At 42.5% G+C, this 143,765-nt stretch overlaps 6 protein-coding genes across 14 annotated transcripts; 2 read left to right on the plus strand and 4 right to left on the minus strand.

Moving 5' to 3' along the window:
• Window positions 1-3,010: 3,010 nt before the first annotated feature.
• Window positions 3,011-44,681, minus strand: GLB1 (galactosidase beta 1). Its single transcript, XM_048300139.1, has 16 exons — window positions 44,256-44,681; window positions 34,172-34,341; window positions 28,369-28,519; window positions 28,010-28,070; window positions 27,111-27,205; window positions 25,716-25,896; window positions 24,468-24,526; window positions 23,451-23,572; window positions 23,329-23,369; window positions 22,759-22,871; window positions 19,832-19,906; window positions 14,211-14,300; window positions 13,005-13,118; window positions 11,797-11,928; window positions 8,262-8,501; window positions 3,011-4,505 (listed from the first exon to the last, which is right to left on the minus strand). The coding sequence occupies exons 1-16, from the start codon at window positions 44,664-44,666 to the stop codon at window positions 4,245-4,247; spliced, it is 2,316 nt and encodes a 771-aa protein (XP_048156096.1). The 5' UTR covers window positions 44,667-44,681; the 3' UTR covers window positions 3,011-4,244.
• On the minus strand, window positions 36,932-44,342 carry TMPPE (transmembrane protein with metallophosphoesterase domain). Of its 3 annotated transcripts, none has more exons than XM_048300162.1 (3): window positions 44,256-44,342; window positions 42,026-42,164; window positions 36,932-41,552 (listed from the first exon to the last, which is right to left on the minus strand). In XM_048300162.1, exon 3 carries the CDS (start codon window positions 41,461-41,463, stop codon window positions 40,147-40,149), a length of 1,317 nt encoding a protein of 438 aa, XP_048156119.1. In that variant the 5' UTR covers window positions 41,464-41,552; window positions 42,026-42,164; window positions 44,256-44,342; the 3' UTR covers window positions 36,932-40,146. The 3 variants fall into 3 exon arrangements, with proteins under 3 accessions (XP_048156119.1, XP_048156109.1, XP_048156130.1); XM_048300152.1 differs by having other exon boundaries at window positions 42,049-42,164; window positions 44,256-44,336; XM_048300173.1 differs by lacking the exon at window positions 42,026-42,164 and having other exon boundaries at window positions 44,256-44,337.
• A 5,328-nt stretch (window positions 44,682-50,009) lies between the features above and the next one.
• CCR9 (C-C motif chemokine receptor 9) lies at window positions 50,010-53,662 on the plus strand. The gene is made up of 2 exons (XM_048321181.1): window positions 50,010-50,054; window positions 51,070-53,662. Exons 1-2 carry the CDS (start codon window positions 50,010-50,012, stop codon window positions 52,228-52,230), a joined length of 1,206 nt encoding a protein of 401 aa, XP_048177138.1. The 3' UTR covers window positions 52,231-53,662.
• A 2,747-nt stretch (window positions 53,663-56,409) lies between these two features.
• On the minus strand, window positions 56,410-102,165 carry FYCO1 (FYVE and coiled-coil domain autophagy adaptor 1). 7 transcript variants are annotated; one of them, XM_048300201.1, is made up of 19 exons: window positions 102,087-102,165; window positions 92,782-92,958; window positions 91,182-91,288; window positions 89,923-90,048; window positions 86,256-86,362; window positions 85,243-85,386; window positions 84,400-84,493; window positions 81,350-83,980; window positions 80,366-80,458; window positions 79,218-79,336; window positions 78,151-78,318; window positions 77,578-77,727; window positions 75,941-76,146; window positions 75,451-75,595; window positions 66,920-67,003; window positions 63,941-64,036; window positions 62,058-62,268; window positions 60,657-60,766; window positions 56,410-60,245 (listed from the first exon to the last, which is right to left on the minus strand). In XM_048300201.1, the coding sequence occupies exons 2-19, from the start codon at window positions 92,834-92,836 to the stop codon at window positions 60,170-60,172; spliced, it is 4,722 nt and encodes a 1,573-aa protein (XP_048156158.1). In that variant the 5' UTR covers window positions 92,837-92,958; window positions 102,087-102,165; the 3' UTR covers window positions 56,410-60,169. The 7 variants fall into 7 exon arrangements, with proteins under 7 accessions (XP_048156158.1, XP_048156151.1, XP_048156168.1 ...); XM_048300194.1 differs by lacking the exon at window positions 102,087-102,165 and adding an exon at window positions 101,288-101,483; XM_048300211.1 differs by lacking the exon at window positions 102,087-102,165 and adding an exon at window positions 101,156-101,260.
• Window positions 102,166-107,135: 4,970 nt separating this feature from the next.
• XCR1 (X-C motif chemokine receptor 1) lies at window positions 107,136-109,137 on the minus strand. Its single transcript, XM_048300263.1, has one exon. It carries the CDS (start codon window positions 109,068-109,070, stop codon window positions 108,066-108,068), a length of 1,005 nt encoding a protein of 334 aa, XP_048156220.1. The 5' UTR covers window positions 109,071-109,137; the 3' UTR covers window positions 107,136-108,065.
• A 16,969-nt stretch (window positions 109,138-126,106) lies between these two features.
• LOC125335120 (C-C chemokine receptor type 8-like) lies at window positions 126,107-142,455 on the plus strand. Its single transcript, XM_048322445.1, has 3 exons — window positions 126,107-126,346; window positions 138,234-138,392; window positions 140,562-142,455. Exon 3 carries the CDS (start codon window positions 140,571-140,573, stop codon window positions 141,624-141,626), a length of 1,056 nt encoding a protein of 351 aa, XP_048178402.1. The 5' UTR covers window positions 126,107-126,346; window positions 138,234-138,392; window positions 140,562-140,570; the 3' UTR covers window positions 141,627-142,455.
• The last annotated feature ends 1,310 nt before the right edge of the window (window positions 142,456-143,765 follow it).

Consider the following 143,765-nt stretch of genomic DNA (forward strand, 5'->3'; position numbering starts at 1 on the left):
TGGAAAAGATACACCCCAGAACAGGTTAAAGAGAAAGTATGGGGACTGCACATCAACCACCAGCACCTTTGGGAAGTCATGTTAGAGCATCTGCAAGCAAAAAAAGGAAAACAATGAGCGACTGCAAAGTCATGTAACAGAAAAGCATTCTGAAGTAGCTTCCTGCTGGTGCAGACAAAAATGGTCAGTAAATAACCAAGCTGCTACTCAGGTTAGGATCTGTCAGCACTGTGAGCTATTTGCTCAAATATGGGGAGATTTCCAGGAAAAGTGTCTTAGGAAAAGTGTCAGCATATCCGTTTTGCACATACAGAGATGCTGTTGCTCCAGTGGTTTCAGTGTATCTGAAATGTGAACACAAGGGGACTACAATAGGTTGTCATCCATTTGATCATAGCAAAGGGACCAAGTTCCAAAGAAAATAGATTCCTTCCCCTTGTCCTCCTCTTAGAGTTTGGTTAACATGTCACCTTCTCAAGCTTGTACAGTAACAGCATCACCTCCTTCAGAGCACACTGCAAACCACAGGATTACCCCTCTTATGTAATTACCATTTCTGAACAACTGACACATATCTCTCAGGTGGAGAGTGCTTGCTGTCCAGTCAGAAGGATTATTTCTAGTCACTCTTGCAAGTATCCAAACCGCAAACAAATGAGTATTTCATCAAAAATACTGCAAAAGAAAACAACAGGCACTGTGGAGCTCCCAAGGAGATTGGAAAGCAGGAGACTGGAGACTGCACTAGAGAACTACAAAAGGCATGGAGAGTCCAAAGGAGGACAAAGTCAAGTCTCAATTCCTGTCATTCAGGGACTAGAAAATGTTGATCAACACTTAGTAAGATAGTTATATTATGAATATAAGGGAAAGAGTAGTCTCATATATAGGTTAGGAGATAGAATTCAGCTATATAATGTGTGCTACCAGTTCTTGCTTTTCTGTTTGCTCATTCATTCCAAATAATCACATTTAAAGTTCTTCATTCATGCATAGGCAGGATTAAAGACTAATCTTACAAACCCTACTCCAGAGCTGAAAAAAAAATGTATCTGTGCTAAGGAGAGCCCCTACAACTACTTTATGTGTGGCTTTCAAAGGGCATCCCCTTATGGAATTGCAAGGATCCATCTACCTTCCATATGGAACCAGTGTAATACCTCTGTTTTTCACAGACTGATTCTGACCAAATACCATGCTTGCACTGTCTCCCAAAATCAGAGAACGTTGTGCTCATTTCTCAGCTCCTGTGTAAGTAGAGCACTTGCAAATTCCCAAGGAGACACACCAGGAAAGAATTGAGGACCCACAGTTTTACCATTAGGAATATTCTTTCTTGCCAGGCCTTCAGGAGGCAGCAGCCTCCTCCAGAGAGACCACCCTGCTGAACTCCAGCAGCTGGTTCATTCACACCACAGATACTAGCCAGGGGTCTGACAATGCTTTCACACCTTGGCTTTCAAAAAAAAATTGACACTAGACCCACCAGTGCCTTGCCCACTGGGTCAAGGTGAGCCAGGTAACTCCCCATGGCCCCTCTTCTCTTACTCGTTTGCCCACAGTCAGAAAGTTTCATTCTGATTACATTTCCACCTCAGACATGGCTGAACTACATTTGAGGATAGGTTAAAATAACTGACCCACCTGAGGCTGCAAAGGAGCAAATGCCACGCTGTCCTGTTTTGTATCACACTCAGTCCCAGCAGGACTACATGCCAGGGCTAGGAAACCTAGGATAAGTCCCAGGCATGTAGTAGCAGCAGTGGTGTGGGCATAGTGCCCCAGTGTGGGCACAGGCAGGGCAGAACACTCGCACCTGCAGACACATCCTTGGGTAAAGCAGCAGCAAGTGGCAACTGGTTCCTCTTGCTAGTGCTGTACTCTGAAGGTCCCTTGTCACAGGGACCTTCCTTCTGCATACTCAAATACCATCTCCAGCAGTGTTTCCATGTAGATAGAACAGGGTTAGGAATCAGGACCACAACTTTCAGCTCTTTTCTGTAGACAGGAGACCACTTCACCGAAAGCAGTAAATAGGCAGGTGTGTTGAAGAAGCTATCTAGAGCCCTACTTGAAAAACTTTGAATTCATTCTTTCCATGTTATTGTTATTCTTAGAACTAATCAGATGCATGCTTATAATTCTTGATGCAAAGCCTTTCTACTGGCAATATTACAGTTATGGTGGAAAGTGATGTCTCATGGATTATACTATGTTTTCACTATTACAATGTAAACTGAAATAAGAGTGAGAGCCAAGAGTTCCACTCCCCTCACAGCACTGACATAAAAATAAAAATACTTCCAGCTGTTAAAGCACTGAGCTTAAATAATACGTGAATAGTTCTGTCATTCTGCACACTCCAAGACACAAATCCCATAATTAGTTAAAAACTAATTCTGTTTCATCCCTTATTTTCAAGGCCTGGCTCTGAGGTAATTAATACTTCATAATTAACTGCATGCAGAGCACATTCCAGGTTCTCCATAGGGATGGTGCCAAGAAAGAAAAAAATCTGGGGTCAGAGCAGACCACTTCATTCCAAGAATCAAGCATGTCTGGGTACTGAACACACAGCTCTCAGTCCCTGGAATTGGCATTTGTGGTGAGAACTTAAGAGTAGAACCTCTTGGTCTCAGATGAGCCACATTTGTCTCCTTTGAAAGCCCATCAAACATATCAAATATGTAGTAGGCATGAAGTGAGTGGTGCTCTTTTTCACTCTCTTCTCCAGTGACAGTACTGGTCCTCACTAGCTGAGAAGAAATAGTCAGGTGTTTGCACTGGCCATTTCAGAATAGGGTGGCACCTGCAGTGTCTGCTCAGCCCATCACAGCTATTTCATTTTGCTTTACTTTGTATACTTCTTCATATATCTTCACAGAAAATAAACCATACATCAACAAGAAAAACTCCTCATCCACAGAGACTTTATAATCTCATTTCTCCCTTAATACTGCTCACAATTCTTTCTCATCCCTTTTTCCTTCTCAAACACACAGAGGAGGAATTTAATCTTTAAGGAACCATTTTAATAATGTCAGACAAAAATCAAAGGAAGCAGTCACAGATTATAAAAATACTTGATTCCATCATCTTCTGTTGTTTAAATATCACCATGGAATTTGTGTGACTGACATCAAAATCACAAGAATCAAAAAGAAGAGTCTGTCCGTTGTAGAAACTCAGATGTACTGATGGAGTTTGTGCAAATATCAGGCACTTACAAAGACCATCAGTTTACTGGAACAAAACAGGTGATGAGAATTAATGACTAAAAGAGAAATAAAATTTTTTAACTTAAAGGATTCCACTTTCAAGGTGCTGGCCTATGAAAAGCAGATACTCCATGCCCACTAGGGAAAAAAAAGAAATAAAACAAAACAAATAAACAAAACAAAAACCCCCAAACCAAACAAAAAAAATCAAAGGAAAAATTGATCATTTAAAAACCACATTCTGCAGGCAGGTTAGTCAGAGGCTATGGTTCCACCAAAGCAGCCTAAATTTTGCATATATCATTGTACTAATCAATTTACTTTAAGTCTTTAGAGATAGCAATAGGGAAGCAGAAAACTGGCTTTCTAAGAGGGGACAGATGCAGACCACAAGGTCCCTCTCCATGTTACTGCTGTTTGGACCAGCTGGCATTTGAGTGCTCTCTTCCACAGTCTTTCTCACTGCTCCTCTAAGAAATCAACTGAAATTTCCCCAAAGTCACTTGCATTAAAAAAGTGAGGTCCACTCAATGCTGGTAGTAAACCCAGTAAGACTAAAAAGATGTGGATACTTTAACCAGGTGATTAAGGAAGCTGAAAGCTGCTTGTCTATTGGCAGCTCTGACTTACTAGTGCACTTAAGTGAAACCAGCAAGGTAGTGGGGGGCTGTACACCCCTTTTGTAGGCCCCTCTCCAGTTGCAAAACATGGTAAAAAATAAAAGCATAAGAAGGTTACTGTAGTGTAAGCAGTGTACAAAGACTACACTTTTACAAGACTGATGCAAACATTAACTTCCAGTTGAGTTCAATTTCACAGTCCAAGGCAAATTTCAAAGCTCCAGCTTTTATTTTTAAAAAGAAATTCAATATTTAACTGAGAGATTTAAAAAAAAAAGTCTTTAATAATTTAAGAAGTTGCCTCACCGAAACAACTTCCCTTTTTCGAAGACTCAGTGTTAATCAGTATAGTCTGAGGGAAAGAGAAGCAAAGAGGGGGTGGGAAGATAAAGAAATACTCAAATCATTATAGATGGTGTATCCATAGCTCTCTAACAAAGAGTGGGGGTTTCTCAGTTTCATGCTTTAGGGTTGCATTGATATTAGGTTCATCTACAAATTCTATTTCACACTCCTGGCTGCTGCAAGGAGAATGCTCCAGCTCCAACACTGTTATGTTGTTTGGCACTGATGCAACAAGTATATTACTTGGAACATAAAGGGTCAGCTGAGGACCACGGGCTGGCCAGTAGCGACCAAGATTAAAGCCATTGATCCAAATTTGCCCCTGTTAAGAGAGAAAGAAAAAATAACAACATTTTAATAATCTGTTAGAGCTGAAATGACAAAATAGATTTAAGCATAACACTCAATATAGTAACAACTCCCTTCATTTTTCAGTTTGATTGAACACACAGATAGAAAATCTGTACAAGAAAATGCTAATGACAGTCAAAAGAACCTAAATTCCCTGAGCAGTTAAAGCCATCACTAATATGTAAAAAGAAAGTGGTAGAACACTGCAATAATTCCAAATATGACAATAATTAGAGAAACAACTGCAGGCTCCTTGCACTGATTTTTTGCCCCAAGTTTAAGACCAAAACAAATCTGAAAACTGTATTTGCTTGAAGCTAATTGTTAAAAGGAGAATGAATGCACAGAAGAAAAAAGCAGATTCTAATGCTGTTATGGTTCTCTGTACAAGACTACACTACCTTGGTAGCCCCTGTTCTGAGATTTCAAGGGCAAGATACAGATTGTCTAGACACATGAAATTCAGATTTCTCTTTTACTTGTAATAGCTTAGTCGACAAAAGTACTTGTGAAACCACACTGAAAGAAAGTACTGCTGTACTTACATAAAACCATTAAAAGCCTTGGGGACCTGCTAGTATTATTTTAAGTTCAATGAAATTGTGGCATACAAACTCTTAAAATTGCTTTTTATAGTTAAGGTGGTCAGAACCCCTAGTTCAAAATACTGTCCTAACATCATAAATACCTTAAGTTCAAAAGATTAAAAAAAAAAAAAAGGGCAAGGAGAAAAAGGAAAAAAGTCAAAACACTAATTTATCTACCACAAAATAGACACACTGAAGTGACATAAATGAAGATTTTTCCAGAAGTCTATAAATTGGCAAGCTGCAGAAGGTTTAGTAAATTGTAAACTGACTCCTCCTGAGTCACGCTGAGTCTTGGTTCTTAATACAGAAGGGAGGATATACAACTGATTTGGATGAATAATTTGCTTTTATTCCTCCAAAGTGCCCTTTCACTGTATATCAAACAAGAGTTCAGTGTCAAGAAAAGGGATGGGAACAGATAACTGCATCTGTGTTTTTCTCTCTTGCTTTAGTCTCTGGTGATCAGAATACAGAAGACAATCAGACTCATGGCATGGATGTACACTGATAAACATAACAAAATTGACTGAATCAGTGGAAAGAAAGAATTTTACTACATTCCTAAAGTTGTCTAGGATAGCTGAAATTAGAATATTTTAACACAATTTACAGAAACACAATTGTAATATAATAAGTATTGCCATTCAAGCTGCTTTAGTGGTATTTTTCTAGTGTTTCCTTTTTCACGTATTTATGAAAAAAATTTTATGAAACTCACAAGAGAAACTTTTTGAGGAGTTAGTAATGTACAGACACAGCTGAGTTATTTCGCCTCTGTATCCACTTCCGTGGTACAAGATGCTATCTTGCGCTGCTCTGCCAAGGTGTTAATAAACCTTGACCTCAAACGTTTTTTTCTTAAATCAGGTTTATCTTTATCCAAGCTCACTGCTTCCTGTAGTAGGTTTAGAAGAAAACATGGTACGAATGCAAACTCCCTTCAAACAAGACAGATGAGTGAATGTACCCACTAGACAGTAGCCCTCCTCTCACAGAGAATGACAATAACCTGTGGAAAGTAGGTGTTTACTGTAGGAATCAACTGCATTGGAGTTCTGATGCAGGAGCTATGATCAGACAGGTCTCTGTTTCTGATCTGAATCAGTCAGTGGTTGTAAGTCCTTTTTCCAGTAAAGCTAAGAACTCAAGTTTCTCAACTCCAAACTGTCTCTGTTAACACTGCAGTTTCTAAAGACTGCACACTCAAGAATTTGTTTGCCCTAAACCAACAAATTATGACACTATATACACTACTAATAAATATGCCCTAGACAAAATAAAAGGGGGGGAACTTCATCTTCACTAGCAAGACTTCCTTTAGCAGGGACAGCAACTACAGAAAACAAGAACAGTCCTGACTCCAAATCCTCTTTTCTATTGAAGAAAAAAAAGGTCCAATAAATCTAAGAATTCACTCAGTGCCACATATGCTTAAGGGCATCGTGATTCTTCATGTGAGGGTGAAGTAGGTTTTATTACTAGCAAAGGGTTTAAAAAGCACTGAAGGGAAGCAAGTTACAACATTGGTCATGACTGTTAATGCTGCACCCTTCCTTCCTGGCTGTCCATCACGCTATACTCCTTGCCTTCACAAAGGCAGAACCAACATTAGGACTTTTAAATTTTCTTGCTAAGTGCTGCTTCTGTGTTTTTTCAACTACTCAAATAGGCGAGTTTTAACCCTTGTTAACAATCCCACTCCACACTTAGGCAATTTACACAGTGCCACTCAAGGAACTAAGGGCCACACACAGCAAGAGCCAAGTGGAATTTATACCCTTTAAGGCCCTCTGCCTTAAAGGCATTTGCTGATTTGTGAAGTTATCTGAAAGTCTCAGTTTCTAGGCATCTTATTTAAAACTCTTGTCCAATCCATACAAAGCTTGGAGGATCAATTGAACAGTCATACTTAAGTTCACCTGGAATCTCTTACCAGGACTCTTACCAGGACAGGGTATACAAACTATGTAAAACACAGGTTTCCATAGATCAGAGGAAAAGATTTCCACCTATACTTAAGAATTCTTGGACTACCTTGCCATTTTAAATATGAGTTTGCCAAATGGCAGGTATGGCCACCTTGCTTCCTGAAGAAGATTTATGACTGATGGGATCACAGAATTTACTAAAAATGTCTCAGATTACAGTTGCCATGAAAAAAAAGCTATTTATGAATTTTATTCAGTGATTGTGTGACATGCACATATATGGGAACAGGGACTGTGTCAGACTTCCTCATCCAAGCTCAGTGTCTGCAACACCAAGTGCATGCAATGAATCACAGCCTCCTATATATTGTGAAATGCTTTAACTACAATACTAGCAGTGGAGACAGATCAACAGCAACTCCTTTTCCCACTTTATTTTAACAGCAGCAAATTAATTGTTTCAGAAAAGAACGATTTTGCTACCTAACACTGTCACAGGCACTTCCCTAAAGCCTGGACTTAAATGCTCAGGCTTCCAAGAGGAAGTGCACCCACTCTGTTCCCTGTGCCTCCCACCAGAGAGTTCAGTTGCTCATCACCCATCCTGCACTGCTGGTGGTTTCAAACATGGCACTGTGAAAACACACTCCTTCCTTCTCTAGCTATGCTCCAGTCCTGTGAGAAGTTCCCATTGGCACAGATCTGCCCACAGGCTTCCCACAGCAGTGCCCTCTGATCCATTCAGTCCAGGCACAGGTAACCTTCTCCATGCACTATATCTGTATCTGGGGGCACACTACCAGCCATTGAGTCCAACACTCTTTATGCTTTGCAACAGGATCCGTAACTCCCTACTCAGCGACTCAAAATATTTTCCAACAAAACCCCTCACAACTAAATGCAACATTTCTAAACAGCCTGACAGTTACTCTTTCTCACTCTTGAAAAACTAGGGTGGGTTGGTTGGGTTGCTTTGGTTTGGGGCTTTTTTGTGATGCTCCACTTTCTAGATCAATACCATGTATCTTTTGAATGTGTTTCCCTTCTCTTAATGTTTTATCTCTAGATTTACTTAAAGCAAAGCATCAATTTCTTACCCACCACTATGACCAACTTCTACCCATGTAAGAGAGGTGGACTTTGACTGTCCATAGAAGTTTCAGTACCTTTCTAAGTGGACTTAGAGGTTTTTAAAGCAAAAACTTGTACCTTTGTCCAGCCAGGAAAATTGACATAGGTGTCTTGCGGCAAGTCTGGGATCTCTCCAGGAATTGAAAGAGTACCAGTGTAAAATGTAGGTACTTCGTAACTCAGTGATTTGACAGCAGATGTCTTCGGGTGATCATGGAGATAAATAATGCCAGAGTTCACTGCTCCATCTATGTCCAGAGGATAGATTTCCCATCCAACAAGTATATCTTGAGCAAGAGTTACATTTGAAACTAGACCCTAGGAGGAAGGAAAAAAACCAACACAAAAATATAATCACCTCATGTTATTGAAGTTATTTGGGTGCAACTATAAATCAGTCACGAATAAAAACTGAATCAAAATAACAGCTGGCTGCCAATCTGTGTATGAAAAAACAAGCATCTGGTGTTCACCAAGTTGTAAGCTTTGCTTAAGAATGAAGGACTTCACTTATTCTCTGTGAAAGATCTGTTCCTCTTCAAAGTTTTAGGTTTTTGCTGATACACAAGGGGGGTTTTTTTCAAATTCTTTTCCTGTAACTGGGAAAACTTCTGTTTTGCTTTAACATGAACATGATTCCAAAACCTGATGCTTAATAAAAGGAGAAGCAACATTAAATATCATTAAGCCTGAGATACCATCACTTGGTAACACTGAGTCACTAACCCAAGACATTAACTTGTGCAGTATCAGAGAAAGTGGTATTTACTTCCTACAAATCTTTTCCAGATAAGATACAGTATCATAAAATCAATGCATATGCCCAATTTAGTGAAATACTTTCAGCTTACAGTCAGCTTCAAGCCCATGGAATCCCGTCTCATTTCTATGGGATCGTGTACACAGTGGCTCACAGCACACCGGGGTACTTGCACACCAAATGCCAAAGCAAGGCAAGGTCATAATTTAAGAAGAATGAAAAGAACATCAAGTTACCCCTGCACACACCCTAATTTTGTTACGGTAAGAGTTCCTAAAGTGGTGTTTCAGTGCAGTGCAAGGGCTTGAATAGACCCTGCATAGAAGCTGCTCTTCAGTACAACACAAGTTATGCTGCAAACACCACACATCAAACAGGAACAAGCAAAACCACAGCTTCTGTGGCTTTGGAGAGCTGATACTATGTTGTGTGTATGCCGTGATACCTCATAAGCATTGCACTGTCTCCACAAGGCTGACCATCTGTACAAGCACTAAGTGGTTTTCTCTTCCTGTACCTAATGTCCACTTTACATAACAGGAGCTTATTTCTCTTATGTCAAAATAAAATATCTGCAAGTGTCAAAAGTTAAGAGACAAAACTTTTCTATACAACCTAGACTCTACTCTGTCTAGCAATCAAATGAAGTAACGCAATGTAACTTTTAGGCTGAACCTTCTAACCTGCCTCCCTAAGCTCATCTGTAGGCACTATGAAGTGTGATTTTTCAAATTATATGAAGTGCCTACTAAACATTCTTACTTAGGTCTGCATAAGAATACACATTCAACAATCCATAACTGGAGAAGATTTGTTGGAAGTAAATACCACTTTCTCTGCTACAGTGCAAGATAATGTCTTGGGTTAGTGACTCAGTGTTACCAAGATGCAGATATAAATTTTCCAAGTAAAACTGAGATATAGGTGGCAGGGTGCATGTGAGAAGACACATAAAAAAACAGAAACCACAGTCTTCCTTCGTATCCTTTAACAACATGACTTAGATCAATAGGATGTTTTAAAAGTTCCTTCCCAAAAGCTAGATGCCTAGTTCCATTTCAAGCTCAAAAAAGTGGTAAAACTCCAGTCAAGCAAAACCCTGAAAACCTATCCTCTTTGCTTAAAAATTCAAGGCTTCACAAGGCAGGAACCTCTTCCCCTAACTTGATTTTCAAAAGCACATGAATTTTTAAAACCCAAGGTATCATTACACCCAGTTTTCAAAACCAACACAATGGAGAGTATGAGGGATAGATTCTATGGGAAGAAGCAATGCACACAGTGCAAAGCTAATCAAGGAAGGTTGCCTTTTCTACACAGAAACATCCTGCTTTTAGAGGATTACTGTCACCATGGACATGTCTCTTAAACCTGATTTCACTCTTAAATTATTAAAAGGTTATATGTGAATTTCAGCTCAACCACAGCAACTGAGCACCTCCCTAATCCAACCTCCAAACCTTTATTCTGTTACCTTAATTTGGCACTAAGTATATAGGTTTCCTATCATCTGGCCTGTTAATAAATAAATAAATAAATAAATAAATAAAAGCAGCTGTTTCTGCTGCCTCAACATAAAGGCGAAACTCTGGAGTACTAGCTTCCTTCCCCTGCCACTCAGATAAAGGCAAAGTACCTTGAAGAGACAGTATGATAGTTGGCACTACTGCTACCTACTGTGTCCCACTAATACAAAAAAACAAAAAAAAGGCATGCTGTGAACTGTACACAGCCCAAACATAATACAAGACTGACCTTTACAGCAATCCTGTCTTTTATTGACTATCACACAGCAGTCTAAAACCAGAAAAGTTTACTTTTTGCCCCTGCCCTTCCTAGTGCTACACTAGTGGCACCTCCATGGTATAGGGTTTACATGGCAAGGGTTTTTTAGCAAGGGGAGCTGCAGTGGGGGCTCTTCCAAGAAGATGCCAAAAGCTGCCCCATGCTAGACAAAGACAGCTCCAGCTGACTCCAAAACAGACCCACTGCTGAGCCCAACAGTGATTCTGGGAGCATCTCTATGATGACATATTTAAGAATAAATTGAGTTCCCGAAGTTGAATCTGTTTTGTCCATGACGGTAATTTCTGAGTGATCCCCATCTCCTCATGTTGAGCCAAAAACCCCTCATTGTATCTTCTCCCCTTCCCCTGTTGGCGGAGGAGGAGTAACAGAATGGGCACGTGGCTTTGTAGGTACATGGCTGCCAGCCAGTGTCAACCCACCACGGCCACTCACCCATGGAAGTGACAGTCCCAAAGTGCAGCACACACCCAGAAGCACAGGGAAGTTCTGATAATTCTGACACCTGGTCAGTCCAGGTGAACTGGCACTTTTGCATGCTGAAGTGCTCATGGACAGCCTTCTCAGCCACACTGAAAATACTGCAAGGGTACACTGCTGACAAATTAAATGGGACAAGGAGGATACAAAGGTGTATTCATGTACACATACATACATCCCCCCAGCCCCCCAAAAGCAATCCCAGGATTCACAAGCCTCAAAGTGCAATCAAGTTCTGGACCAATATCCAACCCATTTTTGGAGTTTATAGAAACAATTTTAAAATTGTTATCTACAAACTCAACTAAACCAGAAAATCCTGTGTGTGACACTTTGGCTGACAGTCCAAGTGAACAAACAAATAAAGTTTAAAAGGTGTCTAGCACCTTTTAATTTCACATTGATTTTGGTGACTGGAAAAACTCAGATGGAAACTAGTGAGTAGTTATATTTAAGGTAAAAGTCACATCCTGACCTTTTTGCGCTTTCTGATTTACTACTTTCTTTTTAACCTGCAGAAAAGAGGAAAAGCCATTACAATCCAGTAACTCATTAGATTTTACTTACCTTAAAGTCATTATTGTATCTACCAAAGTTGACTCGGCCCATATTCTCCACCAAGATGTCCAGATTTGCTCCAGCCTGCCCAGTTATATTTATCTTCAGTGATTTGTCCCTTTCAAGGACACCCTGAGGTACCTATATGAATTGCAACAAGACAATTAAAATTAAATTAATTAAAATTAAAATAAAATAAAATTAAAATAAAATAAAATTAAAAACAATAACCACTGAAAACAAAAAATACCCTGTTATTCGTTTTTTCAACTTGCACAAAGAAATTAAAAGTGACAAGGGAAAAAAAAAGAGTAAAAAAAGCCTTTTCCTTTCCCCCTCTTGCAGATGAGCACACGCACACACAAAGAGCTTCTACAACAACATTCACATTTCAGTACACCAACTGGATGTGCTAGTGGGTTTTGATGCACCTGATTCACAAAAACCAAGTTCCCAAATTTGGTCCAGTGACTGAAAAGATTTCACCAATATCAGTGATTTAAACGGGCTTATCTTCCAATTAAGTGCGCATCAATATTTAGTTTTATTAATTCCTATTCCCACAACACATGGAAAGAAGAGCTTGACCTGGACACAAAGGTGATGAGAGTTAATACAAGTCAAATATTCACTAAAAACGTGACTGTAAAATCTATAAATTTATATAAATTGTCATTAAGCAGGGCCAAAACCCTGCTTACGGCAAGAAAGACTAAGTTCACTTCCTGTAAAATAAACTTCTTTTTTTTTTTTTTGAAACTGTGGTTTGGAGCCAGTTTCATAAGGTAAGATGCAGGCTCAGACTTCTCAGGCTTCCTCCTCCTTCCATGCTCAAAGAAAGAAAAAAGGGAATAATTACAAAAAATCTTTGCAAATACTGCAGAAAGCCACCAAGCATATATATCAGTAACATATTCCAAAAAACTGCAAGTAAATCTATTCTCCAGGTCTTTTATTCACCTAAGTAGTGAATCTGTATCAACATTCAAATATGTCAAAAATGGCAAGACAATATATAGTCATGTTTTCTGAAACACAAAATTGAACATCTGGTATGAATTAGCCAGATACTTTCTTATTTTCTTTACATGATTAAATAAGATCAGAACTGCTTCGATAATCTGAAGAAAGGAGTTTAAAAAAACCCCAGACTGCATCCGTGACTTTCATGAAGGCCAGTGATGGCAGACATTAATACCAGCAAACAGTATTTTTACCCCATCCACAGAGACATAGGCACGATCATGGACGCCATTTAAAGGTGAAGACAGCGGTGTTGGCTCCATGCAGTTCTTTGGAAGTGTAGTTCTGTACAGTACAAACCCAAAATACTAGGAAAAGAAAAGGAAAGAGAAAAACCCCCAACAAGTTAATGAACCAAGTCATTCTGTCATTTCAATTCAGGTCATGAATTAAAAACATCCCACATTTCTGCCTACACACTTGGACTGAAATGTTAACTTTCATTCACTTCAGATAGCGATGATCACAGACACCATTTCAGATCAGAGTTTACTTTGACCTTTAAGTAATGGGTGACCTTTAGGTAAACTGGTGAAAATCCCTTTATAACTGAGTTTATATAAAAAACTTGCAAGTTCACTTCTCACCTAGTGCCCATAAATTGCTATATTCATCAAGTCAACATCATCTAATTATCTTTAAATACTACATGGTTTATATCAGGAACATTTTGAAATATTTTTCACTAAGTTGCCCATCAGGAATGGAAAAAAAAGTCACAGCCATTACTGAGACCTTAACAGGATGGAGAGTCGGGTGGAGAGGTAACTAATGAACTTCCAAAAAGGCAAGTGTGGGGTCCAGGCACCAGCACAGGCTGGGGGCTGATCTGATGGAAAGCAGCTCTGTGGAGAAGGACCTGGGCGTCCTGGTGGACAACAAGACATCCCTGAGCCAGCAGGGCCCTTGTAGCCAAGAATGCCAATGGTATCCTGGGGGAATCAGGAAGAGCACTGCCAGCAAGTCAAGGGAGGTGATCCTGCCGCTCTACTCAGCCCTGGTGAGGCCACATCTGGAGTGCTGTGTCCAGTTCTGGGCTCCTCAGGAAAAGAGGACATAGAACTACTGGAGCAGATCCAGCAGAGTGCTATGAAGATGATTTTTTAAAAAAGTGTCTTAAAAACCTGAAAATTAATACTTCAGAGAGGAGAGAAATCAAGGTGAAAGCATAGACAGCACAGACACCTACATCCAGGGGAAGAAGAAAATCCCAGGTGCAAACAGGAACACTGTAGAATATGGAAAGGCCTCCAATGCAAAAATCCTGGATACCTTTATAATACTATTACTTCTGTGCTAGGTAAAGTTTAAGACATGACATAAGAAGAGTAATACCACAGAGGGTTGTTCAAATAAACTTTAAAAAATTACTGCAAAGTGCCTACTGAAGGAACCCTCACCTGCTTTAGCTCAACAAAGGTCAGTGGGTAAGTGCTTCTCACTGGTCCAGAAGGTGACAGTCCATCAAGAACCTCCAACACAGTGCCTGCCTGCAGCACAGAAAAGGCAGATACATAAAAGGTCAGTAAGTTTCAGTCCATAACAGCTTGCACATCCAGCCACCAAGCCAGCTAGCTGCATGTGTCCAGAAAGTTAATAAATCTTTATACCATCTTTGCAGACACATTTAAAATACAATACAGCAGAGACAACCGACAAACTCTGAAAGAAATATGCTACATGTAGAGCAGTGTTTTAAAAAACCCAGATGTTCTAATTTTGCTATGCATTCATAAATATAAAAGTGACCCTTTATTATTTAACTAGAACTCACCCAGGAGCTTCTCACAAAAGTTCTATAAACAAACGCAACTGTTCTGGACAATTAATACAACGCAATATATTATCTAAATTTTGCTCAATTATACTTAGAATCAAGCTAGGGAAAATGTCACTGATTCCCACTGGAATGATTCTGAGCTAAGTAGGGATACAGTTTAATTCCATCAAGAGCCATCCAAGATGAATTTACCCTATTTAGTCTTAAATTATTTTAGAAACTCTAAGGCTGTAATTCAGTTGTCACGTGTAAGAAGCTGGACTAATTTTAATGAGACTGGGAGCAAGGTTTAGGCTAGTCACACACGTGAATACCTTGCTGAATAAGGACTTAGATGTGTACAATTAAATTGCCTTTTTTTGCCATCTGTAATTTCCTTTTGTGATTATGGAATTTTCTACTCATCTACAATTCTCTCTCAAAGACCACCATCAGTTTTAGGTTGGTCAAAATACACATAATATGCCTAGTGTCTTACAAGCTTAAAAAATCAATAGCATGCAATTTTTCATGGAAGATGTCAGTCTGTTTCACCAGAATTATTATCACTGTTCAGTGGTAACTACACATTAGACATTCACATACCTCTCACATATCAGATTTACATTCAAATGCTTACTAAAAAAAGGGTGTTTAAAATAATGTAAAACTGTATAATGTAAGAGCACTCACAGCAATACAAACTTCTGAAGGTACTTCAATAACAGAAATATTGAATTTTTTCAGAACTTACATGAAAGTTGTACTGAAATATTAAAATGCACATACAGTATTTCACAGTGATGCAACAGAAGCCAGCATGAATTTTCTATGCACCCATAACTAAGTCTGCAGCTTTGGCTGGGATACAGTTAATTCTCTTCATGGTAGTTAGTATGGGGCTGTATTTTGGATTCTTGCTAAGACTGTTAATGACACAGGGATATTTTGGGCATTGCTGAGCATGGCTTACACAGAGTCAAGAACTTTTCTGCTTCTCTCACCAGAGAGTAGGCTGGGGATGCACAAGAAGATGGGAGGGAACACAGGTCAGCCAGGACAGCTGACCCCCACTGACCAAAGGGATATCCTGTACCATATGGTGCCATGCTCAGCAATAAAAACTGGGGGGAAAATGAGGAAGGGGAGATGCCTGGAGTGACAAGTGTTTATCTTGCCAAGTAACCAAAACACATGAATTGTTCAAAAGGTCTGTGATGTGGCACTCTGGAACATGGTTTATTGAAGAAGACAGTAGTGGCTGGGTTAATGCTTGGACTCAACCTTAGAGGTCTTTTCCAACATTAATGATTCTGTGATGGAGCCCTGCTTCCCTGGGGAAGGCCAAATGCCTCCCTCCATGAAGGTAGTAGCAAATGAGCTCCTTATGTTGCTGTACTTATGCATGCAGTTTTTGCATTACCTACTAAGCTGTCTTTATTGCGGCCCACAAGCTTTCACACCTCTACCTTTCCGATTCTCTCCACCCTACTGGGGCAGAGAATGAGTGGCTGCCTGGTGCTTAGCTGCCTACCAGGATTAAACCACAACAACCACGTAGACACAGACCTAAACAGACTTGAAATGAGCTTATATTAACTCTTGCCAGGAACAACCAAGCAAAAGGAAGCCATAAGTATATAAAAGATAACACCAACACTACCTGGAGGTTGGGTCACCCTCACTAGCCCACAGCTAAGCATGTTCGCTTGGGCTAAAAGACTGCTGGTCAAACATGATTTGCAAAATTTTGATGAAAGTAGTTTGCTCTTATGTTTTCAGTTTAAACGTTGTACCTGAAATAGCAATCATCTTTCCTAGAGTAAAATTTCCCAAACATTCCACACTGCATACATGGTCCATTCCTTATCTTGTGCTCCTCCAAGGGAGCCAGTAATGTTACAGCAATATGTAGGATTTGCCAGGCCACAGGAAACACTGAACTACCAGGTCTTCAGCAAGAGCTGTGAAGCAAGAGATGCACAGACACTGACAGAGGTAATCAATAGAATTTAACAATCCTATGGGGATTAATAGTCTTAGCCTCAGCTGGACAGTGAAACCAGAAATGAATACAAGCACCATTAAGACATAGTCACTTGAATGAGCTACTAAGCAGCAATGAATGCTGCTTTGTGCCTTGCTGACCTGAGTATTAGCAGCTTGTACATTTGTCTGACTTTTTTTTTTAAGTCCCTGCTACCAAAGGGGCTTCTATTCTGAATATGGGTCAACCATATATGATTCACTTAAGAGATTGGTAGAAGCTTGTTTCTTTGAAACTTCAGTAGGATTTTTTTGTTCAGCTTTTCAGTCTTCCGTGGTACATACAAGAAAACCTTCAACACAAGATTCGGTCTTGCTGCAAATTCCTGTTGACTGCTACTTAGTGGACCATCAGTATCACAAGAGAAATTTAACAGTAAACTTAAAAATTACAAATATTGTCAGGAATTTTTAAAAGCAGCCTGTAAAACAACAAATGACTACTAATAGAAATAGCAATGCTTTTTTAAACCTCCAAAGCAAAGTCCTCAAAACCCAAGTGTAAGGTCAACCATCAAAGAAAAAGGAAACAAAATACCTCCAACAGGAATACCAACTACTGGCAGCATCCTGTTTGCTTAATCCCTTTCTAGCCCCAACACACACCAGCACTGCCTGCTACTTGCTATTGCTTGAGCTCTCCACATCCTAAGAACTGAGTACACCTCCAGAATCTGAGTCTGCAGGCTGCTCTGCTAGGGCAAGCACTTCCTTGTGACCAAGCATTTCTCAGGGCTCTCCAAGCGGTGACCAGAAACTACCACCTGCTCACAAGCCTACACAGCCATGTGGACACATTGCAGGCACTACGAGTTATTTATTTTCCTCCGGAAAGAATGCTTCCCAAGTTCTGGGTCTTAAATCTTTAAAACCTATCATCTTGTTCACACTTCTGGAGCCCATCTACTGCAGTTCTGCCTTTGCTTGCCCTCATTCCCCATCTTCAACACTTCTCTTTTGCATCTATGCAACAGGATTTTTTCCTTATCACCTGCTTTCCTGCCTTCTCTCTTATATAACAATGTCAGTGTTTCCAGCATCTTTTAATAAACTGCATTTTTCCCACCCAGAAGGATTTTTAAAAAGAAATCAATAACTCAAAATGAACAATTGCCTGATCAGGGGAGTTGGTACTTAAAGACTGAACTGCCAAAGAATATCTTGTGAATAAAAAAGACAGAGAACAGTCTGCTCTGGTTACGTGTACCTCTGGTAAAGTACAACATATGATGCCCGAAAATACTCCAGAATCTCCTTTCTCTCTTCCTTTCTGCAAAAGTGTCAAGGGAGTTGGTTCACTGGAGTAGATCCAATGCTCTCTATGGCAGACTGACTGATGGACCTCAGCTGCAGAGTGAAGATCCACACAGTACCTGTGTTAGCACTGACTGTCATGCAAATGATGTAGCTAGGAAGTTTACTGTTACCAAAGCTAAATGCTATTATTTAGAATATTCCCTCTCCGATATTCACCAAAATACGTTCAGGCTTCTCCACACAAGAAGATGCTTGGACCTGGTTCCAGCTGGGGCTAGAATGGAGTTGGGAAGGCAGCTTTGGGCTGACACAATACAAGCACTCTGTGATTGGAGACTTGTCTTGTGTTGCAGGGAAACCCAGAAGAATAAACTGCTGGTGAAGTTAAGCAGTGGGTCCCACAGCAAAAGGTCGCCTTCTTCACAGCAAACAGTTCCAGAGGCTCTCAGTGCAGATGGCAATATATATACAGGCATGACAGGAACTTTACATCTGGCAGTTTAGACACGCCATCTGGATTCCTAAAACTGCTGCCTGGAGAGTGAAAAAATCAGAAAGTGTAGAAGGTGCAGGTCAGGTCAAAGATGTGATATTTGAGCAAGTTTGGTCATCTGACTCCTTTGTGAGAGTCCAGCAGCATTCATTTCTTGAAGGCATGAAAGAGAAAGTTCCTCATTCTAGTAAAACCGGACAGCCTTATCTGAGAGCCATGAACCATGACAAGATGGGAGAGTCAAAATCTGATAACTGGGCTGCCAAGTGCTTGCAACCTAAGACAGCAGCCAGAGTGGTGGGTGTAGCAATAAGAGCCTATAATTAGTCACCACTGCCAGTTCAGTGAAACCTCACACGGTAAGAACTCAAAGGTTGTTGAAAGTGATATGATCTATTTCAACTTCTCAGGTGAACCACTTTCATGCAAAAAGTACTCCTGCCTACCACTTGAGCAGAATGACTTGAAAGTGCCTGCAAAGCCTTATCACTACTAAATTTTGCAATGCTTCAGCTGCAGAAGGTAACATATCAGATACATCACTAATTGGAAAATAACTGTCATACTGAAATTACAAAGTATAAAGACAAAGCATTAGGAGCTACAGTATCCAGCACATCAACCACAGTAATACTCCATCTCGAAACTTGTCTGAGCCCAGCAGAGAGAGTATTGCCAAATTCATACCTGCTGTCTCTTCTGTTGCCCACTAAACCATCCACTTCACTCACTGCAGGAACCTAGCTCTCAACCATATCTCAGAGAAAATTGTCCTTGGTCCTAAAATGATGGTGCTATGGTCAAACCCCAGATACTTGTGAGCTGACCAGCTATACCACTGCTGTCAGACACTACATAGCAAGTCTGGGTTCTGAATGCTTAGTTCTGTGTGCTTTTCCCTCAGCAGGGAACTGATTTAATTTCTCTCATCAGCTACAGATTTGCACAAATCTTGTCATAAAATTTATCAATAAAACTTTCAGATTGATCCAAAATGTTCCACATTAAAAAATTTAAACACCCAGAAGTATTTAAAATATGTATATCCTACTTTTCCTTCCACTTTAGAGGCATCATCAGCAACAAAACCACTCTTTGCTTTTAAGTCTCATGGTAACATTCCTCCCAGCTACATTACTGATACATGAGTTATCTTTAACAACTATGCTACTGTTGTGTTAATAATATATTAGTTTCGGTTTAGTAAAGCTTCAGGCACATACTGCATATTGTAAACACTATCTTTTTACATCCACGTAAGATGCATTTGATCATTTTCTAATATGGGCATGATTCCTAACTCCCAAGCTCTGCTCCCTCCTTTCTCAAAGTTTGCTTTCAAGGTTTTTGTCTTTATTTTGTAGGATATCTAGACCCTGTTGTGACACCCTTACAAACATTTTTTGTAAAAAGCAAACAGAGAGCATTATGAAAAGATACATGGTGTATTACAGATGTTAATTTACCTTCTGCAAGAGAACCTTCCCGTATGCAAATTTGGGTGTTGTTGGAGGGATAAGACCTTCTGGTAACTGCTTATACTAGAAAGAGAAGGAGAAAAAAAAAAGACACACACACACAAAAGTTAAATACAAACACACTTTAACTGAATTCTCACTTTATACTTCACAACTTATAAAATTAGAACTTTGGCTTAAAGTAAATAACCTCCCTAAAGGTTACAGCTGCATCTAGTCTTAAGACGAAGATTTTTTTTTTTGAAGAAAAAATCTGACTTGATCACATATGGCAAAAAATTTTTAATAACTATTCAACTCTAGGTAAAGGTAAAAAGCATAACGAACAAAGTGAGCTGCCAAAAAATCCCAGTGCCCTTGGAGCCCTCCTGTGGCTACAGCCTGAGTTACGGCCCTCCACAGCTTTTCTGCAGTCCTCTCCCCAGTTCATGGGAGCTTGAATAAACCTTTCCAAATCTGTAGGACAGCATTTCCACCAGACTCTTTGTCAGCAATACTTCCTTATAGAAAGTATTAGCCTCTTGTGCCTTTCCTTTCAGAGTTAAAATATCCCACCACCACCACCTGCTAATCCATTACTGTCAGGACTGGGGTCTTTGAGAAGCAGGCCTTGAGACCACAGCTCACTACTTTCCTGGACACCTTTGAGGCATGGCAGACCAGACAGTGGCTTTCTGCCCAATAACTGGGCCTTCTCCTTTCTGAGCCTATAACCTTCTTTTCTCCTTGTCATCATCCCCTTCTCCCTCTCCTGCCATTAGTTTATATCCACTCTTCCCATCTCGTCTTCCATTAACTAGAGATGGCCTGTCTACATAGTAGAGAAAAAACTGCTGCAGATGAGATACTCACGTGAAAAAGCAATCCAAGCCTACATTTTAACAAACACGCACAAAAGCCCACCCTTGTGAAGTGTCTCCATTTGCAAATTTCGTGACGTCAGAGTGCTTACCTTGTCAGGTTTTTTTAAAATACATATGGCTAGGGGCTGAAAGGGAATTTTTCTTAAGATATTTGATTTACTTTGATTTCCACTTGAAATGCAAGAGGAAATCATGCACAAGGCATGGTTTTCTAAGGCTTACACATGGTATAAGCAGCGTAAAACTCATGCTGCTCAAAAGCTGCCTCCGCGCCAAGACAAAGGTTGTTTGTTTAGTTGGGGTGGTGTTTTTTTTGTTCTTTCAGTTTGGTTTTTGTTTTGATTTTAACAGACCACAGCATATATAATCCCCAGTGCTATCCTGTCAAGTGTCAATTACAGATGGATGAAAGCCTAATTTACATTTCCAGGTAAAAGTTCATTTCTTCTCCTCTGCATTTGAAAATAATCTAGATATCTAGACTTAAAGTAAACAAAATCTGTATTCACCCAAGAAAAGAAGTCAAGAGTAAAAAATTTCACCCCAAATAGTAAAAATTAAGAGAATGCTGTCAGCAGTTGGAAGAAGCTGTAGACTGAAATTATTCTTCTTTATTACATTTTTTAACTAATGGCAAATGTAAAGGAAGACTTTAAAGTTATCCTGGTAGCACAGCTAACATACTGAACACAGACATTTGTTACAGGCAACTTTCTTTTCTTTCATCATCTTTACCTCAAACCGCAACAGAGTAGATAAATTGTTACATGTTTAGAATCCACAGCAGTGACAGGAAAGCTTTACTGAAAATCTATGGATATGCAAAGTAAGAAAGAAACCAACCACACCAAAAAATGACCCAACACACCTGAGGTTATAGTGAACATTTCACATCTTATTAAGGCTCTCTCAGTGCACTAGAATACTACTTACATCTCAGAGAGGGATCTTGCACTTTGAAGAAAACAACTCAAACCCAGGAAGTTCATGGATTTCTCTGGTGGGAAAAGCTGTATCAAGACAGGAAACTCCCCTTGGAAAGGCCGTCAAAATTATCCCATCAATTTATCCATCAGGATTAGGGATAATGACAAAATTGAAGAAAAAAATCCACAGCAGGCCTTCCACAGTTACAGGGACAAGGGCATGCTCAACCCTAGAGAAAGTGTAGTACAGTTTTGGGAGATCTACTCCCAGAATAAAAATGTCCTCTAGTGAACAGGAGTGTTGCTGGTATGCAACAGGATAGCGACTACAAGCCTGAGCCTTGGCATTCACATGGAACCTGTTTTTAAGCCTCATCTGAACGGCCTCCAGTGCAAGGCTACTCAAAACCCAGACACAGGTTCCACGTTTCCCTTCAGTCTCCAGTTTGTGGAGACACTGTGCATTTTTACAGCAAGGCAAACCTGGTCCCACCCACTAGGTGCAGTTTGTGAAAACACAAAACGAAGACGTGTCCTTTTGAGTAAGCCTGGCCTTTCTCACAGAGGCCCAAAACCTCAACATGAAGCTTGGGATAGACAGCCAAAGCACTAAGCTGCAGCATACATTGGGCTGACATCAGGTCACAAGCCTAAGCTGACTGAATGGCTGATTGATGCTGCAAGGAAAAGGCTCTGTACACTTCTCCTCCATCTCTACTGCCAGCCAAACCCTTCCCACCTCCCTCTGCTCCCCTTGTGGCAGCACTGGCTCTCATCCAACTGAGTGAGCTGATTCACCTTACTGACCTTCAGTTGAGAGAAAACAAATACAGCGAAAGAGGAGAGGTGAATCATGTCAGTGTCAGGCCTACAGCAGTATTCTCTCCTCTAAAAGGAAGGAGGAAGCCATTGGGACAGAAAGAACAGCTAGAGAGGTGCAAGATTTTTTCCCTTTTGTAACAAGAAGCAGTTAGGTTGGCCTAATTGTCTTGTTCCATTTCACTTACCCCAGCTGCAGAAAATAGTAAATTGAGGAGTAATTTACACCAACACAAGAACAAGAGAGTCTGGCATACACTGGGGATGTTTCAAAGAACCATTCCAAAAATGCCCTGGGGACACTCACCATACCAATGACTTTTCTCAAGGCAAAATACTTTTCTGTCAGATCTCCTGCTTCACTCAGTGGAGCATCATAGTCATAACTAGTGGGCTGAGGCATATAAGGCATATTAGCACCTAGGGGAAGAGGAAAAAAGAAAAAGCAATACAAACAGGAGAAGAAATGGTTTTTTCCAAAGGTATCTACTTTCAGAATTCTTTCTGATTACAGCCAGACTGCTACATTTTTAGATTCAGTGTAGGCCTTGATGTTTGGGATTTGGCATAAAAAAACTATTCCTGATGGAGGACAACATCATTGTGAGCTTACACTGCTCTGTGAAATATTCTGAAGAGAAAAACATTTATCTGTGTCTCAATTGTTTCCCAGGACTGAGTGAAGCAGAAGTAGCCTTGGCAAAGATAAACACTATGTGGGTTGAGTACAGCGTGCTGGCAATAAACAAAGAACAGCTAGTGCAGTCATCTTTAGCCATGTGGAAATAGGCACACCTTATTCTTTCACAGAATACATTACTACCTAATTCATAAACAGCTCCCCTCCACCACTACTATCATTTAAATAATTTCTTACCATTCCAATAGGCAAAGTTAGTCCCACCTATAAACATGTACCTAAAAAGAAAAAAAATCAGGTTTTGCTGAACTGGGAAAATAAATCCCCCCAAAATTAAGCTCTGCTGAACACACACTTACAGGTTAACATTAGCACCACGTGCCAGGATTTCATCAAGTGTTTTAGTTATAGTTTGTGCGGGCACAACAGAATGACGGTGCCCCCAGTGATCCAACCATCCAGTATAAAACTCAGAATTAACCTGAAACGAGGAAGGGCAAAAGAGGAAGGGAAAACATCAAGAGGGAACAAGAACAGAATGCAATGTGATTTAAAGTTCCTAACTGTAAGAGGGAAGGAGAAAAAGGCACCTTGACTAATTTGAGCCATTTTTGAACTACAATAAATACAGCAAGGTCTATACTAAATCAGTCCTTTGCAGCAGACTACAGGTCAAAGAAATTAAGGGATTGTTTTAGTCATTTTATAGGGACACTTTGAAAACAATTGCTTAGGCACCAAGGACCATGGATTTCCTGGGAACCTGTCAACAAGGGCAAGTTTCAGATGCTTGGAATTCAAATAAATGATGCTATTCTCTGCAGAATAACATACACAGACTGGATGTAATGAAAAATAAATATTTCAAATTGCTTTCTAAACAACTCCATAGCACAGAGATAATCTTGTACCCTCAATGGGCCCTCTCCCTTTGTCAAAATGGCTTCCAGTGTTCTCACATCCCATTATAGCTTTATAGTTTTACACACATATATATATGTGCAAAACCTCCAGGGTAGCTGAAAACAGGAAGCAACTTCTAACCTGCCCTTTTAATTTTGCTTTTAACTTCCACCTACACACATCTCACTAACTCATCTAACCATCCTTAGTGTTTCCGCTGCTTTGTAAACATTTGTCTTAGCAAGGAAAACTACTGAAACAAAATCAATACTTTTTGAGACTAAAACAGCATTTGCAGAGCAGCAGTTAACATGGGTTTGACAAACACACACAGAAGCTCCTCTGTTCTGACTTGGAAATTATGGCTTTGTCAACAGGTCCCTAAAATTGTTCAGTGCATTGCTGTCAACCCCTCTCTGATTAACAACTTCAAGATTAGAAATTACACAAAAAATTTAAGTGATAAGACATACCAAAGGGCCCTTAGGTTCACTGCTCCTTTGAGCTAAGAATGCTGCTGTGACATTGCCACCTACAAACAGAAAGAAATAAAATTGAGTTGCTATAACCATGACTTTCTGGGTCCTTCATTTTACTGAAATTGGTGTCTTATCTCCCTTCCAGCCTAGCAAAATACATGAAAAGAAAGTTACTCCAGCAAACACAGGAATCGATACTTTTGATTCCAATGTTTAATTTGCAAAACTTACTTAAAATATATACGTGCACGTATGCATGCTCGTGTACATGTCTTTGATTTTGAGATACATTTTTTGAAAACCCAGCTTTTCTCAGAAATGACATCCTGGCACAAAGAAGTCTGAGATGTGTCAGAATTGCTACTTGATCATTGGAAAGTCTAAGTCTGGAGTTATGTCACCAAGGCTACGGGGAAGAACAGAAGCCAGGCAATCTTTAAAGAGGTGTTTCACTTTTGATCACTCCTAGTGGCTCAAGCCACAGTGGCTGGAAATAATCACTCTAGTGAGTAGCTCACCACTGCATAAAGGATACACATGAAGGAGTTCACAATATCATTCAACTTGCAAGAAAACAGATCCCTGCTAAGCACGTGTTTGGCTGTAGAGAGAATAATGTGCAGAAGAAGCCTCACATTAAAAAAAATTAAAACATCTGTCTTGGAGTTTGTTTCTTGAGCTTTAAGCCTGTTTTGTCAAGTCCATGCAGTATATGAACATTTAAATCCTTAACTCTACTGTCAAAAGGGTACTCTCTGATCACACTACTGATGCTTAGCCATTCTTCAGGCCTATATCACAGCAAATTGTAGCAGTGTGCACACTCCTAATGATGATCTTCAACAGTAATTTTTTTTATAATAACCTCTGGCTTAAAAAGAAATGTATTTGGATGGATGGATTCTAAGACAGACAGAGGACATTAAAAAACCCCAACACCAAAAAAGAAAATTAAAAAACACATGGAATCAATGCCAACTATTATTGCTAATTTTTAGGAGATATGCACTATGAGCAATGTAAATTGGTTATTCATGATTTCAAGAATCAAGGAAGTGATTATGATTTTCTAACTGGGAGCTCATGGGTGATTCTTGTATGCTTAAGCATACATCAGATGTACATAAACACCTATTACCCCATTTAAACAAAGCAGGTAGGTTTGGCAAGCAGTCAAGTCAGTTTGTTCTGCCACAAACACACACAACTCAGAATTTCTGGAATCAAACAGCACTTTCCAACCTGGAGCAAAGTCCACTGTTGCATAAAGACCCTGGAGAGCCCCACACTTCAAGTGAAACTGGCTTGCACCATCAGTTGTGAAGAGCACCACCTCATCCCCAAGATGCAGGCGAAAGAGCTTCAGAAGGAAACGCAGATAGTTGTAGTCGCAAGCGAAGTAGCTTCCATACTCGTTCTCCACCTGCAGAGTAAAAGCAAGTCAGTAAAGCCATAACCAATTCAGTCTGCATCTGATAACAAAACCAGAAAGCACAAGTCCAACCCTCTGCGTCCTTTGATAGCAATGTTGAAAATGTCATTTTAACTCCAGATGGGAGGAGTAAGAGAAGACAAGTCTCATTGCTCTCACCTGTATCTTACAGTGGAGCAATCATTGTGCAGAGCTAAGACATTTTCCTGCAAAATTCCTCCCCCTCCCCAAAGTATCTAATTAGCTACAGCGATCATAATACAGTCTCTGTTAAAATTTGAGATCTATAACTCACCTCCCAAGCAGAACAATAAAACCACGTTGTGAAATGATCAAAACTGCAACTAAACTGGGCATCCAGAACAGAGACATCTACAAAGGGCTCACATGAACCACAAAGCCCTGCAATGGACTCAAAATGACTTAAGGGAGGACAACTCTGCTATTACTGAGAGGTACGCATCTTGCCCCTTTTCCAAGGAGATGAACTTTTCAGCTCCAGAACCAATAGGTTCCAGTCTTGAAGGTTATTTCTGAAAATCCTGTTATAATCATCCTATTTCTGCCAAAGAACAATTTTTCCCAGTGCTTTTGCTCAACAGACAAAACACACTGTTCAACAAATTATCTTGGGCATATTACAAGAAGTTTCTCTTATCCCACACTGTGCCAGTCAGGGAGTTTAAAAAAATTGAAATAAAGCTTTGTTATGATCAAATACTACAAATATAGAACAATCACTCCTGCACATCTAGAAGGAGTTTAGGACAGAAGCTACTCACCATGAACATAAAATATTGTGTCCTGAAACATTTACATCTTAAGTTAGGCTTACTCCATACTGCTTTTCCTTCTATCTAAGGGTATTCTTATTCCCCTTTTTCCTGTCAGATTGTTTCAGGCAATTGTAATGTATTTTGGCTTTATGTGAGAATTGCCATGAACCTCAGATCTAAAAAGCCATACAAGTTCCCTCTATTGCTTTATATGACTGTGGGAAACAACTTTGACAGAGCAGATGAATGCTCTTTGACTTCTAGAAACAGTGGATTCGGTTCTTTAGGACAAGGTATTTCATCAGAATCTTTCAGCTACCTGAAACTTAAGAAACACCTGTGACACCACCACCCAAGACCCATGGAGTGTCTGCAAGAGCAGTGTAAGCATTCATGCTGCTTGGGTTCATCTGACTTTCAGAAAGTTACCTGCACCATGATGACTGGACCTCCATTTTGATAGAGGTAAGGCCTCATCTTTGGCAAAAGGACACTCATCCATCTCTCTACTGCTTCCAGGTAATCTGTGACACACAAAGCATAAACATTTCTCAACTTTTCTGCTTTTTTCTATTTTTGTTTTAAATTACATATGGGTCACTTTTACATAGTGTTCTAATTATGTAAATTATGAACAGCATTTAATGAACAGATTGGTCTTATACTTGAACAAATGTGCTCTTACACTTGTTCATAAATGCTTCCAGTACAGTTTACTAAAAAATAAAACATTTAAATACCGATGAACTTGGAAAATTATCAAAGGGACTTCATTATGTCTCACAGGTTGCCCTAATACATTTCAACAAGAAGACAAATTCAAATGTTGATCTATGTACTATTTTTTAAAATAGATAATTTAACCCACAATCAGCAGAACTGAACTTGGATATGACATCTACATGTTCATCCCCTACATTCACCTCAATAAACACATTAACCTCCTGTCTCATCTCATTCTTCCATGTCTGGTCCATTAACAGGAGCACATGAGAATCCTGTAACTACTTCTGGATTGCACACTGACCAGTCAAGAAGGATCCCCATTATGAGTGGCTGTGGCAAAACCAAAAACCTCAAAGACTGTCTTTTCCTCAACAGTGACAATGATTCCCCTCTTGGCACCAACTTGACAATACCTTGGAAACTTTCTCCCCTACTTTGTTTGTTCTATATACTTTTTGAATGCACATTTCTAACTAAAAGTATTGAAGATTTTACTCCCAAGAAAACTTGAGCTGAAATATGAATTATCTAGTAATGGTCTCACACAGCAAGTCGCCTTGCTGCTACAGTGTATTTTTGATAGCCTTTTTCTATGCCTCTACCTGAATCAGAAGACCTGAGAACAATAGATTTCTTTTCCAACAGCCATGCAGGAAGACCTCCCTGGGAAAAGAAAGGGAAACACTTCAGAGACATTTTTAGGAAAACTAAGAAGAATTTAGCATTTTATCAAGACATATACTGAGACAGGAAAACTGATTTTCTACAAGAAAGTAGTAATTCCTAATTAAAAAAAAAATACAGAGTAAGTTTGTATTGTAAGAAGTCACTTAGGATGCATGGATTTTAATACACTAAACCGAGACTCTTGTCCAAGGACACACCAAGTAAGTCTGTCTACTTTAAGAAATACTTGCACTAGATTTACCCTAGAAATGAGCTGTTACAAAAGGTTGTATACCATGTCCCATTCTGCACAGATGTAAGGTCCAGCTCTCAGGATAACAAGCAATCCAGTGTCATTGGCAAGCTGCAGGAAAGACTCTAGATCCTTGCCACCAGAAAAGTCATACGTGCCCATCTGGGGCTCGTGGTAGTTCCATGGGACATACCTATTGAGAGAGAAAATCACCTTCCATTAGGAAACTGAGACTAAACCAGAATTCCGAATAGCAACTATCTGCACTACATACCCCAGAGATCAGTAATGTTGCTCATCCTTCAGATCAGTAAAAGACAAGAGTAACTCTACAGCCTTTCTTTTGTGAGGTATTTCATATGGCAGAAGGCATTGAAATTAATACTGAAACTAGGGTTATGTCTGCAGGAGTCCCTGTCGGGGTAAGAACAGGTTCTGGGAGTGCCATTTTGAAACCACGATGTCTGTTCCTAAATTTAAGTAAACAGTTACAGCTGCATAGTGGTAGGAGGTTGATGAGGAGATGAATGTGGTAAACCACTCATGAAGGAGGAGGCCAAAAATGAGCTTGCCCAAAACAGCACATGACCCTTCATGAATGGATCACCCAGCTTGCACAGGGAACACCAACCTGGCTGACAGGTCTACGCCGCTGCCACTGCAAGGAACTTGAAAAACACCTAAGCCTCAAATGATATTGCATCTAGGTCCTGAAAGTTTTCATGGACCAGGAACAATGCAAGTTCTGGAAAACCACCATAGGAAGAATGGTCAAGTTAAGAGATGCTAAGGTGTCCAAGAGCTTGGACAAAGTAAAGCTTAATTTCAACTAAGTAATAAAGGTGCCAAATGTGCAGATCACCATTTGAAAGAACACCTCTCTCCTACCTCCAGGACTTAGGAGACCACAACCTCAGCCCAGAACATCTCACAGAAATAAAAAAAACCACACTTTGGTTGCAAGACAATAAAGAAACTAATCTACCAACTACCACGAGTACTGTTGTAGCTGATGGTCCCTGCTTGACAATCACGAATGTTTTGTTTGCCATACTACTAAGTGGCAGTCTAGCTCAGACAGAGTAAAATTAGGGATGAATACAACCTGAGCAAGGATTCAAGGGAATGGGAAAATTTATTCTTCATACATTTACTGTTTTGCACATGGGTTTGTAATCCTTTTAGGAACACTGCTGCCACTGTTCCAGAGAGAACTAATTTGAGAAAAATTTCTAAAATTCACAAAACTGTTCCTAGTCAAGAAAACATCCTCTCAGGCAACACTTTTCTTACCACCTGGGTTTGTTAGTATGTTCCACATTTAATTTTGTAAAAACTACCCAAGAGGGAAAGAAAAATCCTAAAACAATGTTTTCTATAAGGAAGAAAAACAAGCTTCACATGAGTACAGTAATGAAATGGCCATACCCAGACAAATATGCACATGAACATCAAATACAAAAATTATAATCTTTCAACCTTAATATTATATCTCAAATGCCAAAATTTTAAGCCTCTGTTTGAAAAGATAAAGCTTAAAATTTGAGTGCCAGGATGGAGTCAAAGCAATACACTCAGGCATCAAAGAGCAAATTTTTTCCTCTATGTGGTATATTTTATTTCTGAGTCAAGCTGCTCTAATTGTTTCTGAAACACGACTAACTCACTTGTAAAAAAACTACAAGTGCATTTAAAGAATATATGAACCATGTGAAAATATACTCATTCAAGAGTTTTATGAACTTGTTTAAATACGCTTAATATTGTCTGAGGTGAGGACGAAAGGGTTTCTCCAGCTCCCTTATGCTCAAGATGGAAGAAGATAGAAAAATTCTTCCAAAACCAGTTTTCATTTATGTCACATGCTTGACCACAACACTGGAAAAAAAACAGATTCTGGTGGAGAAAAAGGGAAGAAGACTAAGAAAAAAACTTATTTGAAACCGTTTTTTTACATAATGAATCACGATAAAAATTTATTTTTAACACTGGTCTAAAAATTGTTATTAAGACACTTTAATCCCCCAATGTATTTTCTACAGCTAGTGATGGTCTAAAATGAAATAATTTTGCTTTGAAATTGTTATCTTTAATGAGCATAATTGTTACATACCAATGTAGAAATTTACAGTCAGTTGTTAATCTTGTACTGCTTTAGTTACAGAACAATGAATTTATAAAGGAAACTCACATCCTTTTTCAAACTTGAAACATGGTACTTCTTCTGTATTTGAGTTTACTTTCCATTTACACACAATTTCTAAGCTTCATGCTATAACCCTCCTTTCTTTAGAAGTCACAGCTTTCCCCTCCTATTTCAGAGATCATCAATAGACAAAATTCTTCAAATTCCTTAATGTACAAGATAATTCTCTCTGTAGTACCAGGGTGGGATTTTTTGTAATACTGTAAAGTTAAATAAATTGTACTACTTTCATAAATGCGCATGCTAGTTAAATTACTCATATATGAGTCTTTAGAAACAGTAATTTGTATTTAAATTTTAAATATTAGATATGCTAAACAGTAGCTCTTTCTTAGAAGGAGTTTGTACAGGTTTACAGCTTTCTGCTCATTAGTCAACAAATAGAGTAAAACAAAGAAAATGCTCAACATTCTTTAACTTTCTATGAGCCTGTAAAGGTAACTGCGGATTCTTCCAGGAAGCATCTTCACTGATCAGCAAATCCTGTTTATCTTCAGCCCCATCTAGTGGCTGTTTACTTGCTCCGTGCAAAAGAAAACCCAAACTTCGTGCTTTCCAGATGCCTTTATCAGCCAGCACCCATTTCCAGCCGGCAGACACAGTCCAGGAACTAAAAACAAGGACAGTTACCTGTGTGACCAGATAGCTCTGTGTGCTGCCTGCTGAGGTGGGGAGTGAGCTCCTCAGCATCCTCCTCCACCATCTTCTGGGACATCACACTGACCACAACATTAAATTTCAATCTGCTCTTTAGAAGGAGTAAGCCTTGATCTCTAAAGCTTTAATGCAAGATCAAGCTTTCTGTCACCTGTTTTCTCCTGTTCTGTTATTGTTTAAGATGCTACCAGGTGCGGACAGTTATATTCGTGTACTGACTTCACCCATTCCAGAGTCTGGCATGAGCTGCTGACTCGGTCATGAGCAGAATGATGCATCAAGGCATAGTGAGCCTTTTGGAAAAGAAGCTGCAGAGAACAGGAAGAAGAACATGTCTGGTTGGCTTTGACCACAAGGTATTTACAAGGACAATCCCATAATAAAAGGATCCTGTTTCCCTTGAAGTGGTAAACCTCACTAGGAATGCCTTGATAAGAACAAGGAATGCTCCCATACTTCAAATTATAGCAGGACCGCTCCCTATCTTACGGGAAAAATTCCAAGCAGCAAAATCACAGTCTTCAGAGGTTGCCTCAAGATTGGGAGTCCAACTACCACATTCTGCCAGAAAGTCTGGCAGTGTTGCTGCCCATTCATTCCAGAACAACTTCACACAATTTGTATCTCAGTCCCTTGCTAGCAGTATTACTGATCTAGGAAAAAGTGCGCAGAAGAGAAAACAAAAACCCAATCACGTAGACCAATCTCTTTTTTTACCAAAATCACAGAAGATTTCTTTGGGGTAATATGAATATTTATAGCTTTATCTCAAATTATCAAGAGCAGTAAGACTTGATTATTGGCAAACTTCAAAGAAAAACAAAAGGGGTTTTTGATTAGTGAGGAGCTTTTTCAGCATCAGGAGAGAGAGAGAGATTAGTGTCAAATGAAAAGACACATGGATTTGATTCTTGTAGAAAATGCAAGGCACAGGAGTATTTTCTGCTTCTAAGGTACACTTTTAGATTTATCTTTCACCATAGTAGAAAAGATCCAAAGGTGAGCAATAATGGGAGAGAAAGTTAAAGAAACTCAGTCTGCTCTTAGAAAAACAAAACAGGCTGTAACAAAGCTGTTGTGATGTGATCCAGCAACAACACCTAAAGCCACAGGTGCCATAACCACTTGCCAGCTGCACAGCACCTTTTGTGCCAAAACAGACACAGCTCAGCTCTCCTAAGACCAACAGAGATCAGTTGGCACCAGCAAAACAACACAAATCTTCACTCCTTCCTGCACAGCAGAAAGACGCTAATGCAAAACAGTAAAGCAGAGCACAAGATATCAACAAGGGAAAAAAGCAGAAAAGAAAGAAGGAAAAAACACACCTTGTTGCTGGGAGATTACAAATGAAGAGGAGTAAGCAACAGGAAAAAATCCCAAACCAGCCCCACAGCAATTTTGCCATTGAACAATAGTGATGGGGGAAATGGAAAAAGAAATTCCTATCTCAAAAGGCCAGTGATGCAGCAGAGGCACGAAAAGGCAATTTGAAAAAAAAAAAAAAATAAAAAAAGGAAGGGATTGTTTGAAAAAGCTGGAAATTAAGAGAAGGCACTGAAAACCCATGGGTGTTGGGAGGAGGAGGAAAATCAATCAGACACATAAGGGAAGTATGAGGCACTATGGATCATGGGAGCCACAGAGCCACTGTCTGGACCCAGGCTGACCTTCAAGCCAGACACCAAAAGGTATAATTTTCAGGTCCACTTTAAATTACTTTTATTTCAGCAAGAAGTAATTACTTGGGCAAATCAGGCAACACTATCCTGAGCAAGTGTGTTACCTAATCCCATTGCTCTTATTAATGTGAGCGAAGGCAGAACTCAATTCTTTAATAGAAAACAACAAAAATAACCACAAAATCAAAATACACTCACCAAAAAGTGACTGCATCATCCCAACACAGGGAAGAGTCTTAAGATGCACAAAAAAATAGAGAATCCTAAATCTGGAAAAATTCAACTTTTTTTCTTTCCCTGCTGTCTCTTCTTCACATACTAATTCTGACTAATCTCACCCCCAAGGATACAAGTGTACAAGGCAACCCTGCAACTTGCAGGTCTAACAACAATAGAAATTTCAAGAGTGAGGAAGAAGAGGTGGTACAACACTCTCACTGAGCAAAATGCCCTTAGCCTACAGGCTCTGCACTGCCAGAACATGCACTGTCCATAGCACAAAAGCAGATGGTTTCAAAGAGAAGCTCTAAGCCTTTCAATGATTTAAGAAAGGAAAACAAACCTGCTTGGGAATCACAACCATTTCCTGAAAAGACTGTGCCTTATACTTTTCCACCACTTCCCTTGTCAAGGAAGCTATGGCAAAAATAAGAGTAAGCTGAGGCTTTTTTTATCTGTGCCTCATCTGTTGAATTAAGTACACAACCAGGTAGAAAAGACAAGAAAAATGGACTAAGGGGTTTGTACACACACACAAAACTGAAAGCTGTTTAAACTTCTTTTTTTTTAAAGAAGTACATCTAATTCTCCATTCATTTATCTAAATTTAAATGCTCCTGGTGAAATACCTTTAAATATTACTGCAGTCTTTACCAATATTTTCAAGGTTTCTGGGTGATACAACCCAGGCAGTATTAACTGTTAGGTTATTGTCTCCTCTCACCTAGTCTGCCTTTTGACCAGAGTACAATGTCTCTGGCAGAGGCAGAGCATGTACAGCTGTTACGTAGTTGCTGAAGTTCACAGTTGAACAATTTATTTCAGGTCACATTTGCACCCTGGGCTGTGAAGCAAGAAGTGTTGCCTATCATTAGGGGAACAGGCTGCTAGCTACAACCTGCCCCACTGTCCCCATTTATGTGGTTAGAGGTCATCCTGTACCACCCTTCAACCTCTCCAGAGCTTTCTCACCTATTACAGACAAAATAATAAACCAAGTAACAATGGCAGCATTCCTCTTAATGACTTCTCATACAGCTGCCAGGACCACAAATCACTTGGAAAGTCAACAGCTACTCACGTCTGGATGGCATCAAGCCCTGCCATCTTCATCTTCAACAGGCGGTCTTTCCAGTAATACGGGGGCACCCGCGAGTAGTGAATGCTACCAGAGATGTAACGGAAAGGTTTCCCATCCTTGACAAAAGAGTTGGAATCATAATCAATCCCAAAACTCCTCTCAGGTACCTTCTGTAAACAAAAAAAAAGAGACACAATGTAATTTTTTTCTGCTTTGAAAGACACAGAGAACAGGCTATCCAACATCTGTGGGTTGCCTACAATAGATGATACAATGGTCCTAAAATAAGAGATGGTGAATGACTTTCCTCCAGCTGTCCGCAGCCGACCTCAGTCTCAGCACAATAAATAGCAAAAGGGAGCCAGTGCAATGTGTCACAGGATAAAAGAACCAGCAAACTAGCAGATATAATTTAAAGAAAACACACTCCCTCCTGAAACATGAAGGACAAAATTACTAAGCCAATATGCCTATCCCTAGACCGCCATTAAACAGAGCAACTGCAATAACACTCTGTCATCATTTGAAGACTACAAACTCCAAGGAGGAAGACAACAGCATGTTGCATCTGCAACAAAGGCATTATTTCACAGAAAACCTGAAAAACATTGTGGAAAATGTCCTAGACACACATAGCAATTTACAGCACTCTGCCAACAGTGAACAAGTGAGATTGTGTGGCAGACGTGTAACAACAGATATGAAAGGATCCAGCAAGGGATTGGCAAGTGCTGCACAGCAGAGGCTTTTTATGCTCTGTTTCCACAAACATGGACCCATTCTTAAGACTACCTAACAAAGATAAATAAATCTTGACTCAACAAAGGTATGGGCATGTCAGGCCTCTCCAAAATTGGGACCTCACAGAACTCAGAAGCACAAACCAACTGCTCTCAAAAGCTGGGATTCTCCATAGGAAATTATGATGCTGTAGTCACTCCAGGCTGTTAGACCTCAAGTAAACTGTTGCTGCACAGGATGCACAGGTAGCTACAGCTGCTTACTTTCTGTTCAATTTAAATGTATGTGACCTTTTCCTGATCTTTCATTTATAACCTGCATCTTGATGGCTGGGCATGCTGCACTAGGATGGAATTGCTCTGTGTGTACCCCTGAAGGAAACTATTCACCTTTACAAACACCAAGCAGATGTTTCACATTCTTGAAACGCTTTTTTACTCTAGGGCACTGTGACAAGTCACAGCACTAATGCAGAGCTGAGTGCTTCAAAATGATCATGACTAAGTGGAACTCAGAATCCAAGTGCAACAACACAGAAAAGAAACCAGAAAAAAGCATCATTATGGATAGAAGCACCTTACACATTAAAAGGCCACTATCCCTGGAAATAAGGAGAGGCAAAATAAATTGCTATGGTGTCCCTCTGTAAGAGGATTCTAGCACCCTCATTTAGACTAACCACATCAAGAGCCCTATGGAAAAGACACTTGCTCTATTCGTGGCAGAGAACTGTTAAGATTATGAATGCTGAAAAAACTGTTTACACGCCCTCAGGGACAGACACTTCTGACAGAGAGCTAAGGCTATCTTAAAACAATTAAAAGACGGTACTAATTATGAAAGTGGTCATCACTGAACCAGTTACCATTTAGAAGTGAGGTTTTTAAAGCTGTGACCATAGCTGTAAAGCACCATCCCAACACATACACTTCCTGACAGTGTTACTATGTGGGTGAGGAGAGGGAGGAAGCTACCAGAGTACTTCCGCTTCACCTCACTCATCATTCATTGTAAACGGACTTCCCATCGTGATCAATTCCTCAGCATTACTTTATTGTCAGTGGATGACCTACTGCATGCAGACCAGGGCTTGCAACAAAAACAGGAGAGTTGTCTTCATGAATTTATGTCTGGCTCTGCCAATACTGCGTACTCACTGCTGTGAATATTCAGGGAATTCGTTCCTACTTTGTCTCCCTAGAAGATGGGGCAGTGGGTCTGCTCATTTGGTAAGCAACACACACTAACAGCACTGTCTGGGGTGCCAGCTCGTTCATACCAAATCATACCAGTGCCCAGGTGAAAATTCAGACCCTTACAGGCGATGGTATAATGCTGCACCTTACGTCCTCAGAGCATACTGGCATGGAAAAGAGAAGAACTAAAGAATTTGTCCTTGCTTAAATCAAGTGTTTATTTTTGCAACCTTAATGCTATTTCAACATTCTATAATGTGCACATCTCTCAACATAGGATTTTTTCCCATTTTCAACACACAGGACTGTTTATTAGTGGCAAGAATCTCTCATTCTCCAAACTTACAAAACAGGTTTTTTTCTTATTTAGAAAGCAAACAAATGTGGGTACAAATCCTCCACCTCTGAAGATTTTTAGCCTCTCTTACACAGACCAATCACAAAACACCTCTTTCTCTACCTCACAGCTTAAGTATCAAAATTGAGAATCACAAATCACTAATTTTCTTCTGTTCCTTCCAAAAAATTCTCTTAGGAACCCTTCTCTGCCCTCACAGTGATCCTTTTCTCTGTGTCACATCCTCACCCCCTCAGTCTGCACCTTTTTCTCCTAGGAGGCTTTAGGCAAATGTAATAGGGGCCTTACCTTTCCCACTTTCCACCATGCCTCGCTTGGCAGTGGGGGTGTAAGAGTTTCCAAAACTAGTCAGGTTTATTGTTTGTAGTTTTTGTTGGTAAATAGAATGAGTGTGTTAAAACTATTCAGCATAAACTGCCACAGTGCATACTGGTACAAAATAAAAGGTCATTAGAGGCCTCATGCTTGATATAAGAATAAAGTTTTATTGAATCCCAACATTTAAAGCATTTGTTATACCACAATTTTACATATTTTCCAATCAATTCTATAGTAATTATATAATAAATATAATTTTCCCAGAGTGATGGTACTATTATATTCTGCTATTAATTCTGCAGTAATTAACTCCTCCTCACCCTCCAATGAACTGGCCTTTTATAGGATGAAATATATATTCATTTAGTTAAGTTCTCCAGATTAAATACATCACACACACACATAAAAGTTACAAAAAAAATTTTTTTTAAATTACAAAATAAGCAGCACAGCAATTTTTCTTCATCTGAAATACTGAACACAGGTCTTTATTGTGCACATTCAAATCAAACTGGAAAAAGTACAGAAAGAACCTTGAAGGACAGTTAGAGATTGCTGATTAGAGAGATTATAGAAATGGTTCATTCCTTCTATCAAACAAAAGGAAAAGGTTCATTGCTTTTATCAAACAGAATGTTGATCTAGGATACCTTCCATTCATACTTAAAAAGCAAAATAAGAAAAGGCTTTGAAGTGTTTTGGCACAGAAAGAAAACATTCTAAGTAATAAGTAATCACCAAGCAGACAACCCTTCAGAGGGAGAGAAACAAAAAAAATGGGCAAGAACTAAATTACATCGGGAGAACGCAATAAATTTATGAAATGACAATATGACCACTCGTAAAAGGACGCATATCTGCTTCTGAAAGGATACATAATTATCTTCCAAGAGAGGCGCATACAAAGTAATGAAGAAATTCTGGGATGGAAGGATCCCTTCAGCTAGGTTTTTGCACACACTTCCTCAGAATGAAGAGAGAAATAAAATGGGCAGGGAAAAAAAGAAAAAGTAAATAATACTAGCAACTCACTGAGAAACTGACACCATCTAAAATCAGTCCCACAAATGCCTCCTGCTGAGGAAACTGGCTTAACAATTAGTGTTCTTAACACAGTAAGAATATTCAGTGCAACAAGTGAAAAACAATCCTCCTGGACTACTGGCCAGGTGAGAATACTCTGCACCACTAAACCCAGAACACAGCTTTTAACTGAAGGCGTATTGACAAGCAAACAGAGGGCTACAGGCTATCAAAATTCTCTCCTCATAAGACCATTTGACACTATGCCACTAATTGCAAAAAATCTCAGAAGGATCCCACATGGACAGTGGGCAGTGTTGAAGGAAACTTTAAGATACTTAAACAGGTATTATCACACAATCATAAAAAAAAAGTTTACAAAAATTATAAGTGATGCGAAACAGAAATTATCTAATCTGGCAAGTAGAGAGCCTGGCTGGTAAGGTATTTAGTTTTCAGGCTGAAAGAGGACTGACTTTTCCAACAAGTCCAATAACCTTCATGACACGCTTACAGTATTTCTCATTATTCCTGAGTGAAAATGTAAGATGTTTGCACAGAGGAGCAGTCTACAAAACCAGCATAGGAATCAGAAACTCTGCCTGGGAGATGTCTGGAGTGGATGAAGACAAACTTCAGAATTTAACTTACAAAACCCCTCAACTGTACAAAGACTATGGTACTCTTCAAACACACCCCCATCTATCTCCTTCAATATGAGAACAGAAGCTGAAGAATGAAACAAAGCGTTTATGGTTGTCTGGTTCAGGATCACACAGGAAGACAGGAAAAGACCGAACACCTCAGCTCTGGTCTTCACCCTCAGTCTCCTGTAGAAGAACTGCTCTCTTTTGCCTCATGCTACATGGGTCTGCCTGAGAGGAACCCGCGTACTGCTGGGCAGAAAGGCAGAGCAAGGAAAACCCTGTGGCTACAGCTGCAGATTGCAGAGGCAGGATTCCCAGGCTCCAATTGCCTGTGATGTTTCATGCAGCAACACTGAGGTGGGACAGGAGGAGAGAGAAGATGTACGGAAGTAAAGGGCTTCATCAGCCTGGACAAAATTCACACATTATTTTACACCCCAGCTTTCTTATGTGAACACAAAGATACAGAAACAAGAATGTTTGTATCAGTATTTTCTAATACCTCAAATTTCCCAATATTATGTTAATTTATGTTAAGACCTTCCATGAAAGATGGGAAGAAATCCTCCATCCCTCATTATCCTGTAGCAGTTACTCTGCTATGTGCCCATCAGATAACCATGACACTGACATGCAAATGCTCTTAGGGAAAGTCACCTGCTGCAGAGTTTACTCTCATTAAAAGAGGACATAATTTACTTAAATATTAAAGCCTTTAACAAATGTCAAGCATTAACCTATTTGCATTGTTTTCAAATAGCATCTACTTACTCTTGCAAGAGAAAAATGATGGAGGAGAAATTAGGCAGAGAGAAAAAATATAGAATGAAGATAAAAGACACTGAGTATTTCAGCTTTGGAATTAGTGCTTTATATAAGGAGGTACTGTATGCTCAGACAGCAACAGAAGTTAACTATGAAATATTTTTCAATTGCTTTTATTAGAGCTATTTTCAGTAAGTAATTACTGGATGCCCAGCTATTCTGGGGAAAATGCCTGAGAAAGACAGCTACTTTCACCCTTTTCATCAGTCTCACCAACTTCTTAACTGGACAAAACTGAATTTCAGAACTGATGCCTGGCAACTTATAGTACTAGTAAGAAGCACAGACCAGAAGCCCTGGTACATGCTGCAGACAGCTAGCAGAATAAAGACATCCAGCCTCAATTAAAAGAAAAAAACCTTATACTATTCCTTTCCCACAACAAATCTAGCATAAGCCTCCTAGAGTTTACATACTCAGTGGGCACTCTTGCAGGCCTTTCTGCAAAACATGCACAAGTGACTTCACAGCACAAGCTCAGAACTTCACCTGCCTGAGATTTGTTAAGGCAGCTGCCTGATGGATACCGAACAGTGGAACGTGAAGTAGCTGCAGGACACAGGTAATACTAAACATGCACAGGACACATATTATCTCCATGACATCAGTGTTACCTTTAAATGCAGAACCTCAACAATAATGAGCTCAAAGACCTAATTTCTTCAGTAATTTAATATGTCCCAAATTTGTTTCATAGCCCCAAGATACAGTTAGCGTTTTCTGCTCGAACTTAACAGAACCTGCTGAAGCTCAGCCCAACATATCTTCTCTGGCTTCCCTGAAAAAGGATTTGCTTTCATAGTAGAAGAGCCAATATACTGGCCAAAAAAAAAAAAAAATTTAGAAGTCTGTCAATTGGAAAACTCCTCAAGGAGAACGCAGAATTATCTCTGTTATTTCAGCTCTGCTGCCCAGCCTCATGGGTATTCCATAGTACATCGTCCCTGGGCTGACATAGACAAAGGTGTTCTGCCCAACTTTGTACAAGCCAACAAAGAACGGATTCAAAAGATAAGCTCCAGCATTTAGAGGGAAAATCTGCCCCCCATGAGTATGGCCAGAGAGAATTAAATTTATGTCTGGCCTCTCCTGAAGGGCCCACTTTGCAGCAACTGGCTGATGAGCTAAGAGTACTATTGCGTGCTCATTGCTACAACCTCTGAGAGCTTTTTTCAAATCCATGCCATGCCCTGAGTAGTGCAACACATCTGCTTCAATATCATCCACGCCAGCCAGGCAGAACCAGTCTGAAGCGCTCTTTGGTGAAACAATCTTCACATTCTCGTTATGCAGTGGCTGAATGTTAAATGATTTTAACAGCTCGAACCAGTTGCTAACATCTGAGGTGTAGTACTCATGGTTTCCTGTGACAAAGTAAGTTCCCAAAGGGGAATCAAGTTCTCCAAGAGGCTCAACAGCAGGTCGTATGATCTCTGCCTCAGCATCAGTCAGGTCCCCAACAATCACGGTGATATCTGGTTTTAAAGCCTTAACCATCCTCACTATCATGGCAAGCTTGGTCTTCCCAACTGTAGGCCCCAGATGGATATCTGAAAGCAACACCACTTTCAGGTTATTCATTGTTGAGGGCAGCTTGTGAACTGGAATCTCCACTGAATTCACAGTAGGAGGCTGGGAAGCATTTAACAGCCCAACAACAGTCAGCACAACAGTCAGCAAGACTGCCAGAACTGGTTTCAGTGCTGTTCTGTTCTTGTTGCCAGTGCCTGCCTTAGCGCCTCTCCCAGCCAAGAACTTGTAAGCCTGCTCTACAGAGCCTAGAGTGAAGAGGAAAAAGATGAGAATAATATAGGCTCCCAAGCAAGTGTAGGCAGCTAAAGAAAAGAAATAAGGCTCTTCTGCAACAAGAAATAGCAATGTAAAGAAGCTAGAATGAGCCAAAGCTAGAAACATGAACACAGCTATTTTCCACAGCATGAAACAGAAGGAGCTGGCAGCTGAAGACCTGGTGAACGTGGTGACTGTGCTTCTCCAAACATGAAGAGATCCCATCAACATGAGTGTATTAACAAATAGCGCCATTTGCAGCCTTAGAAGCCAGCGCCGTGTCCTGAAATCGAGTTTTTCCGCCAGGTAACTCCGCGATAGTATCATGGAGACGAAAACCACTCCTGCAGCCACTGCAGCCTTTGCTTCAATGGGCAATTGCTTGAAGGAGATCATCTTTGCTTCCTGACTGTTCCCTTCTGTTCTGCAGAAGTCTCCAGTAGTCAATAATGTGGTTATGAAGGGATGCCTTGGGTCAACAAAGCCTGCAACCAGGAACCAGTATCAGCCGCTTTAAAATATTACACACATTCCCTTTTTCCCAGACTGCAATAAAGGACTGCTACTCTACATACTACGCAAGATGCTGGGTCATGCAGAATCACTGTCATAAAGACACAAAGGAGATGTCCTGAAGTGGAGTAAATCAGACAACAGAAGAGACTGGATCCTGGAAGGCCCCTTCCGAGCTCCCTGTCTGCCTCCCCAAATCATTTCTCCCCCACACCCCTTCTTCTTTTAAATTCTTTTTTCTCATTAAGACTTCCTAATAGTAGATGGCAATACATCACAACAGGGATGCAATGAGTCCTGGGAACAACCATTATAACATTTGTAAATCCCATACATGTTCTGGGACTAAGTTGCTTCTGCTATTAACTTAATACATGATCTCTGTTCTTCTTGCCAAGCAGTTGGCTCCATCTGAAAAGCAGGCATCACCCTAAAACATTCTTACCAAATGCAAGAGGTTCTACTAACACATGCTACAGCAGCAGTGAAATCCCCACTGGAACAGATGCAACTGTGGTCCCAGAAACTGCAGATGATCAGCAGATATCCTTGCCTGTAGTTGTGAATCAGACTTCTCCAAAGCCCTGAAAATCAGTAGGATCAGTGAAATTCATATTGTGTTTTGCTACTCACTTCCAGCTCACTTCCACTACGTGTAGAGTTTTCCAAGATTCAACACCTGTTCCAGCATATCCAGGTCTAACAGGATGCAACTAAGTTGAAAAGGGATTAAAACACCACACCCTGCTCCTTTAGAAGGGAGCACAGAATCTAACGCATGTTTGCTCACAGACTGAAAATAAACAAGCATCAGTTTTGTTTGAATGGTACCAGAATTCCCTGGTTTGCTCTGTATTTTGCTCAGTCACAGTGTTTCTACTAATGCTCAGGTTGCACATTTCTATTTAAAAGGAACCTATTGTTTTATTTTAATCATAGATGAAAAAGAGTTTGGATAGTCTTTTATGACATACAATAGAGACCACATCTGACATAACAGTCCCATAACAGCATACTGATTTTCAAAACACTTCCTGTCTCTCAATCCACACTTAGATAGAGAAAGCAAGCAATCATTAAAGCCAAAATATCTCAGAACTAGGGCACAAAAGCAGCCTTGCAGGGCTCAGCAGTGAGCCTAAGCCCAGAAGTCTGCAAACTCCAGTTTGTCAGGTTGCTTATACCTGCTGCATATACCCTCCCAAGCTAATTTAAAAGAACATTAGCACATCTGTGATGACAGGACCCTGATCTACTTTGAGGACTAGACCAAGTTTTAAAAAGACCCCTTCCCTCATTGCTTGTGTCAGGGAACTGCAGGCTGATAAGGGAACTTGTGCTTGCCAGCCTCAGTTCCTCAAGCTCTCTCAGCAGTTACTGAACTATTAAGACATAGTGCTATTTTACACATATGCCTCTACAGAAAACACACAGAGCTAGGAAGATAAGAGCACAAGAAACGCCCTACTGATTCAAGTCCACAGGTCCTCCAGGCACCATGCAATATTCTGTCTGCACAACAGCAGTAAGAAATGCTGTTTTTAAAGAAATGACAGGACCCTGGCCCCTGTTTGTGGTCTGCTCCCTCATACTCCCCCTCAGCTCACAAAGCTGCTACACTAAGGACGTTAGAGGGCAAATCCTTGCATAGTCACTTCTGGATGTTGTTTATGAACTTGATGTATTTAAATTTGGCAAATCCTGGTGCTTTTTTTTCATGTGTTAAGTACTGTCTGCTTCTCCAACCTCCCATGGCAGCAAGTTCTCAAAACTATGTATTTTTACAGTATTTTATTTGTTTGAAACTAACCTATTAAATCCCCCCAAAAGGCTAATACTACCAAATTTGAAGAGTATTTGTCCTCCATTCCTCTTGCCTGCCGCCTTCAAAATTCTGGAAGGCTCAGCCACAACCTCACCCCTCAGAGACCACACTGACTGTGACTCAATCTTCCCTTCCATAAAGGTCTCACATGATGTTGTTCTACATTTCCTACGCCTTTAACCACCTGTACCCCATTCAACTGCAACATCTACCAATGATGCAGTGACACTCTGCCTCAAACTCAAGGCATAAACTACGAGAACTGTGGAGCCTGAGGATTTGTCCTTAGGCTGTGGTATTGTGTCCCCCGGGACAAGGCGGCTGTAACAGAATCTACGCAGAACAGGAAAAACCCCTTTCCCTCCTCTCATACACCACAGGATGAGCAAGTTTTCCCACGGGATCTCCCAACAGTGTCGGTACCGGTTCTCCCACTGCCCCGGGTTGCTCAGCGAGGCCTTCACGGTTCCTGGGCGCGCAGGGAGCCCCGGCTCTGGCAGCATCGCTCCGGCCCCCGGCCATCACGCCCGGACGGAGGCACCGCCAGCCCTTCCTCAGCACCAGCGGGCTGGGAGCGGGCCGGCCTGCTCGGGAGAAGGGAACGGACCTCTCCCTGCCCCGGCTCCGGGATCTCCCCCTCGGCGATGCCACAAGCCCGGCACCCGCGCCCTGCGCGCCGCCCATGAGCCCCAAATCGCTCATGGTTCAAAAAGGACCGAGGCGAAGCGCCTTCCTCCAGCGGCGGGAGGAGGCCCCTGCCAGCCCTCCCTCGCCCACGCCGGGCCCCCGCGCCCCTCACAGCCACCCCCCGCGTGTCCCTGGCGGAGGGGGAGGCGAGGCGGGCACTCACCGCCGCCCGGAGGAGCGCGGCCAGGGCGGCCAGCGGGAGCAGGAGTCGCAGCATGGCGGGCGGCAGCCAGGAAACGGCGGCGTCAGCTGACGGCTCCGCCGGGAAACGGCCGGCGCAGGACGGGCATCCCTCCTCTTCCTCCTCCTCCCTCCGCACCGGCACCGCGGCAGCGGCGCTCCACCCCTCAGAGCCCGGCCTCCTCCTGCCCTCGCCCCCCGGGACAGACCCTGGGCAGCCCTGAGGGAGTGCGGGTGGGTGCGCTACTTCCCGTGTTAAAGCACTGCCGGGCAGTTTCAGGAGCTCACGGTAGACTTTGGGGTACAACCTCCAATACATCCAAGGATTCCTCTCACGCAAAAGTTTCCAAGATGGAAAGGTCTTGCTGCCCTTTACCTCTCCTGGGCAGCCCATCGTCCTGAGCAGAAGCACTTCTCCTTCCTGTGCTAGAGCACTGTCATCCTCTTTCGGTTGCCCAGCAGTAAAATTAACATACAACCTCCAATGCTGAGTACATCTCAAAGATTGCTCCCATGCAAAAGGTGCCGGGACTGAAAGCTGGTTCTGGCCTTTACCTCCAGTGACCAGCACCACGTGCGCTCCAGCCGGTCCAAGGCCAAGGACTTGTCCCAGCTCCCCAGAGGAATGACAGAACAGCCGCCTCTGCCACCTTGGCTGGGCAGAAAGGCCTCACACAGCTCCACCCACGCCAAGGAGGTGGAAGAAGGGTCTCCCAGTCTCCAGGCCAGCACCAGAGGTGCGGATGCCTGGGGGACAAAAGGAAGGCAGGGAGGTGGCCCTACTCTCACTTCCATCCATGCAGCTAATTTCTACTTCATGGGTGAGGGTGCTTTGGAAAGAGAATGACAAAATGCGGGGCCAGGGAGGGGAAAGAGGGAAAAGGGTAAATAAAAAAAGTAAAACCCAAACCAGAAAGAGGCATTTTGCCCGGGGACCTCACTAACTAGTTCCCAGAGCAGCCTGAATTTTGCTCTCTTCATATTCAGAGTTGAAATTTTGCTGGCACTTTTCCTTCTGTCAGCAGAGATTTTAAACTCGATTGCTTCATGGTTGCTGTGGCCAAGAAAGTCACAAATCATCCCTCAACCCCTAAGTGCCTCTCTGTTAACAAGCAACAAATTAAGGAGGGCACCTTTCCCAGTCAGTTCTCTTAGTACCTGTACCAAGAAGTACAGGTGTTTTAGGAATCTTGTGGACCTGTTTTATCAGCTGTGTTGATTTACATGTACTTCTTAGTTGCTTAAAGACTAATTTGTTGGTGTTGTCATCCTGGCTGGGTGGCCTGTAGTAGACTCCCACAATCACATCCGCTTTATTTGTTTGTCCTTTAATCCTTACCTGGAGGCTCGCTTACGCCAGTGACGGTGCATCTCTGGGGCAGAGCCAAGGTTTCTAAGCTCCTCTTGCTAGTTCCTCATGCTGTGTGTAGAAACACTTCAAATGCAGTTCCTTGTACCCAGTGCCTCATGTAGCCAACTAAGGATCTCACTGGTGCACAGTCTCTCAAACTTTGGTGTGCCATTCCTTTGCTCATCCCTGGCGAGCCTCGTTTTATTCCTTTCCCCTGCACACTTCTGCAGACAAACACTTAGGAGTTAAAAGCCACAGTATGAACCAGGCTACAGTGTGAGTAACAAAGCCAGCGATTCTCCTAAAATAGTAGTTGGACCTGAGATCTGTAAAGTTTTTATATCCCTTGAGAACAGATGCAGCCAAAAGAATGTGTACTCTAAAATGAGTACTCCAATCCAGGCAAGCAGACACAGGCAGCTCCCAATTTAATTAAGAATACACAGCACAGGAATATGAATACCTGACAGGAATGAGAACGTTTAACACCAGCCTTTGGGGTCTGGTTTGTCTGTCCTCACCTGCCAAGTGCTCTGTAAAAGGAGCTGCTGGTGACATGGCTCTATACAGGAATTGCTACAACATTCCTTGCCAGCAAACAGGAATTGGGTTCACAGAAATACATATATATATATTTATATATATATATATATATATTTTTTTTTTTTTTTTTTTTTTTTTTTTTTTGGTGGTAGAAACCGGATAACTGTGTGTCTTCAGTACCTAGACTTTAAACCTGTCCTATTTTTGTGGAGGAAAAGTGTTGCTACACTTAGGGTAATGTAAATAATTTTTTTTTTCCTTCAAGCTCTGTGTTTGCAACCCATCCTCACAGCCAAAACTGTTATTTCAGCTGTTGTTAGGAGTTTATCTGGGCAGGCTTGGGCCAACACATTTTTGTGATGGATGTGCTAATTGACAGGGCCATTCAGAGAGTTTTCAAGATGGTTTTTCACTTTAACTCTCCACCTTTCTGAAGAGAAGGAAAAATTTAAGGACTGTGTACCCATGCTGGAAATGGGAATAAGAACAGCCTTTTGTTTGCTGGGTATGGAAATCGCCAGGAAGCTCTCTGTGTAATCTACATAAGTAAGTAACCTGGCTGGACTTGCAATCAAAGGCACTGATCTCACTGACTGGAATATATCTGATTGCAAATATCCTCCAGTGAGTTGCAGACACAGCCTCTCCTAAACAGACCATCTGAGGAATTATTGAACTTCTAAAATAGCCTGCTTGGAATGAAGCAGCATAATGTCCTACTTTTACCCAAGGGAAGGAAAACAGGTATGTTAAAAGACAGATTTAGTGCAAACACAATGCAGTTTTCACTGTGAAAAAAGGAAACTTTTTGGTCAGGGTCAGCAGAGGATATAACCACAAGTTTTGTTCTGTTTCTGCAAAATCTTTCCAGCCCCTGATCAGTATGTCAAGCTAAGTACTTCTCTGTCTGTAGTACCTGCAATAAATTAGGGCTTTAAAAATCATCCCCAAATTCTGCTTAATATTAAGCACCCTGAAGTTAAAAAGAACACATAGAAGAAATGCTGGTGGTTTTAATTTTCTTACTTTAAACAAAACAAAAAATATAGTGTTTCACTTGCAAGTTCTCTTGATGAACATGAAAGCAATCTGTAAGGAAAACAGAGATGCTTAGGTTTGCATCAATATGAGCTGAGAGGAAGTCAAAAGTTATCTCACAATGCATGCTGGTATTGCAAGAACTGACTGCATTGTCTCTGGTCTTGCTTGAAAGGAATTAACTGTGGATGGCATTGAGTGAGGATACAAATCAGGAACCAGTTTGGCAGAAATTTGGCAAGAGGACTCACATTCACACTGTTCTGCTTCTGTTCCCACTCTGAGGGGCAAAAAAGCTGCTGTTGTCAGCAACACTCACTTAACAAATGGCATGTGGCAGGAAAGTAAAGAACAGGATGAGCAGCTGCCTATGTTCTGGTCTGGAGGTTTATGTGCCCCGGGGGCTTTTAGTACGGTGGGACTGGCTGTATAAAGTGGTGGGTTAAATGACACATTTTAATTTGCTTCCAGGGAGAATTAAACTAAGTCTGATTAAAGTCACTTAAATCCTGAACATGAGAGCTCAGATTCACGAAGGAGAGACCAAAGGATGTGAAGATCCTTGCATCAAAAGCTTTGCCCATGGGCATGCCTTTACCCTACTGCAGTTAATGTAACCCTCCCAGTGCTGAATCAGCTTGCATTATACCAAGGGCCAAACTAGCCTGAAGTAAGGAGAATTACCATGGATCCACTGTCAGGCAGCCATTTGCAAGCTCAGAGTAACTCATCCCTAGTCCCAGACACTGCACCTGTGCTTTCACACCTGGGCTTTCCTTAGCAGGTGCCCTGGGGTTTGGCTGAGATCTGCTCCCCCACTCCTCTTTTCCTAGAGGATGGCCCAGGAGGTGAAAGAAGCCAAGTACTGTACAGTGGTATCATCATACAGACCTATGCTCATTTCATGAAGAGTTTTAAGATGACAACCAATTACTAGAGATACCCAGATGCCTTAGGGGAGATTTTGCAGTGGAGTGTGGAGCACCCTGGGCTCCTTCCCCTTGGAAGGAGATGCCTTGCTGCTGACATGAGCATGGTGCCAAATGACAGCAGAGCCCAACCCAAAAACTAGCCAGAATAATTGTTTTTTCCATAACTGGAACTGAGCTTGCACTGCAATTTGGAGATTTCCTTGAAGTGTGAGTTGAATGAGCATTGGTCACAGCTGAACACCATCATTAAAGCAAAACCCCGTGGTGCTCAGACTTCCTGCAGAGAGGGGAACTTAAATCAGCATCATTTGCATGCCAGCTGACCAGAAAGAAGACATAAGATGTGCAAGTTCATACTTTTATTAACCAGTTCTCACTGCCTTCCTCTTCAAAGTCTTTCCTACCATACTCTTCTGGACGGTTGTCACATAAAGATGTGCCACCAGTAGGGACTTCATGTGACTGCCTGCCATCCTGCCCTGGATCTCCCCACTTCCTGCAGCAGGGATAGCCTGGCCTTTCCTCTTGAAGGTGGCATGCTTTTGTTTTGCTCTATTTTGTTGTTGCTTGTAAAACACCTGGTGTTGCAGGGCATGACACAGACCCTGTGATCCTGGCTCCTGCCTGCTGGCAGCCTTGGCAGACAGCAGTGGGAAGCTGTGACTGTGGGTCAATCTGGAGCGGTCAGGACTAGACCTGGTTCCTCATTCCTGTCCCAGCCTTCCCAAGAAGACACTGGCAGATGCCCAGAGGCACCCAGTTCTTGTTCACGGATATTTTTTTCCCCAGTGAAAGTGTTTTGCAGCAAGGCACAGCCTAGGAGCAACCTCTGATTTGCCCTGTGCTAGATGATGCATATGAGCAGAAAAATGATGGTATGAGACATTGTCCCTTTGGTATTGAAAGAACTTACCAGGGAAAAAAAACCCAAAAAACCAAACCAAAATAAAAATAAAAGAAAGAGAAGATTGCCACCTGTGTTTGAGCCACCTAAAACATGAAAACCACAGAGTGAACAGTCTGTGACAGGTCTAATCAGGCTGAGTTCCCAGGAGCACACACTCACCTCAGCCTAAAAAGAGCTCCAATTGTAGGTGTAAAGAGCAAACATCACATGCAGAGTGTGACTCCTGGGTGCCACATCCAGGCTGGCCCTGCTGCAGCAACTATCCCAATGAGTCCCCCCACTCCTCCACTGTTCATGTCTCTTTTTCCCACGAGCAGCCTCCGTGGAAAGGAAACTGAATTACAAATCACCTTTTTTTTTTCCCCACCAAACTGGTCCAGTTACAATGATCTTTTTGTTTGCAATTTAAGGTAGGTCTGACAGCTAGAAGAAAATAACACAAAAAAGCTCCCTGGGGATGCACAGCTCTGCACCTTTCAGCAGATGCTGCAATGACATGTTAGAAGTGAGTTCTGGGGAGAAATCAGGAGCTCACTGACTGCCTGCTACCAGGCACAATGACAGGTGCTTTTAGTCAGCCCCCAACGAGGAGCCAGAGGGAAGCCAGAGCATGGACATGGGCCACTTCCCCATGGAGGAGGTTTGGCTCCATCCAGCTTCTGCTGGGGTCTCTTCAAGGTGACTTCTCAGTTATGTGAGCTGCTTTTGAAGGGGTCTGGAGGAAAGGTCTGTGCTAGTTGAAGTTCCCCAGTAGCACTGACCCTTCTTGTGTTGTCACCAGGCATTATTCTGGAGAAGCTGGTGCAGAACATGTTGAATACTTAGGTGCATGTGTCTTGCATCGAGCCCACCAGGCTCAGCTACCTTTTGTGATGATGGACTGACTAGAAAAGGAATCTGCATCAGAAAAAACCAGTATTTTCTTGCTTACTGGGGCTTAATGATCAGCTTTGCAGGCCAACAGCAATGAGCACTGTGCCTAAACTCACAGATAAGAAAGAGAAGTTGCAGGTAGAGATTAATTACTTGCGGAAGCAGATGCAAATATTTAAGACTGCAAAGCACTGCTAAAGCCAGGTACTTTTCCTTCATAGTTGCTAGATAATTTAAGAGACACATCTCAATTTTTCTTATGAATCTTTTGCAAGATACAGAGCTTTTAGATTACTTTTTACATGTGCACACTGGGGAGTCTACAGCTTGTGAAAAATGAGATTGCAGTGACTCATCAAAGGACTTAATCAGCACAGTGCCGTAGAGAAGCTGAAGACCTAATGTAGGCTAAATGTAAATTTGTAAAATGGAAATAGCTAAATATTTCAAATCAGCGACATCAATTTCTGTGTGGTTTGTTCGTCTTCCGGGCAGACTTGTTTCAAAGAGTCGAGGTTTTTCTTAAAAGTAGAAGAAGAAGAAGTACAAGGAAGAGTCACAGTTCTGCTTCAGAGTTGTTTCAAATCAATTGTTTTCCCCATCTTTCCTCTCCAGGCTACAGAGGTTCCTTCAGGACTGAGGAGCGATCTGGCTGAAGATGGCAGCTGCAAGTGTAGTGAGTATACAGCTATGTCACTGTTCATCTCCTTTTCCTTCCCCTCCCTCTTTGCCTCCATCAGTTTTCTGCCTCTTTTGAGCCACTGGTACTATCCCAACATAGCAATAACACAACTTCTTCTCCACCTCTTTCCAAGCTGGGCATTTTGCCTTTTGTTATGTATTTGAAGCCAAGCAAACCATGTTTTGAATTACCTGAGATAATGCTTTCACCACCTGCCATTTTAATAACCGACGTTGGCGGGACTTCGTGAACTGCTCTTTTGTAGAGTTTCTTATTCAGTGGGTCATTTTTATAAATCTCTGCTGTACTGCACACTTCAAGCAATCTGAAATGCTCTGTTTCACTGGCAGCCTTTGAACTTTCTCATTTAAATGGAATACATCAGGCATCTTCAACTGCATCTGGTAGAGAGGGGTAAATGTGTTCTTTACTGAGCCTCTCAACACAAGTTCACTACATGTCCTATTGCAGGTCACACATCCTGGCAAGAGTAGCCTGGATTACTACAGGAATGACAGCATGGTGCTGTCCCTGTGTGAAAACCCAGTGAACAGCACAGACTTCATGTGCGACAAGAGGCAGGTCAGGCAGTTCACTCAAGCCTTCCTGCCAGTGTTTTTCTGGCTCATCTTTGCTGTGGGCACAGTGGGGAACACCTTGGTCGTGCTTGTCTATTGCAAATACCACTCCAGGAGGAGCATGATGGATCGGTACCTGCTGCACCTGGCCATCGCCGACCTCCTGCTCCTTTTCACCCTCCCCTTCTGGGCCAAGGCTGCTTCCGATGGATGGATCTTCAAGGACTTCATGTGCAAAGTCGTCAACAGCATGTATAAGATCAACTACTATGGCTGCAGCTTGCTTCTAACCTGCATCAGCTTTGACAGGTACATCATTATTGTCCAGGCAATGAAAGCTAAAACTTGTAAGCGAAGGTGGCTCCTGCGCAGCAAGCTCATGTGCCTGGCTGTCTGGCTGACATCTGTGAGCCTGTGCATCCCAGAAATCATTTACAGCCAGAGCATGCAGGTGGGTGATGTAACAGCTTGCAAAATTATGTACCCACCAAATGTCAGCGTGATCTTCAGAGTTACGGTCCTGGCCTTGAAAGTCATCATAGGATTCTTCTTTCCTCTCTTTGTCATGGTTATTTGTTACGCCCTTATCATCAACACCCTCCTACAAGCAAAAAGATCCCAAAAGCAGAAGTCACTGAAGATCATCACCATGATCATCACTGCTTTCCTCCTCTCTCAGTTCCCATACAATATTGTTTTGCTGGTCAAAGCCATCAACACCTACACCGGGGTGGTGCACAGTTGTCAGGCTGCCAACCAGCTGGACATTGGGCTGCAGGTCACCCAGAGCATCGCCTTCCTCCACAGCTGCCTCAACCCCTTCCTCTACGTCTTCGCTGGTGAGCGGTTCAGGACGGCGCTGGGCAGGATGATACAAAGCTGTGGCTGCTGCTGGAGCAGGGGCCAGGAGCACTCCTCTGCCTGTGACAGCCAGGAGCACAGCTCAAACTTGTCCTTCGCCATGCTGGGGAGGCGGCCGGTGAGGAACTCTCTCATCCTCAGCACTCACTGGACCTCCTCTGGTGTGTCCCCTCCTTGCAAAGTCATGTTGTAAGTTAGTCCTCACCCTCTCCTCTCCAGAGAAGCATCAAACTCTTTGGAAATCACCTGTATACCCCAAAGATTATCCCAGAGGAGCAGGAAGGGTTGGAGGCCTGTCCTTGACGTGCAGGACCCAACCAAGGGTTGCTGGCTGAGAGGACAGGAAACCTTTGGCAGATGGGAGCAAAATGGAACCATACTTGCTATAAACAGAAGTGGTAGAGGTCAAAAGCTATCTTTGTGACAGCTGTAAATAGCTGGCCCATCTGCAGCTCAGACCACAACCTGAAATAACAAGTCTTGCAGGGAGGTGGTAAACCCAGCTATGGCAGCAACAGAGGCAGATGAAGCGTTCTGTCCATAGGTATAGAGCAGCAGGAGGGGGCTCAGCCTTCGTTCCCCTGTGAGGGTGGCCTGACTTGGGAGCCCTGCCAGATTCCTACACAGATCCCCTCCCCTCTAAAGGAGAACAGCATTTAGCTCTGACACTGGTTTGTTGCAGTGAGAAAATGCTGCTCTCTTTGGCTCCATAGGTGGCTTTTCTTGCAAAGAAAGGCCAGTAGTTCACATATATGAAGTGCAGAATGTGATCTGTCTTTCTCCTGTATTTTAGCTGTGTGATGTCAGGTGTGATGGCTCCCGTTTTGATACTGGAAACAAATCACCCCTCACAATGAAAATATAAGGGCTTCAGAGACATTGAGTTGTCTGTCCCAAGGATATTTGCTGTATGGTGCAAAGCTGTCATAAATCAGAACACAAAAACCAAATCCATGGTTCAACTGACAGCCAGTTATGCAACAATATCTCTGGAAAATATATTTAACCTAGGGCCCGCAAGACAGGGAGTAATTAAGTATCAAACCTGATGAAATTTGGAATGAGACATCAGTTTGTGGAGGCTGCCATTCCCAAAAGTGGTGTGCTGTAATGCACCCCCCAAAACCCGAGCCCACAAGGGCATCATTTATCTGTTCCCCCTCGCTCATCCCCTCACAGGGACGTGGCATCGCCTGTCCTGCCTGACCACAGCCTGCACCTCTCACTCTTCAGTTGCAGGTTGTAGTGCTCTGGCGGCTTTGTTTTAAATAATTTCATTTAACCTGGTTTGCCTTCTGGTAATTAGCTCTTCCAGGGGAAAAAGGGTTGTCATTGTGCATTTTTCATTAAAGCATGTCGATAAATAAGAGCTTTCTGCAAAGTTTGGTGCCACTTTTCTAGCTAATAGGGTACCACTGGGCAGATGGGGTTCAAGTGTAGGAACCCAGAGTGCCGAGAATATTTCTCTGCCTGTTTTTAAGGGTTCTTACTCCCCTGAACAACACTGTTTTAACCTCCAACCTTGGAAAAAATTACCAACGGTCAGACAGAACTAGAACATACAGTGGTGTGACTTAGGTGATAGACTATTATGTAAGATTGTCACAGGGTAAAAATTTAGAGATTTTGGGGCTTCTCTTTGTAGTAAATAGATAAGAGTAAAAAATATCAAAATGGAGGATGGTTGTTGTTCTCTAAACCTTCTTCTCCTTCTTCTACTACTCCATATTCTGCAGTAAAAGTAGTTTGGGATGATTGGATAGAGCATTCCGCAGTTCCTGCCCATGTTACTGAATAATTGGTAGGAAAGTGAAAATAATATATGTTTTTAGTAACTATTGGTTAAATTATTTTTAAAAGGCTGTGTAAATCTTGATAATTAGAGACTTCACTCCTGCTTTCTGTGCTCTATGCTGTACCTGTGTCACGTTAGTGGCTCTGTTCCTCTGATAAGACTTAATAAACAACTATCTGGCAGCATTGAAACTCAAGGAAAAGTCTTGGTTTATCTTTGAAACTCCTTGCAAGGACTTTTAGAAAATTCTCTCCCATCAGGAGGGATCTGATTTATGGCACGGTTCAGTGTCATTCAAGTTTCATATACATTTATTAGGGTTTTTTACCTTTTCCTTAGGAAGAAAAATGGTCAAAGATGTACATATTTTTTACTGTATGTGTAAGAAAGGTTTGGGGGGGGTTTGCGGTTTGTGCTCAGCAAACAGAAGCTGAAATTCTGTTAAATAAAGGCACTGCCATGTACACCAAGGGGATGAAGTGGTTGTTTCTTGCCCACACATCCTTCCCAGTTCGGATCCATACACGTAACCTGCTTGCAATCACAGCATTTACCCTGCTCAAAAGAGTCCGAAGGAAAGCTTTGCTAAGCGGGTTTATTTCACAGATCTAACCCTTGTGGTGTGGAAGCTGCAGCTGAGAACCCCACAGGCACCCTGAGGTGAGGGGTGAGGTGCAGTCTGGGGAGGCAGGGCAGGTTTCTGAGGGAGCACACTGGGGGCAGATGCTTCTCCACAGCAGCTCAGTCCCACTACCCCTTCCTGAGGCTGGGGCTGATGGTGCTCCTACACAGAGGGTTCTCCTGGCCCGAAAAAACCCGTCCAGTTATGCAAACAAGTAAGTGTGCAAACCTTAGCTGCTGCAAGCCCCTCTCCCCTGCACAGCATTTCGCCAGCCCCAGGAACTTGAACTGCATGGCCATCTCAGAGAAAGTAAAGCTTCTTCAGTCCCCAAAACACAGTGGGAAATACTCATACTCGATCAGCAGGTGAAACCGCTGAGGGTGGTGAAACAGCAATGAACTTGCAGCAGTTTGGGGTGACAGGGTTGTCCCTGGGTTATGCAGATCCTGCTCTGAGTCACACTGCTCTCATCACTTTATCAGGGAAAGCTAGTGGCTCAGCCTCGCTGGGGGCAGATTTTCCTCTTGGGGTTTGTTCCACCACAGCTGCCTGTGGTCCAGCAGCTGCTGGTGGCTCCCCAGGCTGCTCTCACCACACAAACTCTGGGAGGAAGCTGCATCCCAGTGCCCCTCTGGCTGCAGCCTTGTCACCAACCCTTGTTGGCCAGCACACAGCAAGGACTCAGTCATGGAGGTGTTTTCTGCCATTACTCCCTCTTCCATCTCCTTGGGGCCTCCGTCTGCCAGCAGCACAGCTGCTTGTGGTCAAGCCCTCCTTGAGCTCCTCTGTCCCCCTGCCCTGATGTTTTACTTGGATTTATCCTACCACAATCCCTCTTGTCCCTCACTAGGGTGTCCCCATCCTTCACCTGATGCTCTCTTCTGGGATGGGAGGTTTCCTCCCAGGCAAAGGGTATTGGCTGCCCTGCCCCGTGGTCCCTCACACATCCCATGGGACTCTGCTCACGTTTTATGCACAGCTCTAGCAGGATGGTCACCAAGCAGTTGCTGGAAGTCCTGGGAGGGGCCTGAGATCTCCCATAGCTTGGCTCCCCTCCCTTCTCTTTAAGACCATTTTTTCCTAGATGTTCCCAGTTTTGGGCTGTAGTCTCCTATGCTGTTGCTCTTCTTTGAAGGGGCAGCTGGACTCGTATCTGCCCCAAGTGCTGCGTTGTTACTGCAGTGCAGGCAGTCACGTAGCACAGCTTGTGGTACAAGGGGAGGAAGCTGGGAGAGCCCATGAGGAACTTTCACTCTCTGCAGGCAAACCTGCCTGCGTAGTGCCTGCTCTGCCTGAAACAGAGACATCTTCACAGAAGCATTTCTTCCAGAGAGCAGGGAAGTGATGGAAGGGTGTGAGAGTACAGGAATTATATTTGGACTTCAAAGCATCCCTGTGACACTTCAAGGACGAATGCAAAGGATACCACTGTCTTGTGGTAGCTTCACATGGTCCCCACAGAAAAACGTTATCCTGTGTGCGCCAAGGCCTGGTCTTGGGGCACAGACTGAGAAACATAAGGCAGAAGTAGGGCTGGGAGAGCCTTTCCCCTAGCACCAAGGGAGAAGGTATTATCCAGTATGAATAGAAATGCATTATTGGAAATGGACACAAAGACTTTCAATGGCTCCCCTGCAGAGCTGAGGTACAGCAAAGTACAGTCACTTACACATGTAAATGGGTATACGTAAAACTCACTCTTTGCGGGTCACTCGTACTCCACATTAGGCTTTCCTGGAGACTCTCCTGGAGGGAAGCTTCTGAATGTGGAGCCAGGACTCCAGATGCCTCCTGAGGTGCTCTGAAACTTCTATTGGTAACTGTAGCTTTGAAATGAGGGGATGGCACAATATGAGGATAACCTTGAATTTCATAAAAACCTCAAGTAGACCATACAATCATCAGATTTATCTTCCACACACAGTTATCTCTACAAGGCAGAAAAGGGACACACATTCGCAACGATAAAGAATTTTATTTTTAAATTCCTGAGGTTAAAAAAGGGGGAAAAAAAGCATCAAGAAATATTCCAACACACAACCGTTTACATCTCTGTAACTGTACAGACACCGGTGTACATGATTTTTCCCAAATCTGGAGCAGGAAGTTTTATGTGAACAGGGTTTGCAATTCTTTGGCAGTTAAGACCAAAAAATGCTTCTGAACAAGTTACAACCTCAGTGATTGAGCATAATTAAAACTATAGTGCAATTTCAGTTTTAGGAAAGAAGTCAGGCTTTTGTAGCTTTGCTATTTTGTAACACGGTACACTCTTGTGCAATACATCTTTCATAAAAAAACATGGAGTAATGCTGAGTAAAGGAACACTGTCACTTTCTTGAAGAAACTACATTCTTTCCTTCGCATAAACCTCTTCATAACAAAAAATCTTACCCTCCATAGCTCCTTACCCTTTCCAGCACCCAGGAAAATCATCTAATTGCTTATGCTGACCACAATGTATAATCTCTTTGTCCTATGAATGTGACATCTCCTTCAACTAATTTCATGATCCATTTTAAATATTTATTTTCTCTTTATTGCATTCCTACAGATAATAAAAAGCCCAATCCAACAAATCACCTGAGCATCTATAAATAAATAGATTTTTCAGCATTGCTGGCATAGCTCACATGAACAAGCATTTTGTGAATGGAGGAATGAAGTGCTTGAATTAAATAATCTCTTGCACAATGAAATAATCTCTTGCACAAGCCTGCACTTGTGCAAAGTCCTTTATTGGGTTTCTACTTTTCCAGTAATAAACTGTCTGGGACATTCAAACAAAAGGTCTGTACTAATGTCAGGTTCTTTACTCTCTCTGCACAGCCTCTTCCAGCTGTTATGATGGGATTACTGCTCCTGGGAAGCTTCTTTGAACAGCTGCACTCCTGTCCACTTGCACCTTACCAGCCTGATATTTCATAATTTGAAACTTTTTCTCCTTAACTACTGTCTTTGGTCAGAAGCAAACATTTTCTTTTGATCTTTAAACTACAGGTTCTGACTCCTACTGTTAGACCTCTTTCAGAGAGGAAAAAAAAAGAAGCTGTAAAATTACTCTCAGTGGGCAGGAAAACCTGAAGAGAAGGGACCAGAAAGACTCAAATGCTAAATGAACACAAACCAGTGGATTTACTCCCCTTTTCCCAAACACAGGCTTCAGCCAGTCTCAGGACTGTCTACATGAGACCTCCAGGGAAACATTTGGCTTACTACATAGAGACAATTATTTTAAGAGCTACATGAACAGGGGCTTAAAAATATTTGCCACAGGATGAAAAGATGTCAAGAACTGGATGTGGAGAGGAAATCAAGAGGCATGGCTGTCAAATAATTTTGACTAGAGAGATTTCAAATTCCTTTGAACAGAGATGTCGTATTTTGGCTGAAGATACTTGACAGTGTCCCTTTACCTTACATTTGGCATTTTAAGAAAGATATCCCAGTAAGATTAGTATTCTAAGTAAACAACAACAAAATGCTTTTTAAAACCACACCTAAAAGCTTAAAAGAAAACTGCAGCAGACTTCAGCAACAGCTCAGTGAAATTGCATAGCATATGGTACACAGTACTCCATTTTTAAGCAATAAATAATCTCTTCTTGACTAATTAAATATAAAACATAGCTTCAAGACTGAAATATGCTGTAATTCATGAACCGATCCATGCCATTTATTGCTGTTTATTGCCCATGTCAGTCTCTCGTCCATCTCATTTTCATGCACTCAACCAGGTCAGGGCTTAGCTGCACTGCAGCCCTCAAGAGCTTGCACCTTCCACTGACCACTCTGCCTGGCAGAGGGTTGGGAGCACACCACCACCATGGGTAAGAAGGCAGCTGAAGGCAAGAAAAAGCTATCGATGAGCCAGAGACCTAAATCCTAGGTGCTCCATGAAAAGTAGTCATTCTTTCACAATCTTTTTCAAGATCACTGTATTTATATCTTGTTAACAACTGGAACAAATTATGAGCAACCTTTAGCTTTATCTGCAATTCTTTTCTTTCCTATTATCAGAAATCTGCCTCTGCCTCAGCTGCTCCAATGTAAATATTCAACACTTGGTTTGTGATCTCCACCTCTTAATCAACCAGTCTTTTAGTGTGGGAGATCCCGTATGGGTATTGGATTGGACCAGCAATACATAAACACCAGCTGGCCTCTCCTGACCACCTTTCCCAGCTGAGCTCCTTCCTCCAATTCCCTGTCCTTGCTTTTACATTTTTAAGTTTGCCCCTTTCCCTTCCCCAAACCATTTGCTTCAGCTTATGCTTGCCCTTTTTTCTTCTTTCCCCTCATGCTTTATTTTCTGTCTCCCACCATGACCCCTGTATGCCAGCTACAGCTGCCACCAAGTCTCTACAGGGTTCCTCACAGGTTGTGCTGGTCTTCTACCAACTGCTGCACTAAAACCCTCCCAAGGTTTCCTTGGGAGATCAGTAACATGAGAAATCAGACACACTTAAATTATGAGGAGGGCTGGTTGGGAGAAAGAGCTTTTCTTCTTTCTCCTGCCAAATGTTTTGCCATTCTATTGGAAGACAGGTTTTTTTATACGGAAAAATCCGCTTTCAGGTATTCTGACAAAAAGCTGAAATTCTATACAGAAAGCAGATGGCTTGCATAGAAATTTTGTATAAGTGAGAACCCAGTCTTCCCTTAAAAGGCAGTGTTAACAGCCCCCAAATCTGATATGGAAAGTCAGCAGTTGGATAGGGCAACTGCAAGGGTTAGGAAAAGGACAGAATATACTAACACCACTGGGTGGAGAGCTCACCAGGCCTGGATATACATTCCGTTTTGGATGGAGTTTTGAGACCGGTTCAAACACTACTGCTGCCTTCCACGTGGTTTAGAGAGAGAGACGCTGCTGATCTCCACAGAAACTGTGCTTTCCTGTGAATGCTGATGACTAAGGTGCTAAGGCAGGAAAAAGGAATGCTCTTCTTCCCAATATCACACAGCGAGCAGTGCTTTATTCCACAGGGGATGCTCTGCTTTCTGCCACTGGTGCTCACCATAACAGCTGGGTTCCATGGACCAACATATAGAGTACGGTGAGCCAAAGTGAAAGGAGTTGCTGCTTCGTGTTTATTATTTTGTAACTGGTATTCAGTGCCAAAGCATTTTAAAAAGCCAGTTAAAACTTGCCAAATCTTAGCCCAAAAAGTATAAAACTCCTATGGTTTGCTGCTTATAAAACTTGGAAAAGATAAAAAATTCTAAATGGATTACCATATTTGCCTGTGAAGATTGAAGTATTACATAATTGCTGCTCTGACTGTAAGAGCAGTACAGAAGAACAGAGATGGTTATGATTACACCTCAGTGAAGAGGTCAAAAATAGGCATTTTTCTTTAAATTTCCTTTTGAAGGATATTTTTGGAAGAAAAATAGCTCAATTTTCAGCAGAGAATTTCAGTTTGCATTTAGACACCCCCACACTTATTTTTCTCCCCACTGAAAAAATATTGGTTATTATTGGCCAGTTAAACCAAACAACATGGCTTTTCAGCAATCTGTACACAGTACAGAACCATTAGTGTTCCTGAAAAGGCTTCCATTTTTTAGTGTACACATCTCCTCTTAAGTGCATTAGAACTATTGCATAGTTTCAAAGTCTTCAAACACAGTGGTAATCAGAATGCTTACATGTACACAAATAATAGCATATCTTAAAAATTTAATTAAAAATACATAGTATAGTAAAGGCTATGGAAAATCACTTCCATCATAGATGACAGGTCGCTCTACAGCCAAGTGATAAAACACTCTTTTTGAGATAAACCTGTCAAGGAAAGAAAGAGAGCAAAAAGATCATATTAGCTGAAGCCAACAAGAGAGGAAGCTTCTTAAAAGTGTATTCAGTCTTTCAGTTTATACTTGGGCAAAAAACTGACAGTTTGTTGTAAAAAGGACAACAGTCCTAACTAAACTGTCTTGGAATGAGTCACAAATTACTTGCTAACTTCTGTTAACCCTTCCAAAGATCCAAAAAGAAGAGTGGAATTCTGCTGTGGGGGTAGGAAAAAAAACCCCAAACAAGAACGAGAACCAAAACTCAGTCTTGAAAATCTCTCGGCAAGCGAGGAAAAATCTCTTATACTTACTTCTGAATGGCAGAATAACGCGCATCTGATCAGCTCCACAGTCTGTAAAACCAAGCTTATTTCACCTTTTATACCTGGCTAGGACCTACCTAGAGAATGTGTTGTCAAATATCAGCGTGTAGATTCCAGGGTTTCTGACTTTCACTTGTCCTCTGATAGTTTCCTTATGAGAGTTGCAGCGAGTCATTGGGATAAGAACCTGGAATTCAATACAAATGAAAATGAAGTTTGCTATTTGCCCTATAAATCGACACTTTCTTTCAGAAAACCTTGATTTCAGCCACCTTGAAACTCCCACAGTGCATATATGCCTGCAAAACTAATTAACTGACTAGCATTAAAAACTCACCCAAACTAAAATCTCACAGTGAGACATTTGTTTTCCTTTGATTATATCTTTACAGCATTAACCTATGGCGATTCATCTCTGCTTCAGAGATAAAATCAAATCCTGAACTTTTAAATGTCAAGCTAAGAAACTTCAGTAACTTCAGAAAGTGGTACATTAAATTCATATATCCAAGAGCAAGATTTGGCTAAATATATCTTTTAATATATGCTTTTATGCTCTCTGTGTTATAAAATAAGCTTTCTCAGCAAATCTTAATTGTTTATCTGAGCTTACAGCACAAGTGTGTGTATCTGTGGTTCTGTGTGTGTCTTGCTGTAAAACCCTAGCACAGCTGTCAGAAAAGCAGCTGACATAGATCAAGGATGACCCTATAAAACACAAAGTTTTACCAAATAAATTTATCAAAACAAAAGCAGCATTCACACTCCATTCATCTTTCAGATTAAGAAAAAGAGATATTTTACATAGAGTTAGTAACTGTGCAGTGAATTAACACAAGCTATATAAATGTCTTATTCCCCTAGGAAATCACAGCCACAGAGTTCACCCTACTATGGTGGATTAAACCAACAGCTGCACTGTCTTCAGTAAAACTTTGCAATTAGTTGAGTAAAATAGATTCACTTAACCCATAATCCTCATGAAATATGGACAGCACATATAAAACCGGGTACCCTGGGCACTGGCAAAGAGATTTTGCACACCATCAAAGCAGTTAAGTATATGCTTCATTGTAAGAAATGTAGGTAACCCAAACAATGTTTCTGTTTCCCTGTGGCTTCTGCTCAAGAGCCTGGCAAAATCAGCTTTAAAGAGTTTACAAATTAAGTGAAATTGAGGAAAAAAAAGAATTTTGCAGACTTGGACTTCTATTTTTGCTTAATAATAGTAGGTGAATTTCAGATGCAACCAAAAGGAGCTAGAGGGTTTTTCAACTCAACTTTTGCAGGCAACATTAAATAACTAAAGATGTAGCTTTGCCTTTAGCAGAACTGCAGCTTAACTGGAGAAACAAATCCTTATGCAATAGCAACAGGCATTCTGGTGAAGACCTCCTAGCAATACTTGTCAATTGCTGTAGGTTGGGTGAGTGTAGAACACTACAACCTCTAAGGTAGTAAGGAGACAAAGGCCTTACTTTGCACTGATCCAGCGGTGTGTCTTCAGATTCTTGGTAGACAACGCTGAAGGATATGCTTTTGGGGTCTGATGAGAAGATCCAGCTAATTGTTAGGCCCATCTCTGTAACAGTGATGGGAATGATACTGTAGGTGCTGGATTTGATGAACAGCTCTCTGTTGCTTTCTCCAAAATTCATGATCTCTTCTACTGTAAGGGGTAATTTGATCCTGTGAGGGAGAAAAATATGATTACTTGAAGAGTCCAATCCACTTACTCAGACAGAACCACTAATCATTGGTTTTTATTTTCCATCTATTTCCAGTTGACCCCACAGCATATTTGGGACAGGTCCACAAGATGCATGAAAATTCAGCCTTAGATGAAAGCAAAAACTACAAAAAAGCTGACTGATACTAAGAACCTTCACTACTCTGCCAAATGTGGATTTTGTTCACTTTTATTTCATTTCAACTAAAGAAAACCAGTGCTGGAATAAAGCTTTTTAGACTTACTACAATAAGAAAGGAGTGCTGCTCTCCGTTGTTCTTTTTAAACAAACAGTAAGTTTCCTGGTTTATTCACCTTCCTAGGTGAAGATAAAAATACGCACAGGAAACAGGAGGGATCAGGAGTGCAGAGGGGACAGGTGGATGGAACGTGAACAGCAGCTCCGTTCCGAAGCACTTAACGCTACATCTGGCTCTGTTTTACCCAACCAAGCTGCAAAAAAACTGACTCAAAATACTTCCAGTTAAAAAGGAAGTTCTTAGTTCTATGCTGAGTCCTACAGCATTATATGAGCTGACTTCATTCTGGTATCTATTTAAGACTGCAAACAGTGAGGTCCTAAAGCAGGAGAACACTAGTTACTTTCTTCAGGGGAAACCTGTAATTTCTAAGAGCCGTGAATCTCACCTACACTACCCTAACTAAAACTAATATAATCCGTCACTCTTTAGGCCAAATAAATTGTTTGCAAGTCAATGAGATCAGAGTAAACCACAGTCCTGTGGTGTCTCAGGTGACCTTTAATTTTAATAAACTAAATATAATTCTTGGTTTTGCCTTACAGCTCAGCTATGGTTTTAGTTATTACTTCATTTACCTGGATCTCTGAACAGCAGCAACAAGGTTGAAACATGGACTAATTTATCTCCTTGCAGTATAAAGTTTAAAACCTTCCCCATAACTAAGGCAAAATTTCAAAGCTAGGCTTAAGGAGGCAGTGAGCAAAGGTGAATTTCTCTAAGTCACGTGCATTTCCATACATTGGATTCCTTTCTTGGCTGTGCAAGTGACATGCTCTATCACTACTGCATATACCTCTGACTTTCAGAGCAGGACACACACAGGGAATTGCGCACACACAGTACACACAGAGCTTGAGGTGAGGCTCAGGTGAACATTTTATGCTGTGGCATGTATCAACCAGAGCAGGCAAGACACACTAGGAAACCATCAAAAAATAACAGATACATGCTCCAAAAGGCCACCAATTCCCTCATTTTGGCAAAAGTCCAACTGGAGCTGCATTCCCTGACCTGCCCTTGAAGTTTCTTTCAGAGACTGCTAGAACTGCACAGCCCTCGACCTCCTTCCTGTTGACAGCAACTCCTGCAATAAAAATAGGAAATGTTTTCTCGTGTGATGTGGACCTACATCTTTCCTTCTTGTTCCCCAGTTGCACTGAAGTTTCCTAGGACTGAAGAGAGAGGACCTGGCTCATTGCTGCTGCTCTGTATGGTTGAGTTACACCCTCTCATCCTCCTCAGACCAAATTCTACTCTGGGATACAAGTGATCAACTCTTCCAGGAGCCTGCAAGGCTTGTGCTCACATAGCTGATATCTGAGCTCAGCCCTTATGCTTTCACCTATAGCAATGAAACTGTTGTGCTTACATGATTTCTCCTGACTTCAACAAGCATATCTCAGCATCTTGAGCAACTTGCCACTCTTCAGATTCATCAAAGGTTGAAGAATTACATGTGCTGTTTCTAGAACAAAGGAAAGAAGGAAAACAATGATTCTCTGAGTAGTATGTGGTTGAATACCATCTGCATGCTGATGCCTTCCTAAAATAGAAATGTTTTGATAGTCCTGATACCAAATTCTAGGATTCTTATGTGGCATATTCTAGTGACAAAACTGGGCAAAACCGCAGCCCTGTTCTGCTCACCACTGTGCACAAATGTAAAACTGTTCCTATCCTGGTTTCATGAGCTAAGAGGAATACATATATACATCCAGAACATCTTTTCTGCAATCATAACATAAATTCCTTATTGAGATGATGCCATGTTTTAAAGATTCTCTGGCAGGTGGGAACTTGATTGAGGGCAGACACAAGCAAAACAGTCTGCACTTGTCCTTTAAACAAAGCTTGAAAAAGGATAAGACATCTCCCTGGATTTAATCTGTGAGGTGTTTTACAGACATATTATCCAGTTCCTTACTCTGACACATGTACACAAACATCTTCTATTGCTGTAAAATTTGCTACTCTGTGTCTTCTTTTCATACACAAAATACTGCATGATTCGAACACAAATACACTAAAGACACTGTTACAAGATGACAAAGCACGATGTTTCCTCCACACCATGATGTGTCCCAGCAAGCAGTGAAGCCAAGGGAAGAACCTGCTATCCACTCCTTCCCTCAAAAAAGGTGTATGCTCTGGGTGAACACTGGAGTAGCACCAGGTATGAATCACAGGGCTGGACACAGAGAGAAGGATGAGTCTGAGAGTCAAGAAACAAACACTGATAGTTTCCAAGTAAGTTAGAGCTTCTCTAACTGATTCTCGTTTTGCTTCTCTGCATTCCAGCAGTTTGAGACAATTAAGTTGTCATTCCCTGAAAAAATGCCAAGGGCTCTTATTTACAGGGAACCAGCTGGTTGGTTCCTTCCAAAACCAGGGGAATCTAATAAAATGTAATACCATATGTGCTTTTGAATCATCAAGTGCAATAATGACCCAAGAGGGCAAAATTGCCACACTTGCTGTAGACCAGTTCTCAAAACCAATGCCCAGTTTAGCACTTTCTTTTAAATCCAGTGGGACATTGCTCTACAAGCAGCACTGCTGAGCAGAAGAGCAGGGGAAAATATCTCCTTCAGGGGGTCATGAGCAGCATCTGAATATACTGTGTCAACACATGCAATCACATGTCCGTTTAGTGCAGTGACACCATTGGTTGAAAAGAGGAAGAATTTACTGTTATGACTGCAAATTAAACTGCACCCACTGTCTATACATTTCCTGAACTGTTATCTACAGAATTCGTGTTTCGATATTCCTGTTTTTCCTATTCTTGCAGCCTCTTGGATAATTCTTGACTTCTTCAGAGTCACACCACTACTGTCAATACCCTAGAGAGACAGCTGGGATGTGCATGGGAGACTCAAAACTGTAATTAAGTGCCAAAACCTGAGCTGTAAGCAGACACTAGAAATGTAGGAGTGAAGTACTTACTACATGTTGGTCCATAAAGGTTAGTACAGTATCTATGCAAATACTTACTGATACAAATAATTTCATTGTTAGCTATCTTTATACAACTAGATAAGAAAACTGATTCTGAAAAAAGCCCCAAAACAACAAACTAGGAAATTAAACTATAGCTTGTAAAACTACACATATATTTTTCTTGCACAGTGGGAACAGCAACAGGCTTCATGCTGTGATCCACGTAAGTCTCCCATCCCACCAGGTTAGCTACACAGCTTTAATTTCACAGCCTTGAATTCATGCAGAGCAAAAGAACTACACAACTACAGGCTTTCTAGAAGTGTCAAACTCCATTATTTACTACACAATGCCATTAGAGTTCTTGATTGAATCCATTAATTTCACCTTTCATTTGGAACCCTGAAATGTAGATTAAATCCCAGGACCAATATATGTTCCATGTTCTCCTCTAACACATGATTTTCCTTACTCCTGCTGCTGCAACCCAGTACATGGTTAGGTGGTTAGCTTGATACTTGGCTGTTCCAGCCAATACATTCACCACACATCTAAGACTAAGGGAATGCTAGGTCTCCTACTTTGTGTATTAAACCAAAGTGCCTTAAAATCACAAAGAAAATCCTCCTTCTCTTTATGACGACTCACTGAGTCTAACAGTCTAAACTAAGGTCTGGTAGCCTATAATATAAGAAACAGTCTCATGATTTAACTGAAGCATTTTTCCCCGACAGGAGAATTTATTCTTGCATGACCCATTTGCCCTTTGTGTCAGCACTAAGAATGTTCCTGCAGCTTGACAGGTCCCCAGATTATGAATATGAACCCTCTGGTGTATCTGTTTAAACAGCCAGTATTGTTTCCCTTCTTTATCTTTTTAAAAATGAGACGAAGCGGGGCTGAAAGCAGGAGGAACTGAAGCATGGAAAGGACACTACAGCAAGAAGAGAAGAGCTCGGATTCAGCAAAGCCTCAAGACAGATTGCTGGAAGCTGATAGAGCATTTTGAAGAATTATTACTTCATGCTTGTCCTGTTCTCATGCACTTCCTCAGGCACCTGCTGTTGGTCACTGTTTCTAAGGTGGATGGTCTGTTCCAGCGTGCTTGTTGTTATACATGGAAAGCATTTCTTAAAAATGGTACTAAATATACTGTGGCCAACATCATAAATGGCTTGTGGAGTTAAAAGTAAGAAGTCACTTTTAGAATTAAAACCTGAAAAAAGCTGGTTCAACTCTGGACTCAGCAATTTTCTGTTTTCATAAACACCCGAGCTCTGACAGCTGTAGCTACGTGTCTGAGGTGTCGGCTTCACGCGGCCGAGCAGTGAAATCCCAGAAGCCATCTGCCTGTCAGCAGCGCAATGATTTCTGGAGAGAACTTCTGTCATCCAGGTGAGAGTCTTACCGAATTGTGTGAAAGCCAGAAACCTGAAACGGAGACTGGAGGCTGTACAGAGCCCCTAACAGCTGCTTAGCCCAGCAAACACATCTGAAAATGCAAAGAAACAATCAAAGGCATTATGCTGAAGTGCACCAATGATTCCCTGGGCCTGCTGTTATCTAGCAGGTCAGACCCACCCCAGGCACCCTAACTTAGTTATTAGCCTTCTCCTCCAACCCAGCAAAGAGCAGTAAAGAAAGAAAGAGGACAGTAAAGGATCAGAAGAAAAGATGCCACAGACAGCCCTTGACATGGGCAAGAAAAGAGGCGTGGTTTGGGATGGAGCAAGGGGGATACAGAGCTCACTGATTTTTAATAGGGTGCAAGACAGTGTCTTGCATGAAGGTGTATGGGTGGGAAAGGGATGGAAGTGTCAAGGGCAAACCCTGACATACGTTGGGATGGGAAAGCATTACACAGACAACTGATGAAAAGAAAACCCAGATGGACATGAAAATCCACCACTATGTGCTAGGGGTGGATCTGCATACTGGTACATAGGAAATCCCAGCTGTTTAAAAAAAAATATATGTCTGATGTAGCTAGGCTACATCCTGTATGAAACAAAGAAAAAATGCAACAAACAATACAAAAGGACTCTGTGGCCTTAAAACTGGTCACACTCTTATCTGCAAGACAAGAGGCAATACAGAGGAAGCGAGCTAGGGAAACAATCATGACAAAGGAATATTTCTGTGCTCCAGGGGACAACGTGCAAAATCTTTGTGATTTTTTTTTCTGTTGTGATAGGGAAGAGGAATTTTCTCTTCACACAGTTCTTTAGAGGCTATTAAGGGAAACTGAGGCAGAATTATAGGAGAGGCACAGCACAAGCAGTTTCTGGCCTGAGTGTACACCAGTATCCACCAGGAGCCCCTGGTCCTTCCAGCAGAGCTGCTGCCCAGTCCTCCCTGCCCAGCCTGTACCTCCACAGAGGCTGCTCCATCCCAGAGCCTGCAGGTTCCCTGCAGCCAGGTGGTTTCTGTACCCAAGGTCCTTCACAGCTTTACAATCAAATATTCTTCAGACTGACTCATCCAGGAGTAACAGTACTCTCTCAGCCCACTCCCTATAGGTGATGAATTCACACAATCCATATGTTACCACACAGCTTAGCCACTGCTGTGTCACCCTCATACCTTATTCTGCATCTGAAAATAACTGATAAAAGCAGGTGGTTGTCACAACCTATTGCTCCCCTGTTTGACAGGAACAGTTTGTGAATATTTAGCACCTTACTCCCAGTTTGTTTCTTAAAGGCAGAGAAATTGCTATTACATGCAATGAAGCACAAGGGAGAACTCCATTTTCAAAGAGCATTGCACAGCCTTACATATCTTATGTCAGTTGTCTTCTTTCAGTAAATGATGCTGCAGAAATAAGTCAGATTTGGTGCTGGTTTTTTCATACACATTTGCAGGTACCAAACTCAAGTAGTCAGAGAGAAAAGCTCACTGCTCTACAAGTCAGAGTCCCAGAAGCACTCCAGCTACGGCACTACAGGCTGCTGCAGAGATTTGCCTGCATGGGCTCGTTCCTCTCAATAGTGTTTCCCTCTCTTGCAGAATGCAGGGACACTCGAACTGCTGTACATTAGAACTCACCAGGTGAGGCGTTTCAGCCAATCTTAAAGATTCAGAGGTGAGTTCTGCTAATCTTATGCTGAGTAATATCTTGTAGTAGGATTAATCTCACGGAAACATGGGGTTTGTAGCTTGAGAGAGGGCATTTAGTTTTTGGGCTAAATCTTAAAAAAGCCAATAAACCTATCTCATAAAAGACTTAATTTACCAGGTAAGCAGTTTGCAAAGATTATTAGTCTTAGAGCTGTTACTTTTGATGTGCTGGCAACAGCCCTGACTGCAGGGCTGTTGAGTTAAGCCTCTCCTTAACTTGGAAAGCTGACACTGCAAAACCGCATCAACTCTTGAGAGGGAGTGTGAGGGAAGGGGCTGACAGAATCGCTCACTCCTCCCTCTGCGAGTAATACAAATGTAGTACATTAATGAAAATCCTCCGTGTTTCCAGTAAGTGACTTGAGAGGAGGAGGAAGTCATCTGATGATGTGACTGACATCTACAGAACAAGATGAGGCTTAACTGAACCACAAGTTCTAAGGTACTCATTGAGACTCAAACCCTGCCTTTTGGGACAGGTCCAACCCAAGCCAAACAACTCTGATGCTCAGTCTGCAACCTGAGTCTAAATGCCAAATTTGGCAAAACAAATTCTATTTCTCTCATGGGTTTTCCCAGAAACTCTCAGTCTGAGCACTAAACCACTGAAGTATTCGAAAGCTTAATCCTTATACTGTTTTCAGAAGTCTCTGTAATTGTCTTTTGAGTATGCTTTTGAGTCCCCATCAGTATAAATCTGGTAACAGATGATGTATTCAAATCCACCAGCTGTTGTGTTTGGGTCTTGACTGTCAAGACAATCCTCTTCAGCAAATAAATAGATTTGCTTTTGTCTGTCATGGATGCTTTACTACAACTCTTATCTGTTAGTACTTAGGATTTTGTCTGTCTCCTGGATGCATTAGGATTTAATTATTTGCTGAGTAAAAAAATCTCAATATGCCTCCTTCCAGGCTGCCTTTAAAAAGAAGGCAAGATGGCAACTACAGATACTGCTAACTTTTATTATAATTTCTCCATCACTGATCCCTATGAAAACAGAAATGAGAATTTTCATATTTATAGGAGTCTTCCTTGCCATGTATGTATTTTGTTGTTTTCATCCTTGGCATAGCAGGAAATGCACTGGTCTTTGGCATACTAGTTTTCCACATGAAACTGAAGACGCTGACAGAAACTGACAGTACTTTTGCTGAACGTGGCTATAGCTGACCGGGCTTTTCTTTGGATGCTGCCACTCGGGGCATTTTCAGCTGCTCAGGAGTGGACTTCAGGCATCGTGGCATGTCATATTATATGGGGCTTGTATACACTTCAATGTTAACTCTGATGTCTATCACCTTTGACCAGCTTATTGCTGTTACTTTTGCCACCAAACCACATGTGTCAAACCATACAAATGGCATGGGGCAAATTAATCTCTGTCTTGATTTGGGTGATCCACAAGTATTTGCTGCACCACACTTTTTGGGAGGTGTTAATTTTGATAAGGCAATATGTCAGGAAGAATACCCAAACCCCATAGCAAGAACTGGTTCTTGAAGTGATCCAAGTGACCCTTGTTTATTTTATTCCTACACTAGCCATGATCATCTGCTACTCACTAATTATTAGAACCTTACTGTGTGCTAGAAGTCTCCAAAAGAACAAACTTATAAAAATACTTTCTGTAGTTGTCCTATTTATTCTTACCCAAATACCCTATACTTTCTTCAGATTGATAAAGATCATAGACTGGAGCTTTAAATTGAACAGCAGCTTTGAAAAGGCAATTATCGTAACAAAAGCTCTTGCTTATTTTTATGGCTGTCTTAACCCTCTATTTCTTCATGGAAATGAAAATCAGGAAGTATTAACACAAAATTATTAAAAAATCAAGATGTGCCAAATGGCAAGTTACAGTAGCAAACAACTGAAGAGGAAGACTCAAACTTTTACTGCTCCATATAGTGCAGATGCCACAAGCATGTACCCACTGCCTAGAAAATCTGCAACTATTTTACAGCTTCTTTTTTCCTGTTTGTTTTGTTTGTAAGTACTGATATAGGGAGCCTGAGTGAAAGAGGAAATACAATACCATTAGTAAAAAACACTGATCAGCTTTAGACTAATCTATTTTCATCATGATACTTCATTGCTTCCTGTTTTTCCAGTCCAAGCTGGTAACTGAGTGCCGAAGTCTTCAAAAAGTATAAAAACAATGAGATAAAACTCCACTTTTCATGACATAAAGGTAATTTGAATTTCCTGACTCCCAAACCTCTGGTCTCCTGGTTTTCTATGAATGGTGTTTGTTAAGGAAAGCTTTCATGAGTTTTGTTTCAAATATATTACGTATTTTAGTTCAGCCCATTCATTCAATGAGAATTCCTGGATTAAAAACATATATATTTCAATCTTCATGCTGGCTTTCATGTGTGATTGTGGTGTTTTGGGTGTTTTGGGCTTTTTTTCCACCTGGGCCAAGGTCTCTACAAACAATCCTTTAGCATTCATCTAAAATTTCTGTAATAAAGAAGCATTTTCATCTGCCTTTCATCTAATATCAGGTTCACAGTCTGAATATTCCATACACATCTTGGTATCTTATATCTGGTAACAGAGCTCATGTTGCCAGATTACCAGGCCCCTTGTAAACACAAGGGATGTCATACCACACGTTAGCTCCAACACTGAGCAGTGTTTCTGCAGATGAGAACTCTCACACCACCATTCCCCACACATTCTTTGCATCATGACATCTTTCCAGACTGTTTTTCCTGGCACCTTGGTTCCCTTGTCATGAAACTGTGGATTCTTTACTTATTTTTCAATCTTGTTCCACCAGTTCTCCCTTTCCACCTCTGGTCTTTTCACTTCCCAGTTGGAAGCAAAAAGGTGTGCAGGACAGAAAAGTATGCAGAAGCTCTTGCAGAAAGTAGTAGAACAGGTGTGGAGACTGGAATAGGGAAAAGAAAGAAGGGATGTTGCAGAGGAGCAAAGGGAGGACTTTATGCAGCTGTGGGCTGCTTGCAATAAAGCCAGGGTTGAGTCTGGCCCAAAGGGTCAAAGTCTGTTGCATTAAACCTTTGAAATACCAGTTTTACTGCTTCAAACCATTCTTGCAAAAACCACACTCTCTGGGATCTTCCTTTACTCCCCACTTATACTTAGGCCTTCCTATCAGAGCACTGCAGCTCAGAGGAACCTGACCCTTTTTGGCAGCATTGTGCCCATGTTACCGTTTTTCCCCTTAGAAAACAGCTGCTTAGGCAATCCTTTCTTTACTACACAATCTCTTGTTTCTTCCACAGTGAAGTATCCTTAAAAACAAAGCTAGGAAGGAATATGCTGTGATTTCATGTGTAAAGATCCTATTTCAACACACAACTGCAATGCAGGCTTTGCCAGCATGGGGTGGCAAGAGGTGCTCATGTCCCCACTCCTTCCTGGCTGGTTCTGCACTGGGCAGCGAATGCTTCGGACCATGTTCACTTCCCCCTTCTGGCCACACTGCACCCTGCCCAGCCACGTGAGTTGCAATTAGGTCAGCAAAGAGTGTTATGAGTCATTAAATAAAAAAAAAAAAAATCTAAACCAAAGGACAACTGTGCAGAGAGGCTGAGATGTTCTTTCTACCACTACCAAGGTGTGAATAAACTTTGTTCCTGTACCAGGGCAGTGGCAAGTTTGGGGGCTTTTTTCACTCTTCTGCTGTCTATGATCTTGATTTTGCTGCTGCAACATTTATTGCAGGCATGTTATGCCTACAATACATAAAAATGGAAAGAGTGCACTGCTTTATCCTGGGGCCCTTTGTTTTCGAACACAATCTGTAAATGTGAATGCTTTAGAAATAAAAGTTCAAAAATACAACACTTCAAAAGAAAACCCATGAGCCTTAAAGTAGTAGAACATACCACAACCGCACAATTAACCTCAGCTTCTCACATTTAAGATTTTGATCAGGTTGCTCCAAACACACATAAGAGACCTGAAAGTATGAAGCAACTGCTGCTTAATCCTAACCTTTAGGAAGGAGCTACTTCAAGGTCAGCCAGCATTGTATTAGTACATCATCTCTCTTACCTTGCCACACACCTGTGCAGTTCATGACCAAGGTGAGTTTTAATTGATTCGCAACTGACCTGTACCAATAAAGACAGTCTCTCAAAACCTGCTGTTCTGAAATAATTTTGTTGTAATTGTTTCATGTCACTTCAAGGAAAGAACAACAGTGGAAGGGCTAAGTGAAGAGACCAAGTGAAAAATAGAGTACAAGTACAGTAGGCACCAAAAGGGGGACAAATGGAAACAGGAATGTCCTTTAAGAAAACTCACTGCTTTGAGAACCAACTTGCATTTTCAGTCCAGCAAGGACTCACACCTAGAATAGGTATGGTCAGTGTGAAAATCTCTGCCATCAGCCAGAGTAAGGTCATAAGAAACTAGGTCAACAGAGCATGTCAATCGCAGATCTTCTACTTGGACAGCAAGCCTCCTTTCTCTTCCCTCTCTTGGCTGCAAATCTCCCTCATTTTTAGAGTTCCACCAGCCGGTGCAAATCTCTGGCAAAACCAAAATAGCCTGGATTATTTTCAGCAGATCTCAATAAAGAAGTTTAGCCTGAAAACTTACTTATTTGTATGTCTTCCTCAGACATGCATCTAGCAACCACAATCTTGGATCCTTTGTGTGTTCCCCAGACACAGTATCAAAGCAAATTCTACTCCAAATATTCAATTTCATGCAAAGAGAGCATTATTGGAATGCCACTAGAGACTATGTGAAGTTTCCACATAGAAATCAGGCCACATTTAGCTGGACACTTTAGAAAGGAAAAGAATAAAGATGATAGGTCTACATGAAGTTCCAGGTGCTCAGTCCAGTACAGCCAAGAAATCTGCAGCAATGAAACAGTAGCTCAGAAAGTCACTGAACTGCAGATCTTTGAAATGTGGGAGAAAACAGAGTGGAAAATTTTTAGTATCTCTCATGGGCTGCTGTCAGAGATAGGACAGAGGGTCAGCAGAACCTTTGCTCGTACTCAATACAGTGGCTTTGGCACATTTACTTACAAACAGCCAAAGTATCTCATTTGAGTACACGTGTACTCCTCCCCACAGAAACAAGTGAGAAAACTTGTGTGCTGTCACAATCAGCACTGTGCCCTGATATTTTTCTTCAATATGCACCACAGGCACCACACCATCATCTGGCTCACGTATCAATTTCTAGATCTTTCCCATAACACAAACCCACAATCAACACCAGATGCTCAAGTCATCTGCAAAGCAAGAAGGCCATTCTCCTCTCCAGTGCTCAGGCTAGTGAGATCTTCCAAGCATTACTGGTGTCATGGGAAAGGGCAGATGTTGTTTGTGTTCTCTACAAAGAATGTCTCAAGTTCAAAGCAAACCACAGTAGGACTCTCCCACCTGCCCACAAAACTGATAACAAAAAGCAACAGAGGATAAAGCACTATTTCCTGGCTCTCCTGCCTACAATCTGACAACAAGGGAAGATATACAACCTTTAAAAGTTTACATGGTGTAAGTAAGTTGTTCCATGGGTGCTCTTCAAGAATAGTATTCCCTTGTTAGTGGCAATCTTTCCTTCCTGCCTGAATACTTTGTCAGACAAGATGAATTTACACCAATCACAAATTTAAACAAATGGTGACCCACACTTATTTCTCTTCTCCTGGTTGCTTTCTGCAGAGTTAACTCACCTGTAATATACCTGTTGCAGACAGCATGAATTAAAAGAAGTTGTACACTTCACTTTTTTCTCATTAAAAAACCAAACAAAAACTCCCCACCACAAATTGTCCCTTTGCAAAACAAAGGCAATACTAAATTCACAAGGGCACTGCGAAGCTCAGTTCATTCATGTCTGCCCAGCACATCATAAGCAGGAATATACTGCCAGTGTTAACAGTATACAAAGTAGGCAGAATACATATAACGTATTTACCAAGAAACAAATATGTAGAATTTTGACAAGTTTTTTTACAGTCTGTACTGTCTGTCTTCAACCCAAACTGCAAGTCATTGTGGTTTTTACTGGAAATGGGTCTGCTGAGTGCAAAAGAGTCTAGGTCTGCTGTCTCAGCAGCAGACTATTTACTCTGTGACTATTTTCAGTTTAGCATTTAGATTTATCATGTCTATTTTTCTGCTTGGAATCAAACCAAGTACATAATTTAGGTGAAATTGCTCTTTTTGTTTTTTCTTCTTAAAAAACGATATATTTCACAGAACAGAATTTTTGTAAAATATTTGAAAATATCTGAACAATAGTAAAACAATATTTTGCCTAAAAATGGACACACATTTAACTACAATACTACAATGTAATTTGCAAAACAAGTATTTGGATATTCAGATGGCCTTAAATCCTTTTCATTGGTAATTTATGTAGAAATAGATGTAAAAAAATTACTGAAATTTGCACTCACTCTCATTTTCTTAAGAAAGAAAAGAACAAACTTGTGCCAAATGTAGCTACACAGTTATTCTTTTTCTTTTCTGTAAGCTGTCATCTCTACGGTAGTAAGGAATTCTACAGACACAGAGAGCCTGAATGCTGACTTTAATGGTGACAGCTTGCCTGATGACAGCACAGAGCTGGGACTACACCCCTGTGCTGTGGTGAAGCAGGTGGAGGGAGAGGATTAGCAGTTTAGATTTACTAGATTGAATACTGGCTGTGCAAATAGACCAAAATTATCGTGTGTTGGTCTACTGAACATGTGGCCTGGGAACAGAGGTGTCTTCACTTTACACAGAGGTTGACTACTCTCACTGAATGGGGAAAAAAAAGAACATTCTAAAGCAAATCCCAAAGAGTCCCCTCTTTGAGAAGCAGTTTACTCACAGATCTGTCACGCTTTGATCCAGAGAGTCTCTTTCTATCTGACTTTCATTGTGGAGAGAGTCTGATTCCTGTACTTGGCACAGCTCCTCATCAGTGATTATATCAAATGCTGCATCATCTGGTGGTTTAGAGGCTTCACTTGCAACTGTGCCAAAAAAACCATGAGAAGAAACATAAACACTATTAGCTGGTTTTCTGGAAAACAAACAAGAAGAACCCTTACAGGGGAAGCCTGGGCCATTCTTCTACCTTTACAGAAGCATTAGGTAACTATTAGAACTAATGGAAAACCTTGGGCTGACTGACACTCATTTAATATACATGAACATTTCTCTCAATACCAATCAAATTCAAAGACAGGATCAGTCCCACCCTGAAAACACTCTATGGTCTCCTGCAGGTCCTTGGAGGAGGAGGTGACCATGTGGTTTCTTGGAGACTGTCAAAGAACCCTACTTATTTTTCCACAGCAGGCAAACAGTAAACTAACCAAAAGCCCTCTCAGATGGTGACACAGGAGATTCCAATGAAGCTGGTGATCCTTCCTGATTGGCACTGGATCCAGAGTCATCTGTACTGTCGACAATGACTCTAGGCTTATTAAAGCAAGCTCTGCAGCAACGCTCCTTTTTTCCACCAGGTTTTGTCACCATGTAGTTGTTGCAGCAGTAGTAGCAGAAAATGCGGCCACACATTCTAGAAATGATTCAAAACCAAAGGTGTTAGAAAAATACCATACACAGCTGGAACATATCTATGTGACAGACCTTGGGGCTCTTTCATAATGGACTTGTTTTCTGCAAAAGCATGAAAGCTACACCCATTTGCAGAACTCATAACAGACTGTGCTCCTTTCTGAAGTGAAGCAAGTCTTCTTGACAAGCATAGGACAGAAATTCACATTCACATTTTGCTACCTTAATAAACAGGGAAAACAGAAAAAATAAAAATACAAAAAAACCACATTTAAAGACATAAAACAATCAAGTGCCCACAAATATGCAAAACAAATAAATAATATCTATATTAAGTACAAAGTAAGGAAATGTACCTAATAATATTACACAGGCTGAATCTCATAGACAGGTAAAACAAAACTTGATTTGATTTTAAGAACACATCTATATGTCTCTGCTTTGTAATGACCCCTCTCCCCTTCAGACAGGAAAGAAAAAACACTATTGGACACATACATTTACATTCATTCCTCCTGCCCTCTCCACTCTGAAGTCTCTCAGTATTAAGCCTGTCAACTACTTTTTAATGAGCATGTTGAGATTTTCATGAAGAAAAGCACCCAGTAAGGATGACTGCTACTCATGAAATTTTAATGGTTTTGTTTTTCATAATAATTTAAATCATTACTGGGTGAAGACATGAGCAGCCTTCAGAGACCTTAGCAGGAATGAGTAATTTGGAAGTTGTTACCCAAAATGACTTCACCATTCACTAATCCTTATAGAATGTTGTTTACATTCACATGAAATGGAAACAGTTTCAGTGCTTCCTTCTTTCCTTACATGACAAATCAGGTCAGGAGGATAAGGAACAGTAAAGAGTCAAACCAAACATACCACTAGGACTCTGAAATGTATCCATTTCAATACATTTTTAAGAAATCTAGATCAGATAACTAATACTAACTGTAGGGGAAATAATTTAATATCCACTTTTAAAAAGAAGATTATTCTGCAATAGTTAATTATCTCTGAACATACCTAGTGTAAGTAAACAAATTCATAATTGCACAGCACATTGAAATTCGTTCTGGAATACTTCCATCACAGTAGCAAAGCCATCCTGGTGAATATTGTTTAGAGCATGCACAGACCAGTGCACCGTCCTTCAAAGAAACACACTATACAGGGTGTGTTTATCTTTGTTTCCAGAAATGAGAAACTAACGGACAAGTCAGAGTTGCATTCAGATCTTTGCCTTAATACATGTCAAGGGATCCTTCCAATAATGTCTTATCCCCTTGTAAGCTCATGTGTTCTTTCAGCCTCCACAATGTCATGTATTAACGATTTTCATCACTGAACTGTGAACATTAAGAAATATTTCCTCCATGTAGACAACCATACTGAGTTTTACTTTTGAACAGTGCAATATAGTTCAGCAACTGACCTGCAGTGGTGTCGGCGCACCATCCATGAGAACTCTCTCTGGCAGTCCAGACAGTGATTAACTTCTGTGTCCCCCTGCCACCTCTGCTCTGCACTAAGCTTCTGCTGGAACTCCAGAGCATCGGATTTTTGCCACAAAGCATCCTTATCTCTGCAATGACACAGTTAAAAGAAAGAAAAACACATAGAAGTTGTCAACGCTGGTTTTCTGTTAACCAACCTCAACTGGAATGCTGGTGAAAGCTTCATAATAAAAATTCCTTTGCTCCAAACTTCTGAGGAGCTTTCAGAAATAAAGATAGATCAAAAAAACCTACTGAAGCTTCTGCAAAGACAGGGAGAAAAACACATGTCATGCAGAGAACTACATTTTTTTTAAAACAGACAGCATAATAAGGAGATACTATTGAGTGTTATATTTTTTGACTATATTATGGAAATGCAAAATTTCAACCACTAATGAACTTGGCCATTACTTGTATCTTCAATTCAGGAATATAAGCCTGGATGACCTAAGCAGTATCCCTGAGCATCCTAAGCAAGAATTTCTGCTGCTGTTTATTATGATGCCAACCTGATAAGCTCTATCAAACGTTCTTCAAGGAACTGCTTTGTTCTTGTCAGGTCATCTAGTTCAGCAAATAACTTCTGGTCACTGCTATCTTTGTCTGCTGCCACCTTGCTGAGCTTCTCAGTGTAATCCAGGATCTTCTCTTTTGCTTCATCAGCTTCTTTTTGGATCCTGATTAAATACAAAGGCAATTATGAATCATTTTTAGCTCATGTGCATTCAAGTCTTCCCTGTGGGAGGAAGGGCTCCTCCATCCTGATAAACAGGTAGTTTCAGTGAAATTTTTATCAATGTGCATAGTTTTTAGAACTAGGCAGAATCTCCCCAGTTTTCTGCATCACTGAAAATGCACATAGATCCATTATCTAGTGAACACAGCCAGGAACCAGCAATTTCTTGGATGCCCTGCTTATAGTAAAGCTTATGATAACTACCAACTAGGAACAATACAGATCTTATCAGCACAAAAATATAAAAATACATAGGCGTTGGTTAACCTGTTAGACTCTGTGTGAGCCCATGCCTCATGAAGATCTCTGACTGCCAGATTACCCACACCACACAGGCCCACATTAGAGACTTCGAAAGCATAGCCTGAGTTAGATAATTAAAGCTGATAAGAAACCTGACAAATACATGCAGGATGTGGTCCCATTCAGATAATTCTTACTGATTCCCTGAAACTTCATGAAGAGGAGAGAAAAACCAAACTGTCCAAAAGCATAAATTTTCCATTCCTTACAAAAAAACCCCCCAATATTGTTTTAATTTTGTGCTTAACCTATAAGGTAAAAGGAGGTTATAAAAATGTCTTTTATGAATTTGTATCAGCTAAATTAACAATACAGTAAAAACTAAACCATGCACTCCTGTGTGCTGGATAATTTCCTTGTTTCTCGTCTGAAGTGTCCATCTGATATTCCCTGTCAGTGCCCATGCACGATTTGTTCTGTATAAAACCCCATGGCATATGGTACTTCATAAACCGTGGCAATTTTCAATATGTTTTGATTATTGTTCCCCTGCTTGGCCTACAATTAACAGCTTATGGAAAGAACCCAAACTCTCACCTTTCCAAGAGCTCTCTAAGAGACGTCACCTCCTCTTCCTTCTGCAGCCGAGCAGATTCTGATTCCGACAGCTGCTCTCTTGCTTCATCCAGCTTTCTACACAAACTCGTGTTTGCAGCCTAGGAAAATAAATTACTGTATTTCTTTACATATAAAAACAAGACTTTACCACACACAGGACAATTACCAAGACAGCTAACAATGTTTTAAAAGAATCAGTTACAGCCAAATGACCAATTAAGATATTATTGTATCAGCAGGCAGTAATTAGTTGTGTACTAGTGACTGATTACTTCTGTCACACTGAATAAGGGATACACTCTTAAGTAAGACAGTATTAAGCCTGTAATTCTTGTTAATCCATGTCAGTTGAGCTTTTGCCTCCTTATCAAGAAAAATCTCTCTAAAATAATGGCAAGAGAATATACCCTGAAAGCTTTTTCACCACCTAAAAGCTTCAAAAGAGAAAAATTAAATAGGAGGGAAATACTGTTTATTAAAACCCATATGGAATATGAAGGACACTTGAAAACAACCCAACTTCTTTCACAGCTAGACTCTCCAGAGAAGTCTGCCAAACTTGGAGTCCTCAGGGAACATACCTAACTACCTCTAAAGGTATGGATTTCTCCTAGCAGGCAAGGCCACATCCAGTAATCTTAACTTTCTTCTTTCCAGATTCCTTAGAACTCAGTATGACCCTTCTAACTCAACTGTTTGACAAATTTATTGCAAAAATTCTATTTTTTTGTGGCTGGGTTATTTCTCAGCCACATTAATTCTCTGATTCAGTGCCCTTTGCAGCCTGCAAACAGATGGATCTACACATGTGGCTGTGTGGGCATGCAGAGCCTAAGAAAGACACATCTTAAACCTATACCCCCATTTAAGAAGAGAACACATAAGCAGGTCTTACATAAAACCTGACCATCTTTCAAGGCAGGGCAAATCCTAAGTGACATTGTGCTTTTCATAATCTGTTTCAGTGGCTGTCAGCTGCCCAGTATTTTTTCTGCAGCAACTGTATTTATACAAAGGCATTCTCAGATTCTCAGCCAGTCATTAGAAATGCTGCTTGCCTTCCCAGTGGTAACACTAATGCCTGCTGACACAAACACCTCTGGTTTTAAATCAGATCAAGCACCTACTTGTAACTCTGTAATCTCTTCCTCCGCAGCATGCTGTTGTTGCTTCTGTTCCTCAAGTTGCTCTCTTACTTTCCCACACTCCTCACTGACAGCCTGGCAGAGAGATTGAGCCAGTAGTTAGTAATCCTCCAGCGGCCACCCCCTCACCTACAAAATTCCCAGCTGTGAGTTATGAGTGCTCTTACTGCCATGCATGGGATAAATGCAGCACCACTGGCTCATGAAAGACAGCTAAAAAGACACTCAACTCCTGGAATCAAGCAAACTCCCTTTATGGTGGCACATTAATTGTGTTTCACTGTTACTTTGCATAGGCTATTGCAATTCTCAGCAAAAAGAAGGTCAAACTCATGCAGTGGCATAAGCCTCTGATCAACCAGCAATCTTAGACATTTTATCAGAATGGCAAAGCAAACACAATGAAATCTTCAGGCTTTAGGTGTGCTGTTTTATGTACATAGGGCTGACTCATGGTTTTTTGGAAGCAAAACTTTGATCTTCTCAGCTGCTGCCTTGAGCATCTGAAAGCAAAAATACATGCGGGAGTTAAATGCTTTTGCATTCTGGTCTCAGTTTAAGTTTCCTTTCATCAAAATCAGTTTTTAGGAGAAGCAGTGTTACAGGTGTGACAGACAGGTCTTGCAATGCTCCTACCAAAAAAGAAAACAACCACAGCTGTTAACCAGAGGGACAGCAGATGCCACCTTCAGTGCCAACATAAGAAATCATCACCCTCATGAGCACTGACTTGCTTTTCCGTATCACATGGCCTTTCCATTACACGTGTCCATAGAACTCTGAGGAGTTATTTTACCTCAGAGAGGCCCAGGTCATGAGCATAGAGACATTTTCAGATTCTCAGGCTTAGGCTAGTTGCATGTTAGTCTCAGAGCCTGACCCACACAAACCTTAGGATTTCATGCAGTAATTGCTGCAGCAGATGGTAAAGCAGCTCCCTCAGCTATAATAATTACATTAATTTACCTTGAATTTTGTCTGATAATTTAGAATCTCTGTGCTCATTTGAAATTTTATTGCAGACAGCTCTTCTTGGCTGGTCTCTTGGAAACTCTTAGCCTGTTTCTGTACTGTCTCCAGCTGCAATTGCAGACTTGGAACAGCTGCAGCACACATTTGAGCCTCCTCTAATTTCTCTTGCAGGTGCTTGTTCTCCTCTCTGAGATTAGAGATGTCAAGCTTCAGCTTCTCCTGTTGCTCTGTTGCCTGTTCTTCCAGTTCTTTGAACCTTTCTGTGGCCTGGGCCAACTGCTCTTCTGCATCCACCTTTTCAGAGGTCAAGGCACAAATCTGAATACCAAGTTCAGCCATATCAGTGTTGGTCCTGTGGAGGAGATCTTTATTTTCTTCATTTTCCACTCTAGCATTTTCCAAGTACCGCTTAACCTTAGACAGCTCTTCCTTTAAGTTCATTAAATTACTTTCCAGCTCAGCTTTTTGATGGGCTGTTTTCTCCTGCTCTTTTTTCAGCTTTTCTTCCCTTTCTTTACATTGCATCAGTTCTTGCACATGGTTTCTGTTGAGAGACTCACTCTGCTCTTTCAGCTGCTGGACAAGCGTCTTCTGCTCACTCAAGAGAGTCTCAGTGACTGCCAGCTCACCTCTCATCCTCTCTCTCTCATCAGTGGCCTGCTGAAGCTTGACTCGTAGGTCGAGGACTTCTGCCTGCAGCCTGAACACTTCACCTCGGTTGACCTCCAACTGCTCTTCAGTCATGGTCAGTCTGAAGGCCAGCTCTTTGGCCTCCTTCTCCAGGGACGCTGCCTGCTGTAGTTGCTGTTTTTCCACTGATTCCTTTTCTGATGTGAGAGATTCTATAAGTTTTGTCTGATGAAGGCATGTCTTTTCAACACTGAGCTTTTCTATCTCAAGAGTCTCTGCTTTCTTCCTGTATCTTTCAGCTTCTGCTCTTAGCTGCTCACATTGGCTCTCCATGCCCTGCAGTTCTACTTCCTTCTCTGTGAGCTGTGATTGGAGACACTCTTTGCTTTCCTTCAAGGTGTCCAAGCTTTTTTCCATTTGTAAACTATGCTGTTTGGCACTCTTCAGCTGTGCTTCAAATGAGGCATAAGACTCCTTGGAGGTCTCTTCTCTTTGCTTTAGTTCTTCATATTCTGAGCGCAGAGCCTCCAGTCTCTCCTCTAAAATTTGGCTTTGCCTCCTGGCATTCTGCAAGTCTTCATCCAGCTGTTTGTTCTCACCCCGGAGCTTCTTCTCTTTTTCATCAACTGACACCAGGGCATCATCTATTTCACTCTGAAGTTGTTTCTCAGAGGCTCTCAACCTGGCTACATCAGCTTCTAGGGAAGCTTTAGAAGCTTCCAGATTTTTCAGTTTCTCTTCCATCTTCTTCTTAGACTGCTGCAAATTCTCATTCTCTGTTTTCAGTTTCCTGTTCTCCTCATCCAATTCACTCACTGCAGAGTTTTGCTGCTCCATGTGCTCCTCCAGCTCCTTGACTTTCTGCCCGAGATGCTCCTTCTCAGACATGAGTTTCCGGTTTTGCTCCTGAAGGCTACACACAGTCTGACTCACCTTTGTTAAGCGACCCTCCTGTAGTTCAAGTTGCTCTGCTTGCGACTGGGCTTCCTGCTTCAGTGCTCCTTCCCTCCTACCATACTCCTCCTCAAGTTTCTCTTTTTCCTTCCTGGCTTCCTCAAGATTTTTTTCCAGTGAACCCACCTGAGCCAGCGACCCCATTACCTGGGTCTGGAGCTCAGCCATCTCCTTTCCTTTCAGAGTCAGGGCCTTCTGAAGTGCATCCTTTTCCTTTGCCATGGTCTCCAGGCTCTCAATCAGCTTTTCACTCTCTTCTTTGGAGTTAGCAGTGAGGCTACTGTATCTTGATTCCAGTTCCTTCTGTGCCTGTTCTTTCAGCAGCAGCTCCTCCCTTGCTGCTTTCAGCTGAGATGTATGTTCATCATTGAGTCTTTGCATATCTGCTTTTTCCTTTTCTATCTCCTGAAGCTTCTCTAACAGTGCCCGTATTTGTAGGGCAGAGTCGTACTGGGCTATGGCCTGCTGTCCCTTTTCGTCCAAGGCAGCATCAACTTTTGCAAGGAGGTTGAGGTTCTTCTGTTCTGTGGAACTCAGCTTGGCTTTGAGCTCATCAATGCAAAGATCCTTCACAGCAATCAAAGCCCTAGAGGTCTCCAGCTCCTGATTTGAAACCTGCAATTCTGAGGCACAACCTTCCTTGCTGGTCAACAGCTGCTCCACCTTTGTTGAGTGCTCCTTCTGCTGCTCCACTGCATTCAGTTCCAGTGACTGTAGGCACTTCTGCAGGTCATGGACAGTGCTCTGAGTGGAGTGTGAGACCTCACACTGCTTCTGTAACTCTGTGATTATCTTTGTCAGCCGAGAGTTCTCCTCACTGTAGTTATTGCTCTTCTCCTTTTCTACCTGTACTTGTTGTTTTTGAAGGCTGACAGCTGCCTGGAGCTCCTGGTTTTCAACTTCTAGCTGGTGAATACGATCTTGAAGTTCCCTCTGCCTCAGCTCAGCCTGGTCAAGTTCTAAACGCATCTCTTCATAGCCCTCAAGGTGTTCAACATTTAGTGAGTTATTTACATCAGGGCTGGAAGGAAACTCTTGTGCCTAAATGAACAGAAGGGGAAAAGAAGAAAGTTTAAGTAGTATTAAACATGCACTTAAATGGTGTGCCAAAATGAGAGCAATTCAGGGTCTTAATGTACAGTGACATTGTGTGCTGCCTTCATAGCACTACAAGATATCAACTTCTAGTAAATGGGGCTTGTTTTCCCAAAAGATAAATGAAAACATACCTATCTGCTGGTAGTACATACCTATCTTCTGAACATATTTTTTTTCTTTTACAAGATTTCCATGTTAAGTTGAAGCAGCTGAGAGACAATTCCCTTTACTTTTAATTAAGTATGCTTTTAGCAGTTTAGCATTTCAAGACTTATAACCATCATAAAACTACAAAGTTCTCTGGAGCTACGCCAACCAGAGACCTACCATGACATATAAACATTTATTTGCAATTTGCTTACCTGCAAATAATTGCTCACTAAACTGCTCATGCTGGAACTGCGACTGGGAGGCTTCCATAAATATGCTGAAGATCCAAGCGAGGACAGAGTCCTCCTGTGGATCACACAGAGAAACAATATATAAGGTAAGTCTAAGCACACATATCTGTGTCTTTCTACTTGTATATGTAAGATTTATCTAGTGGTAATTACCACATAAAAAAGGACATAACTGCACCTGCTGTCTTGCCCAATAACCACTGAAATTGATGAAATTGATGAAAAATAATATAGGGCTATCCAAGGCATCTATAAAAGGTGATGGGGCTGGTAGCTGTCAGTTCCCACATCCTCAAGAACCAATGCAGCCTTGCTCTAAGGAATTGTATTGCTGTGTGGTGGCTGCTCAACCAGATGGTGGCAGGAAAGGGCCCTAGAAAACTCCCATCGATACAAATGGACCTGGACCAGATCTGGTAGGTTTTGTTATATCCCACTTTTAGGTGGGATCACCATTGCTGCAAGTGAAGCACACTGCTTGGCTGTGCAGCCTCAGCTCTTGAAACAGAGGAAGCTAAGAAGATTTCTTCTTGTGCCTCTATAGATGAGAATAGCTTGGGATTTGGGCCTAAACTGCAATTACTGTAAGTGCTGTATTACAGAGCACCATCTCTGATCACTGGTACTCAGTAAACTGAAGGAGAAACAGGCCAATTTGGTCATGGACTAATTACATGGAAAAAGCTTATACCTGCTCAAACACAAGTATTCCTACCTTCAAAAGCAGAAGCTTTTACAGATTCTTCAGCAAGCAGGTGTTTTATGTCCTTGTTAACACAAAATCACAACGTGGCTCCATCTTACCTGGCAAATGCTGGCCAAGCAGCATCTAAATCATAGCCTCTTGATGCCAAGTCAAACTGAACATCAGTGAGCTCATACAGTTGACCCACAATGTCAGAACTCATTTTGGAATTCAGAAATGGACTTCTTGCATAGTACCAGTCACTTAAAAACAAACAAATTAAAAAGAAGTACTCATTCATAAGCAAAAGAGAAGTAGCAGTTTCTCGTACAAAAAACCCTATATCATTATTCACTCCACCTCAGAAAAATGATGATACAGTATTCTAAACACAAATTACAACGAACAGACCCACCAAACAATATCCTATCCCTTCAATGTAAATGAAATTAAACACCTTTATTTAATTCCACATAAATATCTTTATAGGAGTACCTGCACAAAATATTTTTTCCTGTAGTGCTTGGGCAAATCCCTGACAATACAAAATATGTGCTATGCACTGGGTAATCACACAGTAAATACCTAAATCACACATTTAAAACATCAAAAATGAGGAACAGAAAGCAGCATCCAGAGTTAAATATATTGTGAAAATAGCTGGCTTTTTCTTAAAGCCCTAGCAGCATCCCTCCAACCAAATACAAACTATACTTGGAGTTTCTTGGCCAAGCGCAAGTTGTTCCTCTGTGTGACCATCCAGAGATATATGCAAATGCTTTCTGGGGCTTTGCGCAACACATCCAAATTAATCCTCTCTCATGATGAATAGCCCATCAAACCCAGGATCTTCAATACTTATAAATACAACACCTTTGAAACCGACGTACAGAAGCACCAGTGCAACCCACTCCACACATATTTAGCTGTAATAACTTTCAATCTTTACCAGCCCAAGATAGGTATGAACCAGTGACCCAGGACAAAAGGTCTATGATCCTTCATATCCTATTACCAGCTCTCTAAGCCAAACATTTGGAAGTGTTTCAATTTCTTTCAATAGCTACTAGGTGATGTTGCTTGATCACACTGAGAAAACACCTATTAGTTAAAAAAGCAATTTGCTATTCACCTGGTCACTTTGGTGTTCATAAAACATTGCTGCAAGGTGTCTGCTAGCCTTTGGTGAACCAGGGAGTAACGAAGAAATGCTCTTCCTTTTCCAAGAGAGGTTCGTAGCTGGAGGGGAGAAACCACAAGAAAAGTCTAAATATCATTTGTAATAATGTAGAGACATGGCCAGAAAAGCCCACACAGCAACACAAAAATATAATAAGCCACTGTAAAGGAAAAAGTTTTAATGGAAACCAGTAAGAACCTTTTCCTAAGTCTGTCATTGGGTGGAATCTTTTTAGAACGATGGATTTGTTTCTACAGCTGACTGTTGTCCACTTTATAATTATATAAAAGGCATCACAGGACCAATGAATCATCTAATATATTGAGTCCAGACTATGCTAAGGACACTTGACAACATAAGGCAAATCTCAATGTGCCCAGCAAAGGCAGAAGTGACTGCTTAAGTTACTTAAGATGCATATGGCCACAGCTGGACAGATTTAGTCATAGAACAAAGATGTACACATATAAAAATATACATCCCCATGGACACAGTAACCCCACACAACGCAAAAAGCCTTTCTTAATACTTAGCTGTTAAGTTGATTAAAATCTAATTCTTTCTTCAGACCAAGAGCAGCTGCATGACCAAAATTTAATGGATCTTTTTATGAAGACAGCTGTTAAATCAACATAAGGGGGATCACAAAGCTCAGCACTGAATTTTGTTATAGCTATTGACTTGGGGAACTGATGTTTTATTTTTACATCTGAACCATTTTCTGTCCTGCAAAATAGTGAAGCACTGAATAGTTGTGTTTTATTTCTTCTTTCTATCAAAGTCAGTAATCAATTTAGGAACGGGAAAGGAGCATGATGAAAGAATTTCTCACCAAACTGCCCATCCAACCAACAAAACAAATACATTTATGATGTAAAATAGATGCCAAGACAAAAATAGAGAGGCTGAGGCACAAGTTAGTAGGTTACTGTAACTTTACTTGGAAAGTTAGTGTGAAACAAGGCTCAAAGGCCACACAAGCTTTCTCTCTGGCTGATCAGTATTCCACTGTGGTGAAATGAGAGCAATACCCTCAGCTTCCTTGTTTTTGCTGTTACTGGGCTTCTACTCTGAAGTAACACAGGTTCTTCATTTAGCTCAGTAACCCACTACATACAAAAATGTTCCTTATAAATATAACCTGAATGAAACGTGAAGCAAAGAAAGCAACACTTTTTACTGATTTTTGGTTTGAATTCTATAGCATACAAAGTGCAAAATACCATGGTCCCTAAACACTAAGTATACCACAAACAGCAAATTTAATTTACCAACTGGTTTTTGCCCTCATTCACCCTGCAGACATCTGAATATTTCTTCAGGGAGATGCTATTCCTACTCTGTGCACTTTTCCTAAGTAGGCATATTTAGTGAATATCTTAAGAACTGTCAAAAAAATCCCAAACCCTGGAAGCCACAGAATTAATCCTATCCTTACTCCCATTGTTTTTTCAATTTAAATTGCAATGCCTTCTTCAAGCAATATGAAGAGACCAGAACAAATGTACATAATGAGAAGTAGAGGAAAATATTTACATATATGCAGTTACAAGTAGCTGAAGACTATTTGACTAGGAAGCAAAAGCATGCCACGTCCTGGAGCCCTGCTAGAAATCAGGGAGGCAGAGTGTCTGGTATTGACAGTGTTTCCATGTTGACAGCAAACACTGTAGCTAAGGTGCAGTGTATGGCTGTAAAGATTTGGAAATATGTGTATTTAGTGTAATCACCTTTTGAAAGGGAAAGAGGAATGACCAGAACTCACTGCTCACCTACTGCCCTCAAGAACAAGGCCCTCTGCTTAATTAGCAGATAAGAGTTTCCAGGGTATTATTATTTGCTTCCTTGCTCCACCTCTCTAGCACACCGTGCACCCTACCATTAGAAGCACTGCAGGCAGAACAGAAGAGGCATTATGCAGTCTAATGTTTGACCATCCTTAAAATTAACTATTACTCTTTCCTTTTTGTTCACCTCCACCTTTGAAGGTCAACTAGTATTGTTCAGTGAGCAAATAGAGGACATTTGGAAACCTTTATGTTCTATCCAGCCAGGTTCAAAAATTTGCTGCTGATTTCTGCCTGTAATGAAGGGGAATAACAAACATATATTTGTGTCATGTGTCATTTAATTTCTGGGCCTGAGTCTGCCAGCTCAGTTACCTGAAACCAATCACTGATTCCTCTTTTAAGAGTTTATATTCCTAAACCACAAGTTAATAAAGATTAAAGAAGCCTTCCACAAGCTAATTTCTATGACTGCACAGAAATTGAAGTAGAACATATCCTGCTTCCAAACTATAATTTTTGATATTGTGCTAACAATTTAACAGCCAGATGTACTGTAGAAGGAAAAAGTAGAGCAGTCTTTACATGTGGCAATATGCAGGTGATACCACAGGCAACAGACTGTTGAAGACTACAGCACAGCCACCTTTGCAGAGAAATCAGAGTGGCTCCTGCTACTGAGAATTTAGGGGCCACTATCTATAGTCAGAGGATTTTTCCTGCAGCAGCGGCTACTGTCCTTACTTCTCTGGTTGTCCTGCAGTGCGAAATCCAACCCAAATTTCTGCGCCTCTCCCCTCTTTTCCTGCCCACTGGTAAAGCAAACTGAAGCCCTTCCTGGGATTGCTCACCTTGGAACAGCAAAATTCAACACTGTGAAAGTTGCAAAGAGAAGAAAGAAAGGTAGGGAGCCCAGAACCTGCCTCTGCTGCAGTATCATGGCTCTCTTTCAGATGAATCAAAACAACATTATCTAGAGCTGCTGTGGAAGAACTCCCAAGAGAATAGAAAAATCTGCTGTAAATAGCAACTTGCCAATCCAAGTTAGCACTGCTCACAGATAATAGAAGTGAGCACCAGGACAACACTGGCCAGCACCACCACACCACCGCCTCTTCCACCCACAAGGAAAATCTTCTTCAAACGATTCTAAAGACTCAGACAGGATCAACACAGAAAGCTTCTCACAGCTTTTATTTCACCCCACATTGACCTGAAGATATAACATGGTTTTTATTACTATCTAAATCTAACAGGAACAAGGCTTTTTGTGCTGTTCCTGACAGCTTACCCAAGGGAATAATGACAACTATCCCATGTCATTCCATCATGCTATTTCACACGACGGAACAGAGTTGAGACAGAAGATGAAATTGCTGCTCTCAGTCAGTCAACTTTATGGACCAGTTAAAAAAGTCTTAAGAAAAGTCAAATATGGTGAACTTTTCATCTTACACTTAAGAGTCAAATCCTGCTGTAAGCTGTGCTGAAGATGGTATGCTCTACCCTTGACTCAATTTCTCATTTCTTTTCAAGAGAAAATGGCACTAAGTTTATGAAAAAGCAGGGCACAATCAGAGACAAACAGGTCCATTCACTTATGTAAGTGGTCTTTGAAACAGGAGTCAGGCCTTCTAATCCTACATAATTTGGTGCCCTAGTAGAAAAGGAAATCTTGTATTTTTATACCTTATGTGAGAAAAAAAAAATCCCCAAGGTTTTTTTGCTATGTGTTAAAAGCAGTGTATTTTTTTTGGTTTGTTGCTACTGCTCTCTGAAAAGACATGGCAAAACAAAACCCACATATTCTGATGCTTAACTGATATGCTTACTTCTGTAATAGACTTGACAAAGCGGATTCCATCATTAGCTCCTTTGATTTTTGCCAAGCAGTCGCAGAAATAATCCCAGTAGTCTTTTCTGTTCCCCAGCAATGTGCTTTTTTCCTTCTGGTCAAACTTAAACCAGGAAAACAAAATACAATGAGCAAAATCTAAATAGAAATATACTTATATATAGCTACTTGAAATTCTGTTCCTCTCCCAGCAGCATGTGCTTTCATGAGTCCTCTTAGCTTTAGCCAGTGTATTCACAAAGGAAAGAGACACTGCACTGTACTGATGCAATCCAGCAGTTACAAAAGCTACTTTACTGACAGTAAGAGATAATAATGTTCTGGTGCTCTTTAAAATACAGACATCCATTCAAAACTGCTGAAACAAAGATTTGCAGCAGATTCTGCAGCTGTTCAAGAGCAAAGCACTAACAGCCAGTTGTTGAGAGACCTGTAATTAAGTGTGCCAGTAGCACACATGTATGTACCAGAAAAACCTGCTCTAGATAAATCATGTTTAGAGCAGCAATGCAGCAAGGGTATGAACTGCATCTTGGACCATTCAAATCCCAAAAGAATTTTCAGTTTCTGCTGGAGCCTCTGCAATCCCATTAAAAATCCTTTGCCTAGATTAAGGCTACATTAGCATGTCTTTGTTGCAATCACTAACATGATTACAGTATATGTGGACACCACACTATGCAAACTGAATTTCAGTTTGCCCAGCAGTGTCCTCTTTTACTTAAATTTTAAGGGTGGACAAAACACAACATTCCAGATTAAAAATCAGCCTTTTGTATTAAGCCTTTCATACAACAACAACAAAAAAAATTCAAAGTGAAATTGCTGAAATTCTATAAATTACTCACACCACTACATTTTGCACCATGAACAGCTTACTAGTATTTATTTTGCACTAAAATGTCAAGATCTCATTACCACAGTTTTTTCAGGATAATTTAGCACGATAGATCTTTAAAATCAAGCCCAGATCTTTCAGATCAGTACAGAAATGCCTTACATTCCTCAATCAAACTACCAGCACTGCCTTGTGATTATTTATTTTCACTTGAAATAAGTATAATAGGCAGCACACATTTCAGTCCACTTATCACACACAACAAAAAATAAATACAAAGAGAGACTCTACTGGATATTTACGATTATTTGAGTTAAACCCCACATACTGAAGAGGAAGTAAGAGAAAACAAGGCCGAGCTTTGCTGGTGGATTACAAATACACAAATCACTTCTTACCTGTAAAAGGTACTCAAGCTTGTAGGAGAATTTTTGCAAGTTGACACTGTCATCAGTGATCGGTTCACCTCCTTCTTTAAATTCTTTACTTAATTCAGTCACTGCATCTTTAAAACAAGACACCAAAATAGTTAACTAATGCAAAGGATATCTAGCACTGAATCCATAAACAACTAAATGAATACTTTCTTCATGGACATTATGCATGTGGACTCATTTCCTTTTAGCTGCAATGTCTTAACGACAGTACAAAAAAATGACTGCTATGCTTCCAATTTAAGACCACCTATAAGAAAACAGGAGTTCAAGCTGTGTCAATTTGTTGTACGGATTATTTCTTCTTAAAAAGACACTTAGTACTTCTGACACTTAACAAAACCTGCTAACAGACAATTGCTAATTGCTACCTCAGCAGAGGGAAGAGAAATGACTTTTTGCTGTCTCATGTGCACATTAAGGTATTGCCACAGGACAAACAGAATTCTGATTAGAAAGGACAAAGCATGTAATCTGCTAAAGGGGATCAGTAACACGAGAACAGTCGTTCAGTCAGCACATTTATCTTCTCCGTGCTTTATTCAGGAAGGTTCAGCTTGTGCTGGTTACAAACACAAATGAAAAAAATAATTTACACAAAAAATAAGCATACAGCAACTCTTCCCTAAAATATACACCCATAGTGGGTGAGGAAATCTCAAGTCAAAATACACTCTACTGTCCCCCTGGGCACTCTAGCCCCAAAAGGATGTACTTCTCAACATCAGAAATTACTGATTTTGAGCTTGCTTTCAACCTTGGTTTTATACTTATTTCAGGTGACTGAGTGAGCTTTAGCTCCCAGTCCCACTTGATAACCCGTTGCAAATTAAAATTTCTTCTTGTCAGCAGGCACATAGACCTCCTTTTTTATGTCACAGGAAGATCTAGATTCTCAGCTTTGGTGCATATACCTTATAGTTAATAAAAATTAAAAGGAAAAATATCTGAATCTTGGTATAAGCAGCTGAGTAGGACAGAAAGAGAGCAGGAAAACTGTTATGAATCTGATGCCAATTCTGCCTGCAGCAGAACTGTTGAAAATGAGATTGGCTACTTCTAGTGGAAGACAAGTTAGGCTCCACTGCAGCAAGAACAGCAGGTGTAATTCTCCAGCACTCTTCCTCTGGGTCTCCTTTCCCAGCTAGGTTTGGCCTCCTGGTTTTTCCCCTTCCCACATTAGCAACAACTCCACACCAGCTTCCCATCAAGGAAGCCTGAGTTTTAGGCTTTTTCTCCTTACTTCACATAAAGTCTTGTAACTCTCTGCATGCCGATGAAGTACTAGCTCACAATGCACACCCCCCACACACCTTTCTTTAAATTGTAAAACCTATTTCTTCTCTTGTATGTTTAAATTTGCAGGATTTAAGAATTCAGGGTCCTGCAGAAGGTACAGCACTTGTCTCACAAAAAAAAAATCCATCACATTGCACACCTTGAATTATGTTGCTACAATTGCTGCTGGAAGGAGTTACACAATTGAAAACACAACTCCTACTCTCTGTTATCTAAAACCCAGAGGATGCAGTCCAGCCTCCAGAATGTATCTGTCAGCATGTACCTTGCAAGTCTCTGATAATCCGCTGCAGCTGACTTTCGCCACTAGTTGCTGCCATCTTGGAAACAAAAGGAACTCCTCTTCTGGGCTGTTAACCTTTTCATCCATCTAGATAAAAACAGCAGAGTTCATAGCCTTGGTGACCATTGGGTTGATGCTGATTATTCTTCTCTGTGACACCTGCAATTGTAAAAGTCAAAAATAAAATGAAAGTCTTTATCAGCTCAAATGAGTAGCAGAGAGGTGCTTTGGCATTTTAGATCCTGTTGAGTAATGAATTCCAAGGCCAACACTTTTCCAGGAATCTCCTTAATATTTTCTTCTAGTTTTCACTTTCCATTTCAGTTATTTCTTCAGTTATATCTTACAAAACTACCAAGCAAACCTCAGAGAGCAATTTTCTCTGGCTGGAGTTACAACACAGTTGGTGGTACAGTCCAGCTCTGGCTGGCATCTCATCCAATCTATCTTGTGACCCTGAGGGAGGTTCCAATGACACATGATTTTCCCTCCCCAAAGCCTCTGCCAGATCTTCCCTACAGGTTGCAGAGTAAAAAGATAAGACCATTTCAGAAAGACTTTCAAGACACAGACTAGGCATGGGCCAAGGAGTCAAAAATGATGCATGCTTGACTCTCTGGCACCGGAGCATACTTTTAATGCGCAAGAGCTACGAAAAGCTTTAGTACTGGAGCGTGATTTTAGCACAAGGAACACCTCTCAACCCCTTCTCAGAACTCACTGTTCCCTACACATGTAAGATGACACCACTTTATTTTAAGCTCTGTTACAGCATCCTTGGCTGGATAAACATACCTTGCACCACCTTCTTTGCTTAGGATAAGTGAGTTATACTTGGCACTCACAGAAAATCTTTCTTAAAGTAAAATTAATTGAAAGCCTCAAACACTTTACTAAAACAATCATGCCTGGGGATGCAATCTTTCCAGCGCTAATCTGGGAACAATCATTCAAAGAAAAAAGCCACATAGAAACTACATAGGGAACTTACTAAGCATCCTGTTCAAAGTTTGTTCAGAATTCTGTCTGCAGAGGTACGGCCAAAGTTTCAAGCAAACACAACACCCAAAGTACCGAATCTTTAGAAAAATTGCTGTTACGCATTAGTGCTTTTGTTATAATTCAAGCTGAACTACAATGAAATTAAGTTGTAATTAAAATCTTACAAACTTTTGAATCTAATGTGATTAGGTCACATTATTATATCTCCTTTCTCTTTCCTTTCTTTCACTCCCAGAAGAGCCAAATTGGCATGGCTGAAGTAGGCGTCTGAATTAATCAAATGGATCATCCTTCCTACCCTATGTATTAAGGTATTGTTAGGAAGTGATCCTGATGTGACCCCATATTCTTTTCTGTTTGAAACAAAGCAAACATTAACAAAGCCATAGAGACAGAAATACATTAAGCATAAAGAGAAGGCTGAAACTAGGCTTACTCGTGTGTTTCTCTGCATACCTGTGCTTTGTTACCTGCTAGTTTCCATTTCCATATCTTGATGGCAGTTGTTATGTTATGACACAAGTGTCATGTGGACCATGTCCTGTCTGGGGAAGGGCCTTGGCCTGCAAAATCCCTACCACAACTGATTGCTTCAGGAACAGAAGGCCAGAACAGCATAGACCACCTGACCTGTGCTGCCAAACACAATTTTTTACCTTAAATCAACAATGTGACATACCTAAGATTCCTATCTTGATTCTAGGGAGTGACCATACAAAGTGCCACACTTCCGGGCTACTTGGTGAGTTTGGGTACTACTGAAATAAAGCAAGAGTAACAAACTCAGTGAGTCAATGTTTCCTTTTTTAAGCACACACAGTAATATCAGCCGTATCTGTTCGGTTTGGCAACTGTTACATAAAGGAGCTTAAGCCAGAAGATTGTGCCACGTGGGCAATGGAAGCCAGAAAGTGTGACCGAATCAAACGCTTTTCCTCACACAAAGAGGGAAAAGAGCAAGGACCAACAAGAGGCTCCTGCCTGTGCTTCCCAAAGGCCAGAACAAGATCCCATGCAAGGCTCCAGAAACGCAAAGGCAATGCAAGAGGCATGCCAGGAAAACAGTGACCAGGCCAGCTGCAGGCACATACAGAGAGCCTGGGAGAGTAGGCAATTGGGAATTGAGCCTTTATTTTGCAATAACCAGCAGGGAGTGGGACACTGGGCATCCTACGGCAGCCAGGCACAGCATGGGACCTTGTCAAGTGCTAATTCCCAGCAGGGTGCACAAGTAGACATTCACTGGAAGAGGACTAAGGCAGTTCAGTTTCCCCAGCCCCATTAGCATTGCTTAAGTCAGTGTGTTTGGCCAGAAGTCACAAATAAATGACTACTGGGTGCACAACAGCTCAGCAGCACAGTGCAAGAGAGGGCTATGTGCTCCCAGTGGGTTGATAACTGCTGTGCCAAAGCAGCCCAAGATACACATCTTTATTTCTGTTTGGATGTCCTAGGCAGAATGTGAGAATCCTGAAAAGAAACCACAACTCAGCAGGAGGCATGAAGCTGCACAGCCCACTCCTCTGCCTGCTCCCTGTCACGTCTTTTCTCAATACCTGGAGCAAGGTCTCACAGTTTCCCCTTCCTTGCATCAGTTCCCATGGATGAGACATGCATTTAGCCCCTTCTCTTCCCAGAGATGAAGAGGATCTTTTGACCTGGGCTATGGCATAGGGCAAACGTGCTGAAACTTCTACTTGCCTTCTCCTCTAAAAAATGGGGAGAAAGATACTTCTCCCCTCTGTGGTCCTTCCAGAGGTGTTCTTAGAAAACACAGGTGCAGAGCTCTCATTTCCTATGGCAAAGAAAGCTGATAATGTATCTTAACTGGTTTCCCAAGATTACAAAATAGGAAGAGCTTCTATAAACACCTGATCTAGTCCTTCCTGATCACAGAACATTTTGCCCAGAATTCCTTAGAGCACATCACTGTTCCTCCAGCATTTCCTATCCTACTAAAACCTGTAAATATTTGCTTTGTGAAAACAGCATGATACATTCCTCAGGCACGAGTGACCCACTGTGGGTCAAAAGCTTTCTGGATGATGCATTGTTACCTCTTATATAACAACACTGGACTGAGGCTGATGGCATTAACTTGCCCAGAACTGCTGAGCTGCAATGACATCAGTGCAGCTACACTAAGGACCTGGCACAAAGGAGGCAACACAGGGCATGCCACCAGTCCCTCCTCGCACTCCTGGGGCATGCCTGCTGATCTCTGAAGGTGGTTCCTGCCTTCCCTGACGGCATAAGTGCTAGTGTGGGGGTGGCAATCTTCTTTACAGAGGAGGATATCCTGGAGATTAAAGAAAGAAGCAGAAAGGAAATAGCCCACATACAGGAAAAGATTTACCTGAAGGGGAGTGAGACACATATAAAACAGGCAACAAAATGTAATGACTGTAATTAAACTGGTTAGTGAAGCAGCTACAATGACCTACTTTTAATCTGATTCTATAAAATTTATCTTCATTTTCTACACCATGTCTGCATCTCCAGCAGCTACCCTTTTAGGTCAATTTTGGCCAACCTTGAGAGAAGGCAATCATCTTCAAAATAGTACACTTCTCCATGTGCAATCAAAACAGGAAGCAGGGAGGATGCCCATGAGCAGAGTGTCTCTGCATTGTTAAAGACTACAGTGAGACCTCCACTATAACCTGATATCAGAGAATCCACTCCCCACCCAAGTGCATTTTCAGTGTGCACTAAGAGCAGAGCTCACACTGCAGACTTGGTGTAATTCAGCTAAACAGTAAATCAGATTTGCAAAAACTATTCTTTGGAAACCAAGACCCACTACTTTCTACTGCTTATGGAAATACTTCCTGTTAATATGACTACTCTGGACTAGTCATTCCAAACAAGGGCACTTCATCACATGGCCCCAAGTGGTATCACAAGACCTTTAATTATTTGGTGCCTGCAATCCTATGCCTTTTCTAACATTCTATATGAAACAAAACAGGCAAGTGAGGATACTGAGACAAATCCTATGTTTGTGAGTCACAGCTTGAACTGTATTATTCCCTTGTGTAGTGTGAACATGGTATGCTCTATAAAAGCAGATACTGATTGATAACTGCAAGGTACACTGGAAAAAAAATCCCAAACAACCTACCTAGTCATACAGTTGGCTACAAGACACACTGACAAAAGACACTGAATGCAAACCTCAGGCAGAGATGAAGGAAGAACTGGGAAAAGAAAGTCCCTAACTCTCAGGATTTTAACAGCACTGATTTAGTTAACTAATTTCATTACAGTAACTGTCTGAAAAAACTACTTCGTACTTTGTTGTTGCAGCAAACATAGAGCCCCAGTGAAATTCACGGCAGCTGCGCTGCAGCTTTTCTCATTTTGTACCATGCAGGCACACAGAGCTGCACATCCATAAAGCTGAAGAACTATTTGCTGGAAGTAAGGGTCTGAGGTATAAAAAAGACAGCGTGGTTCTTCTGTCATGCACACACATGTGCTTCTTACTGGGCAACTCAACTGTTTGTGCTTTAACACTCCATACAAAGATATGTGACTGGACTATATTAAATAGAAGGATTAAAAGCAAAAGGCAGGCACAGTCTGAATGACAGCTAGGGTTTCCACTCCGAGAAGTGAAATCTTCTTTTTAAATTAATCTTTTCCCTTAATTTTCTACATCAGCAAATCTTCACATTTCAGTGACAAAAATATGGTTTGGGAATATAAACAATTAACAATAAAAGACATCTCGCAGAAAATACATGTCCAGAAAAACAAATTCTCTGAGTATCATAACATAGAGGAAGAGAATAACTAGATGAAGTGCGTAAAAACATTCACATATTTTGCAAATGCTTGGCAGAGAAAGAGCATTTTTATAGTTAAGAACTCCTTACAGTAAAGCCTTTTTGTGGGAAGGCTCTTGTGCTCTAGGAGTATTTGCATTTTACAACATAAAAACACAAACTAATGACATTCGTAAAATACTGCTTGTACCCCTAACCTGACAGAAAAGACTGACACAAAAGAATCAGTAAAGTTTTATAAACTTTTTGTGCAGTCTTCCCTATTCTATGGACAACTGACCTGCATTCTACCCCTATTCCTTGAATTTACAACCTCTTTTTAGAAAAAGATCAAAGCTAGGCAACAGACAAGAGTATACAGTGGCACAGTAAGAACTCCATGAGACAGAGTTAAGTTTTAACCTTGAGTGGACAAAGCTGGCAACCCTACCAAATTTTTTTAAAGCTGCACCTACCAAACTGGATCTCCTCTCTAACACCTGGCTTAAAACCCTTTAATACCCTACACTGTACTTTGCCAAACAGGACAGATGCATCAGACCGGGGACACAGATTCCTGACTTGGAGAATAGTGTTGTCTCCGATATTCCTTCACATCAGTAACTGCTGACAAACATGAACTCAATGACCACTTTCTGCAAACAACACCACAGGGATGAGCTAGTACGTATCTCACAAAGACAACCTTGTCTCAGCCCTATCTCATGATGACAGAACTTCCCTGTTTGAGGAAGCAGTCAGTTTACAAAGAGAAGAGCTCTCTTCTGATAACAGGAATTGAACAAGTATCGCTTTTAACAAACTTGTCTGCCCTTTTCCCTTAGGACACGCCAGACCTCACGCCACATCAGGAATGCTATACCTTGTTTACTAACATCTATCAATTAACCCAACCATAACTCTTCCAGAGACCTGTTTCTCCACAGCTGCTCCCATCCTCTTTCACTCTCCCTGGGAGAAGGTATCCCTGCTGTCTCAATGCCTGTATGTGAGCTGAAAAGACAGAATTAATTCAAAAGTGAAAAGGTTTGTTTCCCCTCTTCATGCTCTTATTCTCCTAAACAATTCTCCCTGTGTCCCTCCCTGCCACAAAATCTGCTCTTTCTCTCTACAACTCACACAACTATTTAAATGTCTTACATGTTCTTCAAGCCACGCACATGACACTCAGGTGCTACTCTGAGGAGCACCACATAGACACCTACAGAAATAGAAACACCAGAGGACTTCCAGCTGCAGAGGAGCATTTGGCGATTCATGACACTCAACTCATTCATCGCACAAGCTTGGAGACTTCAAAGAATCTCATATTTTTCAGGTCTCCAAAACTGGTCTCTGGGCCTTGTTAATTTTCTCAGCAAGGTTGGCCTGACTATAGTAGCTCAGCCACCTCTGAGACTTCGGGATAGTTAAAAGCAACAACCATTACATCCTGGCTCTGAGTGGGACCTTTCCTTAGCAGCAATTTTACCTCTGTATATACCGGTGCACACTGTCCCTCCAAGCTGAGGTTTCAGAAGTACTTGAAAAGGCTTCCTCCAGCTAATGGTTTTGGGAAGTCTGGCAGATGGGTGCTGAGTCTTGCCCACTTGTAGCACCTCATGCGTCCTCCCTCCAGCCAGCAGCTCCTTAGGATAACTCTTAGCCTATATGCAGTTCCCAGTAAAATACCAACATGCAACACTGAAAATTACAGGTCTTGACCACACACATGTAGACCAAATAGAGGGCGAGGCAAGCAAAAACCACGCTGAGACAACCCAAACTGACAGGCCACTGAGTCATGCTGCCCCAGAGTCAACAGAAAGAATTCTTGTTTTCCTTCCTCTGTAGCAGGAAGTATGGAGTATTTCTTCTCTGCCTCTGTTCTTGTGAGTTTTCCAGTGAAGGTCACCATTTTGGGGGGAAGGGGAAATTTCAGAGTTACAAATCCCAAAGATTAGGAAGCATTTGGAGGAGAGGCCTGTATGAGACTGTCATACTGGGTGAATAGGAAGAGACAGGCCCACAGATGACGCAGGCTTGGCATGAGCCCAGTTATTCGGGATACCCTGATCCAACTGGTTCACTTTCGAAACCTAAACTGGCTTGTAGCAGTAGCAAGACCTTTCCTATCTTCATCCTTCTTCCCAGCAGGCCTCATTCAGGCATTAATTGCTTGTAAATATCTGCTGAGGTCACTAAACCACCAACCAACACAGAATACTGTGATCAGCAAAAATACTAAACCGAAGGAAGGGCATACAAGTCAAGGTCCTGAGCTTGCACTGAGATCCAGGCACTTTGCATAAAAAGTTCTGCTCCTCCTACCAGTGTCAAAAACTGTAAAACCACTGTCAGAATGCATCCAGGCAAAGGATTTTAAATTATTACTATTACAGAATTTTTGGACACAAACAGCCACTACTCCGTGGACAAACTGAAATTACTACATCAAAATATGAACTGGATTAGATACAAGCTGCTAAAGTTTGCTTGCATTGGCAAAACCAACCAAACACACAGTAATACAAACAAATAAATAAAAACAATAACGTGTAACAATAAAAACACTTGGGGCTCTTAGAGTTCCCTTAAGTTTAATAATCTCAAGAACATGTGAAGAACACTAGAAGGTTTCGGTGTTTACTTGACAAATAGACAATTGTTTATTTTTAAATGTGATCAACTAAGAAAAACAAATAACAATCTGGGTTAAAAAAAATTTCAGCACTACTTTTCCTTGGGTCCACTGCATAATTTCTGCAATTTTACAGACTTTACATCTTGACTAGTTTTCTCTCCCTAGTTGTTTCTTTATGTCTTGATCACTCACCAAACAAGTCTTAGAGGAACCTAGCCTCCAGGATGTTACGAAAAATTCCTATTCCTTTTATGTAACCCTCTAGCAGTGGAGAGAGGGACTGCAAATATAACACACTCTTTCGCTGTTATCAAATGGTGTACATAAGAGACTCCTTTATACATGAAAATCAGGCTCCATAACTAACAGGCTCCTGAGAAGTAGCAGTGAAACCATGTTTACAACAAATGCTGTCAAATATATATACTACAGATATATATATACACACTACAAGAAGCAGAGCAGACTATCACTTGTTTTGCACCGCACTCTCTTAAGAAACAACTTTTTAACTGCAGTGCACTCTTCTAAATGTGGGTGTTGGAAAACACTATTTGGAACGTCTAGAACATTTTTAAAATTCAATCACTCCCATGAGGATCATTGGAAGACTCCAACAAACTGCCTTGCACACCACAAAATCTGGAAAACATAAAACACACTACTGCATGGCAGTAAGAGAGAACAGTTTGCAATGCTACTGATAAGACAGAGAACATGTTTTACCCTGTAAGTTTCATCCTAACTTGCCTTTATGAGCGTACAAAGTCAGAGCTGGGTAAAATCACCCACTTTGACTCTTCAGCATTAAGCAGACAAAGGCCTGTTACTTCTCCCTCTGTTTCAACTTGAAACTTAAAACTTGAAGTTTGGTTTCAAGTGAGAGGCAGAACCAGGAGCGTGAAGTCTACAGCTGACCAACTCTGTGTGCCAAACCAACCTTGCAAAAATCAGCAGGAGGCTGGATGCAGTGACCTGGACAGAAAACAGGGCCCTGTGCTCGGGCAGCTGCAGCAGCAAGGGATACACCAGTTTCCAGAACACGGCACAGACCCTCCACAGCCCGACTCACCACCGCAGGACCTCTGCCCGAGTGGAATCCAGTGTCCAAAGGCGGCAGACAATCATTTCACTAAAACCTTGTGTTTTTTCCTTCTCCTTGCTCACTCTGGATTACCAGGATCAACATAAGCCGGAGGAGGAGGGCCGGCTGCAAACCCGGCATCTGCTCTGGAGACAGACCCAGCCGCCCCGTGTGCCAGCAAAACTCTCTCCCTATCCATCCGCCGGAGATTTGCCGACACAAGAGCAAAGTGGGATTAGGGCCGCGTCAAATATTTGCCTGTCAGCACTTTATAGCGGGGTGAGGGCACGGACACGGGCGGGTGTTTGGTTTCCAGCAGGGTGACTCCGCTCCCCCTGCAGCTGCAGGAGAGGAGAAAACAGAGGGCAGTGCTGATGTGGGCCTAAAGTCAGCGCTCACCAGGGAGACATGATGACACTTCAGGAGACTGGGACTGGGTCTGGATGGTGGCCGACGTCCGCCCAGGCGCTGGCTCTGAGAGACGGTGACCCCCATTCGAAGGGCTCCCAGGCGATGACAGCCAGCATCCAGCCCACCCCGGGCTGATGTGCCCCTGCCATGCCCGCGCTCACCCCACCACTGAGCCCACCCGGGCACCTCCTAAGGCGGCCGGCAACTCTCTCCCCGCTGGGGCTCCTCCCCTCGAAGCCGAGCTCGGCGCCGCAACAAGTGGAAGCCGCCGAAGTTACTTCCCCCTCTCCCCGTCAGCTCCCTCCGCCCGCTGCCGCCTCCCCGCCCCCAGCCCCGCCGCGCTCCTCGGGGGTGTGCGGGAGGGGTCGCTCGGTACCTGCGCGGCTGCCGCCGCCATGTCGCGCACAGCCGGCCCGGGGTGAGGCTCCGGCCCTCGCCGCCCGACTACAACTCCCGTGAGGCCGCGGAGGGGCCGCCCCACGCCCGGGGCGGTGTCTGGGCGCAGCGCCAGGGGCGCCCGCAGGCGGCCGGGACAGAGTGCTGCGGGGAAAGCTGAGGGGTTTGAAATGGCTTTGGGAGAGACATCGCCGCTTTCGGCTACAGCGGCAGCGTTGGGGTGGTTTCCTCTCGGGGAAGCTGGTGTTTCTGGTGCCCTCACACCAGAGGGTCGCTTTTTACAGAATCACAGAGTCGTTAGGGTTGGACTGGACTCTGGAGATGCCTGATCCAACCCCCCTGCCAAGGCAGGGTCACCTCAAGGAGGTGACACAGGAACACGTCCAGGTGGGTTTGGAATGTCTCCAGAGAGGGAGACTCCATGACCGCCCTGGGCAGCCTGTTCAGCGCTCTGCCACCCTCAATGTGAAGTTCTCACGGTGAGGTGAAACTTCCCTGTGTTTCAGCTTACGGCCATTGCTCCTTGGCCTGTTGCGGACTCCACTGAAAAAAAAATTTTAATAAATTTTTGTCTTAATACTTTTTAATATAGTACTGACTGTTGCTTTTAGGACTATTCTTTATGGGTTTTTTATTTTTTCTTTTTTTTTCTCATTTTCTCATCAGTTCATCAAGCGCTTTGCACAGACAACTGAAGCAAATGTGAAAGTCAGGCATGACAAAACTGGCATGCAGCAGATTCCCCCCTCTCTGCTCTCACCAGCTGATGAAAGGAAAATCTTCATCCCTAAACTGAAGGGGTGAGAGGACATAGTCTCAAGCTATGCCAGGGGAGGTTTAGGTTGGACATAAGGAGGAATTTCTTAACAGAAAGGGTGATTAGACACTGGAATGGGCTGCCCAAGGAGGTGGTGGGGTCACCATTCTTGGAGGTGTTTAAGGAAAGACAGGACATGGCACTCAGTGCCATGGTCTGATAGACACAGTGGTGCTCAGGCATGGGCTGGACTCAGTCTCAGAGGTCTTTTCCAACCTAATTGATTCTGTGATTCTGTGAAAGACATAGGTAGAAATTAATATGTCTATATAAAGTAAGAGACTGGGAGAAAACAGGTGTGAAACTGGAACAAGAGGTTGCTTCCTGAGACAGTGTGTGGGGCACAGGGTTCCTAACGCTTCCAGCACCAGGACCCTTCTACAAGCAGGCTGTTTCCTCTTTTCAGATTTTAACCCTCCTATATGATATGCATATGATTCTCTGAAAGGACATTTCTTTCCCAGCGCCTGAAAGAGGCTACGCTTGTTTTGCACTTGAAGTGCAAACTTGAAAGACTTCCTTTGCTTTTTTTTCCCACATTACTTTGGTAAATAAACCATTTTAAATTAAACTTGTGAGCAAGCAGTTTGTCATCAGTTCTTGCCACAATGCTTGTGACTTTGTTAGTGTCATAAACATCAGCTTAGGCTGAAGATCAAAGCATCAAATTTTCAAGACTGTTGAGGAAATATATGTAGTATATAGTCACTGACATGTCTCCATCATCCTCCACACATAAGAATGACTAAATGACCTTAAGTTTTGGTGATTAATCTTCATCTAATGTATGTTTTTGAGTAGCTCAAAAGCATTTTAGTGCCCTCAGAAATGCAGGTTATAGGGCTACACATGTTGCAGGCACATGACCTGTGAAATGCTCGGGGATGACTTACATCGTTTGGAAGCAACCTTCAGGCTTACTTTTCTTGGCACGCTTTGCTGAATCATGCAGCAGTGCCAGGAGCATCTGCTGAAAACAAATGTTTGTTTTCCATTGATCTCTAGGCAACTGGGTGTCTTCCAAAAGTAATCTCGGGGTCATCAGACACAAGTAATGGTAAATCAAATCCCATATAATTTCATTGCAATGGATTTTATTTTAAAAATTTTCAAAAAGTCTGTGCTATTTTACTTTTCACTTAGAAATAATCAGTTGGAATGGATTGTTCCTCCTTTTAATTATGTAGTAACAAGCTACTTTCAGAAATATTTAATTATTGATACTAATAATTGAATTATTGCCTGTTTATGTACACATCAATTTCTTCAGAGAAAAACATGCTGTTTCCAACTAGGTCCATAGCTGACCAACACTTCTTTAGAATTTTCTGTATCCTCATTTCTTAGCAATAAAAGATGTTAGAGATATTTCCTTTTTGGAAGCTGCACTTGGAAAAAAAACCCACGTTGTCTGCTCCATGCGTGTTGCTTTCCTGTATTTTTACTCTGATAAAATTTATTGATTAACTTCTTCATAAGCTATGATGGGCTAGATGGGAATTATTTTCAATTTTTCTTTAAATTTTTTTGCAAGAGTTAATTCATGTTATATAATAAGTGGAAGGGCTTTGCTTCCCCTAGGCACTTGAGGTACTTTATGAGAGCAGCTAACCCCCAGCTTCCCTGGTGGATTAACATACCATTGTAGCTAGACTGAACAACAGGCTGCTGTTCATCATCAGAAACCTTCTGTGACTGTGGGGAGAAAGCTTTGGAAGCGCTTTTTGCATTTGTTTGCATTCTGTTTTGAATAGGTGGACAAATAATAGTCAGTAGGTGTAAAGCTGGGAGTAGGCAACATAAAAAGAATCGGCAAAGCTCTGGAAAACATGTAGAAGCAAATATGGCATTTTAGACAAAGTGGTTGAGGAGCTTGGAAGAATATTCTGCTAAATATCAGGTCAGCTTCTGAGACTGACTTCCACCTGAGTACATCAGGTTTAGGAGCTATCACTGCCCAGAACTGGCTGCATTTCACTCCTGTGTGGACAAAGTGGGTACCAAGATTTTGATCTGGTTTGATGCTGGTTCAACTGCATCAAGTAGTGTGGGAAAGCCAAGACCTAGACTCTGGACTGTGCAGTTTAAATGAAACAGAGTCCTTTATATACATCTATAGAGGTGTACGTGGATGTATGTATAGGCATATGGATAAAGAGCATTATCTTTTTGCCTCTCTTTGCTGGAAGAAAGCAGCATTGTTTGGAGGAATTAAACAAACTCAAATATGTTTTGGTTTTGTTACGTGAACAGTTTCTGAGTATGGAGAGAGTACTCCACTCCTCACACATTTCTTTGTCCTTTCTGTCTCCTTGGTTTTTTGTTTCACTGGATGAGCAAGGGCATTTTCAACTGCAGAGTAACAATAAGGAGAAGATAAAATAGAATTTTATTTACGATTTCAATGAACTCAATATTTCAAAATATTGAGAATATGAAGGTATCCTGACTCAATGAAAACACTTCTGGCAGTAAAGAAGTACATGTTCTGCTTTGCCAAAATTGCCCACATTTATGAGTCTGATTCTTGCTCTGATTTTGATGGCCACCAGTGTAAGGAAGAGACATTGACTGACTGAAATCAGCCCAATGGAGGATCACAGATGGACAGGGAGTTGGAGCACATGATATATGAAGACACTAAATTGGCTGGGATATGTTTATCCCCAGGAAAAAAAACAAGGTTTAGGGGAGATATGATGGCTCTGTTCCATTATCTGATGTGAAGACACAGAGAAGGTAAGGAAAAAACTACATCACCAGGTTGCAGCAAAAGAAATTTTGTTCATGTAGAAGCAAAAACATCCACCATAAGAGTTCTTAAGCACTGCAACAAGGACTTGGAGGAGTTATGGAGTCCCTGATCTTGCAGGTTATCAATTTGACCAGATAAAGGCCTGAGTGACCTTGTCTGACCAGGGAGATGGAACTTCTGTGAGCAGCACAGAAGAGTGGATCACCTCCAGAAGTCTCTTCCAGGCTAAATTAACCTATGAAAATTCACAATTACTTCTTCAATTAAAAATACCTTAACTTTAATAGGTGGTTATCAGAGGCTGAGAACAATAGTCACAGTGTAGTATTCCATTGAATTTCTGAATGTTTATTAGTACTACTTCATTATATCAGGAGGCAAAATATCTACATTCTGAGTTACTTTGGTTATGGCAGCAATACAGTTGGGTAATATTAAGAGTTCTTTTTATGTGCTCAGATACACTGTAACAAAATATGCTCAAGCTACAAACAGATTTCAATAACTTGCTAAAAACTGGGCAGAGCAGGATCATTTCAGTCTTCATGCTTCTCTTATAATTCTCAACTTTTTTTCAGACAGATGTAAAATATATGAACAGTAAATATTTCACAGTTGTGTGGCTCTAGGTCAATCAGTTGAATGACAGCTTGTTGAAATTATGCACGAGACCTTCTTGTACTCATGGTCATAGTATTTTCCTCTTGTGGAGCTTTGCTGGTGCCCATGAAGTGGTCCTGGCTTACCAGAATAGAAGAATAAATTGGACTCATTTGTCCTTTAAAAGGTTGTCTCTTCAATAATTGATGGTATTCAGTCCCCAGTCCAAAGCTGTTTGAAGCCACATTCATTTCAAATATTTCTTATCAGGAGCCAATAGCCAAAGGCTGGTCTCCACCAAAACCAGAAAAAGTGACAACTTCTCCCTTTCCATGGCTTGTCTGAACACAAGTGAGTTCCCCAGTGGGATTAATGAGTCTATGTCATATATTTTCACCCCATTCTTTTGCTTTTCCTTAGGTATTCTTGCTTCTGGGTATAATCACAAATAGGATATTGTACTATGGGCCCATCTGAGTTTCTACTTTTTGTAAACTATACAGCAGCTGTGAAGAATCTGTTGTCTGTTCCAGATAATCTTTAGAGATCAAATGAAATAGTGTGGAAGCAGCATAGACATTTTAAGACAGATGCCCAAAAAGCCAGATTGTTGCTTAGAACTGTTGCTAAACCATTGCTTTTTTGCAGGTGCCACTGCAAAACTACCTTGGCTTTCTATACAAATGCCGGGAAATTAAATATTCTGCTTTCCAGGGACTTTGTCATTCAGCTACACCACAATAACATGCACTATGTGTGTGCACACACTGCTTGGGGAAAAAAATACCCCATTGAGCTAGAATGAAGAAGGATATCAGTTTCTCTTTAAAAAAAAAAAAAAAAAAAAAAGCCCAAACATTAATTTTACAAATAAAGCATGCCATTTTTATCCTGCTATTTAAAAAGCCATTTTTTCCTGCACTATAACCTATATAGAAGTTTAAGTCTTCTCAGCACCATGGCAAAGGGAGAAAAGGAGGGAAAGAGCATTTAGAGGCAAATATGCTCCTGCTCTGCTCAGGAGATGGGCTGTTGATCTGCTGCAATTGTCTGAAGTGATATTCAAAGACTGGAAGAATCCTGCGGCAAAGAACAGTAACAGGAGAAAAACTTATATCCTAGTGAAGTATCTGTTCAACAGCTTGTGTTCCTTCTAGGGCTCTCCCAAAGTTTCCATTTCAGACACAAAAGACTACTTTTACACAAAGCTTGTTTTATGTATACTTATCTGCCAAAAGATAAAAGAACATTTGCCCTGAGAACTTCAGAAACTCTGAGGTCTTGTAGCTATTGTCAGGACAGTTAATCCTGAGACACCCCCCACCCCACAAAAAGACGAATGAGTAAACTGATAAACACTGATAAACTCTGAAAAGCATTAAAATTTGCAAAAATACTTATGTGTCCATTGCTATATACAATCCAAGTATTTTTAGTCAGGTAAGAAAGAGATATGCAACAACTTTTATGTTAAAACCTTATGTTTTAATGCCCAAAGGAAAAAGCGATCCTTTTCTTTTCAAAAGAGAATATAAATGAGAGAAAATCCATCTCACTGTGCAAAAAATTGGGAACTTAACACTTTCAGGCCAATGAAGTAATTTTTTGGCATTCTCATCTCTTCATCCCACTGCAAGTACATTTTGTTATTTTCCATACACAGCATGTTTGCAAAGAGTAAATTTATGTCTCTTTCTCAGGGAATTGCCTCTCAGAATTAGAGGCTATCCATGGCATGCTAAATCTGAAAGTTTGTTCAGGATTAGTCCTAATAGTTAGGTCTTGCTTCAGTACAAGGATGCCCCTTCATTCTGGAATTTGCCTTCATAGCAGGTCCTGGGGCTGGAGGCTTGACCATTGCTGCAGTGTAAACACAGACTGCATAACTGTGCCAAGTGCCTCTTGAACTTGACTCCCACAAACACATAGAGCACAGGGTTGAGGCAGCAGTGGGAGAAAGCAATTTTACGGCTGATGTGAAAGGCAAGGTTGGAGTCTTTTGCATACCTACAGGTGGGTGATGGAAAAGTAGTCAGAAAGCTGAGGATGTTGTAGGGTGCCCAGCATAGGAAAAAAGCCACCACAATAATGAGGATGAGCTTCACAGTTTTGTGCTTTCTGCGAGATCTTGCTCTGAGCAGGATTATGAGTATCTTGAAGTAACAGAATACGATGACTCCAAAGGATAGCAGGAAGAGTATATTTCTCACATAAATGTCCACCTTTTTCCAATTCCCATCAGCATAATCACAGAATATGTTCTCTTCCAAGTCTTCTTGCACTGTGGTGTGAATCACCTCAGGAACCACAATTAGTATGCTAACAGTCCAAACAGCCAAGGACACCAGAACACCACAGCACTGCGTCTGGGATCTCAAAGTTGAAAGGGGGTTCACTACAAACAAGTACCTCAGGATAGTCATGAGAGTCAAAAAGAAAACACCGCTGTAGTAGCCAATGGAGAAAACAGCATTCGATGCTTTGCAAAGGAACTCACCAAAAATCCATCCAAAGGACTGGTCCACCACCCAAAAAGGCAGCATGCAGGAGAAAACTAAATCAGAGATACAGAGATTCATGATGAAGATGTTTGTTAAAGACGTAAGGTTTTCATATTTGAATAGGATCCCTAACACCAAAGCATTTCCTAGCAGGCTGAGCAAAAATACCAGAGTGTAGAGGACAGCAGTGAGATAGATGTTGAATGTGAAATAGTCACCCATTTCACAGACGTTGGTTTCATGAAGGTCTTCATAGGAGTAATTATAATCTAAATTATATTCTTCATCCATTTGTCTGTGCAAATCTTGTGCTGTTCTCCAGCAGCTACTTCAAAGGACTGCAACAATCAAACTAAAACTTTTGTGAAAATCAACCCAATAACTAAACTCCCACTGTGGAGACTTCTATTTTAAGAGAGAAAAAGCAGCAGTGAAACTAGTCATTTTTCCTGGCTTGGGGAGAGAAAGGACTAATTTCTTCTGATGACTAGAGCATGAACAGATAGATACCAAAGACTTACTGCAAAACACTCAAATCTTAAATACTTAAGAAGTCAGAAACTAAGATGTTTCTGAACCAAAATGGTTGGTGACAACAGCCAATTACTAACTTCCTACTGTATGAAGGTGCATTGTTTTTTGATGTAAATATCTCAGTTGCCCAAACTTTTAAATATGCTACTGTTTTTTCAGTTTTCTGGAATGGTATCCAACTCCTAAGCACTTCACTGTATAGATGATTCTTTGTCACCAAAATTCAGCATTGCGTAAACCTAAAAAGCTGAGCAGTACCAGTAGCAACAACTGTAAGCACTAAGAACTAGAAAAGCCAGGTTTCTTACAGATTTTTGTCTTGAAGTTTGCTGATATCTAAACATCTCAAAGCTGTGACAGAAGCGTCATCACACTGGGTGCTCTGGGCACCTCTGTGGCCTGACAATTCTCAGGGATGCAACAGGAGCAGTGACCACATCACAGTCCTTTTCTGAGAGTGCTGCCTGTATGCAGGCAAGAATTTAATCCCAGATGGATGGCAAGTTGAAATTGGCCAACAGGATCAACAGTTAGTGGGACTGGGAAAATGGCATACAATCAGCCTAGTTTCTTTATGAAATTAAGCTAAAAAATAGGTACAGAAAAATCAGTGATGTCTCTGAGCAGTGGTTTAAAGTCTAAATTCACTTTATCCTAGAAGAAGGCTTATCTGCAACACCATGTTTGGATCCTGTTTTGACAGCCCGTGAGAGACCTGCCACTGAGTTCCTTCAAAGTACAGTTGCAAGAAAGAGACTCCACAGCTTGGGCCAAAATTATGCTAGTGCTGTTTTCCTTTTTGAATTAGTGAAGGCAGAATCTGCCTGCTACAGGCTTAAAATGACATGCTGCCTTTGGAGGACAGGAGAGCTATGTCTACACAAGGAAAGCATGTCAGGGAGCACTTCTGGCTGCCAGAATTTAATGCTTTCCATTGGGGTAGGTGGTACAGGTCGGCCAGAATGTGACACAGGCAGCACAGAACAGGGACCATCTGTCCAGTGGCTTGTGGTCAGCAAGTTTTGGAGGCAAGGGATGTGTAGGATTCAGTACTGTGACAGCAAGTGGCCCTGGAACATTTACCACCAGAGTGACAGTTCTAACTAAAGACGCTTGTGGCCTTCAGTCTGTATCACACTGCAGTTTTCAGGCATGCAGGCTAAGTCCTTGCCAAGGCAGTCATCCTCTCTGGTTTTACATGATAGTACAGACAACACTTAAGCAATGAATAGTTTAGATTGAGGTCCTGACCATCACTGTGTCCTGTTTCAGCTCATGCTGGGGTATGCTGCTCCTTAGCAGCTGTCCTAAGGGAGCAGAGAAGCCACTTTGTGAATAATCAAGGTTCTCCAGGGATGAGAGGATAGTACTACCCAGTGTCTTCATCACTTACTCTCTCCTTCCTTGCTGACCATTCAGTGACAGCAAGCCTGAGGGCAGGTCTGCCCACAGGCCAGGAGCTACAAAGCCAGCAGGGCTGCTCCTGATCTCTGCCACAATTGCTGCTGGCCCCTGACACAGGACTCTTCTCACAAGAGACCTCAGTGCTGATCCCTGCCTCTGCCTGGGAAGTGTTTTGACCTGCACATGTCCTGTCCCTCATCACATCATGTTATTCTGCTCTTCACACCCCTGCTGCAAGGTAGGCAGTGGTAAGAGAGCAGGTATCTGCTGGGGAGCTTTGCTCACCCTCCTGCTTGCTGTTGGAGCTGAGCAATACTTGCAAGGCAGAAAGCACCATTTTGCAACGGTGTTTTATGTCAAATAACAGTTAGGTGCCAAAAAAAAAAAAAAAAGTGTATCAACACATCTATTTTCTTCACAGTTTAGATGATAAGAGATGGTAAATATTTTCTACAGTCCAAACAGTCTCCATTTTTGTGTGTCCATCTTCCCCAAGGACACTGATGCTGAGTGCGTAGGCATTTGATTCATGGTGGCCGAGAGCTGTGATTGGAAACCCTGTTAGTAACTCTTGCTATTTCCATCTCCAAATTTTCATATGCCTTGGCATCCTACCCACCTGACTCAAAAGGCTCTGTCTTGCACTTTGGGATGAGCCAGAGGAACGCTTTTTTACATGGAACCAGCTGTCCTCCCTCTGATTTTGTGTCCAGCATTTCCAGAGAATGTAGGAAAATGCTTCTGTGAGGCAGCTTGTTCCTGGCTGATTTTTAGTACTGCTAAGTTAGCTCTTGGATAATGCCACATTTCACAAAACAAGTTAACTCATCATATGCCATCTTGCCTGATGCAGGCTCCATGGAATTACAGGTAGAGGCTCCAACCTCCAAATCATCAGACCTTGTGGATGGTTGATCAGGATTACGTGCTCTGATATGATGTTTCCATCATATCTTCCAGCTGGGAAGCCCTCCATGAGGTCAGTGATGGTAAGGAGAACCTTGCAGGAACCTAAGGCACTTGGATCTTTTCCTTTTTACCTCAAAACTCCTTAAATCATTCTATTGTATTTTATCTCCCCACTTTCAACTCTACAAGTAAGAAATGATGTGCATGGATTTTTAGTTAAGATATATGCAAAGGAGATAAAAAATGATGTGATTGAATCAACAGGCTGAGAATATGTCAGTGTCACACAAGAAATACAAATCATGCAACTGTTTCATGAGAGCAGAAGTTGGTTGAAAAACGGAAATTACCTTAATTTCAGTTGTCAGGACAAATAGGAACAGAGGAAAAGCACATCACACCGTTTAAAGTCATTCCTGCCCTTCTGAAGAACACTCAGCAGGGCATTCAACATTCATTTCACTCTTACCCAGAAGAACTGCTTCTGCAGAAGCTTTCATTTTCTAGCAGGGCTGTGCTTTGCCTTGGAGCATCATATCAAAAAAGGATTCTAATAGAGAAATGGGGGAATGATATTACTAGTGACCTCCAGTTCCATTTCCTTCTTCTCTGAAAATTCAGTGAGACTTCTGTCAGCTGAAGGTACATATTGTTGATCAGTTTATTTCATTTTCAAACTGAGCATTTGAAAGAGTGGCTGGGAGGAGTTGTCTGCTCACTTTGCAGTCAGTTGGAGGGAGAGAAAGAGACACTGGCAGGAGCCACATCAGCCCTTGCTGTGTGCTCTGCCAGTCTGCTCCCCAGGCCGAGGCAGCTGAGACAGCCCCCTTTAAGAAGATTCCTGGCATTTACACAGACAAACTGAGGTTAATTTCATCTTAATTGGAAAAGACAAGGGGAGTGCAGTAGAGAGAAGCCCCCTACCATAAGACATGCACTGATGGCATTTTTTATTCACTTCATCCAAAAAAGCCTCTGGGCTTCACAGCTTGTTCTCCACATTTCTCAGGAAAAAAAAGAAATTAGATGTTTTTGCAGGCTGGTTTACACAGGCAACAAACGTTGACACATACAATAAATTTCTGTTCCCCATAACTAAATTTATCTGGTAGCTGCTTCCTTAGCCAATCTCTTGTTCCAGAATGAGATAGGAAGAAATAATCCCAAGTGTGACCTTTTCTGGCAGGAAGGGGCTTTAGTTTTTAAAACAGGCTTATGGAGCAGCAATTTAATTTAAGGAAGTTAAAACACATTAAATAACATTTCTCCTTCCCTAAGTATGATTGGTATCTGTCTTGGAGCACAGCCTTGGAGTCATATGTAGGAGGTGGACAGGAAAGTCCTGGGAGTCGTGACTGGCCCATAGACTTGGTCCAAAGCAAATGTACTCTGAACAGTGTGGTCTGTGCTGGTGGATGTACTTTTTGTCTGCCTTAGAGGAGATTTGCACATGGTTACAAATTCTACCAGGACATGGGTAAAGGAAAAAGTCAAGGTAAAGTGAAAAGTCAGTAGGAATTCCCTTGTCCAATTCAGTTTTGCAAAGCCTCAAGAAGCCCAGTTCATCAAGGAATCTCTTACCCTATTTTTAAAGCAAAACCTTCTGTTGGGTTGGGGTCATTCTCTGAGACCAATGCTTCCACTTGTGCTCCGTGGGTTTCACAGGCAGGTACAACACTCACAGTCAGCCCAGAGTCTTGGTGACCTCCTGCTCCCCCTGAGCTCTGCCCCCCAGTCCTGGCCATCAGCCCTGTGATAACCACAATCTAGGGAAGCACAAACATCCCAAACCATGAGCCTGGAAGCCATCCTGAAACACACATTTGAGTTCAAATTTACATGCTAGGTCAGCAGCCCACGGCTTGGACAGGTGCACCCTTTGCTGGGTTAAGAACTGGCTGGATGGCTGGGCCCTGAGAGTCATGGTGAATGGTGCCACATCCAGTCACTAGTGGTGTCCCCCAGGGGTCTGTATTGGGCCCAGTCCTGTTTAATATCTTTACTGATGATCTGGACAAGGGTATTCAGTCTACCATTAGCAAATTTGCAGTTTTATCGTGCTAAGGCTGGCTAGAAAGGACATGGTGCCGGCAGCTGGGCAGCAGCTGTCCAACAGAGCACAGGCAGGAGCAACCTTGGCCAAAGAGGCTTGTGTGGAAGTGGAGGTTGGTATCTTGCCTGTGGTTGCCTGCAACAGGCTTTGTGCCAGCAGGATTGCAGCTCTGGGTATTCTCCATGCTCCCCCAGGGCAAGCAGAAATCTCCTTTGCACCCTTTATTTGGCTGGGTGGTGCAAAGGAGAGCATCATTCCCTGCTTGCAGCCAGGTAGGGTTTGGCCGTGGTTTTCCTGGTAGTTCATGCAGGGATGGATGAGTAAGAAATTCTGCAGGATGATAAGAAGTAGTTCTTTGGGTAATAATTGGCTTTGAGGAAACAGAAAACAGGAGTTCTCTGGGATTTTTTGAGTGGAGAAATTGTCAGTTTGTTTCTACAGTTTAGACAAGTGAGAGCTTAAATTGATTTTTTGCAAGCTAAGAGCTTGCACTGATCTCTGTATCTGACATGTAATTCTGATTTTTCTTAATAGCAGCACTCCTGCCAGGCCCTGAACACCAGCCCATTTCTCTTTTCCAGACAGCAGTGACATGGCATACCACTTTCCCATCTGCTCCATAGAGAACATAATTGCTCCATTCTTTGGCCGTGAAAAAGAGCATCACTTTGTTTATTAGTAGCTGGGTTTCTTGGCAGTCGAAACCAAGCAAAACCACTTCTTATTTTTCTTGTTAAAGCAGAACATATCTGCAGGTTTCTGCTGCCAACAAAATGTTGACCCCTCCCCATTTCTGTGCGCAGATGTACACATATCCTCCTGATGATACACTGGAAGATGGGGTTGTCCTTAAGAGATCTCACTGGCCACTGCACTATATTTAAATAGCAATCTTAGAGCTGAATAAATCTGTTAAGTAAAATGTGTGTAAAGAAGCTGACTCTATTCCCCCACAGGTTCTTACAGGCAAAACCCAAAAACTATTAAGACAAAGGAGCATGTCACAGTTTTGGGAGAAATAATCTCATGTCTTTCTCCAAAGCTTAGCAAAATTCAAGCCTCCACATAAAGTTCATGAACTCATTTTTATGGCTCAGAGATAACGTCAAGAACAGGGTTGTGTTTTTCTACATTCTGCTGGTGTATTTAAGCTATATGCACCCTTTTTTTTTTTCTCCCAAGAGGATTATGAGCCATATGTCTAAAGAATTTTTGTACCACATCTTGGGTGGGATTTCCAGTGTTCCTGCTGAGCCCATTGCTTCAGGAATGATGCAGAAACAGATGGAAACTGTGCTGACAGCCGTTGATGTGACCAGTATGTACATGGGGGTGCTCCCCTGCTCCTGAGGCTCCTGACTGCAGCCCTGGGATGTGGCCTGGGGAGAGGTAATGGGAGCAGCTTCAGCACCTGTGTGTGCAGGCAGAAGGAGGTGTGTTTTCCAGAGAAATGGATGAGCAATGTCTCTGCAAGGAGCCCATCTTTGTCACAAAGTCTGTCCTCAACCCTGGCAGTACAGCCACAATCTGTTTTTATTGACTATGAAATGGGCTCACTCGTATCAGACCATTCCCACTTATAAAGCCATTCTGATGCTGAAGTCCCAGAGACTTGCAAGGCTTTAGCCAAAGGGAGAAAGAAGAGAAAGGGAGAAAATCCTACCCACTGAGCCATGTTTGCACAAAGCGAAAGGCTGGGTGTAGTGTAAGGAAACAAAAACATAGAATCATAGAATGTTAAGGGGTTGGAAGGGACCTTAAAGATCATCTAGTCCCAACCCTCCTGCCACAGGCAGAGACTCCTCCCACTAGACCAGGTTGCTCGATGCCCCATCCAACCTGGCTTTAAACACTGTCAGGGTTGGGGCATCCACAACCTCCCTGGGCAACCTGTGCCAGTGCCCCACCGCTCTCAGAGTAAAAACTTTCTTCCTAATGTCTAACTGAAATTTCCCCTTTTTCAATTATTACCCATTACTCCTTTTCCTATCACTGCAGTTCCTCATGAAAAGTCCCTCTCTGACTTCCCTGTAGCCCCCCTTCAGATACTAGGAGGTTGCTATGGGGTCTCCATACAACCTTCTCTTCTCCAGGCTGAACAGCCCCAACTTTCTCTGCTTGTCTTTGTAGCGGAGGTGCTCCAGTCCCCTTATGAATTTCGTGGTCTCCTCTGGACTTGCTCCAACACTTCCATGTCCTTCTTTTGTCAAGGACACCAGAACTGTACTCAGCACTCCAGGTGGTTCCTCACAAGAGCAGAGTAGAGAGACACAATTACCTTTCTTGACCTGCTGGCCATACTTCTTTTGATGGAGCCCAGGATTCATTTTGCTTTCTGGTCTGTGAGTGCACACTGTTGGCCCATGTTGAGTTTTTCATCAACCATCACAGAACTGAGTATGTCACTGCTGTCTTCTCTGCACTTTCTAACCAGTTTTGTTTCGCTTTCCCTTCATCACATCCCTCATGCTTAGCAGAACATCAGAGTTTGAGTTTGCCTTATTCAGCCCACTGGTACTTGCTGGCATCAGCTACTGCCTACCCCAAACCCGCGTGGCTCCTTGGCACCCAGGCCCAGCTGGGTAGCACCCTGTGTGCCTTCACCACTCCAAATGGACTGCCCTGGCCAGGCTGGGAGCCCTTTCATGCTCGCCCTAGTGTGGAACTCAGTTGAGGCAGCGATGGGGAATCTTTTCATGTGGATGCAAAAGCAAGATTGAAGAACAAAGGGCTGCAGCCAGGTCAGTGAATGAAGCACCGCTGTATCCCCTTCTCCACTGGCTGTATGATGGTCCTTCTTCTGCTGGTGTGAGTTGCTACCTACTCTCTTGAATGGACATGCTGAAGCTCTCATGAAGCCTAAAACCTGATTTACGAGCAGCCCCCTGTGCCCAGAGGGATAGGGTGAATCCATACGAGGCAAGTCACAGTATGGCATTTGCCTATCACCAGGACAAATTTGTTGGCTGCTGTGTTGTCCCTGCTTTTTCTCAGAGTGGCAGCTCCTCTGTGTTCTGACAGAGGCTTGGATGAGGCAATCTTTGGCACAGACCTCTTGACACTGCAGACCTGAAGTGCTCCCACTGCCACGGAGGTGCCGGACATCTGAGTACACCTCGCTGCTGTTCTGCTGTCCCCTCTGCTGTCACCCATCTGAATTACTTGGCTGCCAAAATTGCCACTCCACATTGCAGCCTGTGAAGAGGGTGATTCTAGAAAACCAGACGAAACAATAAAGGAAGGCAAAAAACCCCACTCTACTCACCACTGACCACTAATTTCCTTTCAGTTTTGGAGATTATATACAGATTGCATATACATATAGTGTATATATGTTCTCTTTGCTCCTATTGGCCTTCTGCTTCTGGAGAGAACCGAAGGCTGGGGCTGCTCTTTGGGTTAAATTTGGAGTCAGAGAAAAGAGGTGCAGGATGCAGGGTGGTCAGGACTATAACAGCCTTAAAAAAAAAAAAAATTGCAAGGGAGAAGCAAAAGATTGCAAGGGAGAATGGCCTGAGGCTTTATTGGGTTGATAACCCGATGGCATCTCAAATGGTGGTTGGGAAGTAGCTCAGTGAGGGGGTGGCTCAGTCAGACTTTGGGAAAACAGAACTGACTGGGGAAAGCAAAGCTTTTCATAATTAAAATTAAGTTTTCTACAGAAGACAGAGTTGGAGGAATTTCCTTGTGCAAAGACATTTCCAGAGCACAGCCAGTTTCCCAACACTCTTTGTCTGATGAGTCAAAGGAAAATAAATCGCTTTTGATAAAACAACTCCCAAAACACAGCACATTCAGAGCACTGTTTACGTTAACAATGAGGCAACTAATAGCTTGCACCAGAAACAATTGACCACAACCACAAACATTCCTGTACTGTTTTAGTCACTACTTCCCCAAACCCCAGCACTTCCTCCTGGTGTGCCATGCCTGCTCAAAGGCTAGAGGCACAGCCCAGACAAGGTGCATCTCTTCAAATATTGTCCCCCAGTTCCCCCAGTACAACTGCAGCAGCAATGACTTCTCAAGCTGATCCTGCAGTGACTGCAGTTCAGACAGCTGTGGACTGCATTTGATCTGTGCCACCAGGTGAAATCTATCTCCTGGCAGACAGAGTCAGTTCATGCTTTTCCTCTCAATAGGCTTTTCAGAGAAGAAATCATTTCCTTTGGCTACCCCTGTGAGCACAGCTGTTCCTGTCAAAGGTTTGGGCTGCAATACTGCTGGCTGAAACATTCAGTCTGAGCACAGAAATTCTTAAGATCCTGCTAGACCTGGCTTGGTCTCACACTCCCACATCTTTTTCTCTAGCATTTTGCTCATTTGTTTATACTGAAGATTCACTGTTGTTACAAGAGGCATCTGAAAGTGCTTTACCACTTTGCAGAAGACATCTGCACATTTCCATCTGCCACACCATGTCGCTTGTATACACATATTTCAGCACCAAAGTATGAGCAAGCAGGTGGCCAGCAGCAGAAAGTCCACCAGATAAGGGGTTCTTCAGCAGAAAGTCAGCTGTAGCCCACATTCCCCTGCAGGGGGTGACACCAGGGGCTCTATATGTGAAGCGTTGGTGAACCGGGACACAATCTTAATGTTCCAGGTCCTGAGCCATTTCACAACTTCTCCGGCCATCTGTCCTTTGGCAAGACCTTGTGGTAAGTGCAGCGAGGGCAAACAATACTTTATGCAACCACGGTTGGCATGCTCTTCCCAAAACTGTTCCCCAGCTTCTAGATTGCACTATGCTTACCCCCCAGTCACTCAGGCCACCTGGCCTGTTCAATTCACCTGGCAGAGGCATATCCTTCTTCTTTACTGATATTACGCTCAAACCACATTACACAACTACTGTTGTGTCTTTCAAGGAAAATCCAGTTTGTGAGCTGGGCTCACAATTGTGGCCAGGTCCTTCCCACAAATTAAAGGGCAGAAAACCAAAAGGCAAGAAGTTGAAGGCAGTAATGCAATTAGGAGCTGTTGGCACGAGTCTCCCGGCTTGCATAAAGGTGAAATAATCTAGAAAAATGGTCTCCTTGGACCCTTTATCTTTTCAAATTATTCCTTTTTTAAAACAGGCTTTAAATACATTTGTGGGTGATAAAGAAATTCAGGCTAGTTAACCATGGATGACGTGAAGAATCCACTCAGGACATAGAATCAACAAACATATTTCCTTCTTCAAAACTGGGATGTGATCCCACCTCTCCCCTCCCAGCCCAAAGAAGCAGCCCCATGGTGTCTCAGTTCCAGGGAGCACAAGGTTTTCAAGTTTCCCTGCAAAGGCTTTCAGTCAGAGCCAAAACTCTTGAATTTTGCTATGTAGTTTAGCCACCACCCCAAGTGACCAGAGCTACTTCTGTACATGTCAGTACCTCTTCTCCAGCAGCTGAGCTGACTGAGACTCAAAGAGCAAACCTTCAACCCTGATCCTGCAGCAGGCACTTGCAGGGCTGTACAGTGCAGTGGGATCAAGCATGCATTTGGAAAGCCACATGGTGTGCCTGCTGAGGCTGCTCCTTCACTGGCAAGAGGCAGACAAGCATGAAGGATGTGGGCAATGCAAAGCACTTGACCTGGGGCTCTGCAGCAGCCTGTCTGTCTTGGAAGATGTAGCCAAAACCCTGTGCAGTCATGGCTGTGTGCAATGCAGCGAGCAGACTTTGTGAACTGCTCCTGAGCTTCGTGTCAGTTCTTGTGCAACTCTGCCCTAATGGGGGTCAGGATCCTGCACCACCAAGCCCCCTGTTCAGCTCTGGATGCTAGAGCTCACAGGAAGTGTAGACCCCAGCTCTAAGTGTGCATTCCCATCTCAACCAGAATTAACCTGCATTAGTTCAGAATAATGTCTGTGTTTTGTTCCTTTTGGTCACAAACTACCTCTTCTTTTCCTGAAACAAAATGCAATTCTCTCTTACTTTGGAATTTCCCACAGCACCAAAAAGGCCAACTTCTGCTGAGCCCTATGCAAGATGCTGCCACCCATGGGCTATAAAATTGTGAGTAGCACTCTATGGTTGATGTGATCAAAGTGAGGTTTGCAGAAGGAGGTTTTTAAAGACCAGACAGGACACAGAAAGAAAAACCAAGACACTTGGAGAGCTTGTCTGCTGGTAGAGGAGTCTCAGTGAGTCCTTCTCTTTCAGGTTTTCTTCTATGATTGAGATATAAAACATCTCCACTCCATCCATCACGTTGTTGCTTTTCTCACCAATGTCTCTTGTTCTAGCAAAAGATACAACCTGTTGCTGCAGGTAAAGTCTGGCTGACTTAGATATACAGAAGAAATTCTTCACTATGAGGATGCTGAGGCACTGGCAGAGGTTGCCCAGAAAAGCTGTGGATGCCCCGTCCCTGGCAGTGCTCAAGGCCAGGCTGGCTGAGGCTGTGAGCAACTTGGTCCAGTGGGAGGTGTCCCTGTCCATGGCAGGGGGATTGGAACTAGATGGTCTTTTCACCTGAAACCATTCAATGATTCTATGACTTCAGGTGTAACACAGTTCCCTAGAGCACATGCACGTTCTCATTATTGGGATGGTAGCTTTGGTAGCCATCCTGCTCAGCAGCAGCCCACCGTGCTCACGCCCTTCAGCTGCAGCACTGCGCTTTTCTATCCAGGTTAAGGATGTGTCTGTTTAACTTCGACTGCATATTTATAGCTATTATTGGGGTTTTTAGATCTGTAAGTAAAGCTGAAGAGATTTGTCCGGTTTTTGCGTTAGGACCGGCAGATACGGCACGAGTTCCTGGTGCACTGTGCCTGCGGTGACTCTGCAGAGGGGAGGCGGGCGCGGGCTGCGTGCAGTGGTCATGGTCAGCTATAGGTGGCACGCTTGAACAGGGTAACCCCTGCCTTCCCTCGGCAGCCCGAGAGATCCTGACAGAGAGCTCTCCTCCAAAGGGAGGATTAGATGAACATCTGCTCTTCAGTAGGCACATACATCTACACCTACATCAGCTGCTGATAAGCAGAGCTGCTGGGAAGCCAGATTTGATGAGGTCCTGCATGTGGCTGCAGGTGACTCCAGGTACCTTGCACTGTTTGCAGGGCACTGGGATGCTGGTGGTGTGCTGTTCATCAATGCTGCTAGGACAAGATCTTTCTTTTGTTTCCCTCTCCACTCCCCTACTCCTCTCAGTCACTCTCGATCAGCCTCTGCAGGACTTCATCTCCCATCCAGTCTGGAAGTCCATCACAGCAGCCTGGAGCTGGCTGTCTTATTGCTGCCTCACCTTCTCCCTCCCTGCTGCCTTCAAACCACCTGACTGGGATGTTTCTGGGACCTGTGGTCTTCCCCAAGTGGCCAAGTCTCTTCTGGAAAGCACGAGTGTCTCCAAGCACTACCTGCATATGCATGGGTGATTTACGGTTCAGTTTGTGAAGCCTGACTAAAACTTCAGCAGCAATAGTGTATTTTCAGATACACTGGAAATGAAAATATATGAGGTTTGTTCTTAGTGAAAAGGTAAGAAAAACACCCATCTGTTTGGGACCAAATGTTTCACTGGGGGAGGCAGAAGGGCACTCTAATTACCCAGTGGTTTTCTTGTTTCTCAAAGTGCAAGCATCATTTTCAAGAAAAACCACAAGAGCAGAACATGAAGAAAGGCAAGCCTGGCATTTAGAAGATGAAATCTTGGATGTCAACTTTTCACAATGGTTTCTTTTTTTTTTTTTTTCTCCTATTTATTATTTTTATTTTCCAGCTGAAACTGTTTGCTAAATGCTCCTCATTTCCCAAAGGCTGCTGGAGATGACTCAGCCATGCACAGGGCTGACAGGGCATGGCTGTAGCTGGGCAGTGGCAGATGCCTCTAGCTCAGGCTGGATGCTGCCCCGTTGCCTCTGCCTGCCCACACTAGACTGGTACCCCTGCAGGGCAGGACCCCTTCTTAGAGCAGGTGAAGACCACCCTGGCCCCACGGGAGGTGCAAGGTGCCCTTGCTCCAGCATCCAGGCCATGCATCCTTGGGCCTCACTGTCCTGGTCCCCAGCTTGCCCCTGGTCAGGAGGTATGCCAAATTTTTTCTGGAAGATTCACAGTGTTTCCAAAGAGAAGGAGTCTCAAATGAGAGGCACCGTCTGCCCAAGTCTAATGGACAAAAATGTTGTGGTTTTGCTTGAATTTGAAATAAGAATATGGCATGGTTTTTTATCACAGCTTCCCCACCAACAGCCACTTTCACACTTTGTCTGATAAAAATCACATAATGTGATAACATGGTAAATAAGTTTCAATGTTCCCTTTCTCAAAGACACCCTGACATTTTGTCCTATCTTGGTTTCAACCTGGGTGTATCCACATTGCTGATTAACACTAAAATTCTTAAAATACTCCTAAATTATTCTTATAATAAAAATTAAATTATTCTTCAGACACTCTTTAAAATTATTAAACATATTATTAAATTATTCTTAAAAGTGGTCTCAGCCCCATAAGGCAGGTGATAGAAGCGGGCAGAAGACAGAAGAAAGAGAAAAAAGGATTATGTCAGAACTGCAATCATTAAGGCTTTTTCTACCACATAAGGACAAGTCCCTTGGCTTCAGTGATACTTCCAAGACAACAAGTAAATAACCTTGCTAACAGTCAACTGGAGTTCAAGTGGAGGAGAGATTAGACAAACTGATGAAATATTCTATGTGAACCTCTAGCAGTAGATCTCAATTTGTAACACAGACAAAACACTATTTGAAATGTAGGTATCTTTGTTTCAACCCTTCATCCAGGATTTCATGAGTCTGTCCCTGGAGGTGTCTAAGCAACAGGGGATAATTGTGTTCTTTTATGCTGAATGAGCAATGTCTATATTTTTTAATGATGGAAGAGGAAAAGTGACAAAATTTGTTCCCTGGCTTGTATATCCTTATCAGATGTAACAGAAATTCAGAAATTTAAATATGGGCAAAAAAGATGGGGAAACTCTGCCTGTGTCACTGCACATGACAGGTTTGACTGTTCTGGTTTTCCTGAAGTGCTCTGCGGCTTAGTGTGGAGATCTTCTGATGCCTGGCAAATGAAATATGCCTTACTGTGGAAGTCGTTTTCCTGAGTGTAAGTTGATTTATTTAATCTCTCTCTACTTCAAATGACAAAGGAACATTTTGAAGAAAACATGTTTGTTGAAGTTCTGAGTTTACTTCAGGGCTGAGGAAAGCTTTGTCCCTAGGGAAGCAGGGACCTCTCCTACTAAAACCAGACTTCTCAAACTTGAAAAAGTCCTTAAAATGGCAGCAAGTTTACAAAGATCCAGCCAAAAATAAAGGTTCCTGAAGCTTTCCTCTCCACCACCAAAACAGCTTCTGCAACTCTCCTTCAAAGTCTCCAGGTGAGGTTTTAGCTGCTCCAGCTCTTGTGGGCTTTCACATTCCATCAGAGGAGAATGGATGGAGCATTATATGTGAGAGACTGGTCTTGGCCAACCCTAGGGCAGGTTTGCATGCCCTGGTGGGATGAAATGCATGCTCACACCTCTGATACAGCTGTGCAAAGGTCCGGTGGCACAGCTTAACCTGGTGAGGAAAGTGGGTTCAAAACTAGTGCCTACCTTTGCCAGCAGTCACTGAGCACCCCACTTTGTTGCTTTAGCACAGGGGGCTGGAGGGAGGCATTTGAGCTACTGGGACCAGAAGCTATGAAGCTTTGTTTGACCATACACAAAATGGATGTTCATGAGCTGATCTAGCTAAAGCACTACAAAACCATGCAAGTGAAATCTTAGTTTAAGTCTGGTTATGTCTGTTTATGTATTTCTGTACCAGCTTTGTGCCTTCCTCCCATCAAAGCAAGCTAAATTAACATAAGTCGCATCTACGTCAGCTTCAGTGTAATCTTCTGGATACAGGTTTCTCTAAAACCCGCTTTTAAACTGTCTTGAAGACAAGACACCACACTCATCTCTTCTAGAAACTTAATCAAAGCATCACTGCATGTTCCTCGAGCAGGGACTGGTACATTTTTGTTTACTTCCTGCACTTTTACTGAAGTCAGTATGAAACACCACTGGAGCACCTCAGCCCGTGCTTTGTGCAGTAGCCCTGCTGTGGTCAGTGGAACTGCACTTGTGAAACTAAATTTGGCCCTGTGGGCTTCTGTCCTGCTGAGCTGCATTGGGAGAAATGAAAAGGGAGGAGAAATACCCAAGAGTGAACTGCTGTGGAATTGGAGCCATCGTAATGATTAAGAACATATATTCTCAATTTTACTTTTGAAAAATTAAGACCAGGCAGGGACAATCTAAGCAGGAACAATCTGGACCTTCGTGCACCTTCCTCTTCCCAGTGCTTCCCTTGCAATTTCAGCTCTGGCCCTCTTTTTCTCGCAAGTTGTTTTGCAGCCTCTGCTCCTTTTTGCACTGTGTGCCACAACACAAACAGCCCCATGATGACAATCAGGGTCTAATGCATGATGGTGAACATTCAGGATATTTAAATAGGGTGGGTTTCGGAGTCAGGGCCAGATGCTGGTTCCAAATCCAGATACATTACACTACCTCGGGAAACTAGTTTTGTTGGCTCTCTGGAAAACTCTCCAAAACAAGAGTAATGCTAGAGCACAGGCTTTGCTGTAGTCGCCTGTTGCAGTGGGGATACTGTAACATGCATATATCAAACCAGGAGTCCTGTGAAAAGGAAATATATATGGACAGATAGATTCCTGATAGCTGTTTCAGAGAGATGTTTATTTTTCCAGCCGCATGGCCGGAGCTCTGCCGAGGAACTGTTCCAGTCACCTGACCAAGGGTCCTTGCCTGCACAGGGAACACAAACCAACCAATGGGGAATGAGGTGGGGCAGGGATACCCCGTGTCTCCCCCCCAGGGCTCCTCCCTCAGGGCTCCATGGCAGGGGGGGAGACCCCAACAGTCGCCCCAGGTTGTCCCATCTCTTCCTTCTTTAGTTAATTTGGACCACCAGTATCAGAGCTGGAGCTCCCATATCCTACTGTTTTTTGGGGCTGTGACTGGATCCTGATAGAGATGTGAGCTGAAACTGTCCTCAGAAGGCAAAACTCCTGCAAAGATTTCCCTAATTCATCTCTTCCTGAGAAACTTCAGCTTATTTTTTAACTTTTTTTTTGAGAAAATAGCATATCTTAAGCATGTCAAAAAGTAACACTGCAGAATGAGCAGCTAAGAGTGAGGTACGAGGTGGGAAGACAAAGAACTTGGCCAAGGTGGATGGGGGGAGCTTGACTGCTTACAGGATTGTCTGCACTCTTGGTTACCATGACCTGGCTCAGATTCCCTGTCCTCTGATGAGCAGGCCTGATCTTCACAGTTCTTTGCCAATGTAGCTTTGGAGAGCTACAGTACAATGGGAGAAAGCATGTGTGTTTTGTGGTTTTGCCCTGTTTTCTGGAGTGCATGTGAGGAGGAACTGACAAGAGCTGGTAGCAGAGCAGAAGGCGTGTGGGAGTCCTGCCACCAGCTCTGCAGAGCCAGGCAGCTGCACAGCTGCCATGCCAAAAGTGGAAGCCGAGGCACACAGTCAAATTGGCTGTGCACAAAGGGGAACCAACCAGGCGCTCGGGGGCCAGATCCTGCTCTCGGTTTACAGCAGGAAAAGTTAAGGGTTAGCTAGTTGCAGAAGGACAGCTCCATACCTATCTGACAATGCAGACAGCAGAGCTTGATTCCTTGGGTCAGTGTGGTGCAGCAGAAGAGGAAGAGGCACTGGATCATCTGAGGGCACAAAAAAAGAAAGGCTCAAGTGTGGCAAGATGTTCATGCTCATTGCTTATTTTCTGTTTCCTTCTCAGTGCTGCACTGACCATTCTGCCCTGTCCCTGGCTGCCTGTGACCTCCCTAGATCTCCCCTCAGCATGCTATGGACTTGTGCTCCTGTTGCTGAACCCATGCTAGCAAAGGCAGACAAGCAGCTGCATGCAGCAGTGAGGGGCTGGCACAGGAATGGCTGCACTCAATAGGCTGTTGTGGAGACATCCCTTGCTGGAGGGCTGTGGGCAGCAGAGGCACCACTGGGCTGCATTTTACCGTGGGCTGGTGATGCCCAGAACAGGTGCCATACAACTGTCTCTATCCCTCCTCCTTTGGCTCTTCCCTGAGCGTCCTCATGCCCCTTTCCATCCTCTGCTTGAGGCACCTGCGGTGGTGTCCAGTAGAGAGGAAAGGACTACTCAGAGTGGTAGATGGGACACAGGAAAAGAGGCTGTGCAAGTGTAGAAACACCTAACATGTTGTCTGGGGAACAGCTGGGACTGGGGAATTCACACTGTGCTTTCTACTCCAGCATTGCTCCAACGTGGAGCATTTTCCCTGTTTTAATCATGTACCGTGAAATCTGTAGGCACTCTAGGACCACATTCACAATTAGAGACAGAGAAGCTGGGTGACAGCTGCAGCAGTCAGGGAAACAACAGCTCGCATATATTGAAACATACAGAAACACTCTTTCCAGAAAACTGGACTATATCTGACTATTTGGTTAGGGGGGGAACCTCAATGCCCAAAGGCAGCCAGTGCTGTCCCCATGCCAGCTTCCAGCTCCATCTGGGCATCCCTACAGCCTCAGGAGCCAGCAACTGCTGAGCACGCTGTAGCACTGAAAGCTGCTCCCTCACGGGCTCCTGCACAGGTCCTGCTAAAGCACAAGCTGTCGGCTGAGGAGGAGGAGAACACTGAAGCAAAGCTGAGCTGAGAGGTAGGTAATGCTCAAAGGCATGGAAATTTGCTTTACCTATCAAGTACTGAGGAAAACTTTCCCAAGCTCTGGCACTTTGCTACGAGGGGACTGACCAGTGATGGTATTTTATCTTTAGGACAGCCTGTTGTTTTCTTCCTGATGCTCGCCTGTTGTTTTTTGGACTCTGTGAAGCCTAATTGCTGCTCGTGCAGCTGCCTTTGCACTGTCTTGGAAGAGGCTATGTCGAAAGTTGGTCCCTCCTTCTCCCCTGACTGATGCCTGTATTTTTGCACCCATGGCTCTGGATGACCTGGTGCATCTGTTAGCTCTGCAGTGCTTCTCACCTCTGGTAATCCAGTCCCTGGTGCCTGTGCTGGAGATGAGAGAGGATGTGAAACACAGGCATGCTGGGGATGTTTTCAGCTCAGGCACTGTGTGCTCACACTTTGGTGATGGCCAAAGGGCTGATACTTTCTCTCCTGTCTAGTTCTCTGAAAACACTTCAAATGAAGTGTAAGACCTGTGTGTCCTGACTGCCAGCAGAGTTGGCTGCTTTTTATGACAGCAGGATTTTCTCTCTGCCTGCAGCAACTCTCTGCTTTCTGCTCTCACACCACAGGTAAGCCTCCTCCTTTCAGTGCAATGTGCACTCTGTGGCCACGAAGGAGCCAGAGGGGGATGTCAGGGCAGCAGTAGGAAGCAGCTGCCTGCCCAGCTGCCTCTCTTCCCCACAGCCTGTGTCTCAGCCCTGCACTGCATAGTGAGCCAGTCACTTTGCTGATGCTGCTGAAAACTTTTTGTTTCCTGGAAGATTGGATGCCCTTGCTTTTTGCATAAGATCGATTTTCAGCCAGAGCAGGCAGACCTCCCTGCTGTGCCCCCTGTAATGCTTCAGGACAGCAGAGCCATGCTGAAGCTGGAGCTGTGCTAGCTGGAGTTATGGCTGTTTTGCTACACCAACCTCTCCAAATCCTTTCCGGGTCCCTCTGTTATTTTTGTATTGATTGTGTAAATTTTTTTCCCAAAGAGTTTCTTGGAGGACCGCTGAGCACCCTTGGGATCAGCAGGATGGATGGTGCTGAATGCACTTCTGTTAGGGTTCTGTAACACCTGAAGGCCATTTATGCGATCTTATTGTCTGCCAGCACCTTCAGACCATAGCTTAGGATTCGAGACATAAGAGTAACAAAAACCAACTTTGTACTAAAGGCAAGACTGGATGTCAGACTTGCAGATATACCCAGGGCTGAGTTTTTAACATCACTTGTGATTTCATGACCCTTTTTGGTCACAGGTTTCTAGAGAGCCTGGAGACCAACACGTAATTTTCTTGTACAGTCACTTCCTTCTTTTGTCCAAAGAGGTGTGTTTTATACCAAGCTTAACAGCGAGAGCATAAATGAAATTGTGATGGGAGCACACTCATACTGTTGAATAGCATGCCTTACTGGGAAGTACATTAAGTGTTAACCTCCTTTGGTTTATGTGGTCAGCTGCTGTTTGATGTCTTATCACAATACCTATTCACATTTCAAAGAGCAAAGAAAACCCCAAAATGTTGTGCATTTTTTTTTTCATAATGGGATTTCACTTTGCCGCCATGGACTGTGGATCTATTTTATTACGTTACAGAGAAGAATTTCTGTTTTAAATTTGCTTTTAATTTTCCAGGCTGAAAAGAGCCATAGCAGGAACAAACAAGGGTTGGTTTGTTCCATCTTCAGACCCATTTTACTGATAGAAGTCCTAAATAGTCAAAAAGACAAGCTTACTTTATCCCAGCTTATGGCAACTATGATTGACAAAATGGGGTGCAAAGGTTTCCCAGTGCTGACTACCCCCCACTTACATGCTGGGCTCTTCTTTAGAGAAAGCTGACACTGGGTAGGGCTTTCTGGGTTTGGAGTTGTTGACTTTGCACATATTTGAGAGAATAAAGGTGAAGCAAGCAGAGATCATTTTGAGTTTAGGAAGCATAGACACCCAAAACACTATTTTTTTTGTTTTGAACACTATTTGAGATTATTTCAAGAGCTTTCTTTTTCTTCAAAGAGTGCCTAGAGCACTGTGACTCAGGTCTTGACTTTGGGATTTCTCAGATGTCCTTTTCTCTGTCCAAGAAATATGGACACATTACCAATTTTCTTCTCTATGAATTAGGTCTGGTCTTGAGTTAGGTCCTGCTCAGAAAGACCCTCAAAAAGTTAAGGAAACTTCTGACCTTTTACTCTCCTGCCTACCAGCTTACAAGGCAGGAAATCTTGATGGTCCTTGGAATTATTTGAGCTTATCAGAAAAGAGTCAGCAAAAGAAAATTCATGTGTTGTAAAAGGAAATAGAGATTTTAACTATGCAGTGGAAAAGTTCATCTGCTTTATCCCACTCATTTGAAACCCACACCAGAAAAAAATAAAGCTGCAGTTTGATATTGAGAAGGAAACCTGACCCACACATCTGCATACCGGAAAGTGACTCGTCTTTCTCTTATTCAACCCAGCTTCTTGCTGGATTTGTTATTTTTTGAACATTTTAGGCTGTATCTATTATCTTCATTGAGCTGTGCATGTCCATCCCCAGCCCACAGGAGAGGAGGATGGTGTAGGTGGTGGGAATCTGTTTTATCCTGTCTAGCTTAAGTGATCTTCCTCACTGCTGTGGTGAAGAGAGAGTAAGAAGGTGAATGCAAAAAGCAAACTCCTTTCTGTCAGTTCAAGGTCAGCCGAAGTCATGTTTGCAGCCCCTGGGTCCTGCTGGCAAACCTTGGCGTGCTTCCCTGTAAGCAGCAGGGGCTTGATTATTTGCTTGTTCTCTCGAGCAGCACCATGCAAGATCAGGAGAAAGTTTAAACGTGGTGAGCATTAATCCCTGCAGGTTTTGTACCTGCACTGCTGCCTTCAGCATAAGACAAGACAGGGGTACCTGATGAACAGTAGAACAGTCTGCCCTGCTTGCTCATGATGTGCCTGGACACTGAGTGCAAGGGCCTTCCCTCTCCCCCAACATGCTCTGGCTCATGGGCCCAGCACAGCAGCTGGGCAGTGGTGAGGATGGTGGACGTGCCTGGTGTGGACAGCAGGGTGGGTCTTTGGTGTGGAAAATGAGATCCCAAGAGCCTGGTGCCACACCTCGTTAGAGACATATGCCCCTGGATGTCTTGACCAGAAAGGTTTGAAATTCTCTCTCTGATATTGGTGAAAAGCCACCCCACGTTGAACATGGCACAAAGGTGTGTAAGTGTCTGCATTCTGCATTGTCAAACTCTTTTAGCCTTATGGTTATTGTTGTGAGCTTGACCCTTGCACTTCCAGCTTTTCCCAAACACATTCTGAAGCCCTCATTACCAGGCTCTTTGACTCATCACCTCTCGTAGAAAGGGTTGAGCGAACCTTGAGGTTTTCAGCACTTGGTATCTTGCACATTTCCTGCAAGAGGTGGCAGAAAAATGTGTTTCCTGAGATGAAGCAAGCGAAAAAGAATAGCTATGAAAATCAGACCAAAAGAACCTAAAAACCTAAGAAAAATAGTAAAGATGTTCACCAGCTTCCTGTTTACCAGCAGTTCAGATAAAGATTTACCAGTGGCGTTGCCAAGCTCTCCTCACAACTCTGCTCACACCGCAGCAGCGTGGGTGTGTGCTACCCCAACAAAGCCTCTTTTCGTGCCCCTGGCAAAGGCAGAGGCCTGAAGGAGACAGGACAAAGCCGAACAGATGCCTGCTTTAAGACTGTAGCCACTGTGGTCAAGATGGGAAATGCCGGATGCCCAGATTTCAGTGCATGATGCTCTAGTGCTGAGAGCAGCCTGCCAGTGGCAAGGGTGCAGGTTTGAATCCAGGGTCCCTGAGTCATCAATCCAATCCTAAACTACACAGAGTTCCCCGTTTTAACAGCATGATTTCATGCGTTTCACCTTTTTTCCTTTAAAAATCTGATAATCATCTGGAGTTTCTTCCAGAGGAGGCTCCTGCAGCAAAAATGGAGGCAGACATGGGCCCTGGTACCCACACGGGGTGCTTCCCACCCTGAGGCCTCCTGGTTCCTCACAGCCATGGGGCTGGCATGGTCTGAGGCCAGCTGAGAGGCAGAAGTGGTGCAGCCACTTGTGGTTTTCAAGGGTATCTGACAGGCGCTGCCTGGCTCGGTGCCAGGACCAGAGCTGTGCTCTGGCAGGGTGGGGCAGCTGCAACTGGGTGCTGCTGGTGTGGAGCCATCCAGCAGTGGTGGTGGTGGCCAGTGCCCACCTTTGCCCTGAGCCAGTGTGGCCAGTGCCAAAGTGTGGTGGTGAGTTCTGGGCAGCCAGCCAGCACAGAGACCCTTGATAATCTGGTGGGGAGCCATCAGCTTATGCCAGAAAGGGAATTACGTGCCAGTCAGTGCAACTACAGTTGCTGGAAAGCTCTAGAAGGAATAAGCAGGCTGCAGGAAAATAAAAAAGTAGGAGCTGATACAGATTTGTCAAGAGGCCACTATGTCAAATCAGCCTTAGTTACAGGCTCATGCCACCTGGCAAAGCAGTGGTATCCCATACCTCAGAGCTAGCAAGCTTTCTGAGCACCTCAATCAGCCTTTATGTGGATGCTCAGACAAACTCCTGAGTGGTTGCCACTGGACAAGAGGACTACTCAGAAGGATCCTGCATCCAGGGCTGCACCCTGCCCTTGCACAAACCTGCATTTGCTGCACTTTGCTGCTCTGGATGAAGGTCTGGTGCATGATTGTGCTATTTTTACATAAGCCATCATATTGGGAAGGGGTAAAAATGCACTGGGGGACGGGATGACTGCTTAAATTGACCTTGACAGATGAAAAAGTCTGGCAGCAATGGGCTGCAGTGCATTGAGGACACACGACCACTTCTCCCCATGGGCAGGGTCAACTGAGACCACAAGGACAGTATGGGGAAGGCAGCACTTCTGAAGAAAGCATCTGGGGGCTGACATCCAGCACGAAAGAACTGTGAATCCACCAGTGCTACGTGATTGCAAAAGAAAACAGCTACCCCGGGCAGGTGACTCTTCCAGTCTGCTTTGCCAGTTTGGGGCACTGCAATGCACAAAAATATTAAGAAAAACTGGATAGTCACCAAAGAAGAATAGCAACTACAATTAACCATTTAGAAAGCATGACCTCAGAGGAAAAAATATTAATTGTGCGCTGTTAAGATTGATGGAAAACGTTATCTTATAATATTTTAAAATACCTAAAACTAATTGTTCCTCCAAGGCTAAGGTAAATAAGTGGCTCAAATTATACCAGGAGAGTGTTGGATTAAGACAAATTTACTAGGAGTGAATCTGGAGAAGCACTAGGATGGTTCATAAGGAGAAGCTGGGGGAAAGCAGGGGCTGTAGGAGCAGGCTGAACAACTGCATAGCAGGAGGAACAGTGGGACACTGCCCCTGCCTTCAAGACAGGGGACGGACTCCAGGAACTCCCAGTGTCCCATGCAGCCCGGCGTTCTGTGATTTCTCTGTTCCAACTGATTCTTGCTTGCAACCTTCTCTGCTCTCCACCCTCAGCCAAAGCACTGTCAGATACAAATCTGAGAGGTGCCTGTGCACTGGTGAACCAAAGGTTTGGGACAGCAAAGGTTTAACAACCTAAGTGCTCCAGGGTGAGAAAAATAAGCGTCAAGTAAGGGACAGATAGAGAAGATTTTTGTTCTCAAAGACTCCATCCGCAAGAGCTGTATTTGTTTACTCCTTTGTGTCCCACAATTACCCACTCGTAACGCCTGGGTGAGAAATTCCACTCACTGCTGACACTGCTATGAATGAGTTACTGTGCTGGGAGTTTTGCAACGCACTGATTTCTGCTTGGGTGAAACCAAACGATTGTGCAAGGCTGCAGCTGTCAGAGCCATAATCCTTGTGGCTTCGGTGCCGGCAGTGAAAAGCAGACCGTGGAGCAGAGTGAGCTGGTCCAGCCTCACCAAATACCTCCAGCTGCTTCTCCCACACAAACTCAGCCACAGTTTTTGGAGGATTCTCTGGCTCACAGCCTTTTTTATTGCACGGAGCATCTGCTGCAGGAGAGAGAGCCAGAACAATGCCAAATAGGTTTTTCCTGTGCACATTTGCACATGTCTGCATAGACAAGCGCTTTGTTACGGTAATACAACTCCACATTTCAGTGGAGGGTGTCAATTTTTTTGCTGATCAAGCTGAAAAGAGAAATGAAAACTTCTGCCTGCTATCAGCACAACAGACACATCTTAGTTCTACTGGAAAGTTTTGAAGCTTTGAAGTCTGCTTGTTTTTGAGGAAGAAGGGTTAGAAGAAGAGGTTATTTATAAAAAAATGCTGTATTTGAAAATGACAAATGGCAGTGTTTTGTCTGGGACTTCTCAGAACAAAGTATTGCAATTGTTCCTTTTTCCCCCCTTGATTTGGAGGGGGAAAATCCTCTCCTCAAACAACTTGGCACTTTCAGAGATATTTTAGTCAACAAAAATATACCTTTTTGACGTCAAAAAAACCCATCACTCAGAATCTTACCTGGTCACAAAGTCTCACCCCGCCCTTTGTACATGGGCATACAAATATGCTATTCTCCCTGCGAAAAGGAAATGAACCATTCTGCCATATGACGTATTTTTACCTCTACACTGGAAGTGGTCGGATGAAATGAATTCTCGTTAAGATAATGCGGTCCTGCTAAGATGGTGTGTTGATAGCTGATGCTGATGGACCCAAACATTGTGAAAATAACCAAAACAGGCAAGGATTCCTCAAAAGATAGCTCCTGTGTGGCGTTTCCTCTTGTACCTCATGGGGGACTCCCAGCCGTGCACATCCAGGGCTCAGTGTCCCCCTTGCCCATCCCTGCTGCCCTAAGGAAGATGGGTGCAAGGAATTCACTGAGGGTGCTGCAGTTGGGGAAGGGCAGTTGCTGGTCCATACAGGAAGCAGAGACAGGGAGAGGTTTGTTGGGACAGAGGGATTTCCAGGAGAAGGAATCTGGGGTGGGACATTCATCAAAGTGCTACCTGCCACACTGCAGAGGACATGATCACCTTGACCCCCACCTCTACCTGCTGCAAAACTGAGCTGTCCTCATTGTTTTTCTCACCAACAGTGATGACTGCTGGTATTTTGCAAGGCATTTTAGCTGAACAACCCAGCATCTCTGAACATCCCATAACCCCTGTTGCAGTTAATCGTCTGTTTTCCTCTGCTGACCTAAGTCATCTCTTCCCTCTTCCAATATGACACAGTAAGCCCTCTGAGATGTAACGTGAGAACAGATCTGAAAGGGAAAGGCCTCCTTTTGACTAAGAAGCTTCTTTTATTTTGCTGTTGAGCAAAGGCAGAGGAAAGTGATCTTTCTGGAGAACAGCACCTGACTTGGCTGGTTACCACAGCTCTGAGATAGGTGGAAGCTGAACATCGCATTGAGGTAAACGTGTCTTGCACTTTCCAGGTGGTGCTATGGTAGTGAGCAGATCCAGGAAATACTTAGCCTTTTCTAGGAAAATACCCTACCAGGTAGGCTCTCTCATTCTGCTTTTATTCCCATATGTTCCTAATGGCTGCTACCCCAACACCAGAGCCTGTGCCATGGTGTCAGAAAGCTGCCTCCCATCCTCCGTAGTGAACAACAAGAGCAGTACCAGGGCTTGTGGCTGACACTCCTGAGGCCAAAGCAAGCTCTTGCTGGTGCTGCTTTCTGTGGCAACTACAGTTTCCTTTCTGTATTCAAACTCAATTAATCTAGACTGTCTGTAGGAGGAAGGAGAGGTTCCTACAAGAGCAGGCATAGGGGTTTTGCAGCAGCTAAGCTGACCATCTCCTCCAGGCTGAGGAGCTGCAGGGAAGGCACAGGATAAGGAAACCCTTTGGGGCTGATGTCAGAGGCTGAGCTGGTGTGCACGGGGAGTCTCCACTGCCAGTGAAGGTTTCTGGCTGTAGGAGCTGGAGATGTGGCCATGCTGTTTGTCTCACAGCAAGATTCCTTTTGGTTGCAGCATTTGCCATAGCCTTTCCATGTAACATAGGGCTTCAGTGAAGCATCTCTTCCCTGACCTTGGGGCTCTGAGTAGTCTGGAGGAGTTTAAGTCTGCATTACTCTGATGGGTTGGGCTGACAGTGTCTTCAGCTACATGAAGGGTTGCAGTGGTCTTTTTCCCCCACTGAAGCAACTTTTCTGACAGAACACAAAACAGCAGAAACTGCTACTTCGAGTGTAAATAAAGGAATGGCAGCAGCTAAAGGGGAAGCATGAGCAGTGTGGTGCACAGCCACTGGAGACTCCCCAGCCCTGTCATCTCTCTGGGGCTGCAGTGGCCCATGCAGGCTGGCCCTGATGGCCACTGCCAAAACATGGGAAGACAAAACAAAGCTCCTGATACAACAACATTTTGCTATGTTTTTTAACTTGAGTGGGGACTGCCTCCATCAGCCTTTTCACAAAGCGGTGATGCCATATGGCTCTTCCCTCCTGTAGCTCACAGTCCTGAGTGGCTGCATGGACCCAAACTGGCCATAGGCTGGAGCACCAGAGATACCCACAACCAGTTGTCTCCTTTTTGCTGTAAGGTATTTCTCTCTCACAGGAGATCCCACCAGAGTATGGAGAGACATCACTAGCCCTGGTATTAGGGACCAGCTAAAATTGAACTGGAGGGACACTGCAGGGCAGCAGTCAGGGCTACCGGAGAAGGAGGCTCTGGGGTGGATTTTGCACAGGCTCTTAACAAATAGATTTGAGACCTTCTTGCTCCTCAGCTCCCACCCAGCATCTTGGGAACATCCTGAGGCCCTGGGAATGATTGCCTGGTGCCTGCTGTCCTGTCCCTGGCTATGAGAGCCCCTGGGTCATGCGTCCCCTTCAGACATTTAACCCAGGATCATTCTACACCAGCTGGCTGGCTCTCCTCCCACAGCAGGCCTGCTCCACAGCCCCAGTGCCCCAGCAGCAAACTCACTTGAGCCCAAGGGGGTAAATATTGCTGTGGTATGGCTGTACTCTTTGTAAGGTGAGACAATCCTCTTTTCCCCTGGCTGTGTCCTCACTGGCTTGTCTGTATGTAGCAAATGTATCCCTTCCACGACCTTGCTTTACCACACTGAGCCCTTGCACTGCTCATCCTCCCACCTCACATCCTCTCTGCACCTCCTTCTGTTTGAATTTAGCACTTTCAGATGCAGGTGACCTTTAACTTGTGTGTTCCCATCTTACCACCTCTTGCTGGTTTACCACATTTTCTTTGTTTCTTTGTAGGTGAACTACAAAGGGCTGTGTGTTGGCTTGGTAGAAAATCCAGGTTTGACTGCATGGCCCCTGTGTAACTCAGAGTGTGGCGTTTGCTACTCACAGACTGAAAAAGTGTCAGGACAGATACAAGCCTAGCTTATAGCTGATATGAAGAAAATTGGAAATGTGTACCTCTCGTTCTCTCTCCACCAGATACCTTCCTCTGAGCTTTCAAGGGGAGTTCAGCACACCTGCATCTTGCAGCACCCCAGTCTGTGAACACACTGATAGTTGTTTATCTCTACTGCCCTTCAGCCCAGCAGGGCTCTGCCTGCCCATGCTCCTCTTGGGTGACCTGCAGGAGACCCAGTAGGGCTCAACATGGGGAGAAAAATAAAATCTGTCTGTGATTCTTCCCTGTCCCCCAACACAGACATCTCCTATTAGTTTTTGTCATCATAATTATCACTTTTTCAGCCAACATCATAATTTCCGTCTTTTCAGTTCCCAAGCCCACCCCTGTGGGTTTTCCCTCCCACCCACCCTCATACCTGCCAGTCAGAAACAGCACCTTTCCTAAACCCATCTCCACTTCATTCCTTTCACTGCTTTTGACAAATCACATCCTCTGCTTTCTTTCATTAATTCTCTTTCTCTGCTGAGAAAAGCTCAGGTTCTGGCTGTGTGTTAGGAACACCAAACCACTCCAGAAGAAGAGCAGGCACATAAACCTTTCTGAAAGACAGGTAGGGCCAGAAACTCACACCTGTATATCACTTCCCAAAACACAGCAGAGCATCAGACTCCATAATTCTACTGTTTTCCTCCAGAACACTGTCCCCACCACAATTTTTTCCTTGCTCTCCTTATTACCAAGCTGCCTTGGCCTGCCCAAAGTACAGCAGCCAGCCCAGCCATCCTCCAGCCATATCAGTCACCAGGCCTGCTCACTTCTCTCTTAGCTTTTGTTCTCTTGAATTCAAGCTCTTTTCCTTGCCTTTTAGGTTGTCTCCATTTTCTTGCTTGCTCCAACTTTCTCCAACACATGCAGCATTTCCTTGATGTTTCCCTACTGCTTCTTCCAGCTTCATGCCTCCCTTTGCCTGACTGTGCAGGATTGTGGATGGTGAAAATACACAGCTGGAAGATTTCCCAATTTAAAAATATGCATTTTGAATGAACTGAAATCTTTTTGCGAGATCGTAATTTCTGCAGCAGAAAATAACTCAGGAAAAAATGCAAAATTTTTTCAATTTTATAACATGTACTAATATTTTAAAATGCAGAAATTTCTTTTTCCTTTATTGGTTTCATGTCAAACTATTGGTTTTTTTTTTTAATGTGTTAATAACTTATCAACTAAACTAATGCAAAAAAGCATATGATGGAAGAGGAGGCATCTTTAATTTACTAATGTTTTGTTCCTAAGAAATAATGAAAACTGACCTTATTGATTTCTAAACAAATGTAAATAAACCTAAATAGAACAAAGCTACATTATGTCATACTGTGTGTCTGTAGCACCAGGACATACTACTGACATATTATTAATCATATAATTAGTATCTAGAGAATACAATAAAAAAAAGTTCTGTTGCAACAATATTCAAAAATTAATTCTGAAAAAAAATAAACAGAATAAGAGGAGCTAGTCTCTCTTGTGTAGTAAGACCAATTGGGTACTTGGAGGCAGAGTGATGCCCTGGTCACTGAGAGCATGTTGAAGACCTGATGGGACAGGTCTGTTTTTTCTGACTGTGCTACTGACTAGTGCCAGGTCCTTCATGACACTGCTCCTTTTTCCCCCCAGACTATATTCTCACTTTTCCTTACTGCCTGCAGTATTTAGCTTTTCTTCTCTTTCAGGATCTCTTTCACTACTCACTTATGCGACAACCAGCAACTGTAAAGGTGCTTTGGGTTGGAGCTGCAACCAAAGAACATGTGAATAACATCAGTAAAAGTCTGCCCCATGCTTGTTTGGGGGCTCTTGAGTGAACCTCTGGCATTCCCCATGTTCTTAAAATCAGGAAAATGGTGCCTGTTGAGATTAATGGATAAAAAGTGTATCATTTGTCTGACTTATGAAACACCACAATTTACAGTATTCCACTAAACAGAGGTAATTTAAAGCAATTGAATAAAATAAAAAATTTCAAGCCTGTCTTTGTTTCAATATTTTGCCCTTTTCCATCCTCAAGTCACTAAAATAAACTTGAAAAACCCCAAGGTAGCAAAGAAACTGAAATACCCCGCTAAATAAGAACTGCTTAAAAAATTATGGCAGAGTGGTATCAGTAGCTGTGATTCCTTATTTTGCTCAAAAAGATAGTAAGTTTTTAATTGGAAGGGATATAAATAGAATGCAGTATATAAGTTGTTATCAGCTGAAGAAACTGAAAAACTAAAACAATGCGACCAGGAAATTCCATATCAGCCTCTGTGAAAAGCTGCAAATTTATTAGCATGTCTCCTGTGATGGAGATATCTCAACTTTTAAGTTTTTCACTTAAAACCCACTTCACAGGGGTGGCTGTGAAGAAGGGGTTTTAGCAAACACATTAAAAGGAGTGCTACGCATTACCGTGTTAAAAAAGCGATGTATTTGCTACTCGTTTCACAGAAGGTGCTCGATAGCCCTCTCACTCTTTTCCTGTTTACCACAGATACAAAATCTTCTATTTGCCTCCAATCTATTCTGTATCTGGCAGGTGCCCATCCGACACCCTCATATCACCAAATCTCAGCTCTCTGCACGAGTGAAGTGAAGGTGAAGTAAACCTCCTGGAAAACCCTGAGCCTGAGCAACAGGGGACAAGCAGAAGGGGACCAGGGCCATCCGAGAGAGTAGAGGTGTCTTGCTGCCAAAGGTAAAGTCCATCCATATTCGATGTGCTATTAGTGTGCTCACTGTGCCAACCAGGGGACCTGCAGCAGCTACCTTTCCCTTGATATCCTCTGTAAAACTGCTTTTTCAGTTTGACTGTTCTGCTGAGTGATGTGGAGAAGGGAGAAAATGGAAAATGCTGTGCCCTGGTTGGGAGCTGTTAAAGGTATTAATGGTGTAAGGATTGGAAGCAGAACATCTCTGGTCTCTGTTCAACCCAGGAGAAACACTTGAATTTTGCTGGAAGTAGATGCTTTATATCTATAAATCTAGATATATCTATCTCTACATATCTATCTTCATACTTAAAGATCGATGTATCTATAATACAGTATGCATTATTTTTGGAATGTTTTTTAGTTTTGATAGTTGAATCTACAAACTGTTTTTAAGAGGTCCTAGACAGGCAATTAAGAAACGTGAGCCAGTGCTGCATCACTTAGTCACAGCCTGTCATTTTCACACCAAAACCATTAGCAGGAAATATTTTTTACCTGTTGCTGGTTGCTGCAAGAAGAGCCATTATCTAGTGACTCAGTAACTTCATATTTAAAGGTTTATGCCTTATAAAAAGTTAAAATTAATAATGCAGATGTCCTAGCTACAGCTAAGAGCTCAATACAGTAGAGAATTACACTATTGATGCAGCGTGGCCTTTCTCACATTATTTGTTATTTCTGAACAAGGAATTCTGTGGGGTTGAATGCTGTATTTGTAACAGTTTTCTCTGCATTGCACATGCCAATTGAAACTGTCCTCCAAGAAGAGCTGAGGCAGGTCAGTGAGGCATGAGCAGGATCCATACCTGGAGCAGAGGATGGACGCTGACACTCCTCTGGGCTGTATGCACAGATCGTTCTGTTCCCCCCACAAGTGGCACAGCCTGGCAAGAAGGGGTGAATTGTGATTCCTTTCTATCAATACAAAAAGTTTTCCCTGTTCTCTCTCTTTTTGTATCCCCAGGCAGTAATCTTTAATTCAGGAGAGCACATCCTCCACTTCTATAGAGTGAATCACTTCCATTCATATTATTGCTCCACCTTAACAGCAGTGATTATTACAAATTATTCTTCCCTCCTGGAAACTGTGTGTCTTTGAAGCTCTTTCAAGATGTGGTCAACCTGTAAGCAGGTGCAACATAGGTGCAGCACAGCATAAACTTTCAAATGTCTTAGCAGTGAAAAACCAAACCCTTTTGAAAGAATCACCTCTTGAAATGTGAACACTCAAGTCTGGCAACCCAATCCACTTTTATAGGGGTCATGAACTGACATCTGAAACAATAAAAAAGTTGGCTAAAGCACAGACTCACTCTTGGAGAACACGTCAGATTATTTTACTATTTTGAGGCTGCCTTCATTGCAGTTCTTCAGAAACAAGAGAGAGGGGAAACATTCCCGCTAATGTTTTGGTTTTCTCTACACTAGAAAACTGAAGCTGGACAGAACAGGCAGGAGCACTAAACTGCTGTGCTGCAGCAAAAGGCACACCCAAGCTACTCACTAGCTGCCCTGGAGCTCAGTGGCAGCCCAGAGCTTGGCACTGCTGTGCAGCCCTGTGAACTCCTTGTTGCTTCAGAGTTTTCTGTATCCAATCCTGGACCCACCCATGGAAAAGTAGCTTGCATGTCTCTGCACTCTGTGCCAGTACCTGGCCCTGATCAGCTCTGCTAAAAATGAGGTTATGCTGCTGGGTGACAGCTTCTTCAGGCAAAACACTTTTATGAGGGTCTTTATGCTACAGGCAAAAAGCTTCCCCACCCCAGAGAGCACAAGAAAATTGAGAACCTTAGATCTGATGCAGGATCTGTAATTTTTTTATCATTATGACTATTCAGAGACCTGAATTTTTCCCTGTCATTGTAATGATGAGGTGCTGGTCCACTGGGTCTAAAGCAGTTTCAGGAAAACAGAGAGCATCCCAGTGCTCACAGTCACACATGTATAGGAACAATCAGCAGGCTGCAGGGCAGCCCTTTGGGTGGTACAGCTGCTCTTGTGCACCCAGTGAGACCAAGACTGCATTTCGTAGTCCCCCTCTGCCTGGAAGCTGACTCACAGACTCAACACAGCACAGACAGAGGCAGAAGCCACCATGGGAGTGCTGTGCCAGGACAGCCAGACATTTTTAACCCTTTCTCTTTCCTGCACAGGTACCTGAGATGAATCCCACCAGCCAATTCCTTGGCACAACAGAATATGACTATGGATACGATGAAAACACTGCTCCGTGCAACGAAGGAAACAATTTCCGCAGGTTTAAATCCCTCCTTCTACCAATTCTTTACTGCCTCGTGTTTGTCTTCTGCCTCCTGGGAAACTCCTTGGTCCTCTGGGTTCTCCTGACCAGGAAAAGGCTGACAACAATGACTGACATCTGCCTGCTGAACCTCGCAGCCTCTGATCTGCTCTTTGTTGTGCCTCTCCCTTTCCAAGCCCACTATGCTTCAGACCAGTGGGTTTTTGGCAATGCCATGTGCAAGATAATGGCTGGCATTTACTACACAGGTTTTTATAGCGGTATTTTCTTTATAACCCTGATGAGTGTAGACAGGTACATAGCAATTGTCCATGCTGTCTATGCCATGAGGATACGGACAGCCACTTATGGCATAATTATCAGTTTGATTCTGTGGCTGGTGGCTGGCTTGGCTTCTGTGCCCAACATCATGTTCAGCCAGGAGCTGGAGATCGAGCAGGCTTTGCAGTGTGTCCCCACATACCCCCCAGGTGACAATACCTGGAAGGTTGCTTCTCAGTTTGCAGCCAACATCTTAGGCCTCTTGATTCCCTTTAGCATCCTTGTTTGCTGCTACACTCAGATACTGAAAAACCTGCAAAAATGCAAAAACCGAAACAAGGTCAAGGCGATCAAGATGATCTTCATCATCGTCATTGTTTTCTTCCTCTTCTGGACTCCCTTCAACATCGCGCTGTTCCTCGACTCTCTGCAGATCCTGCACATCATCAACGACTGCAAGGCGAGCTCCCAGATAGCGCTGGCCCTGCAGCTGACAGAAACCATCTCCTTCATCCACTGCTGCCTGAACCCCATCATCTACGCCTTCGCTGGCGTGACATTCAAGGCCCATCTTAAAGGACTCCTTCAGTCCTGTGGCCGTGTCCTCTCCAGCCCTGCCGGAGGTGCCGGGGCTGGACAGTCATTTTCAGCACCCACCCAGCTCTCTGGCTGGTCTGACAGTGCAGGGGCCCTGTGAGCCCACCTGAGCCACCTTCTGCTGGTGTGAGGGGCTGGCCAGAGGTCTGCTGTGGTGCTGGAGGTTGTACCATGTGTGCAGCATCCCCTGGCAGATGCAGTATGCCTGTGCCTCCTGTTGGGATACGCTGTGAACTGCCACATAAGAAGCTGTGACATTGGTTTCCCAAGAGCACCGGTGCATTTGTAAAATGGTGACCATACGTTGCCACAGAATAATTTTTAATTAAGTTTTAGAGCTCTCGTAATACAATTCAGCAAGCAGGGTGTTTCTCGTAGTATCTATTTTCTCCTCTGACAAAAGCATCGCTTCTGCCTCACCCCAAGTATGCTCTGCTTGTGGAAGCTGAATCCCTGCATCCCTGAGACACGTGTGTAACACCCCTCTGGAAAGTGAGGAAGTGGACAGGCATGGGACTGCTTCACATTGCAAAGAGGGAATCACCTCAGCCATTGTCACCATTTCCCCTTTGCCTCAGCTCCCAGACAAAAAAGCCCTCAGGACCGTTAGTTGTGGGATGGTCCCAGGGGCGCAGCCCTGGAATCCTTGGAACTGCTGCTGCCCAGAGTAGCCTTTGGTAGTGATGCCTCCAAAAATAACAAAACGATGGCTCCAGGTGTCCCCTATACCGGTCACTCATGGAGGTTCCTACACTTGGAAACGTTGTCCTCAGAGCAGGTGGGGGGTCTGTATCACCTCTGGAGCTGTGGGACCTCCAACTTTGTGCCTCCAGCACTCGCTGCTAAATGTAACCACCACAAAATGGCCTGTAGCAAAGTAGGCTCTGTCTCTTTTCCCAAATATCTTTATTTTCTGCCATTTTTGAAATGCTTTCTTTGAATAAACATTAGCTACACCTTTTTTGTCTTGGTTCTTGAAAGTCTGTCTAATGACTTACAAGCTTCGATTAGGATAAGGAAACTTTGGGTTTGGTTATTTTTCAGTGGGTATCACGTAAAATATATCTGATGGAATTGAGAGGCACCCTGAAGCTCTTCAGCAAAAAAAGTCTTATCTCCAGTTTCCTGCTGAGGAAGCCTTCTCTCCAAATCCCGGTAAAAATTCACAGGGTAAAAATAACATTTATATTGAGGTAGTATTACTGCAAACACATTTTTAAAAGTTAATCAAGGGAACACATGAAATCAGGGAAAACACAACCTAGATATCGTCAAAGATTTTATTTTTTAGGGTAATAAAAATGTTAAATATTTTCCTAATCCTACCTTTCCTTCTGAAAATATAATTGCATGTTTTTATACTTCCTAAAAATTTCAAAAATAAATTTCAACCTTGGTGCCAAAATATTATTGTAAGAAGTACGAGAACAGAGACACAAATACCCCCAGCATCACCCCAAGCACTTGTAAAGCTTGCAGAAGCTTTACACAGCAGAGCACCCAGAAGCATTGTGCCTCTTCTCTAAATATGAAAATTTATTTTTAATGGGTTGAACCACAAGACTTTATGCTACTCTTATATGTGATGGAAAGAATCTATGGCGACACTAAGCAACGTTCAAAAATTTCTGCACTTGTATGCACTGAAAGAGTTCTGGATAAGAGCACTACATTCACAGGATAGTAATAACAAGCTGGTAGTGCCATCTCTTCAATTACACATTTTTTTTTTAGGCAGAAACTTGTCAATGACAATCTACTTTTCAGGTGTAATAATCTTGGAATAAAGCAGGTAGCAGATGCACTGTTTCCTCAGTTTCAAGGGTTCTGACACAAAGTAAAGCTGGTAAAAAGAAATTTTGCAATCTACTCATAACAAGATCGGTTAGGTTTCATGTGCTGAGATATTGTCAGGTGCAAATACCACTGAAAAACCACCAAGGAACATTCAGATTTGATGTCACCTGGGTTTCCTGGGGTTGGGTGTGATGCTGTGGATATATAGGCCAAAATATATAGCTCAATCTTGCTCCACTAAATTGGTGGAAAGGTGATCACTATTCAAAAGAGGATGGAATAAGGAAATTACTGCTGTTTGTAGAACAGATCTTCTAATGAGATGTTGCACATCTAAAGCAATTTTTGTTTCTCCAGAGACCGAGCTGTATTGAAACCATTGATATCAGATTGACAGTAAAACTACTAAGTACCACTTTTCACATTTAGTAACTTTTCCCTA

This window comes from Corvus hawaiiensis, chromosome 1 (genome assembly GCF_020740725.1).
Source record: "Corvus hawaiiensis isolate bCorHaw1 chromosome 1, bCorHaw1.pri.cur, whole genome shotgun sequence".
NCBI classification, from domain to species: Eukaryota; Metazoa; Chordata; class Aves; order Passeriformes; family Corvidae; genus Corvus; species Corvus hawaiiensis.

Bases quoted from the DNA above. Each gene is read 5' to 3' on its own strand.
- FYCO1 (XM_048300201.1), bottom strand. From the start codon at position 92,836: ATGGCAGCAACTAGTGGCGAAAGTCAGCTGCAGCGGATTATCAGAGAC. The intron at 85,387-86,255 runs GTGAATAGCAAA...TTTGTTTTTAAG, and splicing joins ATGAACACCAAAGTGACCAG to TGACTGGTACTATGCAAGAA. The intron at 75,596-75,940 runs GTTAGTTTACTG...TTTTTGGCACAG, and splicing joins ACCATCTGAGAGGGCTTTTG to TTGCAAGTGAAGCCTCTAAA.
- LOC125335120 (XM_048322445.1), top strand. From the start codon at position 140,571: ATGAATCCCACCAGCCAATTCCTTGGCACAACAGAATATGACTATGGA.
- GLB1 (XM_048300139.1), bottom strand. From the start codon at position 44,666: ATGGGCTGCCCAGGAGAGGTAAAGGGCAGCAAGACCTTTCCATCTTGG. The intron at 23,573-24,467 runs GTATGTCTTATC...TCCTCGTTTCAG, and splicing joins GTGAACCTAAGGGCCCTTTG to GTTAATTCTGAGTTTTATAC. The intron at 4,506-8,261 runs GTACAAGTTTTT...CTCTCTTAACAG, and splicing joins ATTTTCCTGGCTGGACAAAG to GGGCAAATTTGGATCAATGG.
- CCR9 (XM_048321181.1), top strand. From the start codon at position 50,010: ATGAGCACTGTGCCTAAACTCACAGATAAGAAAGAGAAGTTGCAG. The intron at 50,055-51,069 runs GTAGAGATTAAT...GTCCTATTGCAG, and splicing joins ATAAGAAAGAGAAGTTGCAG to GTCACACATCCTGGCAAGAG.
- XCR1 (XM_048300263.1), bottom strand. From the start codon at position 109,070: ATGGATGAAGAATATAATTTAGATTATAATTACTCCTATGAAGACCTT.